Here is a 140,299-nt window from a genome sequence, read left to right as displayed (position 1 = left end):
CCAGAGATTCCAGCAAAAAAAGATTGCTGATAAAGCGGTAGATAACATAGCATCTGCGATCTGGTTTTCTCCTATTATAGGAGAAGCAAAAAATGGTTAAGAGCCAATAAAGCTCTGACAAATAATACCTCAGGCTGAATGGCTCTACGAATTCCACGATGATGATGATGATGATGATATATGGCACGACGCAACCTATGTCAGATTCTTCCTGCATTTAGGACACGACCAATTAAACACAGGAAAACACAACTTCAACCTCTTCTACGCTGACATTCACCAAATGCTGCCTCCTCCATCTTTTCTATCTAAATTTCTAGTCTCCTCTGCTCAGCATATTGATAAATGCCTCTTGCGAGTGTGTCATAGTCGAAGTCCAAGGTCTGCATCAGGCTCTGATACCTAGCAGGATCTGAGCCTCGCACAGCTGAGGATAATAGTCATGTGTCACGTATGTTCAAAATGGAGAATTACAATATCAGAAAAGAGAAACAGCAAATGTTTACCTTCCACAGTTTCAACAAAGTAAATGAAAGGGTCAACTTCATCAATTGGTGACTCTATGTATTCATCCTCATCAACTGACTGATATCCTTCCACCTGATTTCAACGTAGATAATCAGGGATAAAATAATGTTGCTGCCACAAAAAGGATACATTTCATGGACAGAACTAGATTATCTAGTGATATATAAAATACAAAAGGAAACTACAGACAAGGAAAAAGGATTAAGTCAATATTAAATAGAAAAGCCCACATCATGGGCTAAACACATCCCGATCCCTTTCAGTGAGATGCAAGATAGGCTATGTTTCAGATTAAAAAAACCATAAATACAGCAGAATCTGCGTAAACTTCATTAAAACTCAATAAAAGTGTCCTCTTGACTTGTGGATTGCTAGGATAAGGAAATAACTTAGGCTGCTGATAAAGATTTTGCATTCATCTACTAACCTCCGCTGCCAATTTCTGAAGCTTTAGACTGTATGCTTCATCCCAATCTTCATCATCATCTCCAACTTCTTTGTCAAAATCTTCTTCATCCACGTCTTCCTCATCAGAGTCGAAGTCATTTATGCCATGAACAGCAGCGATTTGCTCCTCAGCTTTTGTCCAAGCAAAAAGATTGATTTTAATTGCCAAAACTCAGCATACCAGTGCCAATGTTTTTTTTTTTTAATTGCTGCATCTTGTTGATTATATTAGAAGGAAGAGAAAATTAAGCAAGAGCATGGATAATAGTTAAGGACTTAAGGTAACAAATTAATATATATATATATATATATATATATATAAATATATATAATTAATTTATTTATTTAGCTCACAGATCAGGGTATCGGTCAGTTCCAATTTGATACACCAATATCAGTATCGTCCCAAGTCAGTTTGATTTTGACAGATTTCTTGGCCCTATAGCTGGAAATTGGCTGGAATCAGCTAGAATCAACCAAAACACAAAAGGATTTGGCTTATTTTTATAATAAATTAAATTAAAATAAATATTAATACAAATAAAAGAAAGGCAGTACAATGATGGGAAAAAAAACAAGGGAATGATTCTTGTATTACTAATAAAAGATAATAATGGTTCATTCATTATGATTGCCTATCAGACCAGAATGCACCTGTATATCAGACAGTACACTAACCTGTATGACCCATCATCATTGAATAAAATAATTTTAAAAAATGAATTGTATGTGTATCTTTGTCAAGTTATATGTTTTGATAATGATACTTGGAGTAGTTCATATGAGAGAATATGCTATGCCACTTTATGCAACACAATGCAAAAGGATGTATCACCTCTAATTTGATTCTTATAGGAATCTAGAAGCTTGAGTGTTGCTCTAACGACGTGTGCTAATGCTTCACCAGGCAATTGATCCGCGGGCAGGCCAACAAGTGAAGTTAATCCCAAGCAGAAGACCTTTTTATCATGTTGCCTACAGTTAATGTAAGGTATTAAAACTATGGTATTGATGGAAAGTGACATGAAAGAGGATAAAAGAATTACCTTCTAAAGTTTGCAAGTGTGCCATTCATTTTTACTTCTTGAAGCATCTGGAACCAGAGATTGAAAATATCTGTAGCAACCCCAAGCTTATGTAATATTCCAAGAGTCAAAGATGCATTATAGTAAAGAGAATCAGCAATCTGCAAAGGGACAAACTATTAAAATGGAAAGTTGCATGGATTCTAAGAAGATTCCAAAATAATTGATGAAATCTAGAGGCACATAGATTCTTAGAAGTATCAATACAACTCATTTTGAGTAAGCTAAGGACACATTAGTCGTACCAAGGCAAACTTTAAGATAAGTTTGAATTGGAGGCACATGAATAAGTAAAACGTAGTTGGCCGTCAACTTGGGATATGAAACTCTTTGTATACTTCTGTGCATGTTGTAAAATCCACAGTGGTAGAAAAGATGGGAGCCCAGTGCATGAGGCTCATACCAATGCAAATTTGGGGAGGATCAATATAGGCAATAACACAGATGCATCACTGTAACTGAGTTCTGTGAAGGCCAACATCACAAATAAATTCAGAGATCATAAAATCCTCATCATTGTTTCCACTGAAGTATTTCAGTCTTCCCTTAAAGCAAACTCACCTTGTCCTATGAGTGCAGTTATAGATATTCTTTGGAATTTGGACTGTGTGCAAAATATATAACTATATATTTCTACATTATTTTAGAAGTCAAAGATTTAACAGAGTTACAAACAACAAAACTGATGGTAAGATATTTCAGTTCAAACCAACACCACTATTTTAATCAGACTCGTTTAACAGAAAACAAACTAGGCAACAATTCCTAAATTGCTCATGCAAAGAAAAACCTTACATGATTAAATTCTCAAAGAAACATGTACAAATTTGATTAAGTTTCTAAACAGAACGAGAACACACCAATTCCAGATCTGTTACATGAGAACATGCATTCGTCCTGTCAAACCTATTTGATCACAACAAAAAAGTCCAACAAGACTTATTTCATCAGTTCATTTCAAATGCATAAGATTACCTTTGCGTTAAACACAGGATGAAGGAAAGTACTGTTGTTTGACACATGATACAGGAACTCTTACCACTAGCATCAAGAGACATTTTAAATATGGCTTCTTTGCTCTACGCAATCGACCAATGGTAATGTTCAAATAAGGCTCAACCCAGTGATCTACTTGCCCTTTACAATTTTGGAATACTACTTCAATCAGCTTAGGAGCAGGCTCAATATCACTGTCTTCCATGTTACTATCTGACATGATCTGCACATTGAATTAACAAAAAGGTTTATCACCACAAAAGACATCAACAATCACAATGTTCGCATCATTAGCATTTATTCCAACTGAGCAGTAATAACAATTACAATTGCTGAGAAGACTAAAAAATGATAGGCATATACTTTGACCATTTTAATAAAGAACTGAATAAAACCACTTCCCTTACTTTTGAAAGTACTTCCCACAGGCTTTGCTGGTAGTCTGGATCTTTGCAACTTAGGAAATGAGCAGTACTCCTGGATATGTAGTTGTCCAAGGGAACCAGTATATCTACATTTAGGGCAAATATGACATTATCAGATTCTATATGCAAATGTAAAGACCTAAAGAAAACTGAAATTAATGAGAATAGTACCAGGTATTCTTTTGTAATTAAATGACACATTCAGGGCTCCTTTGAATTATGATATGGACCATCAACCTCCTCCCCTCCCCCACCCCATCTCCTCCTCCCAAAAAAAAAAAAAAACCCTCTATCTGTTTTTGTCCATGCAAGAAACAGATATGTACACAACCCTCAGAAGAAAATTTTCAGGGTAGTCTACATGTATACCTCAAACAAATTGCAAGAACATGAACAATATAACATAAAGCTGGTGTTACTAATATGCAAAGCAACATGATATATAGAGTCAGGGCATTCACCGTATAAATTGTCGACAAGATAAAAAAACCATAAAAATTAGCATATATATGTCAACTTACTCTCAAAGAAATCTAAAGCCCAGTCTCCAAGTGCTTCTATAATTAAAGGCCAAAGACCCCACATATCCAATGAGACTGTTGGCGCATAAAATGTCATATGGGAAACAATTTTCAATACTTCTTCAAAAACATCTGTGAAACATGAACATTATCAGAAATGAGAATCGTTGCAAGCATCTAGCAAAGGTAGCAACAATAAGCTAAATTTGCAACATGAAATCACATATCACATACCTGAATAAGCAACACAATCAGAATCACATACCTTAAATCCTTGAACTTAAACTAAAGTTTACACTTACAAAACTATAATATACGTGTAACATATAGCACATGTTTAAGGACCAAAACGATTATAGAGGATACTGCATAACGAGGCCAAGAAAAAAATGCACCAAGAAGAAATTGATTCATGCACAAATACGAAAGTGTCAAGAAAAAAACAAATAGATAAGTTTTGGCATGAAATATGTAACCTGATATGGGATGAAGTGAACAATTTATGTGTATCAATATGACCTAAAAGTGATAAGCCTCGAATATAGAGGAAAACCTTGTTATCTATCATAAGAAAATATAATAATATTGATAGATATTAGATAATATCATACGTTTGAGCCCTATTATCTTCATAGTTGATTTTTTAAATTTAACATTTGGGCCTGACAAGACGATCGAAGATACCTTTCATGGACTAGGGTTAAGATTTCAAATAACCAATCATTTGCCTATTAGAAGGATAGCCATTGAACATAGTAGATGGATAACCAATGTTGATCTCATTCTAAGGATTAATAACTCATTAAGACTTTGAACACATAGAACAAATGCTTAAATCATGTTTTTCCTTGAGTCATAGAAATATGTTTTTCCATGTAAAGATAAAGTTGCATCCATGGAGACTTGTGCATTGGTTTTCTGTATATAACTATTTAAACAGACATCACAAATACATACAAACATGGATGCATTTGTTTGTACACATATATAAATTCGATTTATTAATATACATTTGACCAAGATCGAAAAAGTAGCTACCTTGACCATCTGCGGTCAGCATTCTCTGCATTATAGGTAGTAAAATGGGCTCTATTTGAACAAAAAGATGGGGAAGCCCGTTAATGGATTCAAGGATTGTGCTTATGGAATCCAAACAACGGGCAGCAGCTAAAGCACCTGAATCATCAGCTTCTTCAGCTGCTTTGGATGTACCCAGGCACTTCCAAAATGCAGCAGCCTATGCAAAGATTTTTTAAGATTTCATATCAAGGAATCAAATAAAATATAAGTGAATACTATAAAGTAACATATAATAACACAAATATTATACCAAATTCTGGCACAAGCTGTTGGCATATGGAACAATTTCTACACCAAACTTGTTCACTATGGTCTCAAGAGTGACGGCAAGGTCCTCATTCTCAACCTCATTCACAAGTTTGAAGAACTCTGCATGTAACAATTGGGACATCTTAAAAAGAATAGAGGACAACAGATACTAAGCTAAACACAACTATTATTACATACCATCAAGTAATTGAGGAATAAATGGTCGGATTTCATTTAGATCTGTATTAAGAATGTAATTCTAAGTTACTTCATGTGAAATATCAAGAAAGCACCAATATATAGACTTATAGGCTAACATTTGCATGCCTTGGCAAGCTTCAATGAAAGGCTGTAAAGCAAAGACTGAATTGACGCGCACAGGAAGATCTGGATCCCGCATTCCAGAAATAATGTGGTGAAAGATTTCCCGAAAATTTTTCTGGTCAGAGAAGTTGATGTGTGCATATTTTCCAGCAACCCATGCGGCCTAATACTCCATTAAAGAATTCCATAAATTCAAATGCATTCAAATTAATTTGTAATCAAGAAGCTTGATTTAATTCTACAAGTATAAAAGTCAATTAATTAAAAAAATCATAAAATGGTTTTCTGTAAAGCAGCTTCCGAGAACAAAAAAAAAGGAAATTGTATATCTGAATTATTCGAGAAAGTTGTGCTTTTAATGTGACCAATTTTATTAGTTTATGCATTTCAGTCATCACTATTCATGAATGATGAAACACTAATATTCGACACAGCTCAAAACTCATCAAGCCAAATCCAAACTTGGCCAAGTTGACTTGAGCAGCAGTTGAATTTAAGTCAATAAAGCTTGGTACATGGATCAGAATTCTCAGAAAACTAGTTCTAACTCCAACTGAATATATGACTTGATTACTCACCCCATGTCACTTAAGAAATCTTTTAACTCAAATTAAAGTTTCATAAACATAAAAAATCAGTACAATAATCAATCAACTCAGCAAGTAGGAGAAAAGAATTTCTACCTGAATACCCTTATGTTTGGCCAGCCACCTATTCCAAAATCCTCAATAAACTCAGGTAGAAAAGAATTTCTACCTGAATACCCTTATTTTCTACCCCATATGCCTGCATCTGTAATCATTACTGATTTAGTTAACCTTTGTCTCCAACTTGTGGGTCTAATGACACATCCTTTTTCTTTTTAATCTCTTGATTTTTGATCTATTTTTTTCCATTTCTTACAGCTTTTCTCTTGGTACTTCATTTTGCTATTGAATCCCCATCATCAATCTTTACATCTTGTAACTAGTGATAAGTGGTCAGTTTAGTTGTTCTAGAGAAATGTCACAAAGGAAAATATTTGCTAAAAAGGAGGAGGCTATGCTTTTCCTATGTTCTGTTCAGAATAATGAACTATTAGTCTCAAATTGAAATGCAAGAACAATTTATAATGCTCTTTCTTGGCTGAGTGGCTCTTTATTGTTTGTTTCTCCACATAAATGGTTAAAAGGGTGCATGCCAAAATGCCATTTGCACCTAAAATTCAGTTTCCATACCAAATTTACTCAACCATTGTCAGTTTATGTGATGCAACATCCTCACTGGACCAGAATGTATTAGTGCAGTCATTATGTATCTTGGAAGTGGACAGAGAAACCTACCTAAGTACCTCTGACCCTGAAGTATGAAATTGGACATGAGTACCTCTGACCTAAAGCATGATGATCCATCCTGAGTACAGGACTGACCAACACCAGTCAGTATGTACGATATCGAGCTACTTCTCAAATAAGCCTATCCCCGATACAAATTGCATCTCATCTTTTTAAAAGCATGGTTGGCCAAATCTTGAGCCCGGAGATCCTCGTTTCAAGTGAATCCTGGCTATCCAGCCTCTTCACTCTCCTCTTAGATTCCTCTTAGCACCTATCATTTTCAGTAACATCACAACTACCAATTCCTCTCTTAATTACCCAGTTTATATGCTACAACTATCGTCATTTTTACAAGTTCGAGGAATATTAAAGGGAATTCTGAAGGTTAAGCTTTCTGAGCTCACACAGAGAAAGAAAAGTAACAAAAATGATATTCTAAAAGTTAAGCTTTCTAAGCAACTGCTAACACAAACAGCATGGCTTTTGATGGAAGGTGTAAATTTGTGGTGCTCATTTCATTTCCAAGAACACCTATGGGATGCTTTTGTAATCCATGTTTCGTCCCCTAACCCATGTGATAAAAGCAACTATAAGACACAGGCTCGGAACAGACCTTGTTACCATGATAAGTTCATCTAAATAAACCAAATTGTGCTGCCCTACTCTTTAGGGCTGCTATGCATTTACTCCTTGTACTGTAGAGACCCCAGCTAAACACCCTCAGAAAAAATTAACTCTTCTAAATACACAGTATATGCATAAATGAACAAATAGCTGGTCAATCAACAAATTAACAAACTTGCTATTCTATCTGGCTAAGTAGTTATGCACAGAGCACTTTCAGGAGAAAGCTAGAATCAAAATTTTTCACCTTCATCAAATATTATGCCTCAATATGTGGTGACTATGATAAATCTGGTACACAATTCTACACTAAAATATTGACAATAAAAAGCCATGAATCATGCCATGGGATTCAATTTTTAGCCCGCCGACAAAAGAAACCTAGTACCCATACCCAGAGAAAGTTCAAGAGATTGGTATCACTTTCAATCTTTGAGATGCTTGCAAATCTAATGATAAAAGAGAACTCTGTGCACCGGAAAACAAATTAGTATATGTAATTGATCATGTTGCAGTTCCAATAAAAATAAATATCAGTCTTTTTCTAACTATGCAAAATCCAACCCCAATCTTTCACAGCATGAGAATGAAGGCAACAGCCAGGTCAAGGATTTAAATATGTGTGGTATTGGTTTCACTAACCTATTTTGCCATTGAAACAGTATATGAACTTATATCATGCATTATTATTGAATAAACTGATAATAAATTTAAAAAAACTTATTGTACCATTATCAGGCTATAAATTCGGATACAATGCTTGGTTGATCTGGTGTTTACCAACCATTACTGACCATTATGGTTGAGATTTGAAACCATGATTCGAACAATTGCTGATATATATGATCGGTACAATTTCATTCTTGCGAGGGACAAATAATAGAGCTTATACAGTCAGAAACAGAAGACAGATAAGCTGCTTGCCAAGCACAGAATATAATTTAATTGGAAAAGAAGAGTAACCTTTGCTCTGAGGTGGCCAACAGGACTTGAGAACTCAGGAAGAACATGCAGCACTAACATGGATTCAAGCCCTGACTTATACGATTCAGACTGCATAAGTGTATCACACACTGCTCCAATAGCCAGAAGAGCACCGTCTTTTTGACGATATGGTTTAAGCTCGATGGGTGCCTCATCATATCTGAAATAATTACATATAGTATGTAAGAAAAATATCTTCATTCCAAATTCTCCACGGGAGCAAATTCCTAATATAAAGAGCATATGAGTTAAACCTCCTGAAAATCTTCAAGATGAATGGAATAAACTTCTGTAAGTTCCCTTTCCCATGCTTCCTTACCAATTCATTCACAAAATCCATGGCTGCAGTTCGAGGACTGTATAGGTCTATATCTGGGAAGAAGAATTTATATGCTGACAATTAATGTCAAAGCTTTTATTCCAGAAACCACAACTAATAGAATGTCATGTTTTAGAACAACACTAAGTCTAAGCTCACCGTAGCCCTTTCTGACATATTCATGTGGATCTTCAGTCCATAACTTATGATCATTGTCATTGAAACACATCAGAGGAAAGACGATCTCCGAAAGGACAATGTCAAGCTGCGGCTCATTGATACATACTATTCTTTGAAATACCGCAGAGCATTAATGCAACTGAGCCAGTTCATAAACTCAAGTAGACAAGTTTGTCACCACTAAACTATGCAATCACACACTTGAAATGGCAACAAAACCAAAATCAGCATGAATATATAATGTTGTAGAATTAAACAACTTTGCATGCTGGGCAAATATTGTACAGGAAGTCAAGAAACCAAAAAATGAACTACCAGCATTTACAGAAACAGCAGTCTGCAGTCATTGTGGCACACATACACTTGACAATTCAAAAAGTCTTATATCTCTCGGATGGTAGAATTAGTGCTTACTGAGTTATTCCAATTATGAGTCACAAAAACAATGCATGAAACTTTTCTTCTGTTCTGTGAATATAAAATGTAACAGTACCTATTTTTTACTTTGTAGATCAAGTTATCTTCTGAATGAGGCACAGCACAGTCAAAATGAGTCAAGCAGGGGACTTTTCTCTATATCTTAGTTGTATTTTAATGCATATCTTAGTTGCATTTTAATGCATCTTCAATCTTATTATATCTTTTGTTAGCTTGTTAAATTGGCACACAGTTATTGTTCCAACTGAGATACTACCCCAATTCTTCCTGTCACTCTACTTAGACACAACTTGTTGGCCTTTTAGTAATTTTCAACTGGAAAGAGGTCAACTAAATTTCCCAAATACTTCTCCCCTCAGGATTCAGTAAATTACTTGCAGAACAACTCCTCTAACCTCTATCATGTAATTGAGTATCTTAGCTTATAACTCAATGATCTAAAAAAAGAAAAGAATGAAAAGAAAACAGATGATGTTTAAAGATAGTTTAATCTAGGAATTACAATTTGTACATGACATGGATTATAAAATATTACAATGGAGAAATAGTTTATACAACTGGGTGATCAGCTAGATTGAAACAACAAGAAACTAGGGAGATCAAAGCAAGACAAACCTGCTGTTGATATATTGAAGCACAAGGTTGATAACCCTATCAGGAAGATAACCACCTGCACGAATAACATTGAGTGACTGTAGGTGGCATTCCAAAATCTTGCCAGCATAACTCTCTTGAAACATTTGAGCAAATGCTTTGTTCTCTGGCTTCTTCAGAAGCTTCACATCTCCAAACCTGTTAGCAAAATTCTTCACAAACCGATAAGCAGAATATGATAGAAAGATAATGTTTCACATCTCAATAATAGAAAAACTTCACCTAGTATACAAATGATTTAATATCTGAATTGTCCACTTCTTGACTTTCCACCAACCCCAAGATTTTCTGAGATCAAGATTAGACGGTTGACCTTCTAAAGGAACAGGTCTCTCCAGTAGATTCAAGAATAGGAACATCCATTCACTGAATATATTTGGATCAAGTAGCTTTTGTGGGATCTCCAACTGAAAAGGAATTTTAAACCAAGAAAAAAAATAAAAAGCCAGTAAAATTAAAAAAGAACCTGGATTTGGTTTACTAGACAAACATACGTCTATAGATGACCAGAATATTTTGCATATGAGCTTGATAAGATCAGCTACTTCAATTGTGGGGTTAACAATCTGAACAAGTTTGGTAAATTTGTTCAATATAAGAGGAAATGTCTCATCAACAATGAGATGAAGTGGTGTTTGCTCCTCATCAGACTTTAACCTTAAAGTAAAGAGCAACAAAAACAAACAGTCAACTTACCAAAAATCTAAGAAAGTTAAATAACAACTGAAATAAATTAGTATTGTTTGATATTATCATATTAATGCAATTGAAACTAAGAGCCACCAAAAAAAATTCATCATCGTAATAGAACCTAGTTGCATACTCCAAAACACCAAAACTCTTGTTTAAGGTGGACAAATGACAAGAATGTACAAACAGCAGTAAGTATCTGGCAAAGGAAAATGAGACCATAAAAATGCATCCAGGTGTAAAGCATGGCTGATTTGAAGTAGACAGCCCTTGATGCAATCACTCAACAAAACATGCCACCTTCTGTTACATTAGGAATCTTCTATCTTCAAAGTTCCACAATTAACCTTGTAATCTTTTGAGATGTTACTTTAGAAATTCCAAATAACAGAACAGAGATCATTGAAATTCCCACCTACTGTTAATTTACTTTAACTGCAGAAAAACAGAAGGGGAAAACTAGGTAGAATATAAAAAAAATAACCAAAGAAAATTAATAAACAGAAGACGAGTGCCTACCTGCCTACTAAAGATGGTCTTATTTCATTAAGAAACTCAGATGCTCCACAAAACAATGCAATCCGCAAAACCTTCTCTTGTAAAGACTATTTGACAGGCATCTAAGTGTCAAGAGTATTTGAGTAAAAAGTTTCTGACACAATCAGCCATTTATCGTTTCTGGATTATGAAGATTTCTTTTCAATATTGCTACTTAAACTGCTAAAAACTTTAGTAGTACAAACTGCTAAAGTTTCCTATTGATAGCAATAACAGAAACCAGCAAACATATAAAGCAAATCTGCTGTAACTGCAGGAAGACAGTATGTAGGATTAGAAGGTAGGAAAAGAATAAAGAGGACACAGATTAAAGAAACACCGACTAGAAACTAGTACAAACTGCAAACTACCATAGGTTTCCCATGGAGGACTACAACAGAAACAAGAAATAAATTACAGCTGGTCTGCCATAACTACAGTAGGACAGGTAGAAGAAAGCCTACAAAGTAGGATAAGAGTATAAAGTATGCAAAGATTAAGAAAACAAGAGGAAAAGAAATTGCCCCACCCTGCTAGCTCAACAAGGCTTTTCTTTCATAACGGTGTTCCCACATATGCTCCTTATAACCATAAACATGCAGAGACCAACCAATCCCCAACATAAACAATAAAGAGGGTCTCAAGTGGCAAATGACAAGTTACACCAAAATTAACTAACTTATGTCATAGATATGACTATAAGTGGACTCGTTAACTGGCTTAAGAACCATTCACTCAAAAAAACTGGATAACTTTTGGAAGTTACATGGGATAATAAGTAGGCAAATATGGCTAAGCCCTGGATATGGAAGGCAGGTAGAGAGGTCCACCAGTTAGGTACCTGATGTTCGACATCAGTGCTCTTTTCTTTTCTCTTCTTTTGTCAAATCCCCCCATCTGAATGTTGTTAGTAGCTTTTCTGTATTGAACTAACGTGGGCGCCAGCCAAACCCAGGGTGAAAGCTGGGTGATGCAAGTCTGAACCAGATGAAAGAACTGGATCACATCACCAAATGCTTTAAAATGATCTAGCTAGGGTTTTTAATGCTCTCTCTCTCCACGACAGCATGCATCTTGGTCATTCCAATATAATCTGCCTAACAGTCTCTATATACCATAACAACAACATGTAGCATGCTAATCATCAGCCTTCTTAGTGCTTTAACAAAAGAGCAATCTTTAACCTTTAGTACGAAAATGCTTACCTCATTTTTAGGACTCCATTTAACCAAACATCAGCAAATACTGAACTTGGAATATTAAATCACAAGGTTGAACTTTACCAAATTGCAATGAAGAAACCAACTAAGATATATATGGATAAAAGGTGAAAAGGCCAATTAAGTACCATTCCTTGGTCAGCAGATATACTTACTCGTATTTCCGAGAAAAAACCCTCAATACATATAAAGCTGCAAATTCTTGCTGATCTTGTATGTTTAACTTAATCCAGTGAAGAAGACCTGGCCAATGTTCTGGATAATCATCTTGGGTGATAGTTTTCATACATTCTACAAGTTGTACTCTGTGTGATGCAAACATGAATGTCAAAACTAATATTACTGGCAATTATATATAATTATATATATATGTATATATACATATACATATACATATACATATACATACATATATATATATATATATATATATATATATATATATATATATATATATATATATATATATGCTTTACATGCCAAGCAATAGTATAAAGAAATTTTGAGAAATGTTCTTATAGAACAAAAGTATCCAATATACGTGAATGTCGAACAAATCAACATAGAACTTTGCAAATGTTTAGTACTAGATTAAATGTATACCATGATAGTACAGTTGAACATACAATGATCCACATTTTAGATAACTGGGTACTCAAATACAAAAATTTATGATGTGAGGCGGGAAAAACAACAGAAGTAGTCATTGACATGGCAAGACACACTTATTAGGCCTTTTAACAACCCAGTTACAGCTAGTTCAGTCTGCAAAATTTTTTATCTGAGCAACTGCTGTTAAATGACCTAACTCTCTTCTGTAGCCCTTAAAAAAAGCTACACAGACTTGAGAGGAAAATGGCAACTTTATAATAAAAGAACGTCATTAATCATAAAGAAAAGTACTAGCCTATCAATGTAGTATAATTCACGGTTTACCATACCGTAACGTACCGCTCGATGTAGGCGGTATGTACCAGTCCAATAAGGGACTGGTACATGTGGTATATCAGTATACTTCCATGTATCATGTGTCAGTACGTTTGGTATAACTCAATACAATTCGGTACGTACCGTACCAATAGTTGATCGATACATTGGTACGGACCGGTAAGGTAAACAATAGTACAATTAAGCCAAGGCATAATAGAAAGGAATAGAGACAACTCTAGTAGTAGGCATGGAAAAGAATTTAATGAGCATAGAAATTTAAAAGCAACACCTGTATGATGAAGTAACAAAGACATGGCAACTAAAGCATAATGATAATGCAAAAGAAAACAATGGACTGCCTAGGGTGGATAAAAGCATCTAATCAGAACTGAAACATGAGCTGACTGCTGGATTTATGAAGCACTACAAATATATATATATATATATATATATATATATATATATATAAAGTTATATGTCATGAAAAGGGAAAATTGCATATGTACACCTTTTAGCAGCATCAGATTGCATATCTACCTTGCTAAGTTGTAACTTAATCATTGAACTATTAAAGAAATACTCATATGCTTCTATAAAAATTCGGAATATGAAAAGTCAGAAAATTGTCCTTAGAAAGTTACATACAAAAAAATAATTGGATGGGCACCAATGAAATTTATAACTTTCAAATAAAAAAAAAAGAAACCCAGATCTTTGCATGGGTAAGCAAAAGTTGCCCCATGGAAGATAAATTTTCCATTAGAAGAAGTCTCCAAAGGTGTCCAAGGTGAAAAAATCACAGCCAAACCAATAACTGATATACCTCAATAAAGGAGGAACTTGAGCAACAGAATCTAGGATAATATATCGGATCATCATCTTATCATTCTCTGGTATCATTGGAGGCTCCCCTGGAAAGAACAATAAAAGTGTCATAGTTTAGCATAAAGTCAAGTTGTATGAGTTCTGACGTGGGATTCATCATTCATACCAGCTTCATGAGGTAACCAGTTTTTAGCCACAAAGTTTTTGAAATAAATGATGGCCACTTGACGCACAGCCATATCACCAGCACCATCTGTTATGATCTGTAGTAAGCTCACCAAATGCTGTGGTGTACACTGTAGCTGTTGAAATGAAATTTTGAATTTGTCACAGCAAATGAAACTACATACACAGGCAAGAATAAGAAAAAGTAATATCTTGCATGGGACTTCCTCTTGTATTATGCTTAATCTTGTCTTTCCACCTTTTGTTTGGATCAACAAACAGATGAATGATTGTTTGGCAGACAGTATTTGGATGCTTGATATGAAGCAGAAAGATGAAAATGCAAAAGCCCATAACTAAGTTATTTAAACTCTGTGTTTTCTAGCTAATTAAATTGGACCAGAACTTACATAGTTAACTTGTTTAAATTATGTGTTTTTCAGCTAATTAATTGGGCCAGAACTGAAGGGACAATAAGTCAACATCGTAATTATTGCAGCTTAGTAGTTGGGTCTAATATGATACTTTATTATGGCAAGTGCAGCTGCAAACAGCATCTTAGGAACCAATATCAGTAAATGAGTAAAATAACATATTTGATATCTCATGTCATCTACAATTCACCAATGAGAAGTTAAATGACCATAAGGTTATATCAGTTCAACTTTTTGAAAGGCAAAGGTAGACTAGAGCACACAAGTCTTTATCAGGATATGCATTAACTAGATCCGATTGATAAATATGATTCTTTAAAATTGTGGAACTTTGAAGAATAAATAAATGGCGCTTATGCAGGAAACCAATGATCAACCATATTAATGGATAAGATAGATTTGATAGAAAGATACTAGAAAGATCTTAGATAGCTTTTACAACAACAAAGGATTTATCATTTGTTAAAATTTATGGAAATATGGATCTACTTTCAGAGGTTAACGAAACTTCTTAGTTTTCTGTCTTTTACAGCTCATGAAAGAATTTATCATTATTTAAAATGTAATCTGGAGGAGCTCATCAACGAGTTTGATTTTTAATTGTTCAACAAAATAAGTTGGAACTACATTTTCCATTTGTTGCAGGCCAGGGGACTCAGAAGAATTCATTTCGTTGACCTTCTCTTCCTCAAAGGCAGGATTCCATCAAGACATTGGCATCATATCCAACTATTGGTGTTGATGCCTTCCATTTAATCCTTAATGATGAACTTGTGAAGAATGTTTGAGTTTTATCTAAAGGCTACTAAAGTCAGCAAAATGCATGATACATTTTGCAAAACATATGGGCTACTACCCGAACATTCCAAACAGTTTTATTCCGACTACTTGCTGGATGATGTGGAGAGCAAGGAACAAGAAGATCTTTTGCAACAAGCTCTTGAGCCTCTCGATCTAATGGGTACATTTTCTAGTGGTTTTATTCTTGGATAATTAATGTGCCTTGGAAATATTTTACAAATTATATTTTTATGGTTGGTTTAAGTAATGTTGTACTCTGTATTACTGTCTTTTACTAGTCCTTCCTTTTTATATCCTTTGTATCATTTGCTTAATGGAATGACATTCAATAAGCCTCATTTCTACGAAAGTATTGAGCATACCGACATCATGGTCTAATTGGCAAGCATGAGCCAATACATACGAAGTAGTGAACAGAAAATTCCACATCATTGAAATACAAAAAAACACAAGAAAAAAGTCAAAAAAGGACATGGGCATATAACTTTTTAAAAAAGTACTACGTACATTATACTAGAAGGACATAGACCTATACCAAAGCATGACTAGATCAAAGAAAGATAGGTATATGTATGAAGAGACAGCACCTTGGTAAACAAACATGTTGGAGAAAGTAAAAAAAAAGCACATTTAATATATACTTTAAAAGATTTATATACCGTCAAGAAAAAACAAGAAATCATACACAAAAGCAGCTGATAGGCAAATTTCTCAAAGGAAAGTAATTATTCTTTCCAAATTAGTAGACCAAGATTGCTCTGATAACAAGAACAAGAAGCTTTAAATCCTATTTGGGATTGTTTACATGGACCTTTGCCACTAGTGAGCTCTGCTGAGAGCAAAATCACAAGTCAGATTGCATTCTAGCAATTGAGTGCGAGTGCCCCCTGCAACCCGAGTGACATGCGGGACACCAACAAACTTTCATTCGATTATCAACAATCAACGAACAAATGAGATATTATATGGTAAACCGTAATAGAAGCCATAAGGTCCATAAGAATCTCAAATCTACGTCTGTACCAAATCAAAACAGCAGCAGAGAGAATAGACACGGACCAAGAACACAATCGCCCACTATGCTGAGGGCAAAATCACTAGTTGAATTGCAGTACAGCGATTGCGTGAGAGTTCCACCTGAAACCGGAGTGCAGTGCAGGACACCAAGAAACTTGCATTCGATTATCAACAATCGATCAACAAGTGAAATAGTACATAGTAAACCGTAATAGAAGCCATAAGGTCCTAAGAATCTCAAATCAAAATCTGTACCAAATCAAAATAGCAGATAAGTTAACAGATACGGACCAAGAACACGATCGCCCACGATCGCACAGTAATCTAACTCGTCGAGAACAGCAGAGACAGACCAAGATCAGAAATGACCACCGATCGATACATTAATATCAGCCAAAGGGCAGGTAATTCACCTTACTGAGGCTATCCTCAGCGGCCATGCGCTCCTCCGGGATGTGGCTGAGCGCTAAGCGGAGAACCACGGGAAGGCTCGCGGGATCCATGGCGGGCGGGTCCTCAGGTTCGTCGTCGGTCGGAGCCAAGAGGGAGTCAATCGCGGACCCTGGATGCGGTTTTGGATCGCCTCCCTTAGGGCTTTCGGATTGGGTAGCGGACGGAGGCGACGACGACGTCGCAAGAGAAGGGTGAGCTCTTCGCGGAACGAGGAGCGAGCAGAGGTGACGAGAGAAGAAGCGCAAGTGGCGTTTAGGTCGGTTTAAACCTCCCGGTGTCCGAACTGAAGTTCGGTCTCGGATCCTCTCCAAAAATCATAGTAGCTAACTCCAAGAAGCTCCGTGGGGTCCACTCTACGGACGGTAGGATCAAACAAATTGACGGGTTCGATGGTACAGTATTCCATAAATTAAAACGAGATATGGATGGGATCCTCCGTCTTCCGTCCGCAGCACGACTCCGCTTCTAAAAGGCGTTTCGATTTGTGTAGTGTGATAGATGAATCTGCAGGGCTCCACCGGCCCTCTCTTTTCACTGTTTTTAATGCACGGTGAGTTTGACTTGTCATGGAACAAGGGACATCAGAGGCACAGAAGTCAACGCACGGTAGTCAACGATCATCAAGAGCATTTTTATCGAACGGTGATGACAAGTGGTCTTATGACACTTATCTATGATGCCATTTAATTAAGAGCATCGTGTGTGCTATGGTGTATTTAATATGCTTGTAATTTGGCAAGTATATGCAAGAGGCTTTCATTATTTTTAGAGGCACAGCATATATTCCAAAACAAGATTGATTGGTCATTTAGATCGAGATATTCTTGGTGATGTGCTTAAGTATGATCTCAGATGGGCTGTGCCTATCACTTTCTCATACACAATTGAAGAAGAAGACACTGTTCATCTTTCTTTAGCAACTATATGTATATATATCAAAATTATTATCTTTTCTTTGTCTTTTTGTTGAACCAAAATAGTTTTGGACTTGTGTGAGATATCAAATAACAATAAGTATGAGTTGAATCGAATAAGAATAATATATATTAAGTCAAATGTTAATTTAATATAAAATTTTAATTTCGTAATCTAGGGCTATGCTCTCAGTCCATCTCACACATGTAATATTCTTAATATATTTTCTACTCATGTGAGTTGATTGTCTTCCACTTATTTTTAAGAATTCATGTGTGATTCATTTTGTTTCAGTCAATTAATTTTCTTCCACTTACTTTTAAAAATTCAAACTTTATCTACATTTCTATGAGAGATTCATCTTCGTTCAATCAAATATATATCAAATCGGATATCAATTCAACCGAAAGACTTAATATTCTAAGTCATGTATCAAACCTAATATATGAGATCGCGACTCATTCAATCTTTAGTATAGTAATATGAGATTGCGCTTTTAATTCATCTATATGCATCTCATACACATGAATAATTTCTACTAGATTTTTAATTGAAAAGTAGTAATAATAATAATAATAACAACAATACCTAGAAACATTATATATGGAGGGTGCTATATAAAATTCATTTATCAAGATATATTAATAAACATTGAATGATTTAATTGATAAAGATTTTGATAGTACTTAATATCCATCCTTAAATCCTGTCATATTCACTTCTCTTTACAAAAATAATAATAATAATAAATAATGAGTGAATGAATGAATAATATCAAGCAGTTCCAGCGGTGGCAATGACTAATCCAGTCCATGTGTATCTGGACTGACCTCAAACTTCACAATCCAGAAGATAAGTGGCAGGTAAAAAGGGGTGGAAGAGAGCCTGCAACATGTGAACTGCATAAATAAACAGAGGCGCAAAGAGGTGGACTTCATCTTGGCTACAATCAATGCATGCACCACAAGGCTCCTCCTTCACCTCTCCAACTCACTTACGTGAGCCCTATAACTCCAGATACTCCTCCTTCGTTCTCTTCCTGCTCTCAGTGGCTCCACCTCCCACTCCCCCACAAATCTTGTCTTCTTCTTCCTCCTTAGCTCATGCATGGCTTCCTTCAGTAAATAAAACCTTTCTTTAACTCCTAGCCACCTGCTGTGGTCTCCTGTACTGATATCCTTTGTCCATGTGCACCAGCCAGGCCTGATAGAAGTCAGCTCACTCCTATCATCATCATCGTCGTCGTCGTCGTCATATATAATGGATAAAGAGGTAGACGAGCCCACCATACATACGCACACTGATCTCCTTTTTATCTTTGCTTGTTTGTTTCTCTTCGGGCCTCACTTTGATTGCTGCAGGCGAACAATCCAGCCGGCTTTGCGACGACCGCAGCCCCGCAGGAGAGCTCGGAGAACAGCATCGAGATGGTGAACTATATGCTGAGCAATCCCGCTCCCCAGACTCAGATCTCCCTCGACAAGCTCAGCTTCGCGGACGTCATGCAGTTCGCGGAGTTGGGGCCGAAGCTCGCACTTCACCAATCCAGAGCGTCCGAGGAGGAGAACTACTTCCTCAAGTTCCAGCTGCTGGGAGACAAGCTGCACGACGACGCTTTGATGGCCTCCGCCTCGCCCTCGCATCTGCCGCTTCTTCCGCCTCAGCTGGTCGTCGGCGCCGGGGAAGACAGGTTTGGCGGAACGAGCTTGGAGAACAAGGCCGGGATGGTGGCGGAGGAGGACGGAGAAAAGAAGGCCCGGTCCTCGGAGAACGCCTCGTCGGTGCAACACCTCCACCTTGTCGGCGAAACTGAGAAGGCAGCAGCAGGTGTCGTGGAGGCCAAGAACCGGCGGAAGAGGCCGAGGGCGTTGAAGACCAGCGAGGAGGTGGAGAGCCAAAGGATGACGCACATCGCGGTGGAACGCAACCGGAGGAGGCAGATGAACGAGCATCTCCGCGTGCTCAGGTCTCTCATGCCCGGCTCATACGTTCAGAGGGTACGAACGCCACCTACTCGTCTTCCTCACTCCCTTAGCAGATAGCGGTAGCACATACTACAGTTTCTGTCCGTTTGGTGTCGTCCAGGGAGATCAAGCATCCATCATCGGAGGAGCCATCGAGTTCGTGAGGGAGTTGGAGCAACTCCTGCAATGTTTGGAGTCCCAGAAGAGACGAAGGCTCTTCGGCGGTGGTGAAGCTCCAAGACCAGCGATGGACGCCCCTCCGCTGCCCAACCAGCAGCCATTCTATCCACCCCTCCCCTTCCCCAACGCCGACCAAGTCAAGATCCTCGACATCGACCCCAGCGGCGGCGGCCTCCGCGAGGAGACGGCGGAGAACAAGTCCTGCCTCGCCGACATCGAGGTCAGGCTTCTGGGCTTCGACGCCATGATCAAGATCCTCTCTCGTCGCCGGCCAGGGCAGCTCATCAAGACCATCGCCGCTCTCGAGGACCTACAGTTCGCCATTCTCCACACCAATATCACCACCATCGAGCAAACCGTCCTCTACTCCTTCAACGTCAAGGTAAACAAGCTCGGTTCCTCTCTCTTCCTCCTCTACCACGCGCGCTCACATCTCCCATGACAGATTGCAAGCGAGACCAGATGCACTGCGGAGGACATCGCAAACTCGGTCCAACAGATCCTAAGCTTCATCGACGCCAACACAGTATGATAAATAGATTCAAGGCAGAAGAGCGAGAAAAGAAATTGTAGTAATTGTTTGTATCGTACAGACGTTGTTGCCATGTGTACGTAAACCAAGTTACGTTATACAATAAAGAAGAATGCATCCATTTCTGCATGCATGTGTTTATGTCGGTAATGGGCAGTCGTTGTCCGGCCACTAGAACAGCCATTGTTTCCGGAACATCTTGTCAGGGTGTGGGCTTCGAGGGAGACAGACCATGGGTGGACTTTGGAGGTCAAAATGGGTTGACTTGCCAGGGATGGCTTTGTTGGTATTAGGGTGGCCAGATCAAGTCAGAGCATTGCCTGAGACAAGACTTGGTCCCATATATGATTCGCTGCTAAGCGTACCGATCTCGGAGATCGAGTTTGTCTTCCACATGCATGAGAATTGCGTTTGATGACTGACTTGATTGATGTAAATGTGGCTCCCACGTATGAGTATATCAGCAAGAGAATATGGTCACAGTATGCTACAGGAAGCTTCGTTGATTCATGTCCAGTCTGATTGGGCTCGCGAGTGGTTTGCTGTAATGGTGCCCGCTCGTTAAGGACTGACAACGTGTAGTGTCTGTGTGTGTACATATATAAGGCTTGATGGTGTTTTGTATGATAATATAAATTAATTATTTTATTTTGTATTGATATGAACAAACATTATATTTCCACTTTTTAAAAATTAAAAATCACCAGTAAAGAATTTCATAAATCATAAAGCTATCTAAATATTAATTTTTTTATTTTTATCCCAATCACATTATACTCTAAATATTTTTTTTAAAAAATAAATATATTATTTATTCATGTGTTTTTATTATACTTATTTATGCCATCATATGACAACCTCATGTTGCCTCCAAAACCCTAATTAAAGCCCTTTTCTCTGCCTTTTGCACATCGTTCACTGTACTCCTTTGTAGTTTTCGGGCTTGTCAATAGTATTTTTGTTTTTTTGTTTTTATACCACCGTGTAAGGATCGTGGAATGTCTACCCGAAAACTGAGGAGCGCAGTGAACGACGTGTAAGAGGTTTAGAAAAGGGCTTTAGAAACGGTTTTGGAGCCAACAAGAGCCAGCCACATGGCAACACGAGTGATGCCCACGTAGCAACAATGGTTACTCACTTGGGCCCCGTAGAGAAGCATGCAACGAAACACCGCTTCTCGCCACGTGGCACAACACGCAACGAGAGTGCGATGACGGTAATAAAGTCGTAAGGGTAGAATGGTATTTTCAGTATTTTTCAATTAATATCTTTAACAATCCCTCACTATATATATATATATATATATATATATATATATATATATAGAGAGAGAGAGAGAGAGAGGGAAACTCGATCTCGAAGATTGGCACGCTTACCAGCGAATCATGTGCGGGACCAAGTCCTGTGTCAGGCCATGCTGTGACGTGATCTGGCCAGCATAATACCAACAAAGCCGTCCCTGGCAAGTCAACCCATGTTTGACCTCCAAAGTCCACCTATGGTCTCTGTCTCCCTCCGAGCCGTCACCCTGACAAGATGTTGCGGAAACAATGGCTGTTCTGGTGGCCGGACAACGACTGCTCCATGACCAACGCAAACCCATGCTTGCGTGCATGGATGCTTCTTTGTTGTATAATGTAACTTGGTTTTCGTACATATGCCAACAACATCTGTAGAATACTAACAATTGCTACAATTTCTTCCTATGTATCTGATCTCTTTTCTCGCTCTTCATCTTGCCATGAATCTGTTTATCATACTGTGTTGGCGTCGATGAAGCTTAGGATCTGTTGGACCGAGTTTGCGATGTCCTCCGCAATGCATCTGGTCTCGCTTGCAGTCTGTCATGGGAGATGTGAGCTCGAGTGGAAGAGGAGGAAGAGAGAAGAACCGATCGAGTTTACCTTGGCGTTGAAGGAGTAGAAGACGGTTTGCTCGGTGGTGCTGATGTTGGTGTGGAGAATGGCGAACTGTAGGTCCTCGAGAGCGGCGATGGTCGTGATGAGCTGCCCTGGCCGGCGACGAGAGAGGATCTTGATCATGGCGTCGAAGCCCAGAAGCCTGACCTCGACGTCGGCAAGGCAGGACTTGTTCTCCGCCGTCTCCTCGCGGAGGCCGCCGCCTGGGTCGATGTCGAGGAACTTGACTTGGTCGGCGTCGGGGACGGGGAGGGGTGGATAGAATGGCTGCTGGTTGGGCAGCGGAGGGGCGTCCATCGCCGATCTTGGAGCTTCACCACCGCCGAAGAGCCTTCGTCTCTTTTGGGACTCCAAGCATTGCAGGAGTTGCTCCAACTCCTTCACGAACACGATGGCTCCTCCGGCAATGAGAGACGTGAGCACGCGGAGATGCTCGTTCATCTGCCTGCTCCGGTTGCGTTCCACCGCCATGGCTCTCCGCCTCCCCGATATTAAGGTTTTGAGGGTCAGATCTTCCTATCTCTCCATCAAATGTAAATTGATATGATTCATTAGTATCAGTTGTTGGAATTCTGAAAAAGTGGTAAATGGTTCATCCTTTTAAAGATAGTAAAAACATCTAAGAATTCTGAACCTACAGATATATGCCATCTCTTTAGGTGATTTATCAGAAGATTTGGATATATCATGAGGATACCTAAAGTTATAAAGCAGGTTTCTAGTTATTCATCTCACCTAGCAATGTTTGTCCTATTAAACCCTTCAAGAGTTAAAAAGAGTTGCAAAATAAGACCCAAAAACCTTGTTGTTGTCATTCTTCATTAGCAAAGCAGAAAAATAAGTTGTCTATTATTTTTATTTCAAATTTTAAAATATTTATTATGTAATTCGTTCAGCCCAACAAGATGGCACAAATTAACATTTTATATATATATATATATATATATATATATATATATATATATATATATATATATATATATATACTCAATTTAAAACAAAATAAACCATATTCAAATTATAAAAATATATATAATTGATAAGGGTAATAATTACGACAAGACTTGCGTAACACCCGCTAACGCCCCGCGTCCCTATTGGGCTGACACCGCGTGACTGACACGAGTCGTAACGCCAACCAAGGCCCATTAACGACCGCTCAGGCTCAGGCTCGACTCACACGCTATGCCAATAGCGATGTCAGACGTCATCAGGTACGATCCTGCCCCCTGCGAGCAGGCACATCAGGAAACACCGAGCTTCCCTATAAATACCCTCTCGTTCATCAGAAAAGGGGAGAAAGAAACAGACACACAAAAACACTTCTTCATCTAAAACTCCACTCCACATCACTAACTTAATCATCAGAGGGGTTGGGTCGAGCATCCCGACCCGACCTGTGTGCAGGGACGAAGGTGAGGCGCTTCTCTCCGGGCGCGTTGGCAAGGAACTCCCTCCCGAAGGAATCGGCGACCCATCATCCGGACCCGAACCAAGCCGCGTCGGCCCCGAGGCCATGGCTAAAAAGTTATTTACACCAACATAATGGCGCTAGAAGGAGGGTCGATGTCGAGGGATCGCTAGGCCAACTCGGCTGAACCCACAGTCGAGGAGGCGCATCCAGTCGGGGCTTCAGGGGAACATCCCCCGCGGACGGGTCTCCGTAGCGAACACCCCGCCGCAACTTCAGAGCGCTATTAGCGAATCTTCAACGACCAGGGTTTTCTACCACCCGACGACCCCTCCACTGAACCATCGCCCGTCTCGTCCGAGGTCTTTCTCAACCTCACCCATCAAGTCCAAGTTCTAACCGGTATGATACAGTCCATCATTCCACTCGTCTCCGGAACGCTGCACCCGCCGGCTGCCGAACCGGTGCGACAGCAGGAGCCGCCTCCTCAGGCTCAAGCGCAGCCCTTGGAGCTCCCCACTTCGCCTCGGGTCCCATCGTCTCCACTCACGGATCGAGTGACGGCGGACCGGAGAGGCCACGCCTAACCCGAGGCCTTTCCTTCGGCCTCGACAGACTCCCTGCGAGCCGAGTTGCTCCTCGTCAGTCAACGCCTTGACGAGGTACAGAAGGAGGTCCGCAGGTCAAGAGGAGAGCTTGGGGAGGACATACATCAGGGATCCACATTCGTCCCCGAAATACGGGATCAGACGGTCCCACAGAACTTTCTTCTCCCCTCTCTCGACACATACGATGGCTCCACCTACCCAGCAGACCATGTAGCTGCCTTCTGCACCCAAATGACACTGTACGGAACTTCTGACGCTCTGATGTGCAGGGCGTTCCCCACAACACTAAGGGGACCAACCCGCACGTGGTACGGCGGCCTGAGGACCGGGACCGTCGCCTCATTCGACCAGCTCGCTAGAGACTTCGAGCTCAACTTCTTAGCCAGCGCACGGCCGAAACCATCCATTGCCTTGCTTCTCGGACTACACCAGAGGGAGGACGAGTCCCTCTCCCACTTTGTGAACCGTTTTGCCATGCAGATCCGTGGATTATCCGACGCTCACCCCTCTCTGTTGATGCAGGCGTTCATGACGGGACTACGACCTTCCCGATTCTTCTGGTCCCTGAGATGCTTCAACGGGCGAACCAGTTCATCGCGACTGAGGCTTGGTTGGCCGGAAAGTAGGAAAAGCACACGAGGGTTAGACCGAAGCCGGCTCGCGGGCAGCAGCCTGCCGCGACTAGGCGTAGGCTGGACCAATCCGACCTACCCACTCCGAGGCCTCCTATGCCCCCCCCTAGGTGCATCTCGAACGGAGATATTTCTCCAGATAAAGGAGAGAGGGTTACTCAGGGCTCCCGTTCCGATGAAAAACCCGCGAGAGCTCGCCGACCAGTCCAAGCGTTGCCACTTTCACAAGCAAAACGAGCACGACATAGAAGACTGCCGCGAACTGAAGCGGCAGATCAAGGAGCTTGTCCGCGGGGGGCACCTCAATCGGTACGTCCGACATAACGGGGAGCCCTCGCCTCTCCCGGAGGGCGCCGTGGAGCACCACATCGATGTCATCACCGGAGGACCGGCGGTTGGGGGAACCAGTATGTCAGGGAGAAAGGCATACGCCCGTTCCGTCAGGATCGACGCTCCCCAACGTGGTCCCGACCCCAAGGTCGCATTCCCTCCCGAGGACGTCCAGCCACCGGAGCACGACGACGCACTTGTGATAATGGCCCGGATCGCTAACGCCCAGGTGAGGAGAATCATGATTGACACCGGGAGCTCAGTCGACGTGCTCTATCTGGACGCCTTCCAGAAGTTGGGGCTAACCAAAGAATCCCTAAAACCAATCTGCTCGGCGCTCACGGGGTTCACCGGCGATTCTGTCTCGCCATTGGGGACTGTTACCTTGCCCCTCACCTTGGGAGCGTCGCCCCGAACAAAGACAGTGATGTCCACCTTCTTGGTGGTAGATCTTCCTGTCGCCTACAACGCCATCCTCGGCCGCCCCACCCTCAACAAAATCAGAGCTATAGTCTCCACCTATCATCAAACGGTGAAGTTTCCTACCCCCGCCGGGACAGGGGAAGTTTGGGGAAGCCCCAGAGAGTCCAGGCGATGCTACTTGACGACGGTCTCGCTAAACAAAAGGGCGAGGACCGGCCAGCCTTTGGAGGATCCGAGAGAAGAGAAGCGGCCGACACCACACCCAGAGACGATGACGCCCACTTGCGACGTGCCATTGATGGTGGATCGCCCGGATCAGACGGTCCAGGTCGGGTCGGGACTCCCCGGGCAAGAGCGAGAGCAGCTCGTCGGTTTCTTACAGGAGAACGCCGATGTCTTCGCCTGGGCGCCATCCGAAATGACCGGCGTCGACCTTGAGACCGCCCAGCATCACCTGAATATATCACCTGACGCCCGGCCGGTAAAACAGAAACCACGACGACAAGCCCCCAATAGGTAGCTCGCCGTCCGTGAAGAGGTGGAGCGTTTGTTAGCGGTCGGCTTCATCGAGGAAATCAAGTACCCGCGATGGCTATCTAATGTAGTGCTGGTGAAAAAATCTAATGGGAAATGGAGGATGTGCGTTGACTATACGAGTCTCAATCGGGCATGCCCGAAAGACTACTATCCCCTCCCGAGAATCGATCAGCTGGTCGACGTGACAGCCGGGCACGCCTGCCTATCGTTCATGGATGCCTTCTCCGGCTACAACCAGATCAGAATGGCGCCTGAAGAACAAGAACACACGACTTTCATCACCGATCTGGGGGTGTATTTCTACAAAATCATGCCGTTTGGACTCAAGAACGCAGGCGCCACCTACTAGAGGGCCGCGAACAAAATGTTCGCCGCTCAAATCGGACAGAACGTCGAAGTCTATGTCGACGACATGATCGTCAAAAGTCGCATGGCGGCAGACCACCTGGCCGACTTGGCCGAAACATTCTCCACACTTCGGAAGTATGGCCTGCGGTTAAACCCGGCAAAGTGTGCTTTTGGCGTCAGTTCGGGAAGGTTCCTCGGGTTCATCGTGCATGAAAGAGGAATCGACGTGAATCCGGAAAAGGTTCAGACAGTCATCAACATGCAGGCCCCTCGAACAGTCAAGGACTTGCAGCGACTAAACGGACGGCTTGCTGCTTTATCCCGGTTTCTATCTCGGTCTGGTGATCGTTGCCTCCCCTTCTTCCGGGCGTTAAAAAACCCCAAGGACTTCCGGTGGACGGTGCAGTGTGAAGCGGCTTTTGGACAAGTCAAGCGGCACCTGGCCAACCTTCCCCGCCTTGCTTTGATCACTCTCGGGGAAAAGCTCAGCGTTTACATGGCCGCCTCCCAGCACGCGGTCAGCTCCGTCCTAAACAAAGAGGTTTCCGGGGAACAACTACCGGTCTACTACGTCAGCCACGTCCTGAACGGAGCTGAGGAGCCGTATCCACCACTCGAAAAGCTCGCTCTGGCACTCGTGCTAGCATCTAGAAAACTACGCCCTTACTTCCAAGCTCACCCGATTAAGGTAATCACTGACCAGCCGCTCCGGCATGTTTTGTCTAAGTTTGATGTCGCAGGACAACTCCTCAAGTGGTCGGTAGAACTCGGAGAGTTCGACATACGTTACGTTCCAAGGACTGCTATCAAAGCCCAGTCCGTGGCCGACTTCATCGTGGAACTGGCTGAAGACGGGAATGGAAGCCCCAAGTAGTTAGAGGAGGCGTGGGACCTGCACGTGGACGGCTCGGCTACCTCCAGCAGCGCCGGCGTGGGGTTGGTACTCTCAGCCCCCGACGGATGCCCGTTCGAACGCTCCTTCTGCTTCGGGTTCCGGGCAACCAACAATGAAGCCGAATACGAGGCGTTCCTGGCAGGACTCAAGCTGACCCTTGAAATGCAGGTGGATGCCATCCACGTCTTCACTGACTCGTAGCTCGTCGCCGAGCAACTTAACGGTGGGTACGAAGCCAGGGAACCCGCCATGGCAAAGTACCTGGCAGAGGTGAAAAGCCTAGCCTCCAACTTCTCCCGCTTCGCGTTGTCCAGGGTGCTAAGGAGCCAAAATGAACGAGCCGACGAGTTGGCGAAGATGGCTTCAGGGCCAGACCACGGAAACCGCTCCGAGGTTAAAGATCTCACATCCCGCACCATCACAGTTTCGGTTGTAGCTTCGGCCGAAGCGCGCGCCACGTGGGTACGGGAGATGTTGCTCTTCAAACGCAATGGGATTCTTCCCGACGACGAAGTCGCGGCGTGCCGCATTCGCCGAACGCAAGCATGGTACTCCGAGGTGAACGAACGGCTCTACAAGCGATCCTTCTCACAGCCCCGAGCCTGACGAAGCGAAGGTAGTCCTCGCTGAGGTCCATGAGGGGATCTACGGGGAGCATATTGCTGCTCGGACCTTGGCCTACAAAATCCTTTGTCAAGGATACTATTGGCCCACCATGTCCCGAGACGCTACAACCTACGTGCAGCGATGCGGGCCCTACCAGAGGCATGCCCGAACGCCCAGGCAGCCGACGGTCCCCCATCCCCCATCGACTGTGCGTGGTCGTTCTCGCAATGGGGATTGGACCTCCTTGGCCCTTTTCCACCGGCGTCAGGGCAACGACGATATATCGTTGTGGGCGTGGATTCACCAAATGGACCGAAGCCGAGCCACTAGCGACGATCACGGAGCGGCAAGTGGAGAAATTCGTATGGAAAAACATCGTGACGCGATTTGGCTTGCCAGAAGCCATCATCACGGACAACGGATCCTAGTTCACCAGTCTTGGTTCCAGGAGTTCTGCGCGAATTACGGGATTCAACTGAGGTTCAGCTCTGTGGCCCACCCTCAAGGTCTAGACCGGAGAATCCCCCTACAACCTCTCATATGGGACCGAGGCTGTCTTGCCTCCCGAGATAGTTTTCCCCACCCTCAGGACGGCAAGCTATGACGAACGAGCTTCAACCCAAGGATTGCGAGCCGATCTCGATCTACTCGAGGAGCGGCGTGCTAATGCGCACCTGAAAGTTCTCTCCTATAAAAGGGTCGTCGTTAGAATTTATAACCGCAAGGTGCGGCCTCGGCCAATCAAGTTGGACGACTTGGTCTTACGCAGGGCCGAGGTTAGCGACCCGACCCGAGCACGTGGGAAGTTAGCTCCTAATTGGGAAGGCCCTTATCGGGTGATCGAAGTCGTTAGGGTCGGTGCGTACCGACTCGCGACGATGCAAGGCCACGCTTTGCTAAGGACTTGGAACTCGCAAAACCTCAAAAGGTTTTTTCCGTAATATGATGAGTCGGGACGTAACAGAAGCGGGAGTTACATTAACAAAAGCAAGTACAAACACAATGTGTTAGGCAAAAGGGGGAAAGGAAAAACAGTCGTATCATTTTCAAGGAGTACATTACACTTCACCCCCGAACAACAAAAAGGGGGAAAGGAAAAATATGTACCGACGAGTCTACAAAAAGGGCTGTCATCAAAAGGGACTTCATCCGGCATGTCGACGCCCATGTCCTCGGGGAAGGAGTCGAAAGGATCCTCCGTGACCTCCAGGTCGAGGTGGCGCGCCTTAAAGCGGGCAAGTGCAATCCGGTACCCATACTCGTATGAAACCCACCCGGTCCGAACAAGGCCAAGCTAAAAGCCCGAGGATGCCTTGTAGTCCTCGATTAATTTCTTGTCCTTCTTCGGCCTCTGGCGAATCTCGACGGTTAGGGCCTCGGCGGCCCCCCGCGCTTCAGCATGCGACTCCTCCAACCGACAGACCAGCTCGATCGACTCCCCCCTTGCCGAATGAGCCTCGGCCATCGATGCCTTCAGATGCATCTGAAGCTCCTTATTTTTCTCCTCGGACGCCTTGAGCTCGGAACGTAGGCGCGCCGCCTCTGCGTCCAAGTCCGAGGCACGCTGCTCGGCTGCCACGACCACCTCAGGAGCCGCCCCGGCTCGGACCTCCTCCACCTGCTTCCGGAGGTCGGCATTTCGGTCACTCAAGAGGTCAACGACTCACCCCGCATCGCGAACGCGGTCCATCAGTGCCGCGACATAGTGAGTGCCCTGCAGATAAACGAGCTAAAACAAGAGCTGTCAAGAATGTTGAATCTCGGATTTTGATGATGAAGTCAATTGTCATTTGTTGTCTAATCTATGTGTTGAGATAAGTGTGCAGGATTAACTACGATGAAAGATAGACAAGCAGCAGGAGTTGCGCCGGAGTCAAGTTCATGATCACGTTGGGAGTTCGACGGAAGTTCGGACGGTCGTCGGAGGTTCTGCGAGAACAGATCCGAGAAGTCCAGAAGCTTGCCAAGCGAAGCTCGTCGGAACTTGCCAAGTGGATCGTCGCAAAGTCCAGGAGTTTGCCGGAAGTCCGCAGGAGCATCACCGAGGGTTCATCGGATGATCGACGGAAGTTCGCCGGAAACTCGCCGGAAGGAGCGATTGACGCACCGAAGCAAAGCTGCAGAAGTTGTCTTAGATTTAATCGTAGTTAGCACGTTGATTAAGTTGGAAAATGGGAGGTGATCCCATTGGCTTAATCTTGGGGCAATTGGGCCCTTGAAAGATTGAAATTGGGCCGAATGGAATGAACCATTCGGACCCTGATTGCACCAGGAGGTGCAACCGCCCAGGCCAGGAGGTGGCACCGCCTGGGCTAAGCCTCCCAGCGAGACTGGGCGGTGCAACCTCCCCAACCGGGAGGTGGCACCGCCTGAGCTCAGTCTTCGAGCTAGACTGGGCGGTGCAACCTCCCTGACAGAGAGGTGGCACCGCCTGAGCTCAGTCTTCGAGCAAGACTGGGCGGTGCAACCTCCCTGGCAGAGAGGTGGCACCGCCTGAGCTCGGTCTTCGAGCTCTGCCAGGCGGTGCAACCTCTCCAGTCAAGAGGTGCAACCGCCTGATCCCGGAATTCCGGGATTTGATCGTTTTGAGCTCCAAATTTGAATTGGGTTGGGGCCTATAAATTCCCCACCCATTCAGCACTGAAAAGATACAGACCTACACCGAAATCTTGATCTTTTCTGTGATTCTAAGAGCTCAAAAGTGTTGTAAAGCCTTTAAGTCTCCTCCTTCTGTTCTTCAAGTTTTCAGTTGTAAAGTGAGGAGAGAAAGGTCTGTAAAGGTTGTCTCCTGAGCCTGTCAAAAGGAGAGAAACTGTAAAAGGGAAGTTTGGCCTTCGCCTATTGAAGGAAGGCCCCTAGTTGACGTCGGCAACCTCGTCGGTGGAGGAAGCCAAAAGTGGAGTAGGTCAAGGCTGACCGAACCACTCTAAATCTCTGGTTTGCGTTTATTTTTGAGCACTTTATCATTACTGCAAACCTCCTTCATTACTACTGCTCTCTGCACTTTCACGAACAAGTTCTAAGTGCTGTTCTTCCGAATCTGCTTTCAGACGTAAATTCGTGTTTTCGTATATTACAGTTTACGTTTACGTTTGATTCTGCAGAACCGTCTTCCGTGCTTTTACGAACGAGTTTCTTTGCAGTTTACACTTACATTTTGATTCTATTGATAACTGCAAATTGTCTTCTGCGAGTATACAAACGAGTTTCAAAAGTTTAGACGTAAATCTGCGTTTAAGACGTAAAACTGCATTTAGACGTAAATCGGCTTTCCTCGCACAATCATCAGATCTCAGTTCACGTTTACGTCTTGATTTCAACTGCATACTGCCTTCTGCGAGTATACAAATGAGTTTCAAAAGTTTAGACGTAAATCTGCGTTTAAGACGTAAATCTGCGTTTAGACGTAAATCTGCGTCTAGACGTAAATCTGCGTTTAGACGTAAATCTATTTTTTGCAGATTACGTTTTTGAGCTGTACAACAGCAGCATATTGTCTTTATACTTCTGCTTAAACTGCTCCTAGATGCAAACTGTGTTTAGACGCAATCTGCGCTTAGACGCAATCTGCGCTTAGACGCAATCTGCGCTAAGACGCAAACTGCGCTTAGACGCAATATGAGTTTAGACGCAATCTGCATTTAGACGCAAACTACGTTTAGACGCTAACTGTGTTTAAACGTAAACTGCACTTAATCATAAGTAATCTTAGAATCGGCTTTTGCATCAAAATAGTCTTTATCGAACGAACGCAGCTTTCGTTTTTTAATCGCTGAAAAATATCCGCTGCACTAATTCACCCCCCCCCCCCTCTTAGTGCTCTCGATCCTAACAATTGGTATCAGAGCCCGGTTAACTCTCAAAAGGATTAAAACCCAAGAGAGATGGCTTACGCCGGAAACCAAGAGGGTCATTCCATTACACGTCCACCCATGTTTAATGGGACGGACTACACCTACTGGAAGACCCGAATGAGGATCTTTCTTATTTCTATGGATTTTGAATTATGGAATCTTGTCGAGAATGGTTTTTCAAAGTCTTCTCTTCCAATGATCGATTGGAATGATTTGGAAAAGAAGGCTTTCGCTCTAAATGCAAAGGCTATGAATGCCTTATTTTGTGCACTTGATAAAAACGAGTTTAACCGTGTTTCAACTTGTGAAACTGCATTTGATATTTGGCACACACTCGAAGTGACCCATTAGGGCACAAGTAGAGTAAAAGAGTCAAAAATCAATTTGCTGTTACACTCTTTCGAACTTTTCCGTATGAAACCGAGTGAAACCATTGGCGACATGTTTACCCGTTTCACGGATGTCGTCAACGGTCTAAAAGGACTCGGAAAGAGCTTTTCGGATTTTGAGCTTGTTAATAAGATACTAAGATCCCTTCCTAAGAGTTGGGATCCTAAAGTCACCGCTATTCAATAGGCAAAAGATCTGCGAAATTTCCCTCTTGAAGAACTAATCGGGTCATTAATGACCTACGAAATGACTTGTAAAGCTCATGAAGAGCAAGAAGACATCCTTCCAAAGAACAGGAAGGATATGACACTCAAAACTTCAGAATGCCACTTGAGAGAAAACTCAAGTGATGAGGACTGTGATGATGACTTGGCACTTCTAACAAGAAAGTTTAAAAAGTTCTTTAAAAGAAACAAGTTTAAGAATGATTCAAAAAATAAACTTGAACCCAAAAAGGACCAAGTAATCTGCTATGAATGCAAAAAACCGGGACACTACAAGAGTGATTGTCCCCAAGTCAAGAAAAGAACAACAAAGAAGAAGGCGCTCCAAGCAACATGGGATGATTCGAGCGCATCTGAGGAAGAGGAGTCCAACACCGAGCAAGTTGCTCATTACGCCTTAATGACCATCGAAGATGAGGTAACGAATTCAATAGATACTGATTTATCTTTCGATGAATTATTAAATGCTTTCAATGACTTATTTGACGAATGCAAGAGTATAAGTAGAAAATATAAATTGCTGAAAAAGATGCATGATAGTCTTACTTGTGAGTTTGATAAGCTAAAAGTCGAACATCATGATAGTTTAAATTCATGTATCAAATGTCATGATTTAGATACTTTGCAAAAAGAAAACCTGCTACTCAAGGACACCTTGAAGAAATTCGAGGTTGGTAGCAAGTCATTAAACATGATCCTTGCAAACAAGGGTCACATTCCAAAAAGGAGCGGAATTGGATTTGTGAGAAGTCCTCACCAAAATCCAACCACCTTCATTAAAGGCTCCATCTTACATGTTCAACACCAAACCAAGTGCAACTTTTGTTGCAAATCTGGACACAAGACACATTGTTGTCCATTCAAGAAAATAAGTCCAAACAAACTGATCTGGGTTCCTAAAGGAACCATGATAAACTCTATGCAACATGATAGAAAATGCAGATCTATTTATGAGGCACCCAAAAGCAAATGGGTACCTAAACATCATCCTTTCTTGTAGAAAACTAAACCATCGCAAGCTAGGAGCAAGAGATGGTACCTTGATAGTGGATGCTCAAGGCATATGACTGGAGATCCATCTCAATTCTCTAAGCTCACTAGCATAGACGAAGGATATGTCACCTTCGGAGACAACAACAAGGGTAAAATCATTGGCAAAGGAACCATAGGTAACAAATCCAACTTCTCTATTGAAGATGTCTTACTAGTTGATGGTTTAAAACATAACCTCTTGAGCATTAGTCAATTATGTGATAAAGGATATATTATAAGATTTGAATCTAATGCTTGCATCATTGAAAAACCACACAAAAATATATCTATGATTGCATTAAAACAAAATAACGTATACACTATTGACATCAATGACTTATGTGATGAAATGTGTTTTGCCGTTATGAATGAGGATGCTTGGCTATGGCATAGAAGATTAGGTCATGCTAGCATGAAACTAATCACTCAAGTATCATCTAGAGAACTTGTAAGAGGAATTCCTCATATCAAGTTCATCAAAGATAATGTATGTGATGCTTGCCAATTAGGTAAGCAAATTAAGGGTAGCTTCAAAGCTAAGAATCAAATAAGCACCTTTAGGCCCTTACAATTGATCCATATGGACTTATTCGGACCAATCTCTACATCGAGTCTAGGAGGTAGCAAATACGCCTTTGTCATTGTTGATGACTATAGCAGATATACATGGACCTACTTCTTAAAACAGAAAAATGAATGCTTTAGATATTTTACCAAGTTTTGTAAACTTGTTCAAAATGAGAAGGGATCTATGATTTCGTCAATTAGAAGTGATCATGGTGGAGAATTTCAAAACTATGATTTCCAAGAATTCTGTGAACTCAACGGATACAACCATAATTTCTCTACTCCAAGAAATCCTCAACAAAATGGGGTAGTAGAAAGAAAAAATCGAAATTTACAAGAAATGGCAAGAACCATGTTGAATGAACATAGCCTACCTAAATATTTTTGGGCCGAAGCTGTAAACACTGCATGCTATATTTTAAATAGAGTCCTAGTAAGACCCTTACTCACCAAAACTCCTTATGAGTTATGGAATAACAAAAAACCCAATGTCTCATATTTTAAAGTCTTTGGGTGTAAGTGTTTTATCTTGAATGAAAAGGATAACTTAGGAAAATTCGATGCTAAATCTGATGAAGGAATCTTTCTTGGTTATTCTTCTGTTTCTAAAGCTTTTCGCATTTTCAATAAAAGAACCTTAATTATTGAAGAATCCATCCATGTTGTTTTCAATGAGATTTCAGAAATTAAGAAAAATGATCTTGATGATGATGTTAATTTTGATTCCTTGAATTTAAATGAAACCCCGTCTCCAACTAGCAACTTGGATGCATCCACTTCCGAAACATCCTTACCCAAGGATTGGAAGTATGTAGATGCTCATCCTAAGGAGCTAATCCTAGGAGACACATCAAAGGGGGTTCAAACACGATCTTCTTTTAAAAACTTTTGTGCCAACGCCGCCTTTCTCTCCCAAATTGAACCCAAATGTATTGATGAAGCCATGAAAGATGATTCATGGATTATCGCAATGCAAGATGAATTAAATCAATTTGAGAGAAATGAGGTGTGGACGCTTGTTCCTAGGCCAAATGACCATTTAGTTATTGGTACTAAATGGGTCTTTAGAAACAAGCAAGATGAAAATGGTATCGTGGTTAGAAACAAGGCTAGACTAGTGGCCAAAGGTTTCAACCAAGAAGAAGGTATCGATTACGAAGAAACCTTCGCACCTGTGGCTCGATTGGAAGCCATAAGGATGCTCCTTGCCTATGTTAGTTGTAATAATTTTAAGTTATTTCAAATGGATGTTAAAAGCGCTTTTCTAAATGGTTTTATTTCCGAAGAAGTTTATGTTGAACAACCTCCTGGATTTGAAAATAATAGCCTCCCTAATCATGTGTTTAGATTAACTAAAGCTCTCTATGGTTTAAAACAAGCCCCAAGGGCTTGGTATGAGAGACTTAGTTCTTTTCTCATTGAAAATAATTTCATAAAAGGCAAGGTTGATACTACATTGTTTATCAAGAATTTTGAAAATAATTTTCTCATTGTTCAGATTTATGTTGATGATATCATCTTTGGCTCTACAAATGAATCTCTTTGTGAATCTTTTGCTAAAACTATGAGTCTTGAATTCGAAATGAGCTTAATGGGAGAATTAACATTCTTCCTAGGTTTACAAATCAAACAACTAAGCAATGGCATCTTTATTAGTCAAACTAAATATGCCATGAATTTATTAAAAAGGTTTAACATGAACAACTCAAAGGCTAGTAACACTCCTATGAGCACCTCCACTAAGTTAGAAATTGATGAAAGTGGAGAAAGCTTTGATCAAAAAACTTATAGGGGTATGATAGGAAGTTTACTTTACCTCACTACAACCAGACCAGACATCATGTTCAGTGTAGGACTTTGTGCTAGATTTCAATCAAACCCTAAGATATCACATCTCAAAGCAGTTAAAAGAATATTCAGATATCTTAATGGTACCACAAATCTAGGATTATGGTACCCAAAATCAGAAAATTTTGAGTTAATTGCTTATGCTGATGCTGACTTTGCTGGCTGTAGATTAGATAGAAAAAGCACATCAGGATCATGTCAATTTTTAGGACATGCCCTTGTTTCCTGGTCATCAAAGAAACAAAACTCGGTTGCACTATCAACAACCGAAGCTGAATATATTGCAGCAAGTGCATGCTGTGCACAAGTTGTATGGATGAAAAATACCTTAGAAGATTATAAAGTTCATCTCAAAAATATTCCAATTAAATGTGATAACACAAGTGCAATATGCTTAACCAAGAATCCTATACAACACTCAAGAACAAAACATATTGATATTAGACATCACTTTATACGTGATCATGTCACCAATCACGACGTAACCATAGAGTTCATTGATACTAAACATCAACTAGCTGACATTTTTACAAAACCTCTAAGTGAAGAACAATTTGATTTCATTAGAAGAGAATTAGGAATGTTGATGTGTCCGAACAGATAAATTTGTTAAAATCATTTTTCGGACTATATAGTATGATCAAATCACTTGATTATATGTGAAAATCTGCAACAAAATCTTGTCCGAATGCATCTGATTTATGAAACAGATTTTCTCGTACACCTTCATAAAAATTGAGATTCTGAAATAGATTTTATGAAAGTGATTCATGTGTATGTATTCCATCCTGCAAAATCTTTACACAAAGGGGAAGAAGTATTTAAAGCAATCTATGTAAAATTCCTCTATAAGCTTGCGATTGTTATTTTCTGGTATCATGTTTACTATGCTTTTTGTTGATGACAAAGGGGGAGATATATATATGAATTGATAAACACTGCCATGATGAATGATGCTATAAACACTGCTATAATTATGCCATCCTTGCATCACCAAGAGATATATGAACATGTGCTAAAGTTTGCATTATGCCCTGAGTTGATATCTTATCATGTGAAGAAAATGCAAAACTTGCTAGAATATTTTAAATGTATTCATCATGTAATAAGTTTCACAGCTTTATATGAAAATGTTCAAACTACATGATGAATAGTTACAAACACAATCATACAAACCTGATGATGTATGTCAAGCCCTGACATCATCTTTGAAGAGATACATCATGATGAGAATCATGATGGGAGTATTGATAAGTTTAACTGATCTAACTTATCAATACGTCACTTGAATTCTTAGGTCTTGAATTCAAGGTTGACTTATCTCAACTATGGCATATAGACAGGGGGAGTTAAGGATAACTCCATTATCAATTGATTGTCATCATCAAAAAGGGGGAGATTGTTGAATCTCGGATTTTGATGATGAAGTCAATTGTCATTTGTTGTCTAATCTATGTGTTGAGATAAGTGTGCAGGATTAACTACGATGAAAGATAGACAAGCAGCAGGAGTTGCGCCGGAGTCAAGTTCATGATCACGTTGGGAGTTCGAGAGTTCGACGGAAGTTCGGACGGTCGTCGGAGGTTCTGCGAGAACAGATCCGAGAAGTCCAGAAGCTTGCCAAGCGAAGCTCGTCGGAACTTGCCAAGTGGATCGTCGCAAAGTCCAGGAGTTTGCCGGAAGTCCGCAGGAGCATCACAGAGGGTTCATCGGATGATCGACGGAAGTTCGCCGGAAACTCGCCGGAAGGAGCGATTGACGCACCGAAGCAAAGCTGCAGAAGTTGTCTTAGATTTAATCGTAGTTAGCACGTTGATTAAGTTGGAAAATGGGAGGTGATCCCATTGGCTTAATCTTGGGGCAATTGGGCCCCTGAAAGATTGAAATTGGGCCGAATGGAATGAACCATTCGGACCCTGATTGCACCAGGAGGTGCAACCGCCCAGGCCAGGAGGTGGCACCGCCTGGGCTAAGCCTCCTAGCGAGACTGGGCGGTGCAACCTCCCCAGCCGGGAGGTGGCACCGCCTGAGCTCAGTCTTCGAGCTAGACTGGGCGGTGCAACCTCCCTGACAAAGAGGTGGCACCGCCTGAGCTCAGTCTTCGAGCAAGACTGGGCGGTGCAACCTCCCTGGCAGAGAGGTGGCACCGCCTGAGCTCGGTCTTCGAGCTCTGCCAGGCGGTGCAACCTCTCCAGTCAAGAGGTGCAACCGCCTGATCCCGGAATTCCGGGATTTGATCGTTTTGAGCTCCAAATTTGAATTGGGTTGGGGCCTATAAATTCCCCACCCATTCAGCACTGAAAAGATACAGACCTACACCGAAATCTTGATCTTTTCTGTGATTCTAAGAGCTCAAAAGTGTTGTAAAGCCTTTAAGTCTCCTCCTTCTGTTCTTCAAGTTTTCAGTTGTAAAGTGAGGAGAGAAAGGTCTGTAAAGGTTGTCTCCTGAGTCTGTCAAAAGGAGAGAAACTGTAAAAGGGAAGTTTGGCCTTCGCCTATTGAAGGAAGGCCCCTAGTTGACGTCGGCAACCTCGTCGGTGGAGGAAGCCAAAAGTGGAGTAGGTCAAGGCTGACCGAACCACTCTAAATCTCTGGTTTGCGTTTATTTTTGAGCACTTTATCATTACTGCAAACCTCCTTCATTACTACTGCTCTCTGCGCTTTCACGAACAAGTTCTAAGTGCTGTTCTTCCGAATCTGCTTTCAGACGTAAATTCGTGTTTTCGTACATTACAGTTTACGTTTACGTTTGATTCTGCAGAACCGTCTTCCGTGCTTTTACGAACGAGTTTCTTTGCAGTTTACACTTACATTTTGATTCTATTGATAACTGCAAATTGTCTTCTGCGAGTATACAAACGAGTTTCAAAAGTTTAGACGTAAATCTGCGTTTAAGACGTAAAACTGCATTTAGACGTAAATCGGCTTTCCTCGCACAATCATCAGATCTCAGTTCACGTTTACGTCTTGATTTCAACTGCATACTGCCTTCTGCGAGTATACAAACGAGTTTCAAAAGTTTAGACGTAAATCTGCGTTTAAGACGTAAATCTGCGTTTAGACGTAAATCTGCGTCTAGACGTAAATCTGCGTTTAGACGTAAATCTGTTTTTTACAGATTACGTTTTTGAGCTGTACAACAGCAGCACATTGTCTTTATACTTCTGCTTAAACTGCTCCTAGACGCAAACTGTGTTTAGACGCAATCTGCGCTTAGACGCAATCTGCGTTTAGACGCAATCTGCGCTTAGACGCAATCTGCGCTAAGACGCAAACTGCGCTTAGACGCAATCTGAGTTTAGACGCAATCTGCATTTAGACGCAAACTGCGTTTAGACGTTAACTGTGTTTAAACGTAAACTGCACTTAATCATAAGTAATCTTAGAATCGGCTTTTGCATCAAAATAGTCTTTAACGAACGAACGCAGCTTTCGTTTTTTAATCGCTGAAAAATATCCGCTGCACTAATTCACCCCCCCCCCCCTCTTAGTGCTCTCGATCCTAACACAGAACACCCACAACCAAACCGACAGAACGACACTCACCCATAGCAGCGACTTAGCAGACCTGGCAAGAATAACCTACGAGGGCAAAGTATACAGATCCCGAGCTATATCGTGATGAAGCCCTCCGCGGACAAACCCAGCCGCGGAATCACCATCGGCCCACACCCGGTTGCCCCGGGAAAGGCCTTCCCAACGGGCCGTTAGCGGGTCGGAGGGTTCGCCCGGAGGGCAAAGTAACGCTTGAGTCGTCGGTCTTCTCGAAAACTGGCGATCCACGAAAGGGTTCGACCCCTGGATTTTCGAACAGACCAAAGGTTACCCAGGCCACCCACACCTCCCACAACATAGCATAACAGACCCAATCGAAGTAGCCCCTCGGCAGCAGTCGCCTGTGTCTTACTCTTCGGCCTTGTGTCGCCCGAAATCGCGCCTGCGCGGCCTGCTCGCCCGATTTCAGCTCCTCAGCAGCAATCGCCTGCGTCGTGCTCTTCGGCCTCATGACGCCCGAAACCACGCCTACGCGGCCCGCTTGCCCGAGTTCAGCTCTTCGGTTCGCTCGCTCGATTTCAGCTCCTCGACAGCAACCGCCTGCGTCGTGCTCTTTGTCCTCATGACGCCCGAAACCACGCCTGCGCGCCTGCTTGCCCGAGTTCAGCCCTTCGGTCCGCTCGCCCGATTTCAGCTCCTCGGTTCGCTCGTCCGACGCAGGCAACAGTCGCCTGTGTCGTGCTCTTCGGCCTCGTGACGCCCGAAACCGTGCCTGCGTGGCCTGCTCGCCCGAGCTCAGCTCCTCGGCATCAGTCGCCTGCGTCGTGCTCTTCGGCCTCATGACGCCCGAAACCATGCCTGCGCGGCCCGCTTGCCCGAGTTCAACTCTTCGGTCCGCCCGCATGAGTCGTGCTCCTCGGTTGCACGCCATCCGAGGCCACGCCTACATAGCCAACTCGCCCGAGGGGGCCACCACCCCTACGGCCGGACCCAATCCGACCTGCGAGTCATTCTTCGAGGTCCCTCGGCCACTCGCTACCCAGCGCCATAACGGCTCACCCGACCTTCCTCGATTGCCAAGCGCCACGATCTCCACGCCTGGAGCGGCGAACCAGCCTTCGACAAACGGAGAAAGTTCTTTAAAACTGAAGCCATGCGTGACACCCTCCTTTACGGCAACTGACGTATAGCTTCTTTTGGGGGGGAGTATGATAAGGGTAATAATTACGACAAGACTTGCGTGACACCCGCTGACGCCCCGCGCCCCTGTTGGGCTAACACCACATGATTGACACGGGTCGTAACGCCAACCGAGGCCCATTAACGACCGCTCAGGCTCGACTCCGCACGCTACGCCAATAGCAATGTCAGACGTCATCAGGTACGATCCTGCCCCCTGCGAGCAGGCACATCAGGTAACACCGAGCTTCCCTATAAATACCCTCTCGTTCATCAGAAAAGGGGAGAAAGAAACAGACACACAAAAATACTTCTTCATCTAAAACTCCACTCCACATCACTAACTTAATCATCAGAGGGGTTGGGTCGAGCATCCCGACCCGACCTGTGTGCAGGGACGAAGGCGAGGCGCTTCTCTCCGGGCGCGTTGGCAAGGAACCCCCTCCCGAAGGAATCAGCGACCCGTCATCCGGACCCGAACCAAGCCGCGTCGGCCCCGAGGCCACGACTAAAAAGTTGTTTACACCAACAATAATGATGATTTTATTTTTATATACTAGCATATTTTAAAAAAATTTATAGTTTGAGAATTTCTCAAAGAGTGGCCCTTCTTTCGTAAACATATTATTTTGCTCATGCCTTCGAGGCATATACCAATGCTCCCGTCTTCATCTTCGTGTGCTTTGTCCTCACCCTTTATTGACACCTTTGTTCCTTTCGATTATATTCGCCTCCTCCTATGCATGAAAACCTCTTCACCCTTCGCTTGTTGCTCTTGTCCCCTCTTCACTTTCTCTATCGTCTATGCACTTTGCTCATGTTTTCACCTGTAACCTCATTTGGTGAGGATGACAAGTATAACGAACAAAATGAAGTGGGAGGGGCTACATGTGAAGGTCACAAGGAGGGGACGAGAGCAATGGGTCGAGGGTGAAAGGGTCATGTATTGAGTCGATCAGGGACAAAATCATATTTTATAAAGGAAGATGCGAGCTTTTGAAATTTTTGAAAATGAAAATGCACTATGAAGATTTCTCAAAACTAGAGATTTTTTTAGAATTATATTTTTATTTAGGAGATTATTATTTATAACCTTCGCTTTACTATTTATAATCTTTATTTTAAAATATTATAATATCTTAAAACTATCCTTTTGTTAATGAACATAAATGAATAGTTTTAAGAATTACGAGTGAAATCAAACTGCGAGCTAGGGGGTGGCGATCGATGATAGTAACCTACGATTACATAAGATGTGAAGAAAGGAAAAAAAATAAAAAATTAGGTGAGGCGGGAGGGTTGAAAATAGAAAATTAATATTTTATTATTTTTTATGAAATTATAAACAGTTAGAGATCGTCCATATATATATATATATATATATATATATATATATATATATATATATATATATATCAAAGAGCTTAGTATATATATATATATATATATATATATATATATATACTAAGCTCTTTGATTTATTATTGGCTATGGAAACCGGTCCTACTCCCGCTGAAATGTCGATGTCATCCATTCCTTAGAATCAAATTATACTCTAAATATTTTTTTTTAAAAATAAATATATTATTTATTCATGTGTTTTTATTATACTCATTTATGCCATCATATGGCAACCTCGTGTTGCCTCCAAAACCCTAATTAAAGCCCTTTTCTCTGCCTTTTGCACATCGTTCACTGTACTCCTTTGTAGTTTTCGGGCTTTTCAGTATTCAATAGTATTTTTGTTTTTTCGTTTTTATACCACCGTGTGCGGATCGTGGAATGTCTACCCGAAAACTGAGGAGCGCAGTGAACGACGTGTAAGAGGTTTAGAAAAGGGCTTTAGAAAGGGTTCTGGACCCAACAAGAGGCAGCCACATGGCAACACGAGTGATGCCCACGTAGCAACAATAGTTCCTCACTTGGCCAGCGTCGAGAAGCATGCAACGAAACACCGCTTCTCGCCACGTGGCACAACACGCATCGAGGGTGCGATGACGGTAACGTGTGAGCAAAAAGTCGAAAGGGCAGAATGGTATTTTCAGTATTTTTCAATTAATATATATATATAGAGAGAGAGAGAGAGAGGGAAACTCGATCTCGAAGATTGGCACGCTTACCAGCGAATCATGTGCGGGACCAAGTCCTGTGTCAGGCCATGCTCTGACGTGATCTGGCCAGCATAGTACCAACAAAGCCGTCCCTGGCAAGTCAACCCATGTTTGACCTCCAAAGTCCACCTATGGTCTCTGTCTCCCTCCGAGCCGTCACCCTGACAAGATGTTGCGGAAACAATGGCTGTTCTGGTGGCCGGACAACGACTGCTCCATGACCAACGCAAACGCATGCGTGCGTGCATGGATGCTTCTTTGTTGTATAATGTAACTTGGTTTTCGTACATATGCCAACAACATCTGTAGAATACTAACAATTGCTACAATTTCTTCCTATGTATCTGATCTCTTTTCTCGCTCTTCATCTTGCCATGAATCTGTTTATCATACTGTGTTGGCGTCGATGAAGCTTAGGATCTGTTGGACCGAGTTTGCGATGTCCTCCGCAATGCATCTGGTCTCGCTTGCAGTCTGTCATGGGAGATGTGAGCTCGAGTGGAAGAGGAGGAAGAGAGAAGAACCGATCGAGTTTACCTTGGCGTTGAAGGAGTAGAAGACGGTTTGCTCGGTGGTGCTGATGTTGGTGTGGAGAATGGCGAACTGTAGGTCCTCGAGAGCGGCGATGGTCGTGATGAGCTGCCCTGGCCGGCGACGAGAGAGGATCTTGATCATGGCGTCGAAGCCCAGAAGCCTGACCTCGACGTCGGCAAGGCAGGACTTGTTCTCCGCCGTCTCCTCGCGGAGGCCGCCGCCTGGGTCGATGTCGAGGAACTTGACTTGGTCGGCGTCGGGGACGGGGAGGGGTGGATAGAATGGCTGCTGGTTGGGCAGCGGAGGGGCGTCCATCGCCGATCTTGGAGCTTAACCACCGCCGAAGAGCCTTCGTCTCTTTTGGGACTCCAAGCATTGCAGGAGTTGCTCCAACTCCTTCACGAACACGATGGCTCCTCCGGCAATGAGAGACGTGAGCACGCGGAGATGCTCGTTCATCTGCCTGCTCCGGTTGCGTTCCACCGCCATGGCTCTCCGCCTCCCCGATATTAAGGTTTTGAGGGTCAGAGATCTTCCTATCTCTCCATCAAATGTAAATTGATATGATTCATTAGTATCAGTTGTTGGAATTCTGAAAAAGTGGTAAATGGTTCATCATTTTAAAGATAGTAAAAACATCTAAGAATTCTGAACCTACAGATATATGCCATCTCTTTAGGTGATTTATCAGAAGATTTAGATATATCATGAGGATACCTAAAGTTATAAAGCAGGTTTCTAGTTATTCATCTCACCTAGCAATGTTTGTCCTATTAAACCCTTCAAGAGTTAAAATGAGTTGCAAAATAAGACCCAAAAACCTTGTTGTTGTCATTCTTCATTAGCAAAGATGAAAAATAAGTTGTCTATAATTTTTATTTCAAATTTTAAAATATTTATTATGTAATTCGTTCAGCCCAACAAGATGGCACAAATTAACATTATATATATATATATATATATATATATATATATATATATATATATATATATATATATATATATATATATATATATACTCAATTTAAAAACAAATAAACCATATTCAAATTATAAAAATATATATAATTGATAAGGGTAATAATTACGACAAGACTTGTGTAACACCCGCTAACGCCCCGCGCCCCTATTGGGCTGACACCGCGTGATTGACACGAGTCGTAACGCCAACCGAGGCCCATTAACGACCGCACAGGCTCGACTCGCACGTTACGCCAATAGCGATGTCAGACGTCATCAGGTACGATCCTGCCCCCTGCGAGCAGGCACATCAGGTAACACCGAGCTTCCCTATAAATACCCTCTCGTTCATCAGAAAAGGGGAGAAAGAAACAGACACACAAAAACACTTCTTCATCTAAAACTCCACTCCACATCACTAACTTAATCATCAGAGGGGTTGGGTCGAGCATCCCGACCCGACCTGTGTGCAAGGACGAAGGTGAGGCGCTTCTCTCCGGGCGCGTTGGCAAGGAACTCCCTCCCGAAGGAATCGGCGACCCGTCATCCAGACCCGAACCAAGTCGCGTCGGCCCCGAGGCCACGGCTAAAAAGTTGTTTACACCAACATAATGGCGCTAGAAGGAGGGCCGATGTCGAGGGATCGCCAGGCCAACTCGGCCGAACTCACAGTCGAGGAGGCGCATCCGGTCGGGGCTTCAGGGGAACATCCCCCGCGGACGGGTCTCCGTAGCGAACACCCCGCCGCAACTTCAGAGCGCTATTAGCGAATCTTCAACGACCAGGGTTTTCTACCACCCGACGCACCCTCCACCGAACCATCGCCCGTCTCGTCCGAGGTCTTTCTCAACCTCACCCATCAAGTCCAAGTTCTAACCGGTATGATACAGTCCATCATTCCACTCGTCTTCGGAACGCTGCACTCGCTGGCTGCCGAACCGGTGCGACAGCAGGAGCCGCCTCCTCAGGCTCAGGCGCAGCCCTTGGAGCTCCCCACTTCGCCTCGGGTCCCATCGTCTCCACTCACGGATCGAGTGACGACGGACCGGAGAGGCCACGCCTAACCCGAGGCCTTTCCTTCGGCCTCGACAGACTCCCTGCGAGCCGAGTTGCTCCTCGTCAGTCAACGCCTTGACGAGGTACAAAAGGAGGTCCGCAGGTCAAGAGGAGAGCTTGGGGAGGACATACATCAGGGATCCCCATTCGTCCCCGAAATACAGGATCAGACGGTCCCACAGAACTTTCTTCTCCCCTCTCTCGACACATACGATGACTCCACTTACCCAGCAGACCATGTAGCTGCCTTCTGCACCCAAATGACACTGTACGAAACTTCTGACGCTCTGATGTGCAGGGCGTTCCCCACAACACTAAGGGGACCAGCCCGCACGTGGTACAGCGGCCTGAGGACCGGGACCGTCGCCTCATTCGACCAGCTCGCTAGAGACTTCGAGCTCAACTTCTTAGCCATCGCACGGCCGAAACAATCCGTTGCCTTGCTTCTCGGACTACACCAGAGGGAGGACGAGTCCCTCTCCCACTTTGTGAACCGTTTTGCCATGCAGATCCGGGGATTATCCAACGCTCACCCCTCTCTATTGATGTAGGCGTTCATGACGAGACTACGACCTTCCCGATTCTTCTGGTCCCTCGTTGAGAGACCCCCCTCCGCGGTACTTGAGATGCTTCAACGGGCGAACCAGTTCATCGCGGTTGAGGCTTGGTTGGCCGGAAAGTAGGAAAAGCACACGAGGGTTAGACCGGAGCCGGCTCGCGGGCAGCAGCCTGCCGCGACTAGGCGTAGGCTGGACCAATCCGACCTACCCGCTCCGAGGCCTCCTATGCCCCCCCCTAGGTGCATCTCAAACGGAGATATTTCTCCAGATAAAGGAGAGAGGGTTACTTAGGGCTCCCGTTCCGATGAAAAACCCGCGAGAGCTCGCCGACCAGTCCAAGTGTTGCCACTTTCACAGGAAAAACGGGCACGACACAGAAGACTGCCGCGAACTGAAGCGGCAAATCAAGGAGCTCGTCCGCGGGGGGCACCTCAATCGGTACGTCCAACATAACGGGGAGCCCTCCCCTCTCCCGGAGGGCGCCGTGGAGCACCACATCGATGTCATCACCGGAGGATCGGCGGTTGGGGGAACCAGTATGTCGGGGAGAAAGGCATACGCCCGTTCCGCCAGGATCGATGCTCCCCAACGTGGTCCCGACCCCAAGGTCGCATTTGTTGAATCTCGTATTTTGATGATGAAACTACTTGATATATGTTTATGATTTAATCTACGTTTTGAGTGACGCAGGATGCTTTGATCAGGATGAGACAATTAAAGCAGGAACATCATGTTGTGCCGGAGGAACATGTCAGAAGATTGGACGTCGGGCCGGTGGATCGGTCGACGTATCGACAGAAGGCTTCGGGTCGTGGACTCGGGCATCGGGCCAAGAAGAGCGGGTATTGTGCCAAGGATATCGGAGTTGCGGAGTCAATTGGCCGATTGGGCAATAGGTTGCAGGAAAGGACGATGTGCCGAAGAATCGGACGAAGCGTCGAGGGACCAATGACATGTCGGACAACATGATTAATGCTTAGTATTAATTGTCTCGATCGAAGTTTTGCTTTAATTGTGCAGGATTAACTATGATAACGATGAAGACATAAAGCGAAACAAAGTGTCTGAGTCAAGCGCGAAGGATTTGTTGCAAGTTCGAGAGTTCGACGGAAGTCCGAAGGTTCATCGGGAATGCTACCGGAACTAGTCGAGAATGAGTTGGGAGCTTGCCGAAGGATTTTCGGAAGCTCGCCGGAAGGTTCATTGGAAGTTCGCGGAGCTCGCCGAGAAAGATCGGAGCTTGCCGAAGAAGCTCGTTGGAACTCGCTAAGATCAAATCGTGAAGTCTAGGAGCTTGCCAGGAGTCCGCAGAATGGTTTCCGAGAGTTCATCGGAAGACCGCCGGAAGTTTGCCGAAAGCTCGCTAGAAGAAGTCTTGACTTGCGGACTTTGTAATAGCTTAGAAAATATCTTTAAAATCATAGTTAGCACATTAATTAGGGTTAGGATTAGGTGTTAATCCTATAACCCAAGTAGGGGCCAATTAGGCCCAAGTTCGGACTGGTTTGGGTCAAGTTTGGAGCCAAACCAAGTGAGCTGAAATAGTGAAAGAGGTGGCACCGCCCCAGCCAGGAGGTGGCACCGCCTGGGCTAAGCCTCCCAGCGAGACTGGGCGGTGCAACCTCCCCAGCCAGGATGTGGCACCGCCTGAGCTCAGTCTTCGAGTAAGACTGGGCGGTCCAACCTCCCTGACAGAGAGGTGGCACCGCCTGAGCTCAGTCTTCGAGCTCTGGCAGAGAGGTGCAACCGCCTCTGTCAAGAGGTGGCACCGCCTGAGCTCAGTCTTCGAGCTCTGCCAGGCGGTGCAACCTCTCCAGTCAGGAGGTGCAACCGCCTGATCCCGAAATTCCGGGATTTGATCGTTTTGAGCTCCAAATTTGAACTGGGTTGGGGCCTATAAATACCCCACCCATTCAGCACTGAAAGAGCAAGAACTTACCCGAAATCTTGATCTTTTTCAGTGGTTCTTAGAGCTCAAAATTGCTAGTTTTCCTCCTCCTTCTGTTCTTCAAGTTTGAGTTGTAAAGAGAGGAGAGAAAACATCTGTAAGGGTTGTCTCCTGAGCCCGTCAAAAGGAGTGAATCTGTAAGAGGGTAGTTGGCCTTCGCCTATTGAAGGAAGGCCCCTAGTTGACGTCGGTGACCTCGTCGGTGGAGGAAGCCAAAAGTGGAGTAGGTCAAGACTGACCGAACCACTCTAAATCTCTGGTTTGCGTTTATTTTGAGCACTTTATCATTACTGCAAACCTCCTTCATAACTACTGCTCTCTGCGCTTTTACGAACAAGTTCTAAGTGTTGTTCTTTCCGAATCTGCATTCAGACGTAAATCGGTGTTTTCGTACGATATTTACATTGCAGTTTACGTTTACGTTTTAATTCTGCAAAACTGTCTTCTACGCCTTCACGAACAAGCTTTTAAGTGCTGATCTGTCCGAATCTGTTTTCAGACGTAAACTAGTGTTTTCGTACGATATTTACATTGCAGTTTACGTTTACGTCTTGATTCTGCAAAACTGTCTTCTGCGCTTTTACGAACGAGCTTCTAAAGTTCAGCTCCCTTTGAAACTGCGTTTAGACGTAAATCTGCGTTTAGACGTAAAATTGCGTTTAGACGTAAAACTGCTCAAACTGTGTTTAGACGTTTTAGACGTAAACTGAGTTTAGACGTAAATCTGCGTTTAGACGTAAAACTGCGTTTAGACGTAAATCTGCGTTTAGACGTAAAACTGCGTTTAGACGCAAACTGCGCTTAGACGCAAACTGCGCTTAGACGCAAACTGTGTTTAGACGCAAACTGCGCTTAGACGCAAACTGCGCTTAGACGCAAACTGTGTTTAGACGCAAACTGCGCTTAGACGCAATCTGCGCTTAGACGCAAACTGCACTTAGATACAAACTGAGAATTAGCTTTTGCATCATAATAGTTTTTATCGAACGAACGCAGCTTTCATTTTTAATCGCTGTAAGATTTCCGCTGCACTAATTCACCCCCCCCCCCCCCCCCCCCCCCCCCCCCCCCCCTCTTAGTGCTCTCGATCCTAATAATTGGTATCAGAGCGGGGTATTTCTCATTTCGGAGTTACACCCGAGAGAAATGGCTCTTCAAGAGGGCTTTTCGGTCTTTCGTCCACCGTTCTTTAACGGATTGGACTACACTTATTGGAAAACTCGAATGAGAGTTTTCTTGATTTCTCTAAATCTGGATTTATGGAATATCGTTGAAAACAGTTTTCAACTTCCCTCTAAACCGATGAACGAATGGTCGGATTTAGAGAAGAAGTATTTTTCTTTAAACGCAAAGGCTATGAATGCCTTATTTTGCGCTTTGGACAAAAATGAGTTCAATCGGGTTTCTTTGTGTGAAACGGCTTTCGATATTTGGCGCACTCTTGAAATCACGCACGAGGGAACTAGTAGAGTCAAAGACTCGAAAGTTAATATTTTACTGCATGATTTCGAGCTTTTTCATATGAAACCAAGCGAAACCGTTGTTGACATGTACACCCGTTTTACGGATGTCGTCAATGGTTTAAAATCACTTGGTAAAAGCTTTTCGGATTTTAAACTCGTTAACAAAGTTTTGCGCTCACTTTCTAAAACTTGGGATTCAAAAGTAACTGCTATTCAAGAATCGAAAAACTTGAACCAATTTCCACTTGAAGAACTAATTGGTTCATTGATCACCTATGAAATGACGTGCAATGCACGTGAAGAACTTGAGAACCACCTTCCAAAGAACAGGAAGGATTTGGGACATAGAACATTTGAAGACCACTCGAGCATAAGCTCAAGTAATGGTGAACTTAAACTACAAATGAAACAAAAATTAAAAAATAAAAAAAAAACGGAACTACTTGCTTTGAACGCAAGAAGAAGAATAAAAATTGGGATGAATCGAGCTCCTCCGAAGACGAGGAGAAAATCAACAAAGGCGAGGTGGCAAACTACGCCTTTACGCCTTTCGACGTTGAGGTAATCAAAATGCCTTTAATTTACTTCGAAATTACATGATGCTTTTCATGATGCAATTTTCTTTTTCTTTAAATTTTCTTGAAAATTACATTTTTAATAATTTAATAATGAAAATGCAAAAATATGATCATGCTTGTAATTTTGAAAATGATAATGAAAACTGCATGTCTTATGTTAATGCAAGATAGAAATCTAATGATTGTACACCTTGTGAGATTAATCTTATTTATGTGCTTGAAAAGCAAGAATGTATATTTTGATGATTTTCATATTGCTTTTCAATGACGATACATGGCTTTTGATATTTTTCATTGTCTTTGATTGTTAGAGATGATGTATGGTTTTGACATAAGAATAAAGATTTGAGCATGTTATTATAAAGTCAATCATATAAATTAAAGCTAAAGAAGTTTTAGGCATTTATAAGAATCATTCAAAATTAAGTTCAATGAAACCTTGCTTAATGTTGCAATGAAAATATTAAAGTTTTACTATGATTTGATGATTTTATGCATGAGATTTTAAAGTTATACATGATGATTTGTGTGATTGATGGTTTTATGATGAAATTCATTTTACGATCCTAAACGTTGATGCATGTTTTCATTTGACATAAATGAAAAGGCATGCTAACATGAAATCGATCACTTAAGATGAAACACTTAAAAAAGGGGAGAAATATATGAATTGATATGATTGCCATATTTGCAATACTTATATGAATTGATGCTATGATTGCCAAATTTGCATTATGCCATGTTTGCATCATGCGTGAAGATATCAAGAACTTGTATCGTAATTTTACGCATTGATATATTACCATGTGATGAAATGCTACAATTGATAAACACTTGAAATATAATCCTCTATCTTATTGATTTTTCAATAAATCTATGCTTGTCATATATGAATTTATTGAATGTAATTTTGAGGATGATTTCAGATTTTACAAATGCTTGATTCGTATTTACGACATAAGATACACTTTAAATATAAATCATGCTTCAATCATGTTAAATGCTTCAATCATTTTCTATCTCTAGAGTTCTCTATTTTGATGAAATACAAGTGATAAATTCATTTATAATATCTTGTAAATCACTTGAATTATGAATGAGTTTTTTATGATGTGTTAAAAGAATCACTTAAAAAGAAAATGCTTTTCCCATCTTATCGAGATTAATGATTTCATGATATTGTGTGAATCTCGAAATTGATTTTGATGAAATAGTAATAACGTTATTCATGTTATGAATCTCAAAAATGATAATATGCTTCATGTGATAATATGAATACATGAAACACTTATGATATGATTTTTATACAATTCCGTATATTCATAAAATATTTATCTCATCATCCAATAACTCTTCTTGATATTCCTTATGAGATGAAATGAAATAATGCATGAAATACAAATGAGGAGTTAATGATCATGCATAATAAGGATGTAATGAATTCTGACATTTAGATACCATCGTTTAAATATCTATGATCATGTTCCCAAAATGATATATCATGAATGCTTGAATATCATGTTTGATATGCTCATGATGATGATTGATTTTTCGGTATAAAAAAAAAATGAAATGTAATGTTAATAAATTTGTGCATTGAAACTATAATGATGCACAAATAAGAATGATTACTTACCTTTGTCATGATTTAGAAATTAATGTAAAGGGTTTTTCCCTTCTTTTTGACAATGACAAAGGGGGAGATAGATTGCTAGCACAATTCAAGAAAAAGGCATAAATTATAAAGGAGAAGAAATTGCTATCTTGAACATCACCGATAATTGCTAGCTTGAAATGTCAAGAAAATGCAAAAACTTGTTTATTTTCTTGCACATCTAAAGAGAAGATGCAAATGTAACACTTGCCAAATTGTTTGCTTGCCTCATGTAAAACATCATCTCTTGCTAGTTTGGCATTTTGCTAGCTTGCACTTTGCAAAGAAAGCAAAAATGACACTTCTCAAAAGAGAAGAAAGAGCTTGTTATCTTGAACATCACAAGCTTGCCAAACAAAAAAGAAGCAAATGTGCTATCTTGCCTATCTCAAGAGGCAAAAATGCTAACTTGCACATCTAGCAAAACTTGACAAATTTGCATATCTCAAGAAGCAAGAGTTGCTTTCTTGAACATCTCTAAATTGCTAGCTTGCATGTTCTAAAAGTGCTATCTTGTATGCTGTAAAACTTGCATATCTAAAACTTGTTAGCCTGAATATTCTAAGCATGATGTAAACTTGCTAAATTTTCTGGCTTCAAAACTGCATGACGATAAACTTGATATTATATTTTTCATGCAATGAGTTGAACTAATATCACAAACACTTGATTGTGATACTTCTCCTTTTTGTTGATGACAAAGGGGGAGAAGTATGTTGATGACATGACATGTGATGCATGAGTTTATGCATATGTTCATGTTGACGTGTTGCAAGTATTCATGATGAATATTGCAATGATTTGAATTCAGTTTGAATTCAAGGTTCTATCAATATGGCATATTGATAGGGGGAGTTTGTTTAAACTCTTGGAGTTAAGGTTAACTCCGATTATGATGACAAGTTGCTTAGATTTTTGAATCTAAGAGTTTCTATCAATAAGGTATATTGATAGGGGGAGTTTGTTTAAACTCCGGGAGTTAAGTTTAACTCCGTCATCAAGTAGTTGTCATCATCAAAAAGGGGGAGATTGTTGAATCTCGTATTTTGATGATGAAACTACTTGATATATGTTTATGATTTAATCTGCGTTTTGAGTGACGCAGGATGCTTTGATCAGGATGAGACAATTAAAGCAAGAACATCATGTTGTGCCGGAGGAACATGTCAGAAGATTGGACGTCGGGCCGGTGGATCGGTCGACGTATCGACAGAAGGCTTCGGGTCGTGGACTCGGGCATCGGGCCAAGAAGAGCGGGTATTGTGCCAAGGATATCGGAGTTGCGGAGTCAACTGGCCGATTGGGCAATAGGCTGCAGGAAAGGACGATGTGCCGAAGAATCGAACGAAGCGTCGAGGGACCAATGACATGTCGGACAACATGATTAATGCTTAGTATTAATTGTCTCAATCGAAGTTTTGCTTTAATTGTGCAGGATTAACTATGATAACGATGAAGACATAAAGCGAAACAAAGTGTCGGAGTCAAGCGCGAAGGATTTGTTGCAAGTTCGAGAGTTCGACGGAAGTCCGAAGGTTCATCGGGAATGCTATCGGAACTAGCCGAGAATGAGTTGGGAGCTTGCCGAAGGATTTTCGGAAGCTCGCCGGAAGGTTCGTTGGAAGTTCGCGGAGCTCGCCGAGAAAGATCGGAGCTTGCCGAAGAAGCTCGTTGGAACTCGCTAAGATCAAATCGTGAAGTCTAGGAGCTTGCCAGGAGTCCGCAGAATGGTTTCCGAGAGTTCATCGGAAGACCGCCGGAAGTTTGCCGAAAGCTCGCTAGAAGAAGTCTTGACTTGCGGACTTTGTAATAGCTTAGAAAATGTCTTTAAAATCAAAGTTAGCACATTAATTAGGGTTAGGATTAGGTGTTAATCCTATAACCCAAGTAGGGGCCAATCAGGCCCAAGTTCGGACTGGTTTGGGCCAAGTTTGGAGCCAAACCAAGTGAGCTGAAATAGTGAAAGAGGTGGCACCGCCCCAGCCAGGAGGTGGCACCGCCTGGGCTAAGCCTCCCAGCGAGACTGGGCGGTGCAACCTCCCCAGCCAGGAGGTGGCACCGCCTGAGCTCAGTCTTCGAGCAAGACTGGGCGGTGCAACCTCCCTAACAGAGAGGTGGCACCGCCTGAGCTCAGTCTTCGAGCTCTGGCAGAGAGGTGCAACCGCCTCTGTCAAGAGGTGGCATCGCCTGAGCTCAGTCTTCGAGCTCTGCCAGGCGGTGCAACCTCTCCAGTCAGGAGGTGCAACCGCCTGATCCCGGAATTCCGGGATTTGATCGTTTTGAGCTCCAAATTTGAACTGGGTTGGGGCCTATAAATACCCCACCCATTCAGCACTGAAAGAGCAAGAACTTACCCGAAATCTTGATCTTTTTCAGTGGTTCTTAGAGCTCAAAACTGCTAGTTTTCCTCCTCCTTCTGTTCTTCAAGTTTGAGTTGTAAAGAGAGGAGAGAAAACATCTGTAAGGGTTGTCTCCTGAGCCCGTCAAAAGGAGTGAATCTGTAAGAGGGTAGTTGGCCTTCGCCTATTGAAGGAAGGCCCCTAGTTGACGTCGGTGACCTCGTCGGTGGAGGAAGCCAAAAGTGGAGTAGGTCAAGACTGACCGAACCACTCTAAATCTATGGGTTGCGTTTATTTTGAGCACTTTATCATTACTGTAAACCTCCTTCATAACTACTGCTCTCTGCGCTTTTACGAACAAGTTCTAAGTGTTGTTCTTTCCGAATCTGCATTCAGACGTAAATCGGTGTTTTCGTACGATATTTACATTGCAGTTTACGTTTACGTTTTAATTCTGCAAAACTGTCTTCTACGCCTTCACGAACAAGCTTTTAAGTGCTGATCTGTCCGAATCTGTTTTCAGACGTAAACTAGTGTTTTCGTACGATATTTACATTGCAGTTTACGTTTACGCCTTGATTCTGCAAAACTGTCTTCTGCGCTTTTACGAACGAGCTTCTAAAGTTCAGCTCCCTTTGAAACTGCGTTTAGACATAAATCTGCGTTTAGACGTAAAATTGCGTTTAGACGTAAAACTGCTCAAACTGTGTTTAGACGTTTTAGACGTAAACTGAGTTTAGACGTAAATCTGCGTTTAGACGTAAAACTGCGTTTAGACGTAAATCTGCGTTTAGACGTAAAACTGCGTTTAGACATAAATCTGCGTTTAGACGCAAACTGCGCTTAGACGCAAACTGCGCTTAGACGCAAACTGTGTTTAGACGCAAACTGCGCTTAGACGCAAACTGCGCTTAGACGCAAACTGTGTTTAGACGCAAACTGCGCTTAGACGCAATCTGCGCTTAGACGCAAACTGCACTTAGATACAAATTGAGAATTAGCTTTTGCATCATAATAGTTTTTATCGAACGAACGCAGCTTTCGTTTTTAATCTCTGTAAGATTTCCGCTGCACTAATTCACCCCCCCCCCCCCCCCCCCTCTCTTAGTGCTCTCGATCCTAACAATTGGTATCAGAGCGGGGTATTTCTCATTTCGGTGTTACACCCGAGAGAAATGGCTCTTCAAGAGGGCTTTTCGGTCTTTCGTCCACCGTTCTTTAACGGATTGGACTACACTTATTGGAAAACTCGAATGAGAGTTTTCTTGATTTCTCTAAATCTGGATTTATGGAATATCGTTGAAAACGGTTTTCAACTTCCCTCTAAACCGATGAACGAATGGTCGGATTTAGAGAAGAAGTATTTTTCTTTAAACGTAAAGGCTATGAATGCCTTATTTTGCGCTTTGGACAAAAATGAGTTCAATCGGGTTTCTTTGTGTGAAACGGCTTTCGATATTTGGCGCACTCTTGAAATCACGCACGAGGGAACTAGTAGAGTCAAAGACTCGAAAGTTAATATTTTACTGCATGATTTCGAGCTTTTTCATATGAAACCAAGCGAAACCGTTGTTGACATGTACACCCGTTTTACGGATGTCGTCAATGGTTTAAAATCACTTGGTAAAAGCTTTTCGGATTTTGAACTCGTTAACAAAGTTTTGCGCTCACTTTCTAAAACTTGGGATTCAAAAGTAACTGCTATTCAAGAATCGAAAAACTTGAACCAATTTCCACTTGAAGAACTAATTGGTTCATTGATCACCTATGAAATGACGTGCAATGCACGTGAAGAACTTGAGAACCACCTTCCAAAGAACAGGAAGGATTTGGGACATAGAACATTTGAAGACCACTCGAGCATAAGCTCAAGTGATGGTGAACTTAAACTACAAATGAAACAAAAATTAAAAAATAAAAAAAAACGGAACTACTTGCATTGAACGCAAGAAGAAGAATAAAAATTGGGATGAATCGAGCTCCTCCGAAGACGAGGAGAAAATCAAAAAAGGCGAGGTGGCAAACTACGCCTTTACGCCTTTCGACGCTGAGGTAATCAAAATGCCTTTAATTTACTTCGAAATTACATGATGCTTTTCATGATGCAATTTTCTTTTTCTTTAAATTTTCTTGAAAATTACATTTTTAATAATTTAATAATGAAAATGCAAAAATATGATCATGCTTGTAATTTTGAAAATGATAATGAAAACTGCATGTCTTATGTTAATGCAAGATAGAAATCTAATGATTGTACACCTTGTGAGATTAATCTTATTTATGTGCTTGAAAAGCAAGAATGTATATTTTGATGATTTTCATATTGCTTTTCAATGACGATACATGGCTTTTGATATTTTTCATTGTCTTTGATTGTTAGAGATGATGTATGGTTTTGACATAAGAATAAAGATTTGAGCATGTTATTATAAAGTCAATCATATAAATTAAAGCTAAATAAGTTTTAGGCATTTATAAGAATCATTCAAAATTAAGTTCAATGAAACCTTGCTTAATGTTGCAATGAAAATATTAAAGTTTTACTATGATTTGATGATTTTATGCATGAGATTTTAAAGTTATACATGATGATTTGTGTGATTGATGGTTTTATGATGAAATTCATTTTACGATCCTAAACGTTGATGCATGTTTTCATTTGACATAAATGAAAAGGCATGCTAACATGAAATCGATCACTTAAGATGAAACACTTAAAAAAGGGGAGAAATATATGAATTGATATGATTGCCATATTTGTAATACTTATATGAATTGATGCTATGATTGCCAAATTTGCATTATGCCATGTTTGCATCATGCGTGAAGATATCAAGAACTTGTATCGTAATTTTACGCATTGATATATTACCATGTGATGAAATGCTACAATTGATAAACACTTGAAATATAATCCTCTATCTTATTGATTTTTTAATAAATCTATGCTTGTCATATATGAATTTATTGAATGTAATTTTGAGGATGATTTCAGATTTTACAAATGCTTGATTCGTATTTACGACATAAGATACACTTTAAATATAAATCATGCTTCAATCATGTTAAATGCTTCAATCATTTTCTATCTCTAGAGTTCTCTATTTTGATGAAATACAAGTGATAAATTCATTTATAATATCTTGTAAATCACTTGAATTATGAATGAGTTTTTTATGATGTGTTAAAAGAATCACTTAAAAAGAAAATGCTTTTCCCATCTTATCGAGATTAATGATTTCATGATATTGTGTGAATCTCGAAATTGATTTTGATGAAATAGTAATAACGTTATTCATGTTATGAATCTCAAAAATGATAATATGCTTCATGTGATAATATGAATACATGAAACACTTATGATATGATTTGTATACAATTCCGTATATTCATAAAATATTTATCTCATCATCCAATAACTCTTCTTGATATTCCTTATGAGATGAAATGAAATAATGCATGAAATACAAATGAGGAGTTAATGATCATGCATAATAAGGATGTAATGAATTCTGATATTTAGATACCATCGTTTGAATATCTATGATCATGTTGCCAAAATGATATATCATGAATGCTTGAATATCATGTTTGATATGCTCATGATGATGATTGATTTTTCGGTATAAAAAAAAATGAAATGTAATGTTAATAAATTTGTGCATTGAAACTATAATGATGCACAAATAAGAATGATTACTTACCTTTGTCATGATTTAGAAATTAATGTAAAGGGTTTTTCCCTTCTTTTTGACAATGACAAAGGGGGAGATAGATTGCTAGCACAATTCAAGAAAAAGGCATAAATTATAAAGGAGAAGAAATTGCTATCTTGAACATCACCGATAATTGCTAGCTTGAAATGTCAAGAAAATGCAAAAACTTGTTTATTTTCTTGCACATCTAAAGAGAAGATGCAAATGTAACACTTGCCAAATTGTTTGCTTGCCTCATGTAAAACATCATCTCTTGCTAGTTTGGCATTTTGCTAGCTTGCACTTTGCAAAGAAAGCAAAAATGACACTTCTCAAAAGAGAAGAAAGAGCTTGTTATCTTGAACATCACAAGCTTGCCAAACAAAAAAGAAGCAAATGTGATATCTTGCCTATCTCAAGAGGCAAAAATGCTAACTTGCACATCTAGCAAAACTTGACAAATTTGCATATCTCAAGAAGCAAGAGTTGCTTTCTTGAACATATCTAAATTTCTAGCTTGCATGTTCTAAAAGTGCTATCTTGTATGCTGTAAAACTTGCATATCTAAAACTTGATAGCCTGAATATTCTAAGCATGATGTAAACTTGCTAAATTTTCTGGCTTCAAAACTGCATGATGATAAACTTGATATTATATTTTTCATGCAATGAGTTGAACTAATATCACAAACACTTGATTGTGATACTTCTCCTTTTTGTTGATGACAAAGGGGGAGAAGTATGTTGATGACATGACATGTGATGCATGATGTGCGTTGACGGCCGGCTTCATCGAGGAAATCAAGTACCCGCGATGGCTATCTAATGTAGTGCTGGTGAAAAAATCTAATGGGAAATGAAGGATGTGCGTTGACTATACGAGTCTCAATCGGGCATGCCCGAAAGACTACTATCCCCTCCCGAGAATCGATCAGCTGGTCGACGTGACAGCCGGGCACGCCCGCCTATCGTTCATGGATGCCTTCTCCGGCTACAACCAGATCAGAATGGCGCCTGAAGAACAAGAACACACGGCTTTCATCACCGATATGGGGGTGTATTTCTACAAAATCATGCCGTTTGGACTCAAGAACGCAGGCGCCACCTACCAGAGGGCCGCGAACAAAATGTTCGCCGCTCAAATCGGACAGAACGTCGAAGTCTATGTCGACGACATGATCGTCAAAAGTCGCATGGCGGCAGACCACCTGGCCGACTTGGCCGAAACATTCTCCACACTTCGGAAGTATGGCCTGCGGTTAAACCCGGCAAAGTGTGCTTTTGGCGTCAGTTCGGGAAGGTTCCTCGGGTTCATCGTGCATGAAAGAGGAATCGACGTGAATCCGGAAAAGGTTCAGACAGTCATCAACATGCAGGCCCCTCGAACAGTCAAGGACTTGAAGCGACTAAACGGACGGCTTGCTGCCTTATCCCGGTTTCTATCTCGGTCTGGTGATCGTTGCCTCCCCTTCTTCCGGGCGTTAAAAAACCCCAAGGACTTCCGGTGGACGGTGCAGTGTGAAGCGGCTTTTAGACAAGTCAAGCGGCACCTGACCAACCTTCCCCGCCTTGCTTTGATCACTCTCGGGGAAAAGCTCAGCGTTTACATGGCCGCCTCCCAGCACGCGGTCAGCTCCGTCCTAACCAAAGAGGTTTCCGGGGAACAACTACCGGTCTACTATGTCAGCCACGTCCTGAACGGACCCGAGGAGCCGTATCCACCACTCGAAAAGCTCGCTCTGGCACTCGTGCTAGCATATAGAAAACTACGCCCTTACTTCCAAGCTCACCCGATTAAGGTAATCACTGACCAGTCGCTCCGGCATGTTTTGTCTAAGTTTGATGTCGCAGGACGGCTCCTCAAGTGGTCGGTAGAACTCGGAGAGTTCGACATACGTTACATTCCAAGGACTGCTATCAAAGCCCAGTCCGTGGCCGACTTCATCCTGGAACTGGCTGAAGACGGGAATGGAAGCCCCGAGTAGTCAGAGGAGGCATGGGACCTGCACGTGGACGGCTCGGCTACCTCCAGCAGCGCCGGCGCGGGGTTGGTACTCTCAGCCCCCGACGGATACTCGTTCGAACGCTCCTTCTCCTTCGGGTTCCGGGCAACCAACAATGAAGCCGAATACGAGGCGTTCCTGGCAGGACTCAAGCTGACCCTTGAAATGCAGGTGGACGTCATCCACGTCTTCACTGACACGTACCTCGTCGCCGAGCAACTTAGCGGTGGGTACGAAGCCAGGGAACCCGCCATGGCAAAGTACCTGGCAGAGGTAAAAAGCCTAGCCTCCAACTTCTCCCGCTTCGTGTTATCCAGGGTGCCAAGGAGCCAAAATGAACGAGCCGACGAGTTGGCGAAGATGGCTTCAAGGCCAGACCACGGAAACCGCTCCGAGGTTAAAGATCTCACATCCCGCGCCATCACAGTTTCGGTTGTAGCTCCGGCCGAAGCGCGAGCCACGTGGGTATGGGAGATGTTTCTCTTCAAACGCAACGGGATTCTTCCCGACGACGAAGTCACAGCGTGCCGCATTCGCCGAACGCAAGCATGGTATTCCGAGGTGAACGGACGGCTCTACAAGCGATCCTTCTCACAGCCCCGAGCCTGACGAAGCGAAGGCAGTCCTCGCTGAGGTCCATGAGGGGATCTGCGGGGAGCATATTGCTGCTCGGACCTTGGCCTACAAAATCCTTCGTCAAGGATACTATTGGCCCACCATGTCCCGAGACGCTACAACCTACGTGCAGCGGTGCGGGCCCTGCCAGAGGCACGCCCGAACGCCCAGGCAGCCGACGGTCCCCCTGTCCCCCATCGACTGCGCGTGGTCGTTCTCGCAATGGGGATTGGACCTCCTTGGCCCTTTTCCACTGGCGTTAGGGCAACGACGATATATCGTTGTGGGCGTAGATTCACCAAATGGACCGAAGCCGAGCCACTAGCGACGATCACAGAGCGGCAAGTGGAGAAATTCGTATGGAAAAACATCGTGATGCGATTTGGCTTGCCAGAAGCCATCATCACGGACAACAGATCCAAGTTCACCAGTCTCGGTTCCAGGAGTTCTGCGCGAACTACGGGATTCAACTCAGGTTCAGCTCTGTGGCCCACCCCCAGACGAACGGGTTAGCCGAAGTCACTAACCGGTCTATTCTAAATGGACTCAAGAGGAGAGTGTTGGCAGCGCAATCAGCTTGGGTGGACGAGCTCCCCAGTATTTTGTGGTCTTTGCGGACCACCCCCAAGGTCTAGACCGAAGAATCCCCCTACAGCCTCTCATATGGGACCGAGGCTGTCTTGCCTCCCGAGATAGTTTTCCCCACCCTCAGGACGGCAAGCTATGACGAACGAGCTTCGACCCAAGGACTGCGAGCCGATCTCGATCTGCTCGAGGAGCGACGTGCTAATGCGCACCTGAAAGATCTCTCCTATAAAAGGGTCGTCGTTAGAATTTATAACCGCAAGGTGAGGCCTCGGCCAATCAAGTTGGACGACTTGGTCTTACGTAGGGCCGAGGTTAGCGACCCGACCCGAGCACGTGGGAAGTTAGCTCCCAATTGGGAAGGCCCTTATCGGGTGATTGAAGTCGTTAGGGTCGGTGCGTACCGACTCGCGACGATGCAAGGCCACGCTTTGCCAAGGACTTGGAACTCGCAAAACCTCAAAAGGTTTTTTCCGTAATATGATGAGTCGAGACGTTCTTGAAGCGGGAGTTACGTTAACAAAAGCAAGTACAAACACAATGTGTTAGGCAAAAGGGGGAAAGGAAAAACAGTCGTATCATTTTCAAGGAGTACATTACACTTCATCAGGGAGTACATTACACTTCACCCCCGAACAACAAAAAGGGGGGAAAGGAAAAATATGTACCGACGACTCTACAAAAAGGGCTGTCATCAAAAGGGACTTCATCCGGCATGTCGACGCCCATGTCCTCAGAGAAGGAGTCGAAAGGATCCTCCGCGACCTCCAGGTCGGGGTGGCGCGCCTTAAAGCGGGCAAGAGCAATCTGGTACCCATACTCGTATGAAACCCGCCCGGTCTGAACAAGGCCAAGCTAAAAGCCCGAGGATGCCTTGTAGTCCTCGATTAATTTCTTGTCCTTCTTCGACCTCTGGCGAATCTCGACGATTAGGGCCTCGGCGGCCCCCCGCGCTTCCGCACGCGACTCCTCCAACCGACGGACCAGCTCGATCAACTCCCCCCTTGCCGAACGAGCCTCGGCCATCGACGCCTTCAAATGCATCTGAAGCTCCTTATTTTTCTCCTCGGACGCCTTGAGCTCGGAATGTAGGCGCGTCGCCTCTGTGTCCAAGTCCGAGGCACGCTGCTTGGCTACCGCGACCACCTCAGGCGCCGCCCCGGCTCGGACCTCCTCCACCTGCTTCCGGAGGTCGGCATTTCGGTCACTCAAGAGGTCGACGACTCACCCCGCATCGCGAACGCGGTCCATCAGTGCCGCGACATAGTGAGTGCCCTGCAGATAAACGAGCTAAAACAAGAGCTGTCCAGAACACCCACAACCGAACCGGCAGAACGACACTCACCCATAGCAGCGACTTAGCAGACCTGGCAAGAAGAACCTACGAGGGCAAAGTATACAGATATCGAGCTATATCGTGATGAAGCCCTCCGCGGACAAACCCAGCCGCGGAATCACCGTCGGCCCACACCCGGTTGCCCCAAGAAAGGCCTTCCCAACGGGCCGTCAGTGGGTCGGAGGGTTCGCCCGGAGAAAGATCACCCATCGCACGCGCCTGGTAGGGCTCGTCCCCCCCCCCCCCCCCCCCCCCCCCAGCTTGGAGGCGGCAAAGCTCGCGGATGGAGGGCTCTCGAGGGGCCTTCCCCGCCACATCCCTACTTGTGTCGGCTTCGCCCCGCCAGAGGATTCTCCTGGGGCGTCCGGCCGATATAACGACAGCCCCCGCCGGCTGGGCCGCTGACCCCCCAAAGGCTTTTGCCGAGGAGGTCTCCGCCTTCTTCCGAGGGCGACTAGCCTCAATGTCCACTAGGGCCTCCCTCGAGCCAGCCCTCGCCTCGGCTGGCGAACGCGTGGATGGCGCCGTTGAGGTCTTCCCCCCACGAAGGTCTCGGAGAACCATCATCTCTGCGCGAAAACACCAACATGGGTTAGCTGACAAATTGATCCCTATAGTAAACCCTAAAGCTACCCCTTAGGGCATACCTCAAGGCATCGGGCTAAGACCCGCCTCGATCAACCACTGCTCGGACATATTCCAGATGGCTCTTGAGGCTGAAAGGATTTCTTTAAGCCTCCGGAGCTCTCGGTGCTCCCCATCATCCAGACCCGGGGCGGTGTTGTCTATCACGTGCGCCGCCCATCGAAGCCCGAACCTCCAGTCCTCCGAGCGGCTGACGAAAAAGAAGCACCCCTTCCATCCCTTATTATTGGAAGGAGCCCCACTCACTCGGAAGCCCGCTCGGGCGGACAGATAGTAGCCCCCCGACCCCTTGGAAAGCCGGAAACAAGAAAGGAAGAGGGATCGGGTCGGGGTGATGTTAGCGTAGTGGCACTCCCCCAGGAACGCCATCAGATATCGCCAAGAGTTGAGCGCCATCTGAGACGGAGAGATACGCCACCATGAGATACATGAAGTTATGATGGGGTGCAAGGGGTGGCGTAACCCGAACTCAAAAGCATCAAGGGTAAGGGCGAAACCCTTGGGAATCGGATCGTACGCCCGCTGGCCGGGCTCGGGAGCATGAAGGGCAAACTCCTCCGGGACGCCGTAAAGGTCCCGGAGACGACTAAGCGACGACTCACTTATGGTGGAGTCGACGTCGTGCGGCCACAACAGGGCATCAAGGGCCCGGGCCGCCTTTTCGTCGGAAGACGAGTTGGGGTTCGACACAACCGTCGTTTGCTCGTCTTTAGCTAGAGAAGAGGGTGAAGAGGAAGGGGAAGAAGGCATCATCCTTACCGACTTTTTGAAAATGAAGAAGAGCGATCGGCGCAAACGAAATGATGGAGTACGAGGCGACAGAACAGAAACGATTAAGGAGACATTCAAGGGGCTAGCCGCACACTATTTATAGACAAAATCCCGCCAAAAATAGCAACCCTTTCTCTTCTCAAGCACGTCGCATCGGGATGACGCAAACGTCATTCTGCCATAAATACAGCTTGACAGAACGACCAACAGGCGCATTACGCGTGGCAAACAGCGGGCTTGAGTCGCCGGTCTTCTCGAAAACTGGCGATCCACGAAAGGGTTCGACCCCTGGATTTTCGAACAGACCAAAGGTTACCCAAGCCACCCACACCTCCCACAACATAGCGTAACAGACCCAATCGAAGTAGCCCCTCGGCAGCAGCCGCCTGTGTCTTACTCTTCAGCCTTGTGTCGCCCGAAATCGCGCCTGCGCGGCCTGCTCGCCCGATTTCAGCTCCTCGGCAGTAGCCGCCTGCGTTGTGCTCTTCGGCCTCATGACGCCCGAAACCACGCCTGCGCGGCCCGCTTGCCCGAGTTCAGCTCTTCGGTCCGCTCGCCCGATTTCAGCTCCTCGGCAGCAACCGCCTGCGTCATGCTCTTCGGCCTCATGACGCCCGAAACCACGCCTGCGCGGCCTGCTTGCCCGAGTTCAGCCCTTCGGTCCACTCGCCCGATTTCAGCTCCTCGGTCCGCTCGTCCGACGCAGGCAGCAACCGCCTGTGTCGTGCTCTTCGGCCTCGTGACGCCCGAAACCGTGCCTGCGCGGCCTGCTCGCCCGAGCTCAGCTCCTCGGCATCAGTCGCCTGCGTCGTGCTCTTCGGCCTCATGACGCCCGAAACCACGCCTGCGCGGCCCGCTTGCCCGAGTTCAACTCTTCGGTCCGCCCGCATGAGTCGTGCTCCTCGGCTCACGCCATCCGAGGCCACGCCTACATAGCCAACTCGCCCGAGGGGGCCACCACCCCTACGGCCGGACCCAATCCGACCTGCGAGTCATTCTTCGAGGTCCCTCGGCCACTCGCTACCCAGCGCCATAACGGCTCACCCGACCTTCCTCGATTGCCAAGCGCCACGATCTCCACGCTTGGAGCGACGAACCAGCCTTCGACCGACGGAGAAAGTTCTTTAAAACTGAAGCCATGCGTGACACCCTCTTTTACGGCAACTGACGTATAACTTCTTTTGGGGGGGGAGTATGATAAGGGTAATAATTACGACAAGACTTACGTGACACCCGCTGACGCCCCGCGCCCCTGTTGGGCTAACACCGCGTGATTGACACGGGTCGTAACGCCAACCGAGGCCCATTAACGACCGCTCAGGCTCGACTCCGCACGCTACGCCAATAGCGATGTCAGACGTCATCAGGTATGATCCTGCCCCCTGCGAGCAAGCACATCAGGTAACACCGAGCTTCCCTATAAATACCCTCTCGTTCATCAGAAAAGGGGAGAAAGAAACAGACACACAAAAACACTTCTTCATCTAAAACTCCACTCCACATCACTAACTTAATCATCAGAGGGGTTGGGTCGAGCATCCCGACCCGACCTGTGTGCAGGGACGAAGGCGATGCGCTTCTCTCCGGGCGCGTTGGCAAGGAACCCCCTCCCGAAGGAATCAGCGACCCGTCATCCGGACTCGAACCAAGCCGCGTCGGCCCCGAGGCCACGGCTAAATAGTTGTTTACACCAACAATAATGATGATTTTATTTTTATATACTAGCATATTTTAAAAAAACTTATAGTTTGAGAATTTCTCAAAGAGTGGCCCTTCTTTCGTAAACATATTATTTTGCTCATGCCTTCGAGGCATATACCAATGCTCCCGTCTTCATCTTCATGTGCTTTCTCCTCACCCTTTATTGACACCTTTGTTTCTTTCGATTGTATTCGCCTCCTCCTATGCATGAAAACCTCTTCACCCTTCGCTTGTTACTCTTGTCCCCTCTTCACTTTCTCTATCATCTATGCACTTTGCTCATGTTTTCACCTGTAACCTCATTTGGTGAGGATGACAAGTATAACGAACAAAATGAAGTGGGAGGGGCTACATGTGAAGGTCACAAGGAGGGGACGAGAGCAATGGGTCGAGGGTGAAAGGGTCATGTATTGAGTCGACCAGGGACAAAATCATATTTTATAAAGGAAGATGCGAGCTTTGGAAATTTTTGAAAATGAAAATGCACTATGAAGATTTCTCAAACTAGAGATTTTTTTATAATTATATTTTTATTTAGGAGATTATTATTTATAACCTTCGCTTTACTATTTATAATCTTATTTTAAAATATTATAATATCTTAAAACTATCCTTTTGTTAATGAACATAAAATGAATAGTTTTAAGAATTATGAGTGAAATCAAACCGCGAGCTGGGGGTGGCGATCGATGATAGTAACCTACGATTATATAAGATGTGAAGAAAGGAAAAAAAAATTAAAAATTAGGTGAGGCGGGAGGGTTGAAAATAGAAAATTAATATTTTATTATTTTTTATGAAATTATAAACAGTTAGAGATCGTCCATTTATATATATATATATATATATATATATATATATATATATATATATATATATATATATATATATATATATATATATATATATATATATATATACACACAAAGCTCTTTGATTTATTATTGGCTATGGAAACCGGTCCTACTCCCGCTGAAATGTCGATGTCATCCATTCCTTAGAATCAAATTATACTCTAAATATTTTTTTAAAAAAATAAATATATTATTTATTAATGTGTTTTTATTATACTCATTTATGGCATCATATGGCAACCTCATGTTGCCTCCAAAACCCTAATTAAAGCCCTTTTCTCTGCCTTTTGCACATCGTTCACTGTACTCCTTTGTAGTTTTCGGGCTTGTCAATAGTATTTTTGTTTTTTTGTTTTTATACCACCGTGTAAGGATCGTGGAATGTCTACCCGAAAACTGAGGAGTGCAGTGAACGACGTGTAAGAGGTTTAGAAAAGGGCTTTAGAAAGGTTTTGGAGCCAACAAGAGTCAGCCACATGGCAACACGAGTGATGCCCACGTAGCAACAATGGTTACTCACTTGGCCCACCGTCGAGAAGCATGCAACGAAACACCGCTTCTCGCCACGTGGCACAACACGCAACGAGGGTGCGATGACGGTAACGTGTGAGCAAAAAGTCGTAAGGGTAGAATGGTATTTTCAGTATTTTTCAATTAATATCTTTAACAATCCCTCACAAACACACAAAACGAACCTTATATATATATATATATATATATATATAGCGAGAGAAAGAGAGAGAGAGAGAGAGGGAAACTCGATCTCGAAGATTGGCACTCTTACCAGCGAATCATGTGCGGGAACAAGTCCTGTGTCAGGCCATGCTCTGACGTGATCTGGCCAGCATAATACCAACAAAGCCGTCCCTGGCAAGTCAACCCATGTTTGACCTCCAAAGTCCACCTATGGTCTCTGTCTACCTCCGAGCCGTCACCCTGACAAGATGTTGCGGAAACAATGGCTGTTCTGGTGGCCGGACAACGACTGCTCCATGACCAACGCAAACCCATGCTTGCGTGCATGGATGCTTCTTTGTTGTATAATGTAACTTGGTTTTCGTACATATGCCAACAACATCTGTAGAATACTAACAATTACTACAATTTCTTCCTATGTATCTGATCTCTTTTCTCGCTCTTCATCTTGCCATGAATCTAATTATCATACTGTGTTGGCGTCGATGAAGCTTAGGATCTGTTGGACCGAGTTTGCGATGTCCTCCGCAATGCATCTGGTCTCGCTTGCAGTCTGTCATGGGAGATGTGAGCTCGAGTGGAAGAGGAGGAAGAGAGAAGAACCGATCGTGTTTACCTTGGCGTTGAAGGAGTAGAAGACGGTTTGCTCGGTGGTGCTGATGTTGGTGTGGAGAATGGCGAACTGTAGATCCTCGAGAGCGGCGATGGTCGTGATGAGCTGCCCTGGCCGGCGACGAGAGAGGATCTTGATCATGGCGTCGAAGCCCAGAAGCCTGACCTCGACGTCGGCGAGGCAGGACTTGTTCTCCGCCGTCTCCTCGCGGAGGCCGCCGCCTGGGTCGATGTCGAGGAGCTTGACTTGGTCGGCGTCGGGGACGGGGAGGGGTGGATAGAATGGCTGCTGGTTGGGCAGCGGAGGGGCGTCCGTCGCCGATCTTGGAGCTTCACCACCGCCGAAGAGCCTTCGTCTCTTTTGGGACTCCAAGCATTGCAGGAGTTGCTCCAACTCCCTCACGAACACGATGGCTCCTCCGGCAATGAGAGACGTGAGCACGCGGAGATGCTCGTTCATCTGCCTGCTCCGGTTGCGTTCCACCGCCATGGCTCTCCGCCTCCCCGATATTAAGGTTTTGAGGGTCAGAGATCTTCCTATCTCTCCATCAAATGTAAATTGATATGATTCATTAGTATCGGTTGTTGGAATTCTGAAAAAGTGGTAAATGGTTCGTCATTTTAAAGATAGTAAAAACATCTAAGAATTCTGAACCTACAGATATATGCCATCTCTTTAGGTGATTTATCAGAAGATTTAGATATATCATGAGGATACCTAAAGTTATAAAGCAGGTTTCTAGTTATTCATCCCACCTAGCAATGTTTGTCCTATTAAACCCTTCAAGAGTTAAAAAGAGTTGCAAAATAGGACCCAAAAACCTTGTTGTTGTCATTCTTCATTAGCAAAGCTGAAAAATAAGTTGTCTATAATTTTTATTTCAAATTTTAAAATATTTATTATGTAATTCGTTCAGCCCAACAAGATGGCACAATTTAACATTATATATATATATATATATGTATATATATGTATATATATATACATATATATACATATGTATATATATGTACATATATATACATATATATATATGTATATATATATATATATATATACGTATATACATATATATATATATATATATATATGTATATGTATATATATATATATATATGTATATATATATATATATATATATATATATATATATATATTTATGTATATATATATATATATGTATATATATATATACTCAATTTAAGAACAAATAAATCATATTCAAATTATAAAAAATATATAATGATGATTTTATTTTTATATACTAGCATATTTTAAAAAAACTTATAGTTTGAGAAATTCTCAAAGAGTGTCCCTTCTTTCGTAAACATATTATTTTGCTCACTCTTTATTGACACCTTTGTTCCTTCCGATTGTATTCGCCTCCTCCTATGCATGAAAACCTCTTCACCCTTCACTTGTTGCTCTTGTCCCCTCTTCACTTTCTCTATCGTCTATGCACTTTGCTCCTGTTTTCACCTGTAACTTCGTTTGATGAGGATGACAAGTATAACGAACAAAATGAAATGGGAGATGCTACATGTGAAGGCCACAAGGAGGAGATGAGAGTAATGGGTCGAGGGTGAAAGGGTCATGTACTGAGTTGACCAGGGACAAAATCATATTTTATAAAGGAAGATGCGAGCTTTGGAAATTTTTGAAAATGAAAATGCACTACGAAGATTTCTCAAAAGTAGAGATTTTTTTAGAATTATATTTTTATTTAAGAGGTTATTATTTATAACCTTCGCTTTACTATTTATAATCTTATTTTAAAATATTATAATATCTTAAAACTATCCTTTCGTTAATGAATATAAACGAATAGTTTTAAGAATTACGAGTGAAATCAAAGCGCGAGCTAGGGGGTGGCGATCGATGACAGTAACCTACGATTACATAAGATGTGAAGAAAGGAAAAAAAATTAAAAATTAGGTGAGGCGGGAGGGTTGTAAATAGAAAATTAATATTTTATTATTTTTTATGAAATTATAAACAGTTAGAGATCGTCCATAGTTATATATATATATATATATATATATATATATATATATATATATATATATATATATATATATATATATATATATATATATATATATATATATATATATATATATATATATATATATATACTAAGCTCTTTGATATATTATTGGCTATGGAAACCGGTCCTACTCCCGCTGAAATGTCGATGTCATCCATTCCTTAGAATCAACTTGTGAAGTTGCTTCCACCCAATCTCTTCCTCGATGTGATGATCCAAGAACTCGAGCAAAATGGCGATCACACGCTCCACAATCACCATGACTCCCTCCGGACTCTTTCTCCTCTTCCTCTTCGCCACCACTGCATCGCCCGCGCCAATCGCCCTCCCCCTTTCGACGAGCTCGAGATGGGTCGTCGACGGTGAGGGACGGCGGGTGAAGCTGGCGTGCGTGAACTGGGCGGCCCACCTCGAGCCGGCAGTGGCCGAGGGGCTGAGCAAGCAGCCCCTGGACGCCATCTCCAAGAGCGTGGCCGCTATGGGGTTCAACTGTGTCAGGCTCACCTGGCCTCTCTACCTGCTCACCGACTCCTCGTTCGGGTCGGTCACCGTCCGGCAGTCGCTGGAGCGGCTCGGCCTCGCGGAGTCGGCCGCCGGCGTCCGCGTCAACAACCCCGGCCTGCTTGACCTCACCCTTGTCCAGGCCTTCCAGGTCAGCCAAACTTATCTTTGGTTAGATTCATGCGCTTCCCTCAATAATTGAGCCACCTGTTGCGTGTTTGATGCTGGTTTTCCCCAAGATTAGTTTTGATAGGTTAGCATTAATGCTAGATTTATATTTCTTTCAAGAAAGTATCCTTCTTTATTCCCATAAGCTCTCGAAACAAGGGAGCTCAGAATTCTTTTCAAGGTTAGATGGGAAATGTCTGCTCCAAGTAGAAGGTATGCTTCTGGCCCTGCCATAATTACTCCTGTCTCTCTCTTAATTTAGAAAACTTTGGACTTGAAGCGGAAATAGGCATACAAAATGTTTCTAATCACTGTTTGATCTTTGATAGGATTAATGCAAGTTACTAAACACAGTTCAGAGAAATCCTGACAGTTTGATCTTTTTCTCTCTTGATTTGGAGGAAAAAAATATTTAAGAAACCTGTAACTTAGTTTCATGAATAACATTTTTTCCTCTTTGGTTAGCCCCATTTCATCTCGGTAGCTGGGAAGATCTGAATTTAAGCACCATTTCCATTTCCTGAATGGCTATTAATCCTATTATTCTTCCGGTAATGTAATTAGAAATTGCTACATATCAACTGGTATCTTTGCGTGTAATTAGTGGTTGATAATGGGAACCTCTGAACAATGCAGTCACATCTTGTAAAATATTGGGAGTTTTGTGATGGTATCAGCTTGAAACTGTAGTCAATCTTTTGCTACCAAAAAAAGGATTCTGAACTTTCAGATCCTTACACCAAGATGAGGATTTTTTGGCTGTTTCAAAAACTGAACAATCCATTTAGGGTACTATTGGAACTTCCAAATTTTCAGTGAGAGCTTTACTCAATTAGATTTGGCAGGTTTGGCAACTTAAACACTTTTATGTGCACAAATTAGGGCCTATATAGTTACGGCTCATGTAAACTACCTTATGTTTCCTAGTCTCCTTACAGTTCAACACCTAAATCTTGTGCTTACATTATAGCTGTTTATGTTACAGAACTCTGTGCTTTAATCATGCTCTAAAGACATGCACACCATGCTGTACATTTTACAAAAGTTGTTCCCTCAAAATAATTTTTAGAGTGTTTTCCTCCACATTAAATTTAATTTAATTTTTTTTAAATGCAACAGGCTGTTGTCTCGAATCTAGCCAGCAACAGCCTCATGGTGATACTGGACAATCAGATAAGTAAGCCAGGCTGGTGTTGCAGCAAGTATGATGATAATGGCTTCTTTGGGGACAAGTATTTTGACCCTGATGAATGGTTGAGAGGTCTGGAAATGATGGCAACAATGTTCAACAGCTCAACAAGTGTGGTTGGCATGAGCTTGAGGAATGAGCTCAGAGGGCCAAAGCAAAACATTAGCCTCTGGTACAGGTAAAGAATTCTAATAAGTCTATTCTTTGGAAAAATCATAATGTTTAAGAAATAACCTTTTTCTTCTTCCTTATTAAAACTTAGGTACATGCAAAGAGGTGCAGAGATCGTACATTCAGCAAACCCGGACATTCTTGTCATACTATCAGGTCTAGATTATGACAAAGACCTCAGCTTCCTGTCTGAAAAACAAGTGAATTTAAGTTTCACCAAGAAGCTTGTTTTTGAGTACCATTGGTATGGATTCTCAGATGGTGGTGACTGGGGGAGTCAAAATCCTAATGAAGTTTGTGCAATGGTGATTGGTAACATCACTAGAAAAGGAGGGTTCTTATTAGAGCAAGGGTGGCCCTTGTTCCTATCTGAGTTTGGGATTGATCAAAGAGGAGTAAATGAGGCTGACAACCATTTCCTCAGCTGCTTTCTGAGTTTTGCGGCTGAAAAGGATATAGATTGGGCTCTTTGGGCATTGCAAGGAAGTTATTATATCAGAGAAGGGCAATTAGGACTAGATGAGACATATGGAGCTCTGAGTTGGGACTGGTGCAAGGCTAGGAATTCCAGCTTTATTCAGAGACTTTCTGCGATACAATCTCCCTTTCAAGGTAAACACTTACCTGGTCCATGAATCACTTTAAACAGTAAAGACTGAATTAATAGTGGGTTATGATTGTGAACATCTTTGCAAAATGCTGCTACTTTAGAGCAGTGCTGATTGTATTAACAGCAACAACTTCTTTCCTTTATGATGCAGGTCCTGGTCTTTCTAAAAGTTCACCATATAACATGATTTTCCATCCATCAACTGGACTTTGCATTGTGACAAATTCTCAACTCAAGCAGCTTCAGTTGGGCCAATGTGCAGAATCAACTGCCTGGCGCTACACCAGACAGAAAAAACTAATGCTAAAAGGCACCAAATATTGCTTGCAACCTGAAGGTGTGAGCAAACCAGCAAAGCTGGGATTCGGTTGCAAGGTCTCCAGTGCAAAATGGCATCTGATATCCAGCTCCAAGATGCATGTTTCATCCAATCTCACCAACAATGGCAACAATGTGTGCTTGGACATTGATGACAATGGTACTATCATGACAAATCAATGCAAGTGCCTAAGCCTAGATGGAACTTGCAATCCTGGTAGCCAGTGGTTCAAGATCATCAGAAGCAGTAGGGAAGTAAATGACCAAATCTTGAAGCGCTGTCGATCTCAATTTGCGCAGGTGGAACAATTATATCCTGATGATTGGAGAAAACATAGGAATTCCCTTGCATGACTAATATGTATGGAGCAATAAATATATATGCTTATACTATCTCTTCGTTGGTCACCATCATTATCTTTTTTTGGTATCCTGGTAATATTGTTCCCTAGCATGACAAATATGTTTGGAGCAATAAATTTATGCTTTTACTATTGTTCTATGTTCACCATCAGCATCTTTTTTCTTAGTTTTAGTTTGTACATGACACCAACTTTCTGAATTGATTACATAACAATACCAGTACCAAACACTGCAATACTGAAGTAAATTAGTCAAACAATTTTATCCTCTGTATCAAGTTAATTCATATTTAACTGAACGAAACAAATAGTATAATCATCACAAAACCTCACTGGATACATGCCTATTTCTGTTAGGATTTAATGTGCTACTGTATTTTATTTCTATACAGAAACTAACAGCAGTTTAAGGTAATGATGCAGGTTCAGACTTTCTAAGAGTACCATCACACACAGGTAGAGACTTTTTAAGAATACAGAGCCCTCTTTCCTCATTTGAGTTCAGTGCCCTGCAAGGAGCTTGGAGAACAGCACCTGAAAACTCTGAAGATGGCTTGCCAGGTCATATAATTATAGCTACACTTCCTAAATTTAGGATTAAAACTGTTATAAATGACTGACTGGCTACTTTTATGGTGGGTTATAGATTACACTTTTTCTTTCACAAGCTTTGTGCATAGTGGCAACCAAGAACTTAAGATGGTTGTTGTGATTGTGATTGATCATTTGGCAGGTTACTTCATATCCTACTATAGTATCAGTTTCACAATCAAAGGTAAGTTTTGATATGGCCCAGTTTCTTGATATCATTTAGATGAGAAGACAGAAATTGATGTGAACTCACAGTTTTGATATGACTAGTTTTTATGAATACCAACTCTCAGAAAAACTTGGTGAATTTTGTTTTGCTAGTGTAAATGAGATCGATTGCTTTGAGTATTTTAAGCATATAGTTGAGTAATTTTAGGTCACAAGAGATTGTTCATGTAAAAAATTAATAATACTTGAAGATAAAATTAATTATAAACTATTCTTTGTAATTAGTTATCTTTAACATCTTAATTTTTATATTTTTAAAAATTATATTAGGATCCTTATACTTATCAAAATAAAATATTTAGATTCTTATATAGAATTAAAAAGATAATATTATAGAATTAAAAAAATTAAAAATTATTGTAATAATAAGGTTATCTATTTTATTTTTATGGATATAGAGATCTTAATGTAATTTTTAAAAATATAAGATTCGAGATACTAAATATAGTTAATTACATGAGATAATATGTAACTAATCTAGTATAAATATGTGTAGCTCTACTAATTGATCATATTGGTATTGAATTATATACTGATATATTAATATCCTTCTTAGTGATTGGTGGAATTTATATTTGATTCCTTATTTTCAGCAAAAAGAAAATATCAGGAATTTTCACCTCATATCAGATGGTGATAGTGTTTCTTTCTAAAATTTACGTGGATAAAGCTTCATGATCTGCATGCATGCAAACAACTGAGACTTCACAACAACATAACTGGCAATTTACTGCACGGCTTTGGCTGTTAGTGTTGGATCTGCGCCAGCATCGTCCTCACCTCCTTGCTGTCTGGCCGCACCTTGGGGTCGTCCATGGTGCAGAAGATGGCGATCCGTAGCACCAGCAGCATCTGCTCCTCGTACCCGTTCCCCAGCAGTTTGGGATCCACGGCGACCGACACCGGGTTCCCCGTGTTCATCACGTTCCTCAGCCACCGCACCAGGCTGATCTCATCGGTGTCCTGGAAGAAGTTGTCGGACGGCATTCTCCCCACCACCAGCACTGCCAGGATCACCCCGAAGCTGTATATGTCGCACTTGGCCGTGAACCGCAGCGTCTGCCCGTACTCCGGCGAGATGTAGCCCAGCGTCCCTGCCACCTTGGAGGCGGTGATGTGGGTGTTGGCGTCCGGCATCTCCTTGGCCAGCCCGAAGTCCGCGATCCGCGCCTCCATGTCGTCGTCCAGCAGTATGTTGGCCGGCTTGAGATCGCGGTGGATGATCTGGGGCTTGTGGTGGACGTGGAGGTATTCGAGGCCGGCAGCGACGCCGAGCGCCACCCGGTACCTCGTCAGCCAGTCGAGCTCCCGCTCGCCGTCGCGCACCTGGCGGAGCACCCCCTCGAGGCTGCCGTTCTTCATGTACTCGTAGATGAGGTAGTGGCAGTCGGGGCGGATCATGTGGGCGAGCAACGGCAGCAGGTTGCGGTGGCGGATGTGGCCCACGGTCTGGATTTCCGATCGGATCTGGCGCATCCACTTGTCCAGCTGCCGGCTCTCCTCGTCGGAGGTCGGCTCGCCGCCGTTGGGATTGTGCTTTATGATCTTCTTGATGGCGATGACCGTGCCCGGCTGGTCCGGCTTTTTGGGGTCAGCGGGGAGCTGGGCCTTGTAGACCTCGCCGCACCCGCCCCGGCCGATGATCTCCAGGGCGGCGAGCCCGTCGTCTTTTTCCAGGAAGGCCAGATCCTCGGCGCTCCTGATGTGCTTGGAGCTGAAGATGGAAGGGCCGCCAGGGTTCTTGTACCTCCCGCGGATGTAGTTCAACAACAGCCGGAAGAGCAGGGAGAGGACGGCCCCGGAGAGGATGCCCGTGATCGAGCCCGTGATGAACCCCACGATCCAGTTCCTCACGAGGCGCTTGCGACTGTGGTGGCGGTGGTGTCCCGACGAGGAAGAGTTTTTCGACGATGAGGATGGAGCGAGAGCTGGTGTGCTGGTGGTTGAATTCTTGGCATGGGTGGAGTTGTTATTCCCTGGGGTGGTGGTCTCGGCTAAAACATATCGCTTCGGGATAAGACTCCGGCGGAGAGCGAGACGAGAAGCCGGACGAGAAGGGAGGTCGCCATGGAAGAGGCCGACGTTGCCGGAGAGGTCGAGGAAGCGAAGCTTCTTGGAGGCAGAGAGGGACAGGGGAACGCGGCCAGAGAAGAGGTTGTTGGACAGGGAGAGGCGCTCGAGGTTAGGGAGGAGAGCGAGGAAGGAGAGGTCGCCGGAGAGGCGGTTGTCGGAAAGGTCGAGGACACGGAGGTCGGGGAGTGCGGAGATCTCGCGGGGGACGTAACCGGAGATGCGGTTGCGGCGGAGGTCGAGGACGCGGAGGGCGCGGCACAGGGCGAGCTCGCGGGGGAGGGAGCCAGCGAGGCCGTTGTCGGGAAGATCAAGCTGGCGGAGGGAGGGAAGGTTACCGACTGCGGCGGAGAGGGAGCCAGTGAGGCGGTGGGAGGGGAGCGAGACGCGGACGGCGGCGCCGCCGGCCTCGCACGTGACGCCAGGGTGGCGACAAGGGTGGTCGAGCCCCCGGGTGGTTAGGCCGAGGTCAGAGAGCACTCGGAGGAGGGGGCCTGAGCCGTCGGAGGAACTGACGGCGGAGATGGAGGCGAGGAGGAGGAGGAGGAGGAGGAAGAATGGTCGAATTGGGACGGACGCTCCCGCCATGGCGCTGGCTCGATGAGCCGTGTGCGAGAGCGAAGTGGTGGAATAAATGGGACAGGTGATGTGGAAACTAGGGGTGGTGGGGCCGGTGCTGAACGGTGGCGGCCGCTGGTCCTCAGAAATCGGACGGATGAGATCAGAAGCAAGACTTCTACGCGAGTACAGGAAGTCAACATTTGACCCAGAACGCGAAGTCTTTTGTGGTCAAAGGAAGCCACGTCGAAGTTACTTGCCTTCTTCGCCCCGCCCATCTCTTAAAGCAATAGACGTGGGCCCTCCTCCTCCTGTGGCTCCGCCGCCGACGCCTCAACCAGCAGGCGCGCGTACACTTTGTGGGTCACGTTTTGTATCGGCACTGTTTGACTGGTCTACGGCGACCTTCCGAGTTCCATCGGACGGCCGCGGAACGGTGGTTGAAGTCACCGTCAACGGTGTGCCAGTAGGAGTCACCATGATCTTGTGCGTTCCCACTTAAGTTCCTGACTCTACTTTCTTCTTGACCGTGAAATCTGACAATTCATACTCACATACTAATCGCAAATTGTTTTAAGCTTAAATTAAATCATATGTCCATTAATATAACGATCCAATCAAACGAGATAACCAACCTATTAACTTATTATCTTGTGGAACTTAAACTATTAGAGACAGTGGTCATCACTATGTCTGCTTGTGACGATTGATAATTAAGGAAACAAAAAGAGATATATTCGAAATGATCACCGCATGAGACTAAGTCCAAAGCAATAGATTAAGCTTGTTAATTTGATCCGATGAGACTTGTTGATTTCCAAGTCTACCTTCACGAAAAATCACACGTTTAGTGAGGAAAATGAAGTCAATACATTTTGAGATGGCAATTTTGACTCTGTGCGTGTGGAAAATGAAGTCAATATATATATATATATATATATATATATATATATATATATATATATATATATATTATATTATTGGTCTGGATTGAGGAGGCGGTCGAGTCTAATCAGATCCAACCCAGAATTTGGGCTCCGATGAGGGCTTGATTGGGCCGGTTCGGTTCGGCTCGGCTTTGTAAGTCAAACCCGTGTCGAGAAACCTTCGCCTCACCTCGGTCTCTTCTTTCCCACCTTTCTACGCATCAACTCGGAGCGAAGAACGCCCAGGAAGAAATCGAGGAAGCGACGCCCCAAAGCTCCGAGATTTTCTTTCGAAGCTTAGCCTTGGAGAGATGTAAGCAAACCGCAAGCCGTTCGGTATCTTTTTGTTTGTTAGAGTTCTGTTTTTTGTGAGTATTTTCCGATCTCCAGGAGACGGGATGAGGTCGGGAGGGCGGCGATCAAGCGCGCCATCAGAGCCCTCCGGAAGCGGCATTTGCTCGAGGAAGGCGCCCACGCTCCGGCTATTAAGGCCCTCTCCAGACCCCTTGTAGCCCAGGTACCTTTGGTTGTTTGTTAGTTGATAACCCTTGTTAATTTTGGTTCTTCATATAGATTTGAACGATGAGATCATAACTAGTATTAATTATAGAGGCATGTGAACTCCGTGGAATCGAAGTATACATGCACAAAGGGTGTTTGATTTTTGTCCTAAAAAGGGCAAATTTTGAAACCAAAAAGTGATTAGACTCTTGATTTTGACATAGTGCAAAATCGCATTAGACTCTTGCTTATGTATTGTTTAGTTTCTAGGCTATAGGTAGCTGATGCTTAGTTAATGTGATGCTTCCCACGTTGACCTACTTAAAGTTCAAAAGATTTAGATGTGGCTACAATAGTTTCGCATGGCACATCTCTTGCTATTGCAGCTCCATCGGCTGCTTGTTCATTGAAGGCGTTTGTCTTAACTACCTCACATGCTTCCTCATCTCTTTTTCATCTTCTGGAAAAACTCTTGTCATCTTGTCTCACTGCATTAACCTCTCCATCCATCATAAATCATATCTCTAATGCAATCCTTATGGAGATTGACCTCCACCAACCTCAACCTTTCAGAGAATGAGCTTAGAATAGGCATCTCAATCTCAGTTATGTCTGTCAAGGGGCTTATATCAATATTCACATCTTTCATAACTAGTTGGTTGGAATTGGAGAGAGTCAGGAAGAGGAGTGGGAAGGATGGAGGATGAGGTTAGGAAGTGCACTGCTGGCAGGGCTTTTTGGTTAGAGATTGGGGCATAATATTTATACAAGTCAGTAGTGTCCCAACTGGATGTTATGGTCAGTTTGCATTAACATCTCAACATACATTGGGAAATAAGATTATAACTAATAAGATTATTAGTTATACATTGGGCATAATATTTATACAAGTCAGTAGTGTCCCAACTGGATGTTATGGTCAGTTTGGGTTAACATCTCAACATACATTGGGAAATAAGATTATAACTGATAAGATTATTAGTTATACATTGGGCATAATATTTATACAAGTCAGTCGTGTCCCAACTGGATGTTATGGTCAGTTTGCATTAACATCTCAACATACATTGGGAAATAATATTATAACTAATAAGATTATTAGTTATACATTGGGCATAATATTTATACAAGTCAGTAGTGTCCCAACTGGATGTTATGTTCAGTTTGCGTTAACATCTCAACATACATTGGGAAATAATATTATAACTAATAAGATTATTAGTTATACATTGGGCATAATATTTATACAAGTCAGTAGTTTCCCAACTGGATGTTATGGTCAGTTTGCGTTAACATCTCAACATACATCGGGAAATAAGATTATAACTAATAAGATTATTAGTTATACATTGGGCATAATATTTATACAAGTCAGTAGTGTCCCAACTGGATGTTATGTTCAGTTTGCGTTAACATCTCAACATACATTGGGAAATAATATTATAACTAATAAGATTATTAGTTATACATTGGGCATAATATTTATACAAGTCAGTAGTTTCCCAACTGGATGTTATGGTCAGTTTGCGTTAACATCTCAACATACATCGGGAAATAAGATTATAACTAATAAGATTATTAGTTATACATTGGGCATAATATTTATACAAGTCAGTAGTGTCCCAACTGGATGTTATGGTCAGTTTGGGTTAACATCTCAACATACATTGGGAAATAAGATTATAACTGATAAGATTATTAGTTATACATTGGGCATAATATTTATACAAGTCAGTCGTGTCCCAACTGGATGTTATGGTCAGTTTGCGTTAACATCTCAACATACATTGGGAAATAATATTATAACTAATAAGATAATTAGTTATACATTGGGCATAATATTTATACAAGTCAGTAGTGTCCCAACTGGATGTTATGTTCAGTTTGCGTTAACATCTCAACATACATTGGGAAATAATATTATAACTAATAAGATTATTAGTTATACATTGGGCATAATATTTATACAAGTCAGTAGTTTCCCAACTGGATGTTATGGTCAGTTTGCGTTAACATCTCAACATACATCGGGAAATAAGATTATAACTAATAAGATTATTAGTTATACATTGGGCATAATATTTATACAAGTCAGTAGTGTCCCAACTGGATGTTATGGTCAGTTTGCGTTAACATCTCAACATACGTTGGGAAATAATATTATAACTAATAAGATTATTAGTTATACATTGGGCATAATATTTATACAAGTCAGTAGTGTCCCAACTGGATGTTATGGTCAGTTTGCGTTAGCATCTCAATATACATTGGGAAATAAGATTATAACTAATAAGATTATTCAATAGTCCTGAGATAATCTTTACCAGCATTAGCCATGAATTATTGATCTGGTTTTGTACCCATTCTATTGTTCTTGATGAGGTCCTACCTAGCGTATTGAATTTAATCTTAAATGACACTTGTTCTTTTGCTATGTTACACTATGTTGGCTATTCAGTGGTCGATGACTTGAAGAAAAAAAAAATTTCTTTGATGGAAATCTTATTTTTCTTTCTTCATTGAGTATCTTGTATTGTGAAGCATTAACCTCTAGCAGGGATTAGAGTGGAAGGAAAAAGTTGAAAACCTTGAAGTGGAGTTGCAACACTGTTACAAAGCTCATGCACAGTTGTCTGAACAGCTTGTGGTGGAAGTTGCAGAGTGCAGAACATCTAAAGCTCTTGTTCAAGAGAAAGAAGAATTTATCAGGAATTTGCAATATGACATCTCTCAAGCAAGGTTTCCTTTTATACATCTGGTATCTTACATGTTTAATTAAATGCCTCTTCATTGAGCAAAGTAAAATTAATGTTCACTTCATAAAACCAAAAACTTCAGGGAAGAAAACCTACAACTTAAGCAGGATCTCTATGAAAAGACACAAGCCTTGGATTTGTTAACGAGTGAAAGCCAGTCACTTAAACTGCAACATGAGGAGATTAGATTGAAGTTGAAAAAAGCCGAAACTGAGAACAAGGATTTAATTGATCGTTGGATGCTGGAGAAGATGAATACTGCAGAAAAGCTGAATGAGGTACTTTACATTCCTCTAGTGATAATTGCTTGCACTAGAGGAACTTTTTGTTCCTTTTGATTTGTCATTTGCATTACCAGCCTAATGAATGATTGTCTACTTCATATCGATAGGATTTGTTTTTCTCAGATATACCTTTCTCAAAATATTTAATTAAATACTATGCCTATGCGAGGCACAATATCTTGGTTTTGTGTTAATGTAGATTGTATATCAAATTTGTTATTAGTGTTTTTTTTGTATATATATGTTAATTGGGTTAATATCTTTTGTGTTAATATTTTAATATGTTTTTTTTTGTGTTAATATCTTAGTTGATCAACTTATTACAATAATAACAATTAACAAGCCATAATTTTCAACTATTTTGGTAGGTTATTTGGATTCATTTTCCTTCTACCATTAATCCTAATCAATTTACCTTGTATATGCATGACATCTGTAGGTATCCCTTGAACATTTGTACGCCATCTTAAACAGTTCTCCTGTAATTTTATCCTTTATCAGGGCTATGTACCTAATGATTCTTGAAGATTCTTTTTTATTCTATCTTTTTGCACATCTGCATAATTGCTTCAATTAATGACTACATTACCAACAAATCTTACACGGCCCTGAAAGTTATGGGAGGGTTGACTCTAGGAAATTGAGATTGTGAATGAAATCCTTCTGAGATGCAAGGAGAGGTTCTAGGCTGGGAGGTTGCATGTTGTTATCTTCAACCTTTAATTTCCTTTTTCATTGTTGCAGGCTAATTCACTGTATGACGAGCTGATGCAACAGTTAAAGGTATCCAGCTCTGAACATATTGCAAGGCAACAAGTTGATGGGGTGGTTCGCCAAATGGAACCAGGATATGCAGACCATGTGGAATCAGCAATTCCATCTTCTTGCAGGCATACTATTCATGCCCATGATGGTGGATGTGGATCCATTCTGTTCCAACACAACTCGGATATGTTGATTAGTGGCGGTCAGGACCGAACAGTCAAGGTTTGGGATACAAGATCTGGGACACTGAGTTCTACTCTTCATGGTTGCCTTGGGTCAGTACTTGATCTTGCAATTACCCATGACAACAGATCTATCATTGCCGCCAGCAGCTCCAACAACCTGTATGTATGGCAAACTAGTTCTGGTCGGGTACAGCACACTCTCACTGGCCACACCGACAAAGTATGCGCGGTCGACACGAGCAAAGTTTCCAGCCGCAATGTAGTGAGTGCTGCTTATGATCACACCATGAAGGTCTGGGATCCAGTGAAAGGCTACTGCACCAGTACCATCATCTTCCAGAGCAACTGCAATGCCCTTTCATACAGCATGGATGGACTGACCTTCTGCTCTGGTCATGTAGATGGGAACCTGCGAATATGGGACAGCAGAATGGGAAAAGCTGTAAGTGAAGTAGTTGCTCATTCGCAGGCAGTGACATCAATCTGTGTCTCGCGAAGTGGTAACTTGGTGCTGACAAGCGGCAGGGATAACTTTCATAACTTATTCGACTTGAGAACACTGGAAGTTTGTGGGACGTTCAAAGCCAATGGAAACCGAGTCGCATCTAATTGGAGCAGGTCTTGTATCAGTGCCGATGAGAACTTTGTCGCAGCTGGATCAGCTGATGGATTCATCTACATATGGTCGAGGGTAAAGGATAACATGCTAAGCGTTTTAGAAGGGCATTCTTCGCCGGTCCTCTCGTGCTCATGGAATGGGATGGGGAACACACTAGCTTCTGCTGATAAGAATGGAAATTTGTGTATATGGTGTTGATGGATTAATCTTGATAGGGAAATGTAAATGCTGTTCTACAATCTTTCAACTCCAAGTTGGTCTAAATCAGTTGTCGATCAGATTTGGATCTCGAATTTTTGTCTGATCTACATAGAAATCATCATCATCATAAAATAGTTGTCTGGGATAAGTGGAAATAAAAATGTAGTATTTATAGAGATTTAATACTTATATATATATATTCATTGTTGAATAATAATGGGCCATTTTTAGCCAATAGCATTACATCATTGTCATGCCATTATTTCCACCGACCGATATGAACTATAATCCACAGTCCGCAAGCCCGTGGGGCAGCTCCTATAAAGCCTCGCATACCCACCCCGTTCGACACCCGAGAAGGGCAGAATGGCGGCGACGGCGGAGGGTGCGAACTCGGCTCTGGCATCGGACCTAGACTCGCCGGCACAGCCCGGCCTCCAACTGGCGCAATTTGCAGCGGGGTGCTTCTGGGGGCTGGAACTGGCCTTCCAGCGCCTGGAAGGGGTGGTGAAGACCGAGGTGGGGTACTCGCAGGGCCACCTCCCGGATCCCACCTACAGGGCCGTCTGCGGCGGCGACACCGGCCACGCCGAGGTCGTCCGCGTGCACTTCGACCCCGCCGCCTGCCCCTACCCCGCCCTCCTCGCCCTCTTCTGGTCTCGTCATGACCCCACCACCCTCGATCGCCAGGTGCGTGCTCGTTTTTGGCCCGTCGCCACCATCTGTTTGTGATTTCAACGCTCGTATGCATCCGTGGTTCGCGATCTACATTGATATTTATCTTCTTCTTTTTTTCTCTTTCTTCTTTGTATGTTTGAGATTCATCGACGATGATCTGCAATCTACACACTTAAAATGCTAGTTTGGTGACTCACTTACCTTAGTTTGAGTTCAAGACTTCGATCAAGAAATTTCACATCAGAAACCCTAAATTGGTGTTAGAGCATTTGATTGACTCATCAATAATCGGGCTTCAACATCTTATATGACAAATTTCGAAAATGTCAACTAACAATCTGTAGCAGCAATCAAAAACTGATTTCTTCTTCTCCCCAAGCATCAAGATTTCTGTAATATGATTGATTATCGACTTCTAATTCTATTGATGATATTTTTGTTTGAGTGTGTTATGATACATGTGTTTATAGCTTTAGATATAACTGTTAAGATTGAATTGACTTGGCCAAAAAGTATTTGATTAGTGAATTCATGGAGAACAAGTCAATTCGTTGACCGATCAATCTTAGGCTACTCTTTAGGGGGCAGTCTTGGATTCAGATCACCATTTATCGAGTTGACAGAACCAAGTCAATCCAAGATGGTTGTTGACAGATTTGGAGGTCGATCATATATTGGCAACTTGTACCGTAGGAACCTTAATTGATCCTTCCTTTGATTCTATTTTCCAGCTCCAACCTTACATAATTGTCATATACTTGGGAAAAAGGTATGCAGTGCATGTATGTATGATGTTGTGCAGGGAAATGATATTGGCACACAGTATCGATCAGGGATCTACTTCTATAGTGAGGCACAGGCTATATTGGCAAGGGAATCTATGGAACTGAAACAGAATGAGATCCAGGACAAGATTGTGACAGAGATTCTACCAGTAAAGAGATTTTACAGAGCAGAAGAGTACCATCAGCAATATCTAGAGAAAGGTGGTGGAAGAGGACTGAAGCAATCTGCAAGAAAAGGGTGCAATGACCCTATCAGATGCTATGGTTGATGTGAGCAGGTTTGCCACATGTTGAACTTGTCATGCTTTTTTTCTTTCACAGTGTCAAGGTAAGGATGGATTGTTGAGTTTGTTTAGAATAAAGCATGCAGTTTCTACTAGTTTGTAGTGTAGCAGTGCTTAAATAAGCCCAACTAGCATCACAAGTGGTTGACCTTATGATGGATATTCATGTACTTCTATCTCATTATGCCATGAAAAGGCTTGGAGTTTCTGAATGATAGTTATTATGTTTGATGAGCTCCAGATACTATAACAAACCACAGAGAGAAAGACCAACAACAACTATTTTCTCCCCATGAAACAAGTTTCTATGATCATTTGTTGCAATTCTTGTATGACAGGGTATTCTTGACTGGATTCTTGTTCTAGTTGGGTCTAGAAAGCCTTTCCAACTACAGCCATCCTCACAATTTTGGTTGCACATAAGTAGCCAATTGCTTAGAAGGTGTCACTTGTTCTGTATTCTTTAAAACAAGTTTTGAGAGCTCTTTTGCTGAATGAATTTATGTTTTTTGTTCAAGAGAAAACCTTAAAGAATACACATGAAGCATAATTTTGTTTGGAGAAAACTTAAGAATACATGGAATAGATGCACCTCAGACAATAAGAGAATGGTTGAAGAAGATACTTGGGGTGGACAAGAAATCAGAGAAAGAAACTATTTGTTCTTGCAATTGAATTGATTAAACTGAGTGATGCTGTTACAGCTACTGGTTTCATTGAATCTCAGATGCTCTCAGATACCTTGATGATGTAACAGAGTAGGCACAAGAAAACTTACTGATCTCAAAGATAATTCACTCTGAAAGAAAAGTTCAGATATTCCTGTATGAATTTTTTTCTAGTTCACAGGAAAGGCTGATGCAACTTGAACATGTCTTGAGCTTCTTACCATTTCATTTGCATGGGATGCTACAATATAATAAGAATGTGATTTCAACCAAGTTGTGCAAGAGTTGCAGATAAAGCTACAATTTGGGCAAACACATTTAATGGTCTGGCAAATGATGATGACTGAGACCTTACATTTGAACCAAATATCATGCTTATGCTGTCTGCACAAAGACAAAAGGACTAAGGAATCAAATGCAACAAGCGCGGAACATGATTTCCTTTGTTTGCTACACATGCTGTCATAATTATATATCCTCATGCAGAAGACTTGCATGAAACAGCAAACATATAGTTGATGGTCGAAATGCATTAAAGAACATCTGCTTTTTCTTCAAGACAATTCAATAAGAGCACTTTCATGGGATTCAGATTATTATAACATCAAGCAAACTTTGGAATACATGATAAAGAGGGGAAGTTTGAAATATCAACTCCTAGCTTATTTATTAATAGCGTAAAATGGAAAGAGGATATCGTTTTTCTGAGAAACCTCAGCTTTAGCAATCCGAAATTCACCTACGAATCAAGCATTTCAGGCAGTAACAAAGATTACACAAGTTAATCCGTCTGTCTGGCTTGCGCCAATAGCTCTTCTCTGAGTCGCTTAATCTCCATTTCCCTCTCTAATCTCTCCAACTGGAAGAAAGAAAAGGGAATTAAAACCACAAAATGCTACCAGAAGTTTCAGAATCACGCAACGCATGCCATTTTCCATGATCCTAACATCCTACTGGCCTAGTCAATGTGAACAGAATTCCTAAGCCAGGTTACTAATAGGCTGCTTAAGTTAGACACCTAATCCATTTCCTAATTATAAAAGTTACAAATAACTTCTAAAAAGCCAGAATAAGCATTAAAAAATATAGGAGGAACTTGAAACAACGTGGCAATAAACTAAATCTTGCAAAAAAAGTCCAAATTTTAAGTCCTAAAATAGATTAAGAAAAATATTTAAAAAATGTAACAGCACAGAGAAGCCTCTCTCCCAAAACATCTTTGAAACAAATTAAGACAAGTCATCCATCAATCAAGTCACATGATGGAAGAACCTTTTGCAGGCAATCTAGATTACTCCTCCAAACGAGGAATGAAGGAGCATCAGGTTTATTTTGATTTTCTATTGATTTAGAGATAGTCTACAAGCAAACACTAAGCATCTAGTTTGCACTTTTTTTAGTTAATTGAACCTCGACAAATATAAAACCTTGTGGCTTACAGCAAACAGAAGTTATCTCACTAAAACAAGAATGCAACTCATCAGGTGGCATGATTTCCAATATGTGGGGAGTGGTCTATCACTGTATCTATGTCCCATGTTACTCATGTACAGCTAAAGTATCAGCCACTCAGTACATGTGACAGAAGCATTTTAAAACCTGGTAAGTTTATTAAATCCCTTCGGCCCTGAATTTAATAATAAATAGTTTGAATTCAATTTTGATAAGTTGCATGTACAAAATTAAACTTCATCCTCAAAAACTCAATATTCCACTTTTGTTATTTATGACTACACATTAACAGAACCAAGTTGAATGAAGAGAAAAAGAAAATATACACTCATCACAAATAAAAAAAGGATGATGGAATCTCCTATCAAATAATCAAAGTATTCATGATAGTATCAGATGAATTACGAAAGAGAAATAAATCTTGAAATTAACATTTCTGTTCAAATTAACAAAGTATAGTGAAGAGCACTTGATAAATTTAGAATTTAAAAAAGCTCAATGAACAAAGAGAAGCAAATATTATTCAGATGGCCTTTGGTTTAAAGCTTGCTTATGTACCCCTTTAACAGCTAGATAGGCACTCATGATCTCATACAGATATCAAAATGCATGCATCATTAATCGTAAACAACAATCTGGTAGAAGGCAATATTTTAAACCGAGAGTGCCTTTGAAGAAATTAACAAAAAAATGAAGCATGGGTATATGCCATATTTTTCTTATTGCAATAATGGTGTAATCATGCATATATAGTGGCATAAAATTCAAGACAATAGACCACGTGATTCAGTAAGCGAAAATGCACCCGACAGAGGTAACTTCAACATGGACTTTTATCGATGCCTCAAAGGTTAGTAGAATCAGAGACTGGATTTTCGAGTAAAATATTTGACCATTCAAGCAACACTAACTGATAAAATCGTAACACTTCACATCAACAAATCTATCCTTTAAATAACCACAGGAACAATACGATTAACATGATACCAAGATCCACAATGACCAGTGTACAAAGAGTGAAACATCATGTAAAACAGTAAGTTAGTCAAAACTCAAAAGATTCTACATTGGCCCAATTGTCATAGTGTACATATAAAGGAAAGAGACAAAGACAATCATGCACTAAAACTATGAAGGTCCACTGCCTTGCTTCCAGTAGTCAGTCACAAAAATGGAGAACATTGCCGTCCAAACATGAAAGCCCTCTAATGTTGGATAAATGATATTCATAGGATCTCGTATGCCAGAAAATAAGCCAATTTCCCCCTCCAATGTGTCAGTAGCATATTTACCTTGGTTTATCAAATGCTCAGAGATCCTGTCCTATCACTGAATTCTATAAGAGAAGATCTAATACTCGTTTGCTATTAGTAACTTGGAGATCAGTAAAGAAAAATCTTTTAGAAATCAAGGAACTCAAGAACTATTAATAACTAGGTGGAAAAAAAAAAGAGAATTTGTGCAGAAGAAAGTCAAGAAAAAACAGAATCAATTAATCAAATTGTGATTTCAGAAGAAACCCATGAAGGTTTGAACAGAAGTTTCTTCTTGCATGGTCTTCCTGGAAATACCTAAATACCAGTATCGACTGGGTCTAAATACGAGCAGAAAGGCAAGAGATGTTTGGTGCTCCATCCAATCCATGAGATATCATATTTATCGAATCTAACCCTAAGGTTTTGGTCGCCATTCCCCACATGAGTTTCTCGATCACAGATCCAACTACAATGAGACGAGAGAGGACGAGAAAGGGGAAAGGGGAGACCTTTTCGTCTTGGTGGAGAGCCATCCAGACGTGGATCTTCTCCATGGACTGCCAGAAGAGGAAGGCGCCGAAGCTCATCGCGAAGAACGTCGCCACCCGCACCATCTTCTCCTGCTCCTTTGCCGATCTCCGCCGCTTTCTTCTACCCTTCGATTCGGACGAGCCAAGGATGATGCCTTGTACTAATAGGAGTCGACTCGGACCGAGCCCGAGTCAGACCGGTGTCCAAAACTACGATATAGAGAACCGGTTCTGCATTACCATTTAAAATGATTTATCTATATGATTTAATTCAAAATAATATATTTATAGTGTTTACAAGTATTTGGATTTTGATAATTTTAAGGACAAAATTTCCACACAAAAAAAAACCAAATAATTTTTTCTAATATATTTATTACAAACTAAATAAAAATTGATTTGAACGTGACGGTGACGTCAAAACTACCGCCGCCGACAGCAATGCGGAGTAACACATCGAGAGGGCCGGAATGCTTCAGGCCGAAGGCATCTATGGCCAATATATACTTGGCGTCGCCATCGAGAGCTCGCTCGCCCGCTACGTGTCGGAAGAGGGCGACGGTGGATTCGCGTCGAGCCGCTCGGATCCACGCCATCGCTTTCCTTCGCCTTCTCGTTCTCGGCCCGGGATCCCCGGTAGCGCCGCACCTGACGGCGCCAATACCATGAGTGGTTGCCCCCGGCGTTCCCGCTCCTTGGATCTCGCCGACAGACCCGCCCCGAAGCATCCAGATGGACGCTGCCTCTCGGCCCGTGGTGGTCATCGACAACGGCTCCGGGTACTGATGGCGTCACTCTTTTGACTCCCTGCAAGTTTGATTGCATTTATATGCTTCTTGTTATGTCGGTTTGATCCTCGATTGCGTGCGAAATCGGAAACTTGAGGTGAAAGTTGGTCGATGAACTGTTGTTGGAGATTTTGAGTTCCGATCCTGAAGTGAATTTGGTGTCGGCTAGGAAATCTTTAAAAAGGTGGAAAAGTTATGGAACAGCGAGGTCGAAGTGATATGTGCAAGGACATCTCAAGGTGTGTCTAAGAACAGATACCGGATTGTTTGGTCGAATTGTCAAGATTATGATATGGCTGTGGTTCTAGACTGGGATGTAGTAAGGGGTATGTGCAGTCTTTTCTGCGTGTGATGTGTTGGATGGACAAGATAAGGTTGTGGCTTTTGGAAGTCCGGTTGGTACCAAACATTCTCTAATGGATGTTGCCTAAAATTGGAAGGAAATCGACAGCATCAAAGAATGTAATTATCGGTGAACACAAAAGCCTTTAACAGAGAAGGAATGCCAGAGGTCCAACAGACGAAGAGTATAAGGAAAACCATGTGTTATTGTCCTGGAGATTTGAAACTGGACTGACTGAAGCCTATTTTTGTACTACTAAGTTAGGAATATCTCATCATGTTTGAAAGACATATCATAAGTACACTAGTCAACGGGGTTATGATACATTAAAATAAGCTAAATGATTGAGTAATTGAGAAATTATTGTTTTAATGTGGTTTCATCCAAAAAAGATTATCATGATCATAATATTGCAGAAAGTAGGATGGAGCAGTATCATCTTTATATTATTAAATCCTAATTCCTCTTCCTAAACTAGGAGTTTGTTGGGCTATACAAAATTCATGACCATTCTAGCTGAAGTCAATAAAGTGATTGGGTCCTAATTTTTAAGCAGAGAGACCTTGGACCCAAGGTTTCATCTTCCCTGAAAATGCTGGTTCAGTGACCAGGAGTTGGGGAAATTTTAGGACCACATTGCTGGCTGAACCTTAACCTGGGTTCTCCATCCATGTCTAATGGAATGCCTCTTTACAAGCTTAGGTATTGACAAGTTAGCCTTGCTATGAATTTTTCCTGCAAAATTATGCTTTCTTCTGGCATTTTTTTAATTATAGTAAACAGCTAATAGATAATCTTTGATAATCTTTCATTTGATTGCAGTCAGTTATGAGTACTTCTGATTATATTTCTGCTTCCATGATATGCTTTACTTTTTCTTAGGTACACAAAAATGGGATTTGCTGGCAATGTTGAACCTTCCTTCATCATTCCTACTGTGGTTGCTGTCAATGAGTCTTTTTCAAATCAATCAAAGAGTATCAGTAAAGGAAATTGGCTTGCACAGCACAGTGCAAGTGTAATGGCTGATCTTGATTTTTCAATTGGAGAAGAAGCTCTATTGTATTCTCGCTCTAGTACTACATATGGTCTTAGTTACCCTATTCATCATGGTCAGGTATGATAATGACAAGCAGTACGTTGCAATTTTGTGTTCCTTGGAGATTCCTTCAAGCTCACAGTGCCCTTTTTGCAGGTGGAGAATTGGGATGCAATGGAAAGATTTTGGCAACAATGCATCTTCAATTATTTACGTTGTGACCCAGAAGATCACTATTTTCTTCTGACCGAGAGTCCACTTACTGCTCCTGAGAGTCGTGAATATACAGGGGAAATCATGTTTGAGACATTCAATATTCCTGGATTGTATATAGCGGTTCAGCCTGTCCTAGCCCTTGCTGCTGGTTACACAACTTCAAAGGTAGGTGTTAGCAACTTTTCAAGATAATTTTGACATTTGTGATACATATTTGAAGTCATATCTAAAACTTCTGTTATGTAGCTGAACTTCCAGTTTGTGTTTTTAAATCTAATTTAAGAAATTATTTCTCAGATATATTGCGTTCCTAATGTTGATGGTGTAGGAATTTTATGCATTTCTATGATGATTAGGGTATTTTCCCTGTTTTGAACTCATAATTTCTTATTTTATGTCAATACTTGAAGAAAGCAACTTGGGAAAATTATTATAGTATGATTTACCTAAGAAAGCTCTAACTAGTTATTGCAAGTTTGAGGGACTCCTAAGAAGAAGCTTAGCTGATAAAGACTTTGACAGTATATCACAAGTACCTGGGTTCGAATCCCGTCTTCACGACTTACCTTTGCAAAAAAAAAAAAAAGTTTGAGGGACAAAGTAATATTGATACTGTTGGTATGGGATTAATATGACACTGTGCAAATATTTGGGAACCAAATATTGAGTTTGTGCTTGTGTTGATCAAAGTATCTGCATACTTATGCAGTTTGAACTTGAAATGTTATCTTGACGAACAACTATTACAAGTAACAATAGCATAGCTTTCGGCTAATAGATACAAAATGTTTTTGTTGATGGTAACCTCCTTTTTTGACTGGAACTAGACGACAATAATCTTGGGACAGGGCTAAGAGTTCCAATTTAGATTTAGTCAATAGAGTTTGTTGTGGTAGACTTATCAATCTATATTTATCTAACATGCATATTAATGTGTTACTGTTCTTCTTAGGGTGCTATAAGACCACATTCTGTGCCTGTTAGATAGAAGTACTGCAAATGTGGGTTGGAATAAAGAACACACTGTATCAGAATGAAGACTGCATAGTCCCTGAGTATTATGTTGACTAAAGTAATTTCTAATAAGTCACTGACTTAGCACTATGGGCATAGTTTCTTTTGGAACTTACATCTCTTACTAGATGACTTGTTTGTAGAAATATAATTTGATCATGTACAATCTGAGATAACAGAATATTTTTCTCATGTCAATTCAAGTGGCTTGTTTATGTTTATATCCTGCATCCATTATTCCATTTGGGGACCTATTTATATTATTTTTCCATAGATGAAGTTGTACATAACTTTTCATACACACTGTTTAATTGAGTTTTTCCCATTAAAGTAACTTTTGAGATGGTATACAGTCATGCAGTTCAAAATAATTAGTTTTATGATTTACCTTATGATGCTTATGTTGACCTGTATAATTTTCAGTGTCAAATGACGGGAGTTGTGGTTGACATTGGAGATGGTGCTACACATGTTGTCCCAGTTGCAGATGGTTATGTAATAGGCAGCAGTATCCGATCGATACCTATTGCGGGCAAGGATGCTACCCAGTTTATTCAGCAACTTATGAAGGTAGAAAACAATGATTTTACACCTATTATGCCTTCTTCCGGCATGTTCTCTTTTAGTGGAATGGATACTAGGCCCTCACATTGGTCATCAAGCTGTAAGTCATCCTGGACCATGAGTAGGGCACAAGATCAATTCGAGTTGATTTAAGCCAATAAGCCCACAAAGCCCCATGGAGGGGCATTATCCACCATAACTTTGAGAAATGCATGGTTTGCGGAAGATGAGTGTCAAACCCCTGCCCTTATTAGGGAGAGATGCTCTAGCATTCGAGAAAAGGGAAGGCAGAATACAACATATTACCTGGTGATTTGTTGTGCATGACTTATGAGCATGGAATTCTCTAATCTGTGTGATGGGTTAGAGTTAAAGATTCATAATTTTTTTAGAATAGAATGTGTTGAGCTGAAATTCTTGGGAAAATTTGAATGTAGAGGTTCATTTGCATAACATATCTTGTCAAATATGTAAACACCATCTTGTTGATTGGTCCTCAAGATGTCGTTTTGCTTTTTGATATTATTTATTGTTTTCTTGGCATTCTTGTTGTCATAGGCATTCGTCAATTGAATGATACTGATGTTTCTTGGTTGGCTAAGCTAGATATGCATGACCTATTTTATTGGTTTTAATATATATCATCCTATTTGTATCAAAAGGATGGTATAGGAGGAAAGAGTTACCCAGTGATAGCAAATGTGGAAGCCTTGAGAATTGCATTAACCAAGCAGTTTTGAACATAGTTGGGATTTTGGTATGGATCTGAACATGTACAGCGTTCCTGTAGTGATGTCCTTTTGGAGGTCAACCGACTCGCACCTTGAGTACTAGAGCCCATGCTTCCTTGGGATGTTATGGTTTAACCTCTGGCATTTTGGTTTCTTTCACTCCAAAGAGTAAAATGATTCTTCTTGATCCATTGGTGGTACGACGCTATGGCTGAGTTTTAACTAAGACAAATGATGATATATAATAGGAAGGTGTTATTAGTGTCTTGACAAGTTTCATGGGTTATGAAGAGAAACTTTTAGGTTTTTATTCAGTACTCCTTGATGTTCCTCATCTTATCACATCTTGAAGTTTGGTTTTAAACAAGAAAAGCCCTTGACATGCCTTGATCATTAACATTATCCTTCAGTTCTGAAACAGTTTCAAGTCATGGAACTGAGCGACAGAAAACTGTGGGAAGAGGATGGAGAAGGACAGTAATGTGGAAGAAACATGCAGAGAGGGATATGAAGGGAGAGAGTGAGAGCTTTTTGTTGGGATGGAGGCAGAGATATCATCTAGAACACAGATGACCCTGTTTTAGAGTAGAGGATGGAGGATAAGCAAGGCTTTTCATGGACCTATGGTTGATGATGTAGGTGCAATGGTTCAGAGTAGAGAGTTATGGGTGTCTTGAGCTTGAACTGAGGTGTTGACTAATCTTAAGTTTGACATGCAACCTAGCTTGAGTTGACAAAATATAAGGATACAAAAGTCTTAAGCTCCTGAGTGGAGAAAGATATCTTAGATTATATTATTTTAGAAAAAAAAAAAGGCTTCTTTCTAGAAATAATCTGAAACTGCATTCTAAATCCCAAAACTATCAACTAATTTTCTTTTTAATACGAATTATCACATGCATGCTTTGTTAAACTTTTGACTATCATTCGAGGACTGAACCCCATAGGCAAGGATTTTCTATTATGTCATTCATGTAAGTTTTTAGATTCCAAGTTTTTCGAATCTTCAGTCTTCAAGTTGGGGATGAAAAAGGACACAATACTGTTTAAAAAGCATATGTTATGGCATTTGACTTGCTATTCATGATTAGCTACCATGATCCCTGTAGGAAAGGGGAGAGCATATACCACCAGAAGATTCTTTTGAAGTAGCAAGGAAGATCAAAGAAACATATTGCTACACTTGTTCAGACATTGTCAAGGTAATTTAGTCCTTAATTTACTAGTTAATGCATGATAGAAGCTAAGGTAGTTAAACTACTGGGTTTTTATGCTTCATGTAAAATTTTTCTTCCTGTTGTGTCATTTCTTGTTATAAATGTCACTACGTGAATGTAGTAATTTTTATTGAATGATAAGCCAGCTACAAAGAGAATTGTCGAATGGAACAGACTCCTCACTACTCACTGATCATTCATAATCCTATTATTTTGATAGAACTTGATAGTGGATCAGCTAAAGATGATCTTGTACCAAAACCTACCATAGAGAGGTTGTGAGGAAGGAGCAGCAAATTATGAATGAACTTTTTTCTTTCCTCAAATGAGGACTAGGTCATCAGTGGTTAGTTATGTTAAATTTTATTTGTTAATATCCACAAATGGTAGTGTCAGTCATTGCAGTAGTCCTAACAGCCCACAAATAGAACAAAAATAACTATATGTACATGGATTAAAACAAACAAAGAGTTTTATAAGTATAAAATTGAACAAATGAAATAAGTATTAAAGTCTTAATTGTAATGTAACCTGTGGAAATAGATTTAATGATAAGAAATTCTACTAATTGTTATATTACTTGTTGTTGGCAATTGATTATTTTGTTTTATGATTTTAGGAGTTCAATAAGCATGACAAGGAGCATAGTAAATATACAAAGCAATGGATTGGTACCAAACCAAAGACCCAAGCACGATACTCTTGTGATGTTGGATATGAACGGTTTCTTGGTCCTGAGGTATAATTTATTATCTTGTCTTTGTAATTCAATCAATATCAAATTAGTTTTTTTATTGAACAAGTTGACCAATGTAGCCTTGACCACGATTCCAGTTCTCCCAAACCAGGAATCGGAATCGAATTGACAAGGGTCGGTTTTGGAACTGGAATTGGTGGTTCTGGTTCGAACTACCAATATTTTAGTATTTTTAATTAAAAAAGTTTAAAATATAAAAACTTATAAATTTATTTTGTATAATGAAAAATAATTTAAATTTACGGAATCGATGGTTCAAATTGGAACTAGAACCAAATCGCCTGGGGCTAGTTCTAATTCGATTACAGGTCGATTTCGGTTCAGTTATAAGTTGGTTTCGATTCGGTTTGTAACCAACAAATCGTGGGCCGGTTCGGTTCTGGTTTCGGTTCGAACCAAATCATGGTCAGGCCTAACCAAATGTAAGTTTTGTTGAAAGAGTATTTCTTGATGTGGATCATCCTCATGAATACTTTGCCTCGTCTATCTTTTTTGTCAATTCTAATTTTTCATTTTTGTAAAAAATGAATTATGCCATTCCATGGATCTTCCATGAAATGATATGAACTGACACTTTTTAAGAGATCTTTCAGATTCTCAAATTATGATTGCAATCATGTTCTTGGTCCATTTCCATACATAAGTTTTAGGTATGGTATCAAAGCATGTCATACGTTCTTCAGATAATGTTAAAATTAGTGCAGAGGTGATATAAGCATTATAAGATTTTCAGATCTCGAAATAGATAACTGCTTCAATCAAGAAAGAATCCACAAAACTTGCTCTTCAGATAATTTAGCAGTTCTACAGTGAATAGGTAAACAATAAGAATAAATAATTAAAAAATATTCTTAGACAAAGACACAGACACTAAAGATGGTAAATAATAAGAAGCGGTAAAGGAACGAGTAATAATAAAAGAGGCACAAGGAAAATGAAAGCATCAATTATTTATTGTTTTGCAAACAAAACAAGCTGTTTGTCCCTTCATATTTTGGCGTCTTATGCTAGATCCTAACTGAAATAGGGTTCTCAAATGATGAAAAGGAACAAGTAAATATTATACGGACCAGAAATCCGTAAACTAAAATCCTAATGTACTAATAACATTCCTAAATCACATTATCTCTAAAGTTGAGGTAACAAAGTATAATCCCCTTAAGCATATGCTGTCCCATTGCTCTTTCTTGTTTTAAAAAATCGGTATTTTGTATGAGCAGATCTTCTTCCATCCTGAGATTTACAATGATAATTTTACCACTCCTTTACCTGCTATTGTGGACAAGTGCATTCAGTTATCACCAATTGATACCAGAAGGGCTTTATATAAGGTAAGCATCAAATCACCTATGTCTCTACAATTTAATTTTCAGGTTTTCTAGCTCTTATATGTTCTTCGTACTGCCTTAGAATATAGTGTTATCTGGGGGATCAACAATGTTTAAGGATTTCCATAGAAGATTGCAACGAGATTTAAAAAGGATAGTGGATGCACGGATGGTAACATCCAACGCCCAACTCATCGATGATGTAAAAGTAAGCAGTCTAACGAATTCTCTTTTCGCCTGCTTATGTCAAGGTCTGATTTTTCTATTGTTTTGACTATAGTCTCAACCCATTGAAGTCAATGTGGTCAGTCATCCTTTTCAGAGATATGCAGTTTGGTTTGGAGGTTCTGTGCTTGCATCGACGCCTGAATTTTATGAGGTAAATTCTGAACTCTACCCAATCATCATAAAAATATTTAACTAGCAAAAATTGTAGAAGAAAGGTTTTGTTGTCTATATTTGACTTAAATATTTACATCTTTGCATTGTGCATATGAAATCATTAGTTTCAGTATATATTCATGAATAAATAAGGTCTAGTTCGCTAGTCAACCATGCACAGTTTTAAGTTAATACCGGAAGACATTTATTCTGTGTGGATTTAATACGGAAGCTTCCTTCTGGTGTAGGCTTGCCACACAAAGGCAGAGTACGAGGAATACGGAGCCAGCATCTGCAGAACAAATCCTGTCTTCAAGGGTATGTACTGACATCAAAAGACTGCATACCATATCTTTGTATGCATCTACAACTCACTCCCCGCTCTATACATTTGTGATGTGACGAGAAGGGGCTTTTTCTGTGTTGTATAATAAATGCAGTAGATGATGATGGTATTCCTTTTTCCATTACATTGTTGTCCCAGAAATATATAAGATTGGAGGCAGCAGTGATGCTGAATTGACTTGTCTTTTCTTTTATAAGCTGAATGCCCAGTCTCTGTATTTGCTTAGGTTTTCCAGAACATTTTCCTATAAACTTTTTGGATGAGAGATGCTCTCTCTCTCTCTCTCTCTCTCTCTCTCTCTCTCTCTCTCTCTTTCCAGTACATTGTTGTCCGAGAAATATATAAGATTTGAGGCAGCAGTGATGCTGAATTGACTTTTCCTTTCTTTTATAAGCTGAATGCCCACTCTGTGTATTTGCTTAGGTTTCTCAGAACATGTTCCTATGAACTTTTTGGATGAGAAATGCTCTCTCTCTCTCTAAATGTCATAAGACAGCCTTCATGCAATTGAACTGCTATGTTGGGATAAATGTCTCACATCCTGGCAAGATATTGATATGTAGATAAACTTCAACATCTGACACAGGCACAAGCCTTCCACTTTCTTCCACCCCACCTCGCATGTTAATTGAATCTCTCTCTCTCTCTGTGAGACATCACTTTGCCAACTCTACAGCCTGCTGTTCTTGCATGCAGTGACAAACCGAGTTGGTGAATTCAATCTTGGCCTCCTCCCATATAACAACAAGAAGCTATTTGGTATCCAAAGCTGAAGCGGAAGCCACTGCACATGGATGAGACTCGGGAGGGATGCGCGACTCGAGCTAACGTGGCAGGGGGTGGGAGTTATGGACATGGAGTAGAAGACAACGGCGCGACTGTTCCCAGGAGACCGCCCTAATAAATGCCGCCTTGAAGAATCCAAGGCAGCCAAGCGAGGGAACGGTCGAGATCCTCGCGGTCGGCGATCCTCTTCTAATGGACGAGTAGGATTCGTCGATCCACCCCGTTCCGTCGTCTTCTTCATGCTTAACGGCGGGGTTGCGGGCGCGGGTGGCGGTGCTTTGCCCCTGTCCTCTGCCACTATTTACGGCAGCGCCACCGCGGGTTCGCCATTCCCGAGGCGAGCCATGGCCAGCGGACGCAGAAGAATCTCTGGGAAACCCACCCGCACACGCTTCCCCTCACGGCGAAGACCGCATCGCCTGCTTTCGCCCCTCGACACCGAGCCTATTTACCTGTCTGCCACCCCCATCATCGCTCTGCCACGCCTGTTTCTGCCTGGTTTGGTTGTTTCTGCTGCCATGATCAGACAGGGCTCAGGTGTCAGACCGCTGTTTCTTGAGAAAGCAATGGGCTGCCTTCTCCTTCCCCGGAGGACTCCTAGGTGAGTTCTTTTGCTCGGTTGGTGATGGGCTAGCTTTGTTTCAGTACCGTGGAAAATGGAGGGCTTTTGGGGGATTTTGTCGTCTGCTTCCGAGCCGTTGTGCTTTCAGGAGAAAGGAAATGGTGAGAGACTGAGAGTACAGTCCTATATTGTGCTTCTACCCTTTCCGTGTTTTTTGAAGCTTTTGAACGTGTTACAGTAAAAGATGTGGGTTTCTTTTTCTTCCCTTGGTTTCGTGATGTTTGATGAGGTTTGTTGACTTGTTTGTCTGCTTTATTTGCCATTTTATGTTGCATGTGTTGGAATGGTGATCTATCAGCAGTAGCTGTGTGAATAGCTTCTGATCTTTGTTATCGATCTAGGAAAGTTAAGTGTCACTGCAGTCATTTTTTTCCCCTAACATGTTAAAGTTGCTTGACTTGCATCTCAGTAAACCAGTCAATATGTTCATACTGTTTATGATACCTGTCATTGGAGATCTTAAGATCTTCTTTAGCCTTATGTGTTGTTGTTTGCTGTTTTAAGTGTTGCCTGTTGGAATGCGGCAGTTGGTAGGTACTTTTACTTCGTTATCTTGTTTGATTTGGGCTACATTGATGCCTTCTTTGGAGTTTTTGGGAGGATGAACTTAATCTCTCTTGCTAACTTGATGTGGTTGCTGAATCCTTGTCATGCAGGAATGGAACAGGAAGAGTAACATCTTCTTTTTATTCCCTCGAGTTAATTGGTTAGATTGACGGGGTCGACAATATGACTGAGGCTCCACGGCATTCCGTGGACATTCCTCTTTCAAAAACTCTAGTGGCACTAAAGAGAGTCAGATCACTGAGGGATCCATCGACCAACTCGATGAGCAAATTTACTGCAGTTATAGAGCACATGAACATTGGGGCCAATTCTTTGAATGTTCCTTTTGAGATGAACGATTCGAATAAACACCATGTTCTCCAGTCAGGAAAGTATCATCTGAAAGAAGAAATTGAGGATGTCCTAAGCAATTCAGGCTCAAATTTTAGTTCTAGAATACCTAATCCGAAGAGCACCTTCCCTGAGAAGAGTTGTGCGGTGAAAGTTCGAGGATCTAAACCGACAAGAACCAAACTAGCTCATAAATCGCATCGAGATCGTCCGCGTAAGTCATTGGCTTCGGCAAGAGTTCGGCATTCCACAAGGCATGTTGAAGTGGAAGTAGATTCTTATAAAGCGCCTGAATTTGACTTGGCTGACAGGGTCACTGCAACTGGAAAGAAGCCTTTTTATAGAAATTCGAGGAAACCAGCTTCTGCGGTGAGCCATGCAGGAAGTCCATGTAAGTCGGTCAGTGAAGCTCATACTACCGGTTCAAGACGACCGACCATGGGCTTTGCAACTCTGGATTCACAATCCAAATCCAATGACGTTGTTGGTTCAAATTTCAGTGGTTGTGGAATCAGTTATTGTTGGTCAGGAACACCAAAGTACAGGGGCCGAAATATTTATTCTGATGATGAAGAACAGGAAAAACCTTTGCTATCTGCTGAACAGTCAGAGACGGCTTGTATAAATTCTGCACGGTATCCACAGAGTCCGAGAAGCTTAAGCCAGAAATTTAGGCCAAAATCCTTCAATGAGTTGGTTGGCCTGAATGTAGTTTCTCAGTCCCTTTTGCATGCTATAACAAAAGGAAAGATATCTCCATTGTATTTATTTCATGGACCTCATGGCAATGGTAAGACATCAACCGCAAGGGTTTTCGCAGCTGCTTTGAATTGCCTATCCGATGTGGAACATAGGCCATGTGGGTTCTGCCAGGAATGTGTGTTATTATTCTCTGGAAGGAGCAGAAATATCAAAGAGCTTGATGCCGCTAAGATAAACCATAAAGAAAGGTTTAAAGCTCTTCAGAAGAATGCTTCAGTGGTTCCATGTTCGGCTCGCTTTGAGGTCTTCATAATAGAAGAGTGTCAATCCTTGAGAGAGGAGGCATGGGCAACCATTTTTAAAAGCCTTGATGAATTTCCTGGACGTGCTGTATATGTTATGATTACCTCTGATCTGGACACATTGCCTCACAGTTATGTGTCAAGGTGCCAAAGGTACCACTTCCCAAAAATAAAGGAAGTTGATATTATCAACAGGTTGCAAAAGATAAGCATAGAAGAGGAATTGGAGTTTGACATGGATGCTCTAGATTTCATTGCTACAAAATCTAATGGTTCTCTTCGAGATGCAGAAACGATGCTTGATCAGCTTGCATTGCTTGGAAAGAGAATCACTGTATCTCTTGCAAATGAGCTTGTGCGTATTCAGTTCTTGTCATGATAATTATTTTTTGGGCTTCTCTGTTTGCAATTGGCATTTGGATGTATTCTCTTCTAAAGTCCTTTGTAATAAATCTTGCATTGTATTCTATTTGATTGCTTCTTTGCAGATAGGAGTTGTTTCTGATGATGAGTTGCTCAATTTGCTGGATTTGGCACTGTCGTCTGACACTGCTAACACAGTTAGAAGAGCTAGAGAGCTTATGGTATCGAGGGTTGATCCTTTGCAGTTAGTATCACAGCTTGCTAATGTAATAATGGACATCCTTGCTGGAAGATCAGGATTTTCTGAACTAGGTAGAAGTTTCATACAGAGGCATGCTGGTACGTTACATATGCCATTTGCCCTACTAATGTACTACCCAAATCATCATAACTAACACAATACCGATGATTTTCACCTGGAATAAAAAATCTCAAATTGTTCGATGTAATTATGAGCTTTTGTTCTTTATTACCAAATTGGCAATGGACTTTAACTCTTCCTTCTCCATATTATATGTATTGAATGGTGTAGATCTTATTATAACAAGGTAATTGCATTAATTTGTGTATTATGGGGCAAACTCTTACTTGAATGTCACATAAGGTTCTTAATAACTTCATGTTTATTCGTCCCCAAATATTTCATAATGCAAATTGAAAGAAAAAGCAAATTAGATATCAGCTATAACAATTTTGTCCTCAATATGTGAGTGGTCATAGATTATAACTCACAATTAATACTGTAGAAGTCTTGGAAAAACTTTTCGTCTTAAATTGGTCCAAGTTAATAATTGAAGCAAAATTATACCAGAGAGGGACTTGTCCAAGGACCTCAAAGGATATTAGACAAAAGGAAAGTCTACCTTATGGTCTCTCTTAAGCTAATTCAATTATAGGACAACCTTCCAAAAATTCCTTCAAAAGAATCTAGCAGGCCAAATTAGGAGCTTCGATACAGGAAGCAATCATTTTGCAATTGACAAATAAGCAAATGAGCCAATTCTCCTACAACACATGCTTATATGTGTATATTCTCAGATTTTCAGTCAGGTCACATATCAACACTTTAAAGCTACATATATCAAGATAAATTTTATATGCTATGTTTAAGAATTCCCTTTCTTGGAGACCTTCTCAAAATATAAAGCTGTGTAATTGCTACTGGTTTGTTTGTACTGATTTAGTTGGAAAGTCACTTTAAATTGTTGGCGTAGGCTGCAAAAAAGTGTATTAGAATGTTAAGAATGTGAACTCGGTATCTAATTGTATTAGATACTTCAAACACATAATTGAGTGGCTTGATCAATTGGTAAATCATGCTCTGTTTGAGATCATGCTTAGTCACATGCTGTGATATCCAGCTTTTTGTAGGTTCTCTCTTTGAAAATTGGTGAGGTCACAGAGATACACTAGTGAATTTCAGGGTCTAGTGGGCCATAGGAGCATGAAAATTCCTTTACAGTTGACTATAATGTCCACTTCATTTCCTTTTTTTCTGGTTGGAGCCCCATTCCTATGCTGTTTGTTACCAGGTAAATTTGCCTTGCCTGTCACTGTTTCCATTTATTAGATGGAAATCAGGCTTTTCTATCATATTACTGAAAGCTGTACTACCTGTTATATCCTCGTTATGATAATGTAAACATGAGAACTGCTCGAGAGTCATGGTTGATAGCCGTTTTCTATCAGGACAATTTTTAATCAAATTATCAGGCAGTTATCCTAAATTGTTTGGCAATGTGTAATTGTTTCATCTATCCTATCGAGTTGTTGATGATAGTTGCAAAAAAATTAAAGCATAGGATATATCACTTTGTAAATTCTGTCATAAAACTCCTCTGCGTGAAATTGCCATAACGTAACACTTAACTGTTATGATTGATTCTGATGTTTCTACGTGATATATTGGCAATGAAATGCTTATTCTAACCTCAGTTGAAAACTCTGAAGAGTGAATTCACTTCAAGAAACAGATATGCTACTTACCTCTTCCTTGAATTGTTACTGCATTCATTGTTCTATGTTTTTTTCTTCAGTTAGGTCCTGATGCTAGTTCTTTTTCTGATTTCCTCCTCGCAGCAGCTGACATTGGCATGCAGAAACTGAGGCATGCCTTGAAAGTTCTTTCTGAAACTGAAAAACAATTGAGGTCATCAAAGAATCAGGCAACATGGCTCACTGTTGCTCTTTTACAGTTAAGTGCAGTAGAATCTTCTCCTTTAACAGAAATCAACAGCTCTCATGCATGTACAGAAATGACCTACTTGAGAGGTAATTACGTAAGAGGTACTGCAAGTTTATTTTATTAACAGAATCAAAATGTTTTGCTTCTTAATTTCTATATTGTGCTTAGTTCTAAATGGAATTAAGCTAAAAACTGACAATAAAAGTGTCTTAAATTCTAACAAATAATGAATGGTAGTTGTAAAAAGTGATTTACTTTGAAAGAAATTTATCTTTGGAATACAGATGATGGTATATTAAGCACAACCAAGGCTTGGGAAGGTATCAGGAGCTCTGTTTGTTATACTTGCAGTGAGAACAAGCCAGGTTGTTCGGATAGAAACTGCAACAGAAAAAAATTGGAAAGCATCTGGCAAAAAGTCACACAACGATGTCAATCAAATTCTTTCAGAAGCTTTCTGCAACAAGAGGGTTGCTTATCAGCTGTTTATACTCATGAAGGTATAGTAGGAATATCTTCCGCATAGTTTGCATCTTAAAGTATATTAGTCATGGTTTACACACTTGACTGGTCCATTCAGGAATAGACACCACTTTGGCATTCTTGGGTTTAAAATTCATCCTTCCTGTTGCATTGGCCCTATCGGCACTCCACAAGTTGGACTCCTGCCAGACTCTTTTCTTATGACATTCCAATACCAAATTACATAACAGCACAAGAATTGGACCTCTTTACTATTCCAAGTCTTAAGAACTTAATGTCCAGCAGATCATATTTTCACAATATTACAACGTAAACATAATATTACTTAATTTTAATTATTATTTTTCCTTGTGACCCTATATCTTCATTTGATCCCCTTGCCAAACTGGAACTAGGATGTACATCATTTCAGATTCTTGTCTGAACATTCAACATTGACATATACACGTTAGAGCCAATTCTGTGCTTCTGTACAACTGTCAATGGCTTATTTCTTGTTAGCTGTGGCCTACATAGATTCAGTTACGTGCATAAAGTTTAGAATTCAGCATTGCAAAACAAAGAGAGACGAAGCATGGATGTCTTTTGACATTTGATTGGGAATTTAATCTTTCCTTGTGCTGTTTAATCTCTCTAGTCCTAAAACTTTTGGATTGCTCTAAGCAAAACGGAATTCTTCCTTTTATATAATATTTTACTCTTTACCTTGCCAGATATTCATCTTATATTTTTTCGGTTGATGAGAATTGTGTAACACATGAAGGTAAAAATTTCAGGTGTAGCAGTGGCAGAAGTGGAATTTTATCGTCCTGACCATGTATCCAGGGCAGCAAAGTCACAGGAACTAATTGCATGTGCACTTCAACACGTGCTGGGCTGCAATGTAGAGATCAGAATTAAATTTGTCCCAAAACCAGTAAGAAAAGTTTCCAAACCAAAGAAGTCACCATTTAGTTTGTTGAGCTGTTCTGGTAGAAAGCAAGAAATATCACTTTCAACAATGAGTGATGATTGTGAGACTGAGACATCTGCAAGGATAGAAAGCTCTTTCAAGATTTATTCATCTCATCATGCTCAGAAATTATCACCTTTCATTGCACAATTTGGTGATAAACCACTTCCAAAAAATCATGACATAAAAGCAACAACTGTTAGGAAAACAGAGGATAATGTTCAAGGTGCTGAATCAGTAGCAACCGATGGACAAATTAACTTGCAAAATGAAAGAAAGGTTGAAACATACTCTTCAGGAAAACTAGGTGAAGCGAGTGAATTTAGTAGTGTGCCAGAACCTGAAATTCAACCTAACTGTTTCCCAAAGAAACTAAAGTTTCAAAGGAAATTATTTTCGTCTAATACTGCTCATGCGATCTGCCTGAGAATACAGCAGCAGAACAAATCAGAACTATCTATTCCTGACAAGGAAGCATCTGAGTCATATTTTTGCATGTATGACCCTTATATTCTAAATTCCAGCTCAGCTTCCCAGTTCACCTGCAGTTCCAGAGAAGAGACCATGTAAGTGTGAATATGATATATTTTGTGGTATTCCAATCTGATTCTATTTCTTATTTGAATTTGAGATATTAATAAATTTATGGTGCTAAATCTATTACATCTCAACCATTCTTCACCAATCCATATATTTTCGTGCTTAATGGGTATTTATTACTGCACCTTTTCACCCTTCAAATTGATTTATTTTCACTTTGCTATGTAACTCAACCTGTTTAATCTTGAACTACAATTTAACGTTTCATTGCATTACCAATCAACAAAAATGAAGTCTCTTCCAGGTATGGTTTTCTCTAGCAGCACCTTTATCTGAGTATGTACAGATCTACCTAAAAAAGTAATTGTTGTTGGCTTTTACCCAATAATTTATGCTATTATATTAATTACAATTTACAAACAACCTAGCATTTTTTTGTCATTTCCTCATGCACTTCTTGACCATGACTTTGCTGATTAAATCTTTTTGTTCAATTTCATAAATGAATCAGTCATACATATAAACCCAAGAAGTTCTTGTGAAGGAAATATAAACATGGTGCTTGAAGTTATATCTGGTTCTAGGCACATTACCTAGTATTTTTTTACCATCATACAATTTTACTCCCCTGGCTTGTAAAATGATATAACAAAGTATACAAGTTAATTATGTTCTTTGACTGTTGTAATTCATGTCATAGTTGATTGTTATCTATTTAGTTTATACAGTAATCTGTTGGTGTTTGGACATGATAAGTTTAGATGGCAATGTTTGCTTGTTGATAAGATGTGGTTTCAGGATAGAATAGAATGAATACATGACTTATAAATATAACCTATAGAAATGTTGGTGGTGGACATAGGTGGAAGACTACCTCTAATAAATATTTATGGATGTAGGGGAATTGGAAATAGGAATATTTTAAAGGTTGTAATGGTTGAATTGGTAGTATGACTCATTAATAACTATTGAAAACTAATGAATAGGTTTTGTGTAGTCATAGTATTGATCCTCCCAATTGCAATAGACATGGTTCATGAAGTGGCAGATGATTTTTAATACCGAAGTCTGCTACAGATTGAAAAGATTATGAATGAGATTATGAAGAATAAATAATTTTGATTTAAGTTGTTTCCAGTGGCCAGTCTTGCTTCCTGGGGTAAATCTTAAGACAGTTGATGCCTTCAAACCACTGTCTACTACAAACAGGTTACATATTTAGCTACAACAGAAACTGCACAAGCACAATTTGCTATTTCAGCTACAAGTTTGATCACAAGCAGAATATTCACAAATTAAGTTCCATGAGATCACTTGGTAATTTCATGAATTTTAGCACTCACTGAAATATGTTGACGTTCCTGACTAGTACTGTAACGGACCATCATATTTATCTGGACAAAGTTCCATAAGGTTTCTCTCTATTTATAATCATATAAGGAGGTCCATCTAAAAGATGCCAGGTACGAACTCTAATAAACCAGTGAAACTTTTTAAATGTGGGTTCAAGATTTTTAATAACTGCAAGCACATATCTTCAATAACTCTTGGAAGTATTAGGATGCATCCAATTAGGAGACTGTATACAAGTGCTGGCATAAGATTAGATCATGACTAAAACAGAAGTGGCTCCAAATCCAGTGGCTAGGACATGATACTTGTAAACTGATAATTCATGTGCATCTTTCTGTTGAACTTTTAATTTTGAAACATCAATCCATTTGGTGCCATTAAGGAATCAATCATTTAGCAGCTACTCACTCGAGTCATTTTATTTTCTGCAAGTTCCTGATAGTAGTATTCTTTTGACACTGCAATCTTTTTTCTTTCAGACCTTGCAAAGAATCAAGGCTTAGATCAAAACTGTTCTGTTGGAGGATGCCCAAGCCCCAAGTCCTTGACTAGAGAGGTGCTTGATGCTTCTTAACCTACATCCAGTGAAATAAAAGAGCATTGGGATCATACGATGCCTTCGATGAGATGTTCTGCTTCATACAATAGTTGCAGAATCTATCCCAAGAACATTGAATGGTCATCAGCCAGATGTGGATCATTTTTGTCTTCCAAATTCTACAGTGATTATCTACTTCCCCTTGTTCTGCTGTCTACCTACATTCACAATAAGCAGCAGCACTACAAGCGAAAACCGAGAAAGTCTAATTTTATCTGGCATTAGCTTCTAGTTAGCAGAAATTATATTATGATAAATGTGATTTCTTTGATGGCCCATTTTGTCTCAATGTTCTGGAGGCATCATAAGCTGTGTAATATAATTGATCTGAGATAAATGAACAGCATCTTATCTAAATTAATCTCTTTGTACAGAGATGAAAGGTGCATCCATCATTGAAGTTTCTGTTTGCTCATTGGATCTCTGTGACGAGTCAAATGTATTAGTGCCTTCTGCTAGTAAGACACGATTACAAACTGTTGTTTAAAGGTCAGGAAAACTTATCTGGGAAATCAATGTGTATAATTTGCTGTTCTTAAGCTCTGATCATTGTATTCTTGCTGAGGGGAATGGCTTCTTTGCTGCAGGAAGATGCTTGATTTATAGAACAAATTTTTACTCAATTTCTAATGAATTCAAAATCCTTTTTCCCACTTAATTTTGACCAAATACTTTACCGGATGATTTTTTTTATATATTTTGTAATTTTGAAATTATATTCTGAAAAATAATTACTAAAAATATGAATCTAATTTATTTAAACAGTCTCTCCCTTATGGTAGAAAGATGTGTAGATTGCTCCTTCAACATCTTTGTGACCAAGATAACAAAGTTGAACCGGAACGATCGATTCGGTTCGGTCTTGAAATCGAACAATTTAAGGTTCATTTGGACCGTTCTTTACACTAAACCGACTCAGGTCGTCCCAAGACGATAAAAGCCGAGGGCGAGACTCGTGTGTCTTTGGCCGAGATACAAGCATAGAAGGGACTTTCGTTATTGGGTCGATTTGTGGGGTCCTGTGGGAACCACTCACAACAACCAATAGCGATTAGACGGGCTGCGAACCGGAGTGGGATATGAAGGCGATGCGATGATAAGAATTGATGGAGGAGGATAGCGAAGGGGATAAATCGGAGGGAGGAAGAGGGGGTGAGAGCTGAGGAAGCGATGCATTCGCACGCCGCCCTTCAATCCACCGCCACCGTCACACCACCACGGCCTCTCATGGCCCTCCACCGCCACCACCTCGCCCCTCTACCCAGACCCCTCTCCTTCCCGCCGCCCCCAAACCCTAATCTCCGCACACGACTTGTCCTATCTCCCGTTGGTCTTGGCCCGAGGAAGCCTCGCGCCGCCTCTGGAATCACGGCCTCCGCTGCCGCAGCCCCGGCGCCCGTGGATTCCGACGTCAGGGACGCTCTCGAGCGATGCTTTGCGTTGTCGACCGAGTCCGGGCCGCTCTCCTACTTATCGTCCCCCGCCACTTCCGGGGCCGCGAAGCCGGTAATGAAAGGGGGCAAGTATGGGGCCTTCGGCGCGGTGACGCTGGAGAAGTCGAAGCTTGATCTGTCACAGAAGACGAGGAGGACTAGTCCGGAGGTATGAGAATAAAGTTTTAGGGTTCGTGCTTCTTTTTATTGGAAATCGGAAAATAAGGGTTTTGTTCCATTAGCTTTTTAGGTTCTCCATGCCCTTTTTTTCCTTGTCGTTGAAGAAGGATTGCCTACTCCCTACGCAAATCCTTTATCCTTGTTTTCATGCTTAAGGGAACACTCAGGTGTTGCTCATAGTTGAACCAGTCCTTTCCTTTTGCTCAATGAACTTGGCACCAACTTGGGAGGGTTGAGACATATTGATCTTCTATAAGTTTGTTTCTTTCCATAACTGTTGTTAGTTTAGGTAAGTGCAACTAATTTCTAGAATTGGACGTTGGAAACAAGATTTTTTGGTTAAGTCTGTTGTTCTATCAAACGTTAACCATCTGAATGTTTGCAATGATCTTTAAGATTCTCTCCGTTTCTCATTGACCATTATAGCTGTACAATTCTGCCCATCACAGACCTCTCCGATCATGCTTCTCAATTATTTATTGATGACAGGCCCCAACTATTAATGCGTGCTTGATCCACCCTCTAATCACCTGTGATATCTCAACGTGTGTCATAAAGGATGGATGGATGGATTGTAAATGGAAGGAACCATATGAATTGGAGGGAGAATTTGGATCTCACAAATTTAATAGGATCCAAACTTTTAGGAAAATACGTTCTCTTCTTCTGTTAAGTTTTGAGTTATATGAGTTTACATATGCAGAGTTTCTCCAATTGAAAATTTCTCTAAATGTCTCAAGCTACTCACTTGTTGCCAGCATAACAGTGGCAGTTAGCACACTATCTAGGATTGTTCAGAGCATCTTAACCTGCAGCAGGTTGGTTCTGACTGCATGCGGCTAGATGCTGGTAGCCATCTACTGTTTGACACCAGAGCATTCTGTGAAACTGAAAATATTAGTTGAAAGTGTTACATTAGAATAATTGACTTGTGTCAAGTTCTATATTTATGCCTGTTGATTTAATTGGTAGATACATTTTGATAACATGTTTAGATTTTTCTGTGACCATTGTCTTTCTATTCTAGCAATTTTCACCAACATTAACTTGATTTACAGTTGGAGAGCGTAGTTGTATTGTGTCATTAAATCTGATTCATAGTCTTGTGGAATGATAGTAAAATTGACTTGTTTGGACATGGTTGGATCTAAATCCTCTATTACTTTTCTTCACATGCTTATCCTTTTCCATTATTTGGGTGCTGCAGTTAGCAGTTGGTGGAGGAGGTGGCGATATTGGAAAGAAAAATTTCCATGGTGGGGGTGATGGAGGAGATGATGATGGTGATGATGATGATTACTTTGATGATTTTGATGAAGAGGATGATGGAGATGAAGGTGGATTATTTAGAAGACGCATGGTTCTTCAAGAGGTTTGTAAAATTTTTTATGTTTGTTAAGTGTAAATGTACTTTCCACTCTTACTCTTTCCAAAGTTTCTAAACAGTCTTATCTTCTATCTGTATTGCAGTAGCAGTCTTGTTTCCATTAAATAGAATCTAGTCTCCATATCTTTATTTTCAACATTGGGAGGAGCCTTGTGTGCACGTTTGGCCTTTTTAAAGAGCAAATGCACTTTTTTTACCTGCATAATTATCTCTCAGGCTAATGTGGACTTCATTACTACACTGTCTTCAGCTTTTTGACAGGAAATTTGTAGATGCTGTGCTTCAGGAGTGGTACAAGAGCATGATAAACTTGCCTGCTGGTCTTCGACAAGCTTATGAAATGGTATATTTCTTATTCCCACCAATTGGTTGATTGAAAATGTTTTCATGATATGTTAAATGGATGACCATTGCAGGGATTGGTCAGTTCTGCTCAAATGGTCCGGTTCTTGACAATGAATGCAAGACCAACTGTTTCTAGAGCCATATCTCGAACACTTCCAGAATGGTTATCTAGGGCTTTCGTTGGAAGGTAATGCGTTTTATAACTTGTTTCATGGTCAACAAAGATATTGAAGCTGTACAGAAGACTGTAGTATGTTTTTCTTTTGTGCTTATAATTCATATCAAATGACATGTTAAAATATGTACTAGAATTTGTAGTCATCAAAACATGATCTTCTACATTTAGTTGGGGCATTGCAACTTGTTGTAAATTTGTGACCATTCTTGTGGTTGTTTGCAATGGATGTGATTAATGCATTCTAATCTGTTGATCATCATTCTAATGTTCTACAGTTCATGTGTGGAAAAAAAAGGTTCTAGACCATGGATCAGCTTGATTATACCTTGCCACTGGAATTGTAGGATCACATGATGAAGAACGGGTTGCAGATCATGAAATAGGTTTAGATTTTTTACTGGCATCCATGGTCAGTGAGCTGCTGTTTCAAAAACATTATGCTTGTTCTCTTCAATTATGCTCTAGTAAGGTGAGGTGGGTAGAGGTGCAGAGCAAGGTAGTGAGAGAAGAGAGATTACTGGAGAGAGACTACAGCAAAGGCTACACTGATGTTTGAATTTTCAGTGACAATAAGAAGTTATTGTCAATTTGGCTTACTTTCTCAAGTGTCTCTGTGGAGTGCTTTCTAAGAAATCTGAATAGTTACAAATCCTTCCTGTTAGGCCACTATGACATTGTGGTAACTGAATAGTTACAAATTAAGTGTCCCATGACAAACTTAATTCGTTGTTCACTTGAACCTGAACAACTTTTAAAAGGAATATTTTATAAAATGCATAAAAAGTTCTCCAAATACAACTATATGGGGATAAATGCTGGTGGCTTACTAAAGTCAGTTTTCATCCTATATATGTTGGAGCCTAAGCCATTGTCACTTATCAGTTACTACTATGATATGCAGGATGATTGCAGATCCATCTTTCTTGTATAAACTACTCCTAGAAGAGACCGTGACTTGTGCCTGTTCCCTTTGGTGGGAGTTTAAGAATCGCAAAGAGAGGTACAATTTCAATCACACGTGAAAGGCATTGTCATTTATATATATATTTTTAATTTCCCTGATATATTTAATAGGATGAAGCAAGAATGGCAATTGGCACTTGTTAATGTCCTTACTGTAATGACTTGTAATGGAATAATGGTTTGGAGCCTTGCACCTTGTCGTTCGTATGGGAATACATTCCGCTTTGACTTGGAAAACACCATCCAGAAACTTCCAAACAATATCTTCGAGAACAGCTATCCTATGAGGGAATTTGATTTGCAGAAAAGAGTTTATTCGTTCTTCTACAAGGCTGCAGAATTTTCTCTGCTTGGATTAACTACAGGATCAATTCAAGGTGCTTTGTCAAAAGCTTTTGCAGCAAAGAGGGATGGGAGGTTTGTATATAATATTTATTTTCTTATGTATTATCATCCCTACAAATGTTTGTCAAAGCTTGACCTTGACATTTACTCGAACTTAAATTTGCAGTAAGTTGTCAGTGACCATTCCTTCTGTAAGTACCAATGCTCTTGGATATGGTGCCTTTTTAGGACTTTATGCAAACATGCGGTATCAGCTTTTAAATGGACTTGATAGAGCTATGGTCAACCACTTTGATGTTCTTGGGGTTGCAATCTTTTTCAGCACAGCATTGAGGTACATCCTTATCTAACTAATGGACTTGGCAACTTTTATTAGGTTTTATCTTTTTAAAGCCCTTATCAAATAGTTTCTTGATTTTCTCTTGTGCACTTCCTTATCATACCATCTTTACTATTGTTATCTGCACAACCAACTAGTTGGTGGTATTTTAACAACCTGGCTGCTGGTGTGCTGGTCTTTTTCTATATTTGTCTTCTGTACATCCTTTTCAACTGATCTCCAATGAAACATTCTCTCCGCTGAATTTTGAAATACTACTAAAAGATGCCTATAGACCATTAGACTGCTTGCTGTTAGTGGTAAGATGTTCTCCCTTTCCATTATTGCCAAATCTTGCATTCGGAAATACATCTTTCAGGCACACGATTCTGAGCATATTTTGAGTAGAAAGGACTCGGATCTTGTAAGGTCTTTTTGTTGAAAATTTAGTACTGTTTCTGAACTGTATTGGCACAGAGAAAAAGGAGGTGACATCTAATCCCTATTTTGCTGGTTTGCATAATCCCTTGATGTCCACATTATTCAACATTTTGCACAGAAGAACAAGCATTTTTTTACTTGCACCTGGTAATATGTTTTATGTTGACCTATGCATTATTTAGCTTCCAATTATGGATTGAAAATTGGAAAGTCCATCTAGATAATGTGGTGTCATAGCTCAATCAAAGCTTTGATTGTGTCGATCCTGTCTGGTGCGTATGTGGTTCAGGTTACAATTTATTCTAATTTAGTATTTAATGGAAATGCAAGATTAGTTTGCTATAGTAGTTAGGTGAAGGTCCATGGCAGACTTGAGTCACAAGTTCTTCTGGTGCAGATGAACAATGTGGTTTGGTTTCTGACAAAGTCAGCATGTTTGGAAACTGGGTCTGGATTTAATTCTTTTTTACAATATGTCCAGAAAAACAAATTTTCCACTCATTTACTCCGACCACTGTTTATCGGATGATGGCATGTAGCATCTTTGTTATCGACTTGAGAATGGTCATGCTTATATATAGTGATATTTTCTGTCTATAATATTTTCTTTTATTTACTTTTAAAGCATGTTTGGTTGGACTATATACTTGAGAATGTGATCCATCAATCCTGTTTTATCTTGGTCCAAAACCTTGATGCCAATATTGAGTATCAACTGCATGTTGTTTCTTAAAGGTTGGCGAACATAATATCCATTAAGATTTCATGAATGAATAATAATTAGTTACAATATTCTTACCTAGTTTGTAATTCTATTTATCTCAGGCAAATAAGTGCCTGCATGAACATGTAAGGAGATATACATATGACTGAACTACGAATTTGTTGTGATGCATTTTTTGAGCTCTGCTGTTTCTTTTTTTTAATTTATTGATCTTGGTCATCAATTTTTATTTGCATTTGGCCAAACTGGCTGATCAATGACTACAGATAGATATCACGTGCCTGTTTGTTTCATCTGTGTGCAGAATTTTGAATGCCCAGCTTGGAGAGACATCAAGGCTTGCTTGGCTTGGGGTGGAAGCTAATCCTCTACTCGAGTCGGAGAATCTGTTGAAAGCATACAACAGACCCTCAGATGCGGTGGAGAGCTCATCATCCAAATGGTTCATCTCCAAGAATGCCATAATCTCTGGCCTCGGATTGCTCGGCCTCAAGCAAGGAAGCGGTGAACCGGAAGCCACACCCCCAAAGACACGTCGCAAAAGAATCATTAGGAAAAAGGTCAATGCTGGTTCACCATAGTGGGCAAACAATCTTCTCGCAGCATGCGGTTTACTCTTCTATAATGCAAATGAAGTGAGCAGGTCATCCATCCACATGGCTTTTATTATCTTCAGATAGAAGAAGCCGTCCAAACAAGATCGGGCCATGATTCTTTTGGCGATTAGACAGACTTAACAGATCCAATGAGCAATAAGATAGTGAGTGCCCCTATTTCTTTGCGATCAAGAGAGGAATTAGCATTTTGTTTTTGTTTTATCCTTTCATTTCCGAGTACTACGAGTCTAGGAAATTTTATCTGCTGCCTTCCTTTTTTTATTGTATTTTAAGGAATGTTATTCATTTAGTATATGCAGGTATTACTGGCAAGAACTTGTGTGGATGAGCTCTGTGCTGTCGGTCAACAGAAACATATGTTCGAAAACCCAATGTTTTGTTGTTGTATCCATGGCATGTTATTTTGTGCGTTATCAAAGTCAATCTGAATAGCAATCTGGTCAGGCGTTCAAATCCTTTGTGTTCTTAGACGGGAGGGACTACAGCACCTCGAAATGGTTTGATACCACTAACGAAGCCTTGAAATCCTTTTGTATCTCTCTCACGAAAAGGGGAAAACGAATCGGTGAACTGATATCATTCCCATATCTAAGAGCATTTTGCAACGATAACAGCTTTGGTCTGCGGGAAACAAAGTCTTTTCATGAATAAAGCATACGGGATCTACGAAGTACCTGACCCTACATAGTTATCCCAACGATGAAATCAAATAGTATCCTTCTTCCTGAGGTAGACAACACCACACATGAAGTATCACTAGTTTTCCTTCTTTTTGGCATCTTTGAGCTGCCCCCTCTTCCGGACGTTAATGCAGAAGCCCAGCCGCCATTGGTCGATAGCGGACTCTGGTATCACCGACAGCAGACACCATATGAGGGAATGGGGCCAGTAGGGTGTGCATCGTGGTTCATAGCCTATCCATCGCAAAGCCGCACGGGCGTAAGTGTCTGCTGATGGCACAAAGAAGGATGATTTCCTAATGGATGCCATCTTCGTTGCCACGTACAAAGGCACCTGTGCGCGGGCGGGCAAACACACACACACAAGGAGATAGCAAGTCATGCCCTAATTATCATAATTGAATGAAATGATCTTCTTTGACGCAAAACAAAGGATACAAAACACCACTACACAACGTTTATAAAGAGGGAACCATTTGTACAAGATGTCGAGGGGCATTTGGATGTATGTATAAATATTTCCATTTACAAGAGAAACCTAACGGCATTGATAAAACAACATACTTTTAATCTTTGTTGAGATATCCAGATTGGTTTAGTGCATTGTTGCATAAGTAATAGGCATCAGTCCATATGTGAGCGTCATGTCATGTATACTATTTGATATAATATTTTTTTAGAAAAAAAAAAACAACAACATACTTTTACCACCATGCTACAATTATCTAATGTGTTTCTTCCAAAGTACTTAATTCACAATGTATCTCGTGCAGATAACATTCCAGAATAATCCTAAATATGTAGCTAGAAATGCAAAATAACTGGTCTCCCTAACCTATCCACAGAAAATATTTAAGTAGAAACACAACTGAAAACAAAAAAAAAACACTAACATGCATATAGCAGAAATGCAAGTCATTTGAAGTATTATATGCTTGGTGAGTGAAAAATCTGTGGTAAACTATCATAACTTGAAAGAAAATAGAAAAGAAAGTCATTGGGCAGACACTAATCCACAAGATTCAGAAACTTAAGAAACAAGTCAAGTTTGTCTACCTGACACCAAATAACAAATGCTATCATGCAAAAAGACCAAACAACAATTGTGAGTTTCTAATGTACGTACACCGACAGATTCATTTTTTTTTTAAGTGAACCAAGGAAATGCCAAAAGTAGTTGAAAAGACAGTTAACAAAAAGAATAAAACGTTGTAGATTGGCAACCAATTGTCTAGTTATCTTTTACATTTTGATTTGGTTTAATGATCCACCACCTGATTCCCTATTACTTCAAGATCATCAAGAGATACAAGCAGCCATACCCACATTTCCATGAAGCTTTTATGATTTTACCATCTAAAACCAAAACCAGAAAAGGAGAGAAAGCAACAAAGTAGAGCATAAGAAACATGGCACTTGGGGGTTGGATAAAAACAACGGAAAGCTTTTAGTAGTTCATCAAATTCTAGTTTTAGATGAAAACTTGGGATGAAAACTCTTGTTTTAGATGAAATATATACTACAATCTGCTCCAAAATAGATCCATGAGAAAATAAATGGCCCTCTGCAGAGTTCAGTTGGATCTGTATAACTTTTGATTTTCTTCATTTTAGGAAGGAACAAAGAACTTCAGGAAAGAAAATGACTGGGGAAGCTTTTGAGTCAGAGACGGATCTGTTTATGCAGCCATTTCATGCCAATAATCTTTTTAATAAGTAATCTCTTATTTTCTCTGAGAGTATTAGTATTGTCTACTGAACAGATTGAGACATTTTGATTTTCAACCAAATCTTGAAATGGGTTGTCTACCAATCTATCCGTCAGAACTAACCAAAACCAAACCAATTCCAAGTTTTATCCTCCATTAGAACTCAGACCAGCTGAAAATTTAGATCATAGTCCCACCATGTGCAAAACATCCTTTCGTGGCAATGACATAAGCTTCAAAGTTCATTCTGGTCACATAACATGTCTTGATATTATAAAAATATCATTTGAGTTACTTCATAGTAGAATGGAACGAGCCATATCATAACCTTAATTGAGTCACAAGAGTTTTAAGTGAAGTCACCTGAATCCTACTTCCCTTTCTTGGATGTTTAAGAAATCTAGTAAGAGCAACTACAGAATGCTTATACAGCAAAAGCAATGATAGCAAAAAAAAAACGATAGCAAAGAGATTTGGAAAATTAAATCACAGCATAGAACACATTCAGAGGCATACCATATCATCTACAAATAAGGAGGATAGATGGACAATCAAATTAGTTAAAACAAACTTAAAAAGGTATTTGTCAAGAATATATGAAAGATATGAAGAGAATATTACCTGGCACTGCACATCTATCCCCTTGCCCTTATATTCAACATACAGGCATCTTGAGAATTGATCGATATACCTGAGAGAAAATATAACAGAGTCATATACGCTGAACAAGAGAAAAGAAAACGACTTGCTCCCTATAGGATCTACAAAGTGTCCCAGTAAGACAAATTAATTGTTGACATAAGTCCAATAAAAGCAACAGGTTACTAAAAATCATCCTGTCAATTGCTCCAGCCTGATATAAAGACCTATATATGAATAGCTAACTCAGCTTAGATTTTTCCCATGGTAACCGTGCATCATGAGGTGATCGATGATGGGCTAGAGCTCCCGGTTAACATGAGATCAAGCAAAAGAAACAAAGATACAAGCAGTTTAACCCACATGAAAGGGGCTGTCCATGCACTTACCTTTGCGATTAGAAACCTAGGAAAACAATATGGAAATAGTTTGTGTTTTCATTGTGAATTTGTCAAAAAACCGGAGCCCAAAGTTCAGGTTAGACAAGCCCCAAAAGAGGTAGCTTTTTTGGGGTGGCATACTAATCAAAGCTATCTGCAAGACCAACACGGGACCAATAGGGTATCAGAGAAATCCCTTCTTCCTTCCATTTTAGCTCAGATCTCTTATTTATCTTCGTTTTACCAGTAATGTCTATTTTCATTAGAACACACAACAGCCCACATCCTTCAGTTAACCAGATCTGCATCAGATAAGTCATAATCTCGAGCACAAAGAGGGCAATAATCCATCTAAGAAACAAGAAAACGGATCTTACGCTTTCGTGGCGGCGTACACGGCATAGAGCGGATCGGATGGGATGACGATGGCCGCCCCCGAGCCGATGTTCACGATGGCGCCCCTCTTCCTCTCCAGCATCCCCGGCAGCACGGCCTGGGTCATCCTCGTCACCCCCTCCGCGTTCACCTTGATCAGGTTCCCCATCAGCTCCTCATCCACCTCGTGGAAGAACCTGGCGTAGGGGTAGGAGACGCCGGCGTTGTTGACCAAGATCCCGACATCGAGCCCCTGGATGGCCGTCCGGAGACGGGCGACCCCGTCGGCGAGGTCACCAGCAAGGTCGACGACCACGGTCTCAACGCGGACGGGGGGGTCCCGGGCGGCGCGGACGGCGTCGGCGACGTCACGGAGCTTGTCGGGGCTGCGGCCGACGAGGACGAGGTTGAGGCCCCGGCGGGCGAGCTGGAGGGCGAAGGCCCTGCCGATGCCGTCGGTGGAGCCGGTGACGACGGCCCAGGAGCCGTAGCGGCGCAGATCCTTGCCGGGGCGGAGGAAGGTGACGAAGGCCCAACTGAGGGTGGCGAAGGAGAGCCTGAGGAGGGCGAGGACGCCGACGGCAGCGGCGAGGAGGAGCCATGTGGGTAGGGTTTGGAAGTGGTGGTGGAAGGAGCACGAGGCCGCCATCTCTTCTTCTTCTTCTTCTCGCACACGCTTGAGAGAGCCAACGGGAGGAAAGAGGGGGAGTTCGGGTGGTTGCAGAGACGGACAATGGAATTGAAAGCGTTTAACCGACCGTCGAGTGGGGGGATCGGCTTCGGTTGGATCAAAATGTAGGAATTATGATGGATCGGATCTTCTATACATACATATATCCAAACCCGTTTACATCCAAGTTATTTAATTGGCCAATCGGATTTTGGATCCGTTAATTGGTCACCCCATCACAACTCCACATTTAGAAGACGATGCAATCGATATATGATGTGGTCAACGCTTACAAGCATCTCAAAAACTACACACTGTATACATTCTATCGAACAGAAAGCATGCATAAGTAGTGATGAGTTACTTGTCTCGCTCCTTTGGGTTGATAGATGTGAGACGCCATAGAAGGCCACCCACAAGATTGTTCAAGGAATGTGAGGCCATCGGAACAATGATGCTGGAGGAGATGAGCGTTGCCGCACCATAAGCAAAGCCAACAAATGTTGCCCTGAACACATTCCCTCAAGATGGATTAACCTTTGCAAGAGATGATAAAAATGATAGCGGAGTTCATATGATGTAAGATTGGAGTAACAAGATTACGAGAGAAAAATACCAGATTGCGAAAGAATATCTTCGGCCGCTACCTAGATGAAGAACTCCAAAAATGGCTGCTACTGCCAAAGCACTTCTCCAGTTGAGTCCAAACAGCGGCATTAATGCCCCGCGGAAAAGCAACTCCTGAGATTAAGTTACGGTTTAGGGGTTTATAGATACAACAAGAATCTCACGAAAACATGTTTAATGGATTGATGGACTAATTGCACCGAGGTGCATAACTCATGGCATGTGTTTGGTCCAGGGATGTATGAGAGTTGAGAAAAATGGAACCCATGATCGCCATGCCGATCAGTGAATTCACTCGAGGACCAGTACAGAACAGATACACGACACTGAAGAACTTGATACACATCATCATAGAAGGTAATTTTCGTAGGAGCTGTGTTACCTCACTAATTCCAGGTAAAAATGCCACTAGAATGTAATCCAAAGGCTCGAGCGAACTGAGTATCTGAAAACCAAAGATGGAAGCTTAAGATTCAGTTAAAATAAATGAAGATGATGAATTTTTTCATCTACGATAACAATCTTTTTCTTCCTCTTATAAACTGTCACAATATGAACATATGCTAAAATTAGTCTTGCAATTCCTATATCCTTTTAATTTCAGGCATCTCAACAAAAAAAAGGAGGCGTAACAACAAGATGAGTATTAGGAATCTTTTTCGGAAAGACCAAAGCACACCTGTTGGTTGGCAGCTTCACTTGATTGTGAAAAGTCTGGCCATGTCTTCAATAATAGGTACCGGCTAGATGATATCAAGAGAACAAGTCCCAATATCAATTCAAGATGCCACATCTCAAAACCAACTGCAGCAAAGCCACTCATCCGTAAAGGAGAAAACAAAGTAAAATCTCTAAAACAATCAGCAAAAATGCATGAAGTGGAATCTCTGTGGCAGAAGTATCTAAATACAGTATGTTCCCCTTCGGGAGGCTGATATATTTGACGCATCACTCATAATTTGCAAATAATTGTTTGGGCTAGGTTCTAAGGTCGTTAAACATTCAACTTCACTGAATAATTTTTTGCCAGAAATCAGATCGACTGTTGTAACATGAAGAACCCAATTCTAAAATTACCAAGTCCTAACTGAAGCAAACAAGGATAGCAACTCTGTCAGATAAAAAGGTAATCTTTCAATACAGAATGAAGGTTAAAATGAATATAACGTATTGGTCAAAGATACAGAAGCAGCAGCTTCGATCTTAGATTTTAATATCACTAGAAAAATCTCACCCCGGTATGCCTATCGCCACAAAGCCTTTTGGGGAACCTATCTTCTTTTTAATTATTTCAATGGTTTTAGAGTAACATCGTCGATCAAAATAAAGCAAAAAAGGAAGACAACATGTATTAGGCTTCTATATGCAAGGAACAATCAGCCTCAAGCACTTACATGATACTTCAGAGGAGTCAAGTACTGCCCATCCTTCCACAGATGCAACATGGGCTGCCTAAATGTTGTAGTAGTTAAAGAAAAAGTTATGAATCATAGTGTATGTGTGAAAGAACTTGAAATGTTGGATATAATGCTAGTGAACTCTTTAAGAATAAATTGCATGGCACACATCTGAAAATTATGGAAAAGTAGAACTATAAGAGTAGCTGTCCATATCATTACATCCTGAAGATAAAACACTGGAAACCAACTAAAACATTAACTGGATCCTCTCTCAACATATAACAAGTAGAAGATTGCAAAGACATTATAATGACACCCCATGACTACTAAAAATGGTCAGCTCAATACTGCACCATGACAGCACCGATCTAAGATTGTGTCATATATCTTTTTTCGTTGTGTTTGGTTTGTTATGGTCAGACTGGAGCATACGTCATTCTATGCTAACATAGAACGTGCCAGTGAAAAAAGAAAATCACAGAAAGAAAGATGGTGTCCCATCACAAGAAAACTAATTGTTGTCTTGTTTTTGCTATTACAAGAGATGGATTAAATTTTAGTCCTTTAACTAACAAAAGAAGTGAACAACTTATGGAAGAAGGACCAGAAATTTATAGCAAAACAAGCTGAAACTACCTGTCGAATTGTTGCACCCAGAGCAAGCAACAAGCCAGATGTTATAATGCAGGCTTGAAGCACTTGACCTCTGGTGGGATATGAAGTTGAGCCATCGGCACCTAAATTATTGTTTGCCAATTCAATGCGATTACTAAAATCGGTATCATTGCCTGAAGTAGCTTCATCTGACATGTCCATAAAGTCTTTCGAAAGAAGTTCTTTTCTTTGCGTAGTCTTGGAAATTTTCCTATCATTTGTCAGTTTCTTCTCAGATTTCCTTGATGATGCAAAGGCTTTAAACTGCAGCCCAAAACCCTAAACAATTTCCATTGAGAACGGTGATCAAGTTGCCTGATTCATGAATCTGTTTCGAGTTATCATAATAGATAATACAAATGGTAGTCAAATGAACATAAAAGCAAATAATATGAAGAGCGATACTTACAATCTGTCGATTAGCAGGAAAAAGTTCTCTTGCCGGAGAGCAACTACGTCCACACTTCCTATCTAGCAGACCTGGCCAATTATTCTCTGCCATAAAGAGAAGCAAAGTGCCAACTCTAATGGACTACAGTGAAGCTGGATAACAAGAAATTTGTCCAAAGAAACAATGTGAAACACACAAAAAGACAGTTTGAGAGTCTCCATTCCCACCACTGTAATTGTATGGCAAGAAATTTGTACAGCCTTTTCCCATAAGCAGAGAGGCTGCTTGGACAATGATTCTACTCAGGTCGCTTAAGAGCAACCTTACCATTATGTGGAGACCTTAACAATGTGAAAATTGCAAAAAAAAAAAAAAAAAAGCAGATCTCTCCCATAAAATTAAATGCATTAATCACATTGCTTCCATTGGGAGACCTAAATTTAGGAAATATAAACTCCATCAATCTAGTGTCAAAAGATAGATCATAAAGCAACCCAAAGGATATCTTTCCTACACATCTGATGCTGTGATGATCTAATGGAGCTCATTCACGAGTTAAAGTAGCCTCTAGGGCACATTAAGAGCTTCTTTATGGAGCTCAGTCAATGCCTTGCAGTTTCGCAGGCTACAATTTACTACTGCCTCTCCTTTTTCCTGCGAATGCATCTAAACACAAAATCGAAACGCAGCACGTATTTAAGCCAAGGCGAAATCGGAACGCTGGTTCTGAAACTAAATCCACTACATCAAACACTACAAGCTTCAGAAAGAAAACGAACCTCGCGAGGGGAGAGAGTGATGATGGCCAGTCGCACAAGCCGTCTCACATAGCATCACCATGGTAACAGCGCCCATCCTCCGCCAGTCTTCTTTTTCCTATCACAGTCGAAGCAAATTAACAGTCACGCGAGAAGAACTCAAGATTCGACGCGCCCGCAGGGGCAGATACCGGAGTCGCAGTGGCGATCGAAGGAGGAAACGAATATACTGCCGGCGATGGTGTGACCTTCGGACTGTTTCTGACCACAAAAAGACGGATTTTTTTCCAACCTTTTACACTAAACTCCTCCTCCTTTTATATAATCCGAGAAATTCTCTCTTTATTTTCAAGATTATTATTTCCATTTTTCGCTAAAGGCCCCTTTTCCCATACGATTTTAACAGAATACCCCTTCTTTCTCGATTGATTCACATCCCACCTGCTGTTGGTAGAACGAAACAATCTGCAGCAGAAGGGGACGATTCAGAGACTCGTAGGATTTGATGAACTTGCCTTGCGATCGATGCGTAGGTTTGTATTTGGAGAAAGCTGGAGGAAGAACAATTCACGTACCAAAGAAAAAGGAAGAAGCAACTTAACTAAAAGCCCACCAGAAATCACATTCATTCACATTGAAGAATCACAAGATTATAAATATATAAATGGAATCAGAAATATCAGCAAGAAACATTACACATGAAGAACTTAGTCGATGTTAAGCACAGATGTATCACATGTGAAGCCTTCGAATAGCAAGCAAGCAAACAGATATGTCTTGTATAAGAAGAACTCGGAAAGCACAAAAGAAAGGATAAGGTTATCGTTGCTAAGTTGACAGAGACTACCCGCAGGCTAGCACAGACAGGATGTTTGGATGACAAGCTACCTAATATGAGTATGCATCAACTGTCTTATGGAATAGCTCAGCTCGTCAACAGGCTATGGATAATTCTAGTCACCTAATATGAATATGTGCAGAAGTAGTTCAGGCAGTCCGAACAAGAAAAAAGTACAAGAAAAGCCAAAGGAGCATGATAATATATCAGCTAGATCACAAAATGATTTCCTCTTCACTGAAGGAACCATATGGTCACATCTTCTGAGCACACAGGTTATCTCTTTCTGTTTCTGGTGCCCCTGACAGAACTTACTGTATTCAAATTACTGAACATATGAATCCACTTGATCACCATGTAGCAACAGCCATGTAAGAAAACCTAATTATTTCCGTAAGAATGCGATAACAAGCAAGACATTATGACCGAACAGATAACACAAGATTTACAATGTTTGGATAAAGTTCTTAGGATCGTTAGAGCTTTACCTGTATTGGAGAACATTTTATTAAATCCACAATCGCAGCCATCATGACAATGTTTGGATAAAGTTCTTAGGATCGATAGAGCTTTACCTGTATCGGAGAACATTTTATAAAATGTAATCCACAATCGCAGCCATCAATCGTAGCTGCATCACATTCAAAATAATTGCAACATATTTTATTAAATCCACAATCGCAGCCATCAATCATAGCTGCATCATATTCAAAATAATTGCAACATAGCAAACTTGACATGGAAATAAGGAAAGCAGTCATAGTAGTAGAAATCCACAATCGCAGCTACCAATCGTAGCACATTCCAAGTAATTGGAACATAGCAAACTTGACATGGAAATAAAGAAAGCAGTCACGGTAGAAACCGACAATCGCAACTATCAATCATAGCTGCATCACATTCAAAATAATTGCAAGATAGCAGACTTGACATCGAAATAAAGAAAGCAGTCACGGTAGAAATCGACAATCACAGCTACCAATCTTGGCTGCATCACATTCCAAGTAATTGCAACATAACAATCTTGGCATAGAAATAAAGAAGTCACGGTAGGTAATACAATCAATATCTCGAAATCATTTGAAAGAAGTACAAATGACATAGAAAAGTACAAATGCCTTTTTAAGGCACTAGTTCATAAACCTGAGCATAAGTAGGATTAAGAAGCGATCAAAAAATCTTTTGTAGGAGACTCAGCCATACAGCAATTGTTACAGGGAATGACAACTTTTCAGCAAACCTGTAAACTAGTGGCACAACCTGTCCAACATTCCAACCCAAAAAAGGATAGCAATTATCCCAATTTAAAGTGCAGATCTAAACAATGTTGAACATGTTCCAGATGATTTATGCTAAGAAGAAATATCCAGTTCATAACTTGGTCATTCGAAAAGTAATTTGGATTCCCCGGCAAGGGATGTACACCATTAGAAATTGCAATTGACAGGATTAAAAAAGCTACAGAGAATGATAACATTTGATCATGGTCATACAACAACAATATTACAGATGGATCAAATTGACATAGGCCTTCAAAATCATAGCAAAGCAGGGACCTACCACCCAGCTGAAGCTGTACCATTTTACAGATGAAGATTCACATGAGAGTTCAAAATCATACCATTTTTTAAAGGACCAATATCCACATGAGAGTTCAAAATCACTGAGAGTCCAACTCGTCCTTTCCATAGACCAAGGGGAATTCATCAAACTGCTCCGAGATATTGTATCGTTCTCCAATGATTTTCAAAGCTTGGAAAACCTTATACATAGAAGGCCTCTCCTTCAGTTGGGCAACCACACAACCAGAAGCAATCTTCAGTACCTGAATAATCTCATCATCATTGCCCTTTCCCCTAAGGGATCTATCAATAGCCTCATGAGTTTTACCAGCAGCAGAAAGCTGATTCACCCAATCCACCAAACTTCCCTTAAACACTTCACCTGCAACATCAGTGGTTATCTCAGTTGCCTTCTGCCCTGTGACAAGCTCCAACAGGACAATCCCAAATGCATACACATCCCCCTTGGTTGTCGGATCTGAATTAGTATCATACTCTGGGGCAGTATAGCCAAACTCCCCAAAATCTCCATTCAAGAACGGGCTTGAATTGTCTCCGTCTCCGGCTGCTGTTCTCACGAGCCTTGTCAACCCGAATTCGGTGATCCTTGCCTCGTTATCCTCATCCAGGAGGATGGCCTTTGAGCATAAGTTCTGGTGGAGGAAGGGGATCTGGAAACCATGGTGCAGCCAGGCGAGACCTCGGGCAGCGCCGATCCCGATCCTGACCCTCGCTGGCCAGTCGAGTGCATCATCCACCGACTCGAGAGCCGAGAAGAGCGTGCCGTTGGGCATGTGTTTGTAAACGAGAAGTCGCTCGTCCTCGACGATACAGAAGCCCAGGAGAGGAGCCAGGTTGGGGTGGCGGAGCGGTCCGATCCGCCCCATCTCCGCACGGAACTGCTTCTCGGGTAGCGGGCGGGATTGGAGGCGCTTCACGGTGAGCGCCGATCCGTCCGGAAGAACAGCCTTGTATGAGGTTCCTGTCCGCTGGCTCCCGGCGACGATGATGTTGTTGGGGTGGAAATCTGCGGTGGCCGTCATCAGATCCGCCAGCTTGACCTTCACGATTGGCTTCTGGAACAGCGAGACCGGAACGAGCCGGTTGTGCGCCGACCGGAGCCGCTCGGCCCACCACCCCCCGTCCTCCCCCCGGCGTCCAGCGGCCGCCCGCTTTCCGGACGGAGACCAGCACCGCCACACCACGTAGGCGAGGGTGAGCGAGGCGGCGGCACCGAAGACGCCGGCGGCGACGATGATGATGAGGTTGGTCCGGGTGTGCGACCGGCCGCAGTGGGAAGAGACGGGTTGGCCGCAAAGGCCGTCGTTGCCGTCGAAGGATTTGGCGTCGAACTTGTCGCCAAGCGGTGGGGGGATGGGGCCGTCTAGCTGGTTGCTGGAGAGATCGAGGTGGGTGAGGCGGTTGAGCTGGGAGAGGGTGGCAGGAATGGCGCCCTGGAGCTGGTTTCCGGCGAGCACGAGGGTGTTGAGGAACCTGCAGTTGGAGAGGGTGGGAGGGATGCCGCCGGTGAACTGGTTGTTGGAGAGGTCGAGGGTGACGAGATAGGGGAGCCAGGAACAGAGCTCGTTGGGGATGGGGCCGGAGATGGTGTTGGAGGAGAGGTCGAGGACGTTGGCGGCGCTGCAGTACTGGAGGTCGGAGGGGACGGAGCCGGCGAGAGACATGGACTTGAGGTTGAGCGCCAGCACGCGGTTCTCCTGCAGGTTCCAGCAGGAGACGCCCACGAAGCTGCACACGAAGCCCACGGTCGCGTTGGAGAAGTTCCAACCCAGGGTGTGGCCGCGGTCGAGGGACGTCTTAACACCGGTGAGGCACCGCACATCGTCCTCCGCCGCGCCGCCCCTTATGCCGCTGTGCGCCATCATAGCCAATAGCATCAGCAAACAAATCAAGGTGAACTTCATCTTGAGCATGGTGCCGAAGGAGAGGAGAAGGATTTGGGGGGAGGAGGAAAAAAAAAATTGGGGGACGACGGTGGGGAAGAGACGGAAGTAGCCGCAGTACTTTGACTCCAACTGAAGTGGGGAAAAAGAAGCAATTGAGAGGCGAGAGATGGGGAAAGGGTGACTCGGGTCTTAGAGTGAGGATGGTGGCTCGGATGTGCTCCGAGATTTGTGCACTGAACAACTCTGCAAATATATATATATATATATATATATATATATATATATATATATATATATATATATATATATATATATATATATATATATATATATATATATATATATATATATATATATCCGTCTAAATTAATTATGGCAGAGGTTTCCGTGTTTCTATGCAGTGTCATCTTGACACAAGTATACGTGGAAATATCGATGCATGTACATATATGTATACGATGGCTGAGTGGGTTCAGGATGATCGGCTGTCCCGGTCAAGTTGCGTCCGCGTCACTGACGTTATGTTATCAACAGTGTCATCCACAAGACCAACGTGGGTCAAAACAGCACCATTCTGTAATCTACGCCTCACAACATACCACAATAGAGACAACGAATAATACAAAACAAAAACAAAAGCAAATGCTCTTTAAAGTAGAAGTTTAATAACAGCTTTTCGGTAATATAAACTCAATGTTGACGTACTTGTGCTGGATTGAGTTGTCCACTATAGATATAGAGATGGAAGAAAACTCTCTATGGATCCAGACACTTGAATAATTAATCGCGTCGTGAATTAGAAATAATAAAATTTATTATTCATTAGCACTCTTATTCATTGTTCATCCCCTAGTCAATGCAGGATGACATTGGCTTGAGTATATTTACCCGTCTGATTCAAATGATAAAGTTATAGAAAAAAAAAATGAATTTCTTACCGGGGTATTGATCAGATTAGAAAAAATGACCAGCATGCCCGATTCAATATGGTTCCGGCTACACTGGCACCCAAAAGATGGGGATTAATTGTACTAGTTTGATCGCGGACTTAATTGCTTTGAATTCTTCTCATATATCTCAAGTCATTACGTCCTAAAAGGGTTGGTCTGAAAAGTCAACAACGTGGCCGGGAATAAACTTAAAATCGTTGACTACGCTGTTAGAAATGTGGTGCAAGCATTCCAAGCAGTAGGGTCTCAACGTTTTCGTGGAAGAAGCACACGGTTGGTTGATAAATTCTGCAAGGAAGACTTGACCCGAATGAATGAGACCGACACGATTGTCGTTTCTCACTAGGATGCTTTCTTGGCTGGAGAAGTAAACGAATATGGTTGCTTCCCGCATGGATGTCGCAGTTTAATGAATTTAGGATCAAACATTAAGAGAAAGGCATGACCACACAAGAGAAAGTATGCAATCTCAAACATAAAAAAACTGGTCTAGAAATATTTATGTGATTCAGTGGTTATTTTTTGTTTTTATTCCCTCATTCTCAGCAATTGTAGCCCGTACTAACTTTGAGTTATATCAAGTTTTAAGAATCCTAATATGGATCAAACATTGGAAAACGAAATCCCCATTTTAATCAAGAGCAACCAAATGTTCTTTTTTGTTGTTTTAGTAAAATATTTTTCAGTCTCCCACTATCAATTCCTAAACTACTAATCTGAATTAAATTATTTCCTTCTACTAGATCTATGCATCTCCTCCCAAATTGTCATAACAATTTTTTCTCCTGTTACTTCTTTATAATTTAAGTTTATATTATTAATATTTCATGAAAAATTCAATATAAAATAAGTAAAAAAGTTTTAGCTTATCTTTTAAGCTTTAAGGAATTATCAACACGATATTTTGTTGTCAACCTAGCCTTATATATATATTCTGTGATAAAGGTATTAAGCATTCCAAAAAGGACTTATATGTAAAAGTGAAAAAAAAAAAGGGAAACAGAAGAGACATAAAAAATCAAATCAATATACCGAAAGTAATTATATTCGTTTTTAGGACGAATACTTAAATCAAATGAGCCAACTAAAATTTATATAAAATTCTCACAAGATAGGAGCAACTGGAGAGAAAAAGTCAAATCTACAGAACAAGCTATGCAAGGAAATAAAACTCACTATTTGTTGTTTTCTCCAACAACCACAAGCAAAGGAATCAGATTGAATCATAACCCTCGTAAAATATGATTCAGGGGAATGTAGTTTACTACAAAAGCTGATTTCATAAAATTTCCTGGTGGAAAAAATGTGCGTGGTGGGCAGACTAAATCAAAATTGATCCCGGAATCTAAGAAATAGTAAGAAAAATGATCTATCCATATCCACCTAAAAACAATCTAGGATCTAAAATTGGTGTTGTCTCTTTGATCCCTGCTAGAAGAATTCATATTCCATTGGAATTAGTAACTCATGTTGTATCATGCTCCTATTTAAGTCCTTGGCTTTTAAATTCACGTCCATTTCACACCCATATTTAAATAACTCTGTTGTGCATATATATACGGATAAGATTCTCAAATGAAGCATAAAATATCTGTCAGAAATCCATTTCATTGTAAACTAGTGTCTCTTTCATCTCTTCCTTGTCATGAACTATACTAGCTGTGTAATCATGTCAGCATGCAGTAGCATTGGAAGCTAAGATACTGTCCATGAAATCTAATATTTTGAGGATAAGCTTCACTATGTTTAAAGGCTGTTCATCAACCATGATAACAGTATCAACTGATTCCTGTTACTAGTCAGATATATTCATACTCATAATCATAATTCTAGTGTAGTCATCAGAGGCATAATTGCGAAAATCTATGTGCTTAATTTGATAATTTTTTGGCCTTGAATATAGCAGTTTGAAATAGATAATCCATAAAACTATGTTCACATAATACTGATTAGTCTACTCTTTCCACACACACACACACACACTTGCACAAAAAATGTAATCAGATCATACTAGTGGCATTTACTAGGGTTTTTATTATTTCTATATTTGTCTAAATTGAGAAGTATGGTTTTCTATGACTATTGTCTTGAATCTAAAAAAATCATCATCATGGATGCAAAATATGGCGATCATAATAATTAGGATTAGATTTAGATAAAAACATACAATGAATAACTGTGCTAACCACTGGCTAATGGATTTTGAGAGAATCAATGACTGTTCTAACTTTTGGGTTATGGTGTCAGGATCTCATCTGAGAGCAGAGGAGATGGATGTCTGAGGAGTCTTTTTGACTTTGTAATACAATATATTTTTCATGAAAAACAGAAAAAATGTTTCTCTCCGACTACAAAAGTGATAAAAATAGGAATTGAACTCAGGAATTTGCAACATACTATCAAAATCTTTACCAACTAAATTAGTTGACACCTCAAGCTAAAATGTGAAGACTTCAGCTGAAATGTAAACTAAGTACAGCGATAATATATTAAAGAACTGCATTACTAATTCTCGACAGTGATAAGGCAAGATGTTATCAGCAACTATTGCCAAACTTGAAAAGGAAAAGAACCTCTTACCACAGGTCAACATTTTCGAGAGAAACTGCTGAGATTGTCAGCGTCTGTGTTTATCTAAGATTCTTGGATGTGCTTGCGTGATTGCATCTTCTCCGATCCCAATCTGCGAACAGAATCGATCGAGAACAAGGTCAAACAGGAAAGAGGGCAAAAGAAACCGCACCTTGGCGAAAGAGAAGATGGGTGTTATCATGACCCGAGCCTGATGGGTTAATTAGGCTATCAACTTCGTTTGGTTTAAATCACTGATCAAAATATTTAAACTGAAGTTGATAGTTGTACACTCATCAGACCCTTATAAGTCAATCTTAATCTTGCTCACTTTCGATGTGGGACTAATCAGAGGTGTTATAATTAAGCTCCCTCACCATGCCCAAATGTTAGGTCGACCAAATATCATGACCCGAGCCTGATGGGCTAAATAGCCTATCAACTTCGTTTGGTCTAAACCATTGATCAAAATGTTTAAGCTGAAGTTGATAGTAGTACACTCATCAGACCTTTATAAGTCAATCTTAATCTTGTCCACTTTGGATAGTCCCGGATCAGATCCGATTTACGTCAAGCGGTGAGCTAATAACTCATCAAGAAATCGATCGATGGAGCTTCAAGAAGAAAATAAGCAACAAACATATCGCGTCGTCGAAGAGGCAAGAGGGAACACATTAAGAAATGAATCACGTCCCACGATTCACCCCGAGCGAAGAGCCAGGAGGGACCTTCTTGGCGAAGAAAACGCTCAAGAAACCATCAAGAATCAAGAATATCCGGTTCACGCCCAGCGACGAGACAAGAGGAACCTCCAACGTCCAAGAAAAAGTTCGAGAACTCATCGCAAAAGAAGAAACAGGGAAAGAAACAAACCGCATCTTGAGGAAGTGAACACAGAATGCTTCACAGAAGACGGATAGAAGCTTGGATTACTCTCTTCGCCGCCGCTCGGATCGGAAAACGTCCAAGAACCCATCAACAAACCTGGATCGGCGAAGGACGATGAGGATGAGAAGGAAAACAGAAAGCAGCAGGCGGGTTTGATGGAATATATAGAGAGGCGATACGGTTTTCTCACAGAGAGAGAGAGAGAGATGAAGTGGGCCCCGTTTTGAGACATTTGGGCCGGATTGGAAAAGGCTCTCGAAACAACAACGGCCGGGACTGCACCCAGCCGTTGGATAAAACAGGGCCTGTAGGCTCGATTAGTTTGGACGGCTTAGATTCCTCTGGGCCAAATGGCTCGGCTCGACCCATTTGTTAGAATAGGTATGATAACGAATGATACATCAAGTGTCAACCTACCCGTTCGCATACCCGATTACCTATCCAATTATACATAAGCTCGCTATAATATCTATATATATATATATATATATATATATATATATATATATATATATATATATATATATATATATATATATATATATATATATATATATATATATATATATATATATATATATATATATATATATATATATATATATATATATATATATATATATATATATATATATATATATATATATATATATATATATATATATATATATATATATATATCAGTCCCAATTACTATTTAAACATACAATAATCCAAGCATTTTAACTCATTATGAATCCAATTCATGAATCTATTTTCCTCTGCTCAGTAATTATTCCAATTTTTATTAATCTCAATATCTTACAATTTCGATCCCGATCTTTTATGTAAATAATGGTATCTAACCCTCTGATAGATTAAATCTATAACTAATATACATACATACATACATATATATATGGATATATGTACATGAAAGAATATCCATATCTATTTCTAGTTGCATTTATACCAAACAATTAAATGCTTTCATATGTACTATTGCATGCAAAAAGACAAACAAACAAGCTCATAATTTGAGAGCAACTTCAAATCCATTGATGGAACACAGATTGGACAAAGATAGGGTCATTAGTGGAACAAACCCTAGATTAATGGCCCCCACAATCCTTAGGTAGCTACCAAGAAATGTAGTTGCAAGGAACAACCCCCCAACATCTACTTAATTATTAATGAATAATTGGTTGATAAGGGCCACCTTTTAGTAGCATTGCAGCTAATGTCAAACCCTAGAAAGTAGCTAGCTTGGTTGATTCACAAGCAAGTAGGCCAACCCTACCGAGTACAGGACAAAGTGTTCGTGATAATTAATGGTGTGGTGTCTAATAGAGTTCCACATGCACGTAAAGAAATAAGCAATGCCATTAGCTTGCATGAGGTTTAGAGAAAAGAAGGTATTCGTCAACAGGGAAAAGTTGACAAAGCAACGTCTGTAGCTTTTTATTAAAGGTTGTATACGCATGGAAAGAGTACAAAGCTTATATTATATCATTGGAGTTAGTCACGGGGATGTTAAACATCACTATTTAGTGATGATGGAGGAGTAGTGTTTGTGGACAAAGCATCCCATTCTAGAACAAACACTTTGGGGACTTTTAGGCTTGGTGGCGATGACACTTTGAGCAACACTAATTGGAGAGACTTAGTCGCGAGCGAGAGGAAGTCCTGAAATCATGCTTGTTTATGTACATTTGTGTTCATGTCATGAGATTTGAGAAAATAGTGTCAAAATATAAACTAAGTTCAGCTATGCACTTGATGTATTCATGGACATAATTGAGCTGGCGATGCAATTATCCTTATCACTGTAAATGTGATGTATTCATTCCTCCAAGCATGAATGTTCTTTACGTCTACCTCTCATGTCAACACTCGAACCAAAATATTTTAGGTTAATTATTTCAAAAATTAAAATATTAACATAAAATAATAGACCACCGTACCTCACACAAAAATAATATTCATATGAATTAGTTGTAATGCAAAAAGTTGGGACAGTCACACTACAAATAGACACCTAGTTTTGTACGTTGATTAGATAAAGGGTTTCGATGCATTATATACTGCATGTTACAACTTTTCATGCCTCGTCTCATCATCACCTCCTATGAACTCGTGGTTCTATTTGGCCTCCGGCTCTTAGGGACTTCACCAAGTTCCCTAGATGCGTTGCGGCTTCCTGCCATTGCCATGCATCAAAGTTTTGTCCCCTCCAAAATCTTCTGGCTTTGCTCACGAGATTGGTGCCACTGTTACCCTGATTGGTCGCCTCCTTAGGGCACTTCAGTGCTCCAAGATAGGCTTCCATGTCGTGAACATGTACAGGGTTGTTCATCTTGAAGAAGTCCAGTTCTACCTCGACTCCAACATGAGCATAACATGGGAGCTCGTATTTCTCCGCTACTGCACGCATGCGCTCATTGAGCAAAACGCCGGGCATCTTCGTGATGGGGTCGTTCACGTTCACCACCCTCAACACCTTCACGCCGAGCTCCTCGCACCTCTCCTCGAATCCCAGATTGCCGACCCTCGGACCTCCAAACGAGTACACCGCGATCGGTGTCGCTTGGTTCAGGCCGAGCTCCGCGAGGTCGTAGCCGAACAGCACGGCTAGGGAGCTCCCCATGCTGTGTCCGGCCAATGTGATGCTTAGGTAGTCGTCTTTGTACGTGTTGATGATGCGTGATACCTCCGCCAGCATCTGCTCTCTGCAGCTCCCGCTGCTGAACCTGCTGCTGCTGTCGTATGAGGTGTAGAGGCTGAGGAAGCCGGACTCGACCTTCACGCCGGGGCGGGGGTCGTTGGGGTCCAGACGCGCCGGCGTGAGCGCGCTCATGAAGTTTGCGATCCACTCGGCGTGGGTGACGGTGCCCCGCAGGGCGACGAGGATGTCCCTCCGCCCGAGCCTCCTGACCTCGTCGTCCGACGAAACCGCTGTGTAGCCGATCCACCGGCTGCGACAAGTACTGCCGTTCTGGGTGGGGAAGCTGATGTCGGGAGTGGCGTAGATGTACTTGGTGATCTCGTAGCCCGTCGACCCCATGCCGACCTCCGGGAGCAGGCTCTTCTTCCCGTACTTGCAGTTCAAGTACCGCTTCGATCTGGGATCCAGGTCGAAGGCCTTGTAGCACGCGACGACGAACTCCCCGTACCTCACGATCTCGTCGCGGAGGAGGGGGTTGAGGGGCTCGACCAGGCCATCCCAGTTATCCGATCCTTGGATCTCCCTCCACATGCGGCCGAGCGAGGGCCTGCACTCCGCAACCACGGCGCGCCTAGCTGCGACCTTCTGCACGCCCACCGGCGACGTTGCACGTCGAAACGCAACCCCATACAAGGCCGGTGCCCGAGAAGGGCGGCAGCAGAATTCATGCACGGTGATGCTCTGTTTCGACAACTGCACCGAAGATGCCATGCCGAACACAGCGCAGCATATATGTTCATATACCGCTATAGATGAATCAACGAAGAAGCAGAAGAAGAAGAAGAAGAAGAAGAAGAAGAAGAAGACGATGCCAGCAGAACCATGTCGATGCAGAAGATGATGGGGGAGGTATTTATACTTGCGTTCGACGTTCTTAGTGGACATGGCACAATCACCTCCACGGTCACTGACAAGCACAATTATAGTATGTAAGGGATGTTCCCATTGGCCTCTCTTAAAAAAGCAAGCTTTGCAGAGAAAGAGATAGATGAGTAAAGATGCGAGCAGACCAAACTTTGCTTCTAGAGATGGATCTTTGTTGGACAAGCCGGGGTGAGTTCTACGTGGTGCATGTTTTGCGAGGGCTTTGACCGAGGAACATAACACAGGGATGGCACCGAGCCCGGTTAATTTAACTGGTCGGTCGAGTGCGCTGGGACGCTGTTCGCTGGACTCCCAACACTGCAAGCCGCGGTAAAGTATGTGATGCATGCAGCTAAAAAAATACTCCAAGCAGAACCGTAAAGCAGCTTTAATACCTTTGGCCGTCTTCGAGCAGACATTTATATGCCCCCCCTACAACTTGAACACATGAAACATACCCCGAGAGAGTCGCTTGCGAGCAAGGGTTTCTTAGCTTTGACCGTGAAGGGATGCCACATAGGACAAAGAGCGATGGTTGAGCGAGTGACGTGGAGGGGTTGACTTGATGCCCGTGTAATGCGGTTCTTTGGTTGACGGATTCCACGTCGTATTTTGTACTCACCTCTCATTTGCCGCGTGTCTCTCGTGCGACTTTTGGCGCCGCTACTGATGCGTGAATCTGATCACACGTCATGTGTTTTGGTTACCGTGGTCGGCGGCCACCGTCCTCGAGTCGTAGCCCGATAGAGAATAACAATAGACTACACGCATCTCAAAGCACACATGGATATGATGGACGGACTCGATACATCTGTAAAATATCATCTATTTAAGCACCTTTTATAAATATCTCATATATATATATATATATAATTGATCTAACCTTATTTATCTTTGAAGAGGTGAAGAAGTTTGTCATGAATACCATTCAAGAATTACAATTCATATCATGCGCTAGTATATTCTTATAAAAACTATGACGAATATGTCGATTAAAGAGTTGGAGTCTATACTACGTTGAAGCATAACACTTGTTTCGGTAATAATTATCGATTATAAAAGATCAAGTATTCAAAATCAAAAAAATATTTCTCTTATATATCATGTTGATGTGACATTTTTAGTTAGTATAGTGAATCTTAATTGGTTATAATAATAAGTTTAAAGGCAGTACTAAAATATCCTATTTAGGAAAAAAAAGAGACAAGCCATAAGGAAATGATCAACGAATGATGAGGCATCATCATCATATGCTGACTTATTCTCCAACATCTTTTTCCGCAGAACTCAATCTCCAAAATCGTACTATGCGTAGGAAAATGGAGGACAGGTGATTAGACATGGAAAAGTGTAACGCAAGAGGAAGAGGAATGTCAGTTCTCAAATCGATTTGTGCTACCGTGGAAATGGCCATGCAAGCCACGAAAAGTTATTTTATTTGTTTGTTTATCGTGTATTAATTCTTACACGCTAATCTGATCCATTCGACATGAGATACATGTCCAGATGTGACTATTTGAAATTTTAATTAAGAATATACATGCTGAATGGATTCCTTCGTTTCTAAACCAGCAAATCGAAAATTATCAGTTTGGTAAGTTACACGTAGTCTCACTAGGAAAATCAAGTTTGTTATCTCCTATTACAACTATAAATAAGGGTCTGAGCTTTGAAATCAGATGCACCGTAAGAAAACCTAATTGTTTGCTTTGGGCTTTTCTTGTTTAGTAGTTTCAAATATTTTATGACCTAAAAATATTTTCTTAAGGCATTTATAATTATCCCTTTTATAGTAGTGATTTGCTCCTCCTTCGTTCGTGGATATAGGTCAATTGATTGAACCATGTACTAGTGTTCTTGTCACTTTTATTTTTCTGCTTTATTGTCTTTATTGGGTTGCCAAATTACCCTTTGGTAAATTTCTTGGAATCAACTCTATCAAACTGGTATCAAAGCATGGTTTCGGGATATTTTGGCAATGATGCCAATAACAAAGATCGTTGTCGAGAAATTCGATAGAAATGTCAACTTCAGCATGTGGCAGCTCAAAATGGAAGTCATTCTAGTTTAAGATGGAGTTGATTTGGCACTACAGGGAGCTAAAGTTTTACGGGAAGTAACTACGGAGACTGTGGTTAAGAGCATATGGGACAAGCTTAAAGTCTTCTATATAAAGAGGATAGATGAGAATCATCTCTACTTAAAGCAGAGTTTGTATATGCTTCGGATGACTGAAGGTACATCTATACTCTCATATCTTGATAAATTTGATTCCTTAGTTATGGATTTGGAGAATATAGATGCGAAAATTGATGACGAGGATAAGGTGTTGTTACTTTTGTGTTCTCTTCCCTAATCCTTTAAGTATTTCCATGATACTATGATTTATGAAAAAGAAACAATTTGAAATTAAATCTGTACTAAAATCTAAGGAGCAGATAGATAGGGATATCACTAGGGAAAGTAGAGGAAATCAGGCTGAGGGTCTGGTTGTCAGGGGTAGAATAGATAAAAGAAAATTTGATAGTAGTATATCTAAATATAGATCTAAATCCAGACATAGAAATTTAAAGTACAGATATTATCATAAAATAGGCCACGTTAAGGCTGATTGCTTTAAATTAAAAAATAAATTAAAGTAAAATAAAAAATTTATTAAGAAAACTATTGAGTCCGCTGAAGCTAGTGTAGCAGTTGATGAGAATGCTGAAAATATTTTCTTTGCTACTGATGACTGGACAAGGTCTAAAAATGAATGAATTTTAGATTCGGGTTGTTCTTATCACATGTGTCCCAATAGAGATTTGTTTTCCATATATAAATCTTGTAACTGTGAAATTGTTTTGATGGGCAATAATATCGCATGTGATGTTGTTGGTAGAGGCACAATCCGAATTAAAATGCATAATGGAATTATGAGGACGCTCACTAATGTTAGACATATTCCTGATTTAAAAAAGAATCTCATCTCTTTAGGCACCTTAGAGGCTCTTGGGTGTAAATACGCAGCTGAATGTGGAGTTATGAAAGTTTCTAGAAGTGCCCTTATTGTTATGAAAGCTTATAGGTCTGGTAGCTTATATATTTTGCAGGGAACTACTATCATAGGCTCGATTACAGTCTCGTCATCATCATTATCTGATTCTGACATCACCAAATTATGACATATGCGTTTGGGTCATACGAGCGAAAAATGTTTGAGCATATTGAGCAAAAGGGGTCTTCTTTGCAGACAAAGTACTGGGTCATTGGATTTATGTGAACACTACATTTTTGGAAAGCAGAAAAGAGTCAACTTCAATTCTCCAATAGTTCACAAAACGAAAGGTACTCTTGACTATATTCATTCAGACCTTTGGGGTCCAATTCATGTACAGTCTAAGGGTGGTGCCAGATCTATGTTGACTTTCATTGACAATTATTCCAGGAAAGTTTGGGTTTATTTTCTGAACAATGGAAGGCTTTGATTGAGAAGCAAACAAGTAAACAGATTAAGCGGCTTCGAACAAATAATGGCATTGAATTTTATAAAAGTAACTTTGATGAATTCTACAAAAATGAAGGAATTATTCAACATCGCACTGTTAGGATGATGCCTCAGCAAAATAGTGTGGCCGAACGTATGAACAGAACACTCTTGGAGAGAGCAAGGTGTATGATCTCAAATACAGGGTTGACAATGGACTTTTTGGGCACAGGCAATTAATATAGTCAGTTACATTGTCAACCACGCTTATTCTGTAGCACTTAATTTTAAAACTCCGAAGGAAGTTTAGTCAGGTACTCCTGCTGATTACTCTGATTTAAAATTTTTTAGGTGTCCAGCATACATGCATGTAAATGAAGGAAAATTAGAGCCTCGAGCTAAAAAATATATTTTCCTTAGGTATGCTTTTGGGATGAAAGGATACAGATTATGGTATTATGATCCCAAATCCCCAAAATTTATAATCAGTAGAGATGTTACTTTTGATGAATTGTCTCTGTTATCTTCTATTAATTGTACAAATGATAGTGCGTAGAAGCAGGTGGAGCTTGAGATTGGTAGTTCTGATTCTTTTCAGTCGAACTCTTCTACTCAAAAAATGCTAGTAGATAGTCCTAAGTCTACTAGCAAAGATGATCCAGATGAAGAGCAATATTCCATAGCCAAGGATAGACCATGGAGAGATATTCGACCACCACAAAGATATGCAAATTTGGTTGTATATGCTTTGTCTGTTGCAGAAGAAACAAGTGATGTTGGTGAGCCTACTACCTACTCAGATACAGTTTTTTGTGATAATTCCACTAAGTGGTTGATTGCGATGAATGAAGAAATTGAATCTCTCCATCAGAATAAAACTTGAGATCTTGTGAAGTCGCCTTCGGGTAAGAAAATTGTTGGATGCAAATGGATCTTCAAAAGGAAGGAAGGTATTCCAGGGGTTGAAGATGCAAGGGTTGATATGCTTACAAAGCCTCTTCCAGTTTATAAGTTCAAGCAATGCTTGGACTTGGTTGGTGTTTATTGTTGGTGATTGCCCGTTGGGGCTTTTGTGAAGAAGGTGGAGCAAGTTTTGTTAATTGTCAATGTTGGGACATGCCAAGGTGGAGATTTGTTAGTTTGACAAATCCCACATATTTCCAAGAAAAATCAAGCTTATTATCTCCTATTGCAAATATAAATAAGAGTCTGGACTTTGAAGTCAAATGCACCACAAGAAAACCTAATTGTTTTCTTGTTTAATAGTTTTAGGTGTTTTATGGCCTAGGAACATTTTCCTAAGGCATTTGTAATTATCCCTTTTATAGTAGTGATTTGTTCCTCCTTCGTTCGTGGATGTAGGTCAATTGACCGAATCACGTAAATCTGATGTTCTTGTCTCTTTTATTTTTCTGCTTTATTATTTTTATTGGGTTACAAAATTATCCTTTTGATGAATTTCTTGGCATCAGCTCTAAAAAGAATTATTGTTGTTGTTATTATATTTGGATATTTTTCTTCTCTAAATTTTAGATTATGAAATATTAGAAAGAGTACAGAAAAAAAAAAGCTTTGAGATCTACCCATACCCTTGATCGAGGTTATTAACATATAACATCGTCAAGTTTATCATAATCTTTGTTATTTGATTTATACATGAATTATCATACCACACGTTATAGTATATATATGTGACACTCTTGTAAATGATATATAGGTTTGCAGGAGCCCACATGAGAAGGCCCACTTTAATTATACGTTCAATTGCTAAATTACTAAATATTATATTAGGTCTATTTTACGACACATATTTATCGTATTTGATCCAAGGATAATGTTCATTAAATGCTTTAAACACTTTAGTGCAAATAAGTTTTGAATAGCGAACTGTTGTTGTTATATGTACTGAGATTTGCATTAGAATTGTGTATACTCCCTCACACCGATCCAATATAATATGTACGTACACGAAGGGCCATGCAAGGAACGATATCTATACGTGCGTGTTTCCATGCACACGTAAACGTGCAGCAGGATCGACACGTATGTGCATGATTATCTCATGACAGTGCTCTCTCTACCTTCTCTTCTTCCTACGTACATCGGCAAGGTCTTGTGATACAGATGGATGGAAAGGATACAGCGGCGTGCCATGACAGTGCTCTCTCTACCTTCTCTTCTCGACCTCTGTGCATGGAAATAATTAGTCACGTCCTCTTTACCAAGGAGACAACAGCAGTCCGCCAATTTCTCCGAGACTTTAGCCATTTCCTATGC

General features: G+C 41.3%; 16 protein-coding genes and 2 pseudogenes across 26 annotated transcripts; 8 read left to right on the top strand and 10 right to left on the bottom strand.

Moving 5' to 3' along the window:
• Positions 1-17,456, bottom strand: part of LOC103973193 (importin beta-like SAD2) — a 17,902-nt pseudogene extending 446 nt beyond the window's left edge.
• Positions 17,457-19,284: 1,828 nt separating this feature from the next.
• Positions 19,285-20,962, top strand: LOC135631209 (transcription factor FAMA-like). Its single transcript, XM_065138689.1, has 4 exons — positions 19,285-19,429; positions 19,519-20,154; positions 20,243-20,683; positions 20,747-20,962. The coding sequence occupies exons 1-4, from the start codon at positions 19,418-19,420 to the stop codon at positions 20,831-20,833; spliced, it is 1,176 nt and encodes a 391-aa protein (XP_064994761.1). The 5' UTR covers positions 19,285-19,417; the 3' UTR covers positions 20,834-20,962.
• Positions 20,963-22,587: 1,625 nt separating this feature from the next.
• Positions 22,588-23,223, bottom strand: LOC135631543 (transcription factor FAMA-like). The gene is made up of 2 exons (XM_065139277.1): positions 22,738-23,223; positions 22,588-22,674 (listed from the first exon to the last, which is right to left on the bottom strand). The coding sequence occupies exons 1-2, from the start codon at positions 23,221-23,223 to the stop codon at positions 22,588-22,590; spliced, it is 573 nt and encodes a 190-aa protein (XP_064995349.1).
• A 1,779-nt stretch (positions 23,224-25,002) lies between these two features.
• On the top strand, positions 25,003-26,676 carry LOC103974079 (uncharacterized). Its single transcript, XM_009388831.2, has one exon. It carries the CDS (start codon positions 25,003-25,005, stop codon positions 26,674-26,676), a length of 1,674 nt encoding a protein of 557 aa, XP_009387106.2.
• Positions 26,677-43,629: 16,953 nt separating this feature from the next.
• Positions 43,630-46,207, bottom strand: LOC135631542 (transcription factor FAMA-like; annotated as a pseudogene).
• Positions 46,208-67,700: 21,493 nt separating this feature from the next.
• Positions 67,701-68,336, bottom strand: LOC135631541 (transcription factor FAMA-like). Its single transcript, XM_065139276.1, has 2 exons — positions 67,851-68,336; positions 67,701-67,787 (listed from the first exon to the last, which is right to left on the bottom strand). The coding sequence occupies exons 1-2, from the start codon at positions 68,334-68,336 to the stop codon at positions 67,701-67,703; spliced, it is 573 nt and encodes a 190-aa protein (XP_064995348.1).
• Positions 68,337-70,042: 1,706 nt separating this feature from the next.
• Positions 70,043-74,002, top strand: LOC103973176 (glycosyl hydrolase 5 family protein). Of its 2 annotated transcripts, XM_009387688.3 has the most exons (5): positions 70,044-70,547; positions 71,684-71,931; positions 72,016-72,536; positions 72,686-73,152; positions 73,638-74,002. In XM_009387688.3, exons 1-5 carry the CDS (start codon positions 70,128-70,130, stop codon positions 73,650-73,652), a joined length of 1,671 nt encoding a protein of 556 aa, XP_009385963.2. In that variant the 5' UTR covers positions 70,044-70,127; the 3' UTR covers positions 73,653-74,002. The 2 variants fall into 2 exon arrangements, with proteins under 2 accessions (XP_009385956.2, XP_009385963.2); XM_009387681.3 differs by lacking the exon at positions 73,638-74,002 and having other exon boundaries at positions 70,043-70,547; positions 72,686-73,360.
• Positions 74,003-74,637: 635 nt separating this feature from the next.
• On the bottom strand, positions 74,638-76,717 carry LOC135631417 (leucine-rich repeat receptor-like serine/threonine/tyrosine-protein kinase SOBIR1). The gene has a single exon (XM_065139078.1). The coding sequence runs from the start codon at positions 76,689-76,691 to the stop codon at positions 74,781-74,783; it is 1,911 nt and encodes a 636-aa protein (XP_064995150.1). The 5' UTR covers positions 76,692-76,717; the 3' UTR covers positions 74,638-74,780.
• A 1,055-nt stretch (positions 76,718-77,772) lies between these two features.
• On the top strand, positions 77,773-82,975 carry LOC135632112 (autophagy-related protein 16-like). 2 transcript variants are annotated; one of them, XM_065140517.1, is made up of 5 exons: positions 77,773-77,900; positions 77,978-78,104; positions 80,646-80,827; positions 80,927-81,122; positions 81,873-82,975. In XM_065140517.1, coding segments are annotated over exons 1-5 (1,530 nt in total). In that variant the 5' UTR covers positions 77,773-77,898; the 3' UTR covers positions 82,896-82,975. The 2 variants fall into 2 exon arrangements, with proteins under 2 accessions (XP_064996589.1, XP_064996590.1); XM_065140518.1 differs by lacking the exon at positions 77,773-77,900 and having other exon boundaries at positions 80,630-80,846.
• Positions 82,976-83,237: 262 nt separating this feature from the next.
• Positions 83,238-84,857, top strand: LOC103973143 (peptide methionine sulfoxide reductase). Its single transcript, XM_009387638.3, has 2 exons — positions 83,238-83,588; positions 84,379-84,857. The coding sequence occupies exons 1-2, from the start codon at positions 83,265-83,267 to the stop codon at positions 84,628-84,630; spliced, it is 576 nt and encodes a 191-aa protein (XP_009385913.2). The 5' UTR covers positions 83,238-83,264; the 3' UTR covers positions 84,631-84,857.
• A 1,019-nt stretch (positions 84,858-85,876) lies between these two features.
• Positions 85,877-88,696, bottom strand: LOC103973135 (uncharacterized). Its single transcript, XM_009387627.3, has 2 exons — positions 88,531-88,696; positions 85,877-86,172 (listed from the first exon to the last, which is right to left on the bottom strand). Exons 1-2 carry the CDS (start codon positions 88,633-88,635, stop codon positions 86,095-86,097), a joined length of 183 nt encoding a protein of 60 aa, XP_009385902.1. The 5' UTR covers positions 88,636-88,696; the 3' UTR covers positions 85,877-86,094.
• A 359-nt stretch (positions 88,697-89,055) lies between these two features.
• On the top strand, positions 89,056-97,655 carry LOC135632113 (actin-related protein 3-like). The gene is made up of 10 exons (XM_065140519.1): positions 89,056-89,330; positions 90,565-90,799; positions 90,878-91,102; positions 92,375-92,521; positions 94,356-94,448; positions 95,083-95,202; positions 96,441-96,551; positions 96,631-96,756; positions 96,829-96,927; positions 97,178-97,655. The coding sequence occupies exons 1-10, from the start codon at positions 89,284-89,286 to the stop codon at positions 97,256-97,258; spliced, it is 1,284 nt and encodes a 427-aa protein (XP_064996591.1). The 5' UTR covers positions 89,056-89,283; the 3' UTR covers positions 97,259-97,655.
• A 319-nt stretch (positions 97,656-97,974) lies between these two features.
• LOC103973100 (protein STICHEL-like 2) lies at positions 97,975-107,597 on the top strand. 4 transcript variants are annotated; one of them, XM_009387586.3, is made up of 7 exons: positions 97,975-98,662; positions 99,340-100,939; positions 101,073-101,286; positions 103,027-103,233; positions 103,417-103,632; positions 104,392-105,133; positions 106,940-107,597. In XM_009387586.3, the coding sequence occupies exons 2-7, from the start codon at positions 99,413-99,415 to the stop codon at positions 107,010-107,012; spliced, it is 2,979 nt and encodes a 992-aa protein (XP_009385861.2). In that variant the 5' UTR covers positions 97,975-98,662; positions 99,340-99,412; the 3' UTR covers positions 107,013-107,597. The 4 variants fall into 4 exon arrangements, with proteins under 4 accessions (XP_009385861.2, XP_009385852.2, XP_009385877.2 ...); XM_009387577.3 differs by having other exon boundaries at positions 97,975-98,784; XM_009387602.3 differs by having other exon boundaries at positions 97,977-98,784; positions 103,027-103,218.
• A 568-nt stretch (positions 107,598-108,165) lies between these two features.
• Positions 108,166-114,381, top strand: LOC135582000 (protein RETICULATA-RELATED 1, chloroplastic-like). 3 transcript variants are annotated; one of them, XR_010494557.1, is made up of 9 exons: positions 108,166-108,660; positions 109,879-110,043; positions 110,309-110,401; positions 110,475-110,590; positions 111,483-111,581; positions 111,656-111,961; positions 112,056-112,223; positions 113,678-114,133; positions 114,290-114,381. XR_010494557.1 is itself a non-coding variant. In XM_065140081.1 (8 exons), the coding sequence occupies exons 1-8, from the start codon at positions 108,229-108,231 to the stop codon at positions 113,952-113,954; spliced, it is 1,656 nt and encodes a 551-aa protein (XP_064996153.1). In that variant the 5' UTR covers positions 108,166-108,228; the 3' UTR covers positions 113,955-114,381. The 3 variants fall into 3 exon arrangements, 1 of the variants encoding a protein (XP_064996153.1); XR_010494556.1 differs by having other exon boundaries at positions 114,281-114,381; XM_065140081.1 differs by having other exon boundaries at positions 113,678-114,381.
• A 171-nt stretch (positions 114,382-114,552) lies between these two features.
• Positions 114,553-118,681, bottom strand: LOC135631929 (very-long-chain 3-oxoacyl-CoA reductase 1-like). The gene is made up of 3 exons (XM_065140086.1): positions 117,775-118,681; positions 117,000-117,069; positions 114,553-115,004 (listed from the first exon to the last, which is right to left on the bottom strand). The coding sequence occupies exons 1-3, from the start codon at positions 118,419-118,421 to the stop codon at positions 114,747-114,749; spliced, it is 975 nt and encodes a 324-aa protein (XP_064996158.1). The 5' UTR covers positions 118,422-118,681; the 3' UTR covers positions 114,553-114,746.
• Positions 118,682-118,691: 10 nt separating this feature from the next.
• On the bottom strand, positions 118,692-123,056 carry LOC135586075 (uncharacterized). 4 transcript variants are annotated; one of them, XM_065140083.1, is made up of 9 exons: positions 122,969-123,056; positions 122,294-122,737; positions 121,533-121,618; positions 121,106-121,402; positions 120,464-120,521; positions 119,749-119,873; positions 119,452-119,514; positions 119,059-119,183; positions 118,692-118,950 (listed from the first exon to the last, which is right to left on the bottom strand). In XM_065140083.1, exons 2-9 carry the CDS (start codon positions 122,367-122,369, stop codon positions 118,803-118,805), a joined length of 978 nt encoding a protein of 325 aa, XP_064996155.1. In that variant the 5' UTR covers positions 122,370-122,737; positions 122,969-123,056; the 3' UTR covers positions 118,692-118,802. The 4 variants fall into 4 exon arrangements, with proteins under 4 accessions (XP_064996155.1, XP_064996154.1, XP_064996156.1 ...); XM_065140082.1 differs by having other exon boundaries at positions 122,294-123,007; XM_065140084.1 differs by having other exon boundaries at positions 121,533-121,603; positions 122,294-123,007.
• Positions 123,057-124,437: 1,381 nt separating this feature from the next.
• LOC103973053 (probable inactive receptor kinase At1g27190) lies at positions 124,438-126,803 on the bottom strand. Its single transcript, XM_009387521.3, has one exon. It carries the CDS (start codon positions 126,604-126,606, stop codon positions 124,771-124,773), a length of 1,836 nt encoding a protein of 611 aa, XP_009385796.1. The 5' UTR covers positions 126,607-126,803; the 3' UTR covers positions 124,438-124,770.
• Positions 126,804-133,086: 6,283 nt separating this feature from the next.
• Positions 133,087-134,577, bottom strand: LOC135631540 (phospholipase A1 EG1, chloroplastic/mitochondrial-like). Its single transcript, XM_065139275.1, has one exon. The coding sequence runs from the start codon at positions 134,575-134,577 to the stop codon at positions 133,087-133,089; it is 1,491 nt and encodes a 496-aa protein (XP_064995347.1).
• Positions 134,578-140,299: the final 5,722 nt, after the last annotated feature.

The sequence above is a fragment of the Musa acuminata genome, chromosome BXJ3-2 (genome assembly GCF_036884655.1).
Source record: "Musa acuminata AAA Group cultivar baxijiao chromosome BXJ3-2, Cavendish_Baxijiao_AAA, whole genome shotgun sequence".
In the NCBI taxonomy this organism is placed as follows: Eukaryota; Viridiplantae; Streptophyta; class Magnoliopsida; order Zingiberales; family Musaceae; genus Musa; species Musa acuminata.
This window is presented reverse-complemented; position numbering and strand designations above follow the sequence as displayed.

What these genes read in the sequence shown, in the direction of transcription:
- LOC135631929 (XM_065140086.1), bottom strand. Translation starts at nt 118,421, where the DNA reads ATGGCGGCCTCGTGCTCCTTCCACCACCACTTCCAAACCCTACCCACA. An exon ending in GTGTACGCCGCCACGAAAGC is followed by an intron (nt 117,070 to 117,774) that starts GTAAGATCCGTT and finishes ATTTTCTCTCAG; the next exon opens with GTATATCGATCAATTCTCAA. An exon ending in GGATAGATGTGCAGTGCCAG is followed by an intron (nt 115,005 to 116,999) that starts GTAATATTCTCT and finishes GCCCGCGCACAG; the next exon opens with GTGCCTTTGTACGTGGCAAC.
- LOC135631209 (XM_065138689.1), top strand. An exon ending in CCGGCTCATACGTTCAGAGG is followed by an intron (nt 20,155 to 20,242) that starts GTACGAACGCCA and finishes GGTGTCGTCCAG; the next exon opens with GGAGATCAAGCATCCATCAT. An exon ending in TCTACTCCTTCAACGTCAAG is followed by an intron (nt 20,684 to 20,746) that starts GTAAACAAGCTC and finishes CTCCCATGACAG; the next exon opens with ATTGCAAGCGAGACCAGATG.
- LOC103973176 (XM_009387681.3), top strand. Translation starts at nt 70,128, where the DNA reads ATGGCGATCACACGCTCCACAATCACCATGACTCCCTCCGGACTCTTT. An exon ending in AACATTAGCCTCTGGTACAG is followed by an intron (nt 71,932 to 72,015) that starts GTAAAGAATTCT and finishes ATTAAAACTTAG; the next exon opens with GTACATGCAAAGAGGTGCAG. An exon ending in GATACAATCTCCCTTTCAAG is followed by an intron (nt 72,537 to 72,685) that starts GTAAACACTTAC and finishes TTTATGATGCAG; the next exon opens with GTCCTGGTCTTTCTAAAAGT.
- LOC103974079 (XM_009388831.2), top strand. Translation starts at nt 25,003, where the DNA reads ATGACACTGTACGGAACTTCTGACGCTCTGATGTGCAGGGCGTTCCCC.
- LOC135631417 (XM_065139078.1), bottom strand. Translation starts at nt 76,691, where the DNA reads ATGGCGGGAGCGTCCGTCCCAATTCGACCATTCTTCCTCCTCCTCCTC.
- LOC135632113 (XM_065140519.1), top strand. Translation starts at nt 89,284, where the DNA reads ATGGACGCTGCCTCTCGGCCCGTGGTGGTCATCGACAACGGCTCCGG. An exon ending in CTTGTTCAGACATTGTCAAG is followed by an intron (nt 94,449 to 95,082) that starts GTAATTTAGTCC and finishes TTATGATTTTAG; the next exon opens with GAGTTCAATAAGCATGACAA. An exon ending in AACTCATCGATGATGTAAAA is followed by an intron (nt 96,757 to 96,828) that starts GTAAGCAGTCTA and finishes TTTTGACTATAG; the next exon opens with TCTCAACCCATTGAAGTCAA.
- LOC103973135 (XM_009387627.3), bottom strand. Translation starts at nt 88,635, where the DNA reads ATGGTGCGGGTGGCGACGTTCTTCGCGATGAGCTTCGGCGCCTTCCTC. An exon ending in CTCTCCACCAAGACGAAAAG is followed by an intron (nt 86,173 to 88,530) that starts GTCTCCCCTTTC and finishes TCTTTCTTCCAG; the next exon opens with TTGGAGAGATTAGAGAGGGA.
- LOC103973100 (XM_009387586.3), top strand. Translation starts at nt 99,413, where the DNA reads ATGACTGAGGCTCCACGGCATTCCGTGGACATTCCTCTTTCAAAAACT. An exon ending in GAGAGGTAATTACGTAAGAG is followed by an intron (nt 103,234 to 103,416) that starts GTACTGCAAGTT and finishes TTTGGAATACAG; the next exon opens with ATGATGGTATATTAAGCACA. An exon ending in AGCTGTTTATACTCATGAAG is followed by an intron (nt 103,633 to 104,391) that starts GTATAGTAGGAA and finishes TAAAAATTTCAG; the next exon opens with GTGTAGCAGTGGCAGAAGTG.
- LOC103973053 (XM_009387521.3), bottom strand. Translation starts at nt 126,606, where the DNA reads ATGCTCAAGATGAAGTTCACCTTGATTTGTTTGCTGATGCTATTGGCT.
- LOC135632112 (XM_065140517.1), top strand. An exon ending in TATGACATCTCTCAAGCAAG is followed by an intron (nt 80,828 to 80,926) that starts GTTTCCTTTTAT and finishes CAAAAACTTCAG; the next exon opens with GGAAGAAAACCTACAACTTA. An exon ending in CTGCAGAAAAGCTGAATGAG is followed by an intron (nt 81,123 to 81,872) that starts GTACTTTACATT and finishes TCATTGTTGCAG; the next exon opens with GCTAATTCACTGTATGACGA.
- LOC135631543 (XM_065139277.1), bottom strand. Translation starts at nt 23,223, where the DNA reads ATGGCGGTGGAACGCAACCGGAGCAGGCAGATGAACGAGCATCTCCGC. An exon ending in TCTACTCCTTCAACGCCAAG is followed by an intron (nt 22,675 to 22,737) that starts GTAAACTCGATC and finishes CTCCCATGACAG; the next exon opens with ACTGCAAGCGAGACCAGATG.
- LOC135586075 (XM_065140083.1), bottom strand. Translation starts at nt 122,369, where the DNA reads ATGGGCGCTGTTACCATGGTGATGCTATGTGAGACGGCTTGTGCGACT. An exon ending in TTCCTGCTAATCGACAGATT is followed by an intron (nt 121,403 to 121,532) that starts GTAAGTATCGCT and finishes GAAATTGTTTAG; the next exon opens with GGTTTTGGGCTGCAGTTTAA. An exon ending in TGGGTGCAACAATTCGACAG is followed by an intron (nt 120,522 to 121,105) that starts GTAGTTTCAGCT and finishes TACAACATTTAG; the next exon opens with GCAGCCCATGTTGCATCTGT.
- LOC135631541 (XM_065139276.1), bottom strand. Translation starts at nt 68,336, where the DNA reads ATGGCGGTGGAACGCAACCGGAGCAGGCAGATGAACGAGCATCTCCGC. An exon ending in TCTACTCCTTCAACGCCAAG is followed by an intron (nt 67,788 to 67,850) that starts GTAAACACGATC and finishes CTCCCATGACAG; the next exon opens with ACTGCAAGCGAGACCAGATG.
- LOC135631540 (XM_065139275.1), bottom strand. Translation starts at nt 134,577, where the DNA reads ATGTCCACTAAGAACGTCGAACGCAAGTATAAATACCTCCCCCATCAT.
- LOC135582000 (XM_065140081.1), top strand. Translation starts at nt 108,229, where the DNA reads ATGCATTCGCACGCCGCCCTTCAATCCACCGCCACCGTCACACCACCA. An exon ending in TTCGACAAGCTTATGAAATG is followed by an intron (nt 110,402 to 110,474) that starts GTATATTTCTTA and finishes TGACCATTGCAG; the next exon opens with GGATTGGTCAGTTCTGCTCA. An exon ending in TTTAAGAATCGCAAAGAGAG is followed by an intron (nt 111,582 to 111,655) that starts GTACAATTTCAA and finishes TATATTTAATAG; the next exon opens with GATGAAGCAAGAATGGCAAT.
- LOC103973143 (XM_009387638.3), top strand. Translation starts at nt 83,265, where the DNA reads ATGGCGGCGACGGCGGAGGGTGCGAACTCGGCTCTGGCATCGGACCTA. An exon ending in CCACCACCCTCGATCGCCAG is followed by an intron (nt 83,589 to 84,378) that starts GTGCGTGCTCGT and finishes GATGTTGTGCAG; the next exon opens with GGAAATGATATTGGCACACA.